Source organism: Pungitius pungitius, chromosome 18, assembly GCF_949316345.1.
Source record: "Pungitius pungitius chromosome 18, fPunPun2.1, whole genome shotgun sequence".
In the NCBI taxonomy this organism is placed as follows: Eukaryota; Metazoa; Chordata; class Actinopteri; order Perciformes; family Gasterosteidae; genus Pungitius; species Pungitius pungitius.
This window is the reverse complement of record NC_084917.1, coordinates 5,395,803-5,539,981: the sequence shown is the minus strand read 5'-3', so window position 1 is coordinate 5,539,981 and position 144,179 is coordinate 5,395,803. Positions and strand designations below refer to the sequence as shown.

General features: G+C 42.0%; 1 protein-coding gene across 1 annotated transcript; it reads right to left on the bottom strand.

The window, feature by feature from the left end:
* Positions 1-36,245: 36,245 nt before the first annotated feature.
* On the bottom strand, positions 36,246-127,099 carry brinp1 (bone morphogenetic protein/retinoic acid inducible neural-specific 1). Its single transcript, XM_037484420.2, has 8 exons — positions 126,665-127,099; positions 104,662-104,929; positions 86,100-86,290; positions 77,229-77,398; positions 62,220-62,325; positions 50,287-50,523; positions 46,493-46,715; positions 36,246-41,125 (listed from the first exon to the last, which is right to left on the bottom strand). Exons 2-8 carry the CDS (start codon positions 104,877-104,879, stop codon positions 39,985-39,987), a joined length of 2,286 nt encoding a protein of 761 aa, XP_037340317.1. The 5' UTR covers positions 104,880-104,929; positions 126,665-127,099; the 3' UTR covers positions 36,246-39,984.
* Positions 127,100-144,179: the final 17,080 nt, after the last annotated feature.

Genomic DNA, 144,179 nt, shown 5'->3' with positions numbered 1-144,179 from the left:
TTTATCTAAATATTGAGGATAAGGGTTTTGTCACAGCTTGTTGGAAAGGATTTAGTTTTTTTGGTGCCATTTATGTCAAACAACATACATTTTCTTAATCAAAGTGAATTGCAGTGAATTATGTGAAATGCATCCATTGGTACCATCTCACAAAATATGTTTATTACATCAAGATTTTACCCTAGTTCTTAGTTCCAAATTCTGACCACACAACCCCCCTCCGGCTTCCATCATTTGGAAGATTGACAAGCATCGTCTAAAGAAACAGCAAATGTGTTTATTCATGTGTCTGTTAAACAGATATGTAAAGATCAGATTGCCTTCGAATGAACAGATTTTCTTCATCTAAATTCTAACAATAGATATTAAAGTGTTAAAACAGAGAACACATTTTTCACACTATCACATTTCACAAATCCTTTCTCACCTCTCCTGAGCAGATGGCTTTTAAAACAGGAAGAAAACAGTAATCATATGTGCAATAAATGATGGTGGTTATGTTCCTGTGGAGTGACTACAGATGGTGGGGTGATAGTCTTGTGTGAACAAACCCTCCATACTGCCCCAAAGAGGACTTTTTCCACAAACCATGTCACTACTCATTGCCAAACATCATTAAATCAGACTGGAAATGACTTTTATGGGCATCTCATTTTATTGGTCTTTACCAGGCCAGATGCTAACCAGAAAGTAGGGCTAGTTTTTCCAAATGCAAATAAAATGCAATAGTAAGAACTCCAGAATACTGTGTTTCTGTATAGTGCTTGGTCAACATTACATTTGTGTTCCATCTAATATGCCTGTTTAACTTTGTATCACTAGAATTATTCTGCACTCTTCTCACAGCATGAGGGTACATTGGTCTAAGAATATTGGTAAAACATTGGTAAAACATGTGTCCTTCCAAAAGGAAACAAATTAAAATGGCTGCTGACACAATAAAAGTATGTTGAACAAAACTGTTCTTTGATTATGGATCCGAGATTAATTAAGTGAACATTCTTCCATTTATCACACAACTCTTAATTTATTCTCTTCCGCTGAATTATGAAAGACATAGACCTTCAAAAGTAAAAAAAAGCTTAATTTCTTAATAACCTATTTTCCAAGCGCAATTTAATCAGCACAATCAAACAAAGAAACAGTGACCCAACGTCAGCGTTACAAGTGCGATAGTTTAGCATCCATTTATTAAAACCGCATGCATCATAGTTCTTTTACAGTCAAAATATATGGAGCATAGCATTAGTTTAGGCAAAGCACTGATGTCCTCCTAGCTAATTGACATCGCAGTTATTGACTCATTCTTCAGCTCTTTAACGACCGGCTTACTATAATTGTCCTCTGCAAGTGTGCAGTGCACGTGAACCCGAAACCTCTCACCCAAACCTGGACACATGTGCGTTTTAAGATGACATGTGCATGTTTGTGAAGGGAATCGTCTCTCCGGCTCAAATTCTTTCAGAGCTCACAGAAGCAGGGCCCTTCCCATGAAATCTAAATGTTCGATTATTGTCCAAATGAAAAGACAATTCCACGCTGTAAGTGTATGTGGCTGAACTAGATAAAGTTGCCCTCATCTTCTTAAACGTGCAGCTGTTGGGATCAAGCCCCTTAGGGTTTCATTTCACATTACAACGCAGTCTGATTTTAATAAGAACGCTCTGCACTGCTGAGTGCGTGACTACATGTTCTTGTCAGTTGCCTTCTATGCAAAAGCCGCATGATAGCAAGGTGAGCGGGAGGGCATCGAGAATCGCTGCCTGTGACTCGATAGCCCGCCGCATCGTCGCCATCTGTTACTGTTTGCTCTGCAGTGCAGATCTATAGACCTCTCTTCCCACAACTGCTACTGCCTGGCGCACCCAATTTACTATTAATGCTGTGTGCACAATACTGCGCGCGTGAGGATGTGCTCATAAGCCTTCATTCGATGCGCCGCAGAGGCTACAGGAACTACTGCGTGTCGATGTTACTTACGGGTGGGATCTCTGGATCAATGCATTTCCCTCCACAGCACTGTGTAACGCCACAGAAGGCAACTCCCCCCCACTTTTGTCTTGTCTGAGTTGATTTGCAACTTCTCTCTTACAGACTTAAAAGGGTGCTATTTTCCTTATTTTTCTTATGTCTAAGTGGCTGAAATTGGTGGAGTATGGCGGGAGTGCGCTGCAGACAGCAGACAGTAAAAACGGCCTGCAGTGTTATCGTTACGTTTGTTTTTGCATCTGACAGGCTCGGATTGTAACTGTCTGACAGTCACATGAAACAATGACCATCAGAAAGCCAAAAGCAAGGGAAGGGTTCTGGTCCTTTTGCAGGGTCCTCAACATCATTATGTTGTCGTACACTGATAATAACAATCTGAGCCCATCAATAGCAAAAACAAGTCTTTTTCAGCAAGACGTAAATTAACTGTGAGAAGTTGCCCCGAGCAAATTACATTATGGCCCGCTTAACCACTTCCGTCTGCAGCGCCCGCCTTCAATGATGGGCCAATCTCCAAAAGCGTTGTCCCCATTAGTCACTTGGAAACAAAAACAACATGGAAACAATAAAAAATGAATACAGACATACCCAATTGTCTCTTTAGGACTATACATTGAGATTACATTCATAATATTGGCAGTGTAAACGTTTGATCTTAAACCCCTTCCCTGTTTCACATCACACTAGGTGGCAGCCACAACTTCATATTTTTATCCTTTTAAACTTTTAAGTGAAATTGTCATGATTAGCATTTGAATCCTTTGGCAGTTCAAAGCAACCTCGACACTCAACCACCAAATTCTAATCAACCTAGTCTGGAGTGGACTTTTGTGCAAAATCAAAATGACATGAGGGTATTGTTGTCATTCTGTAGACTTTTCTTATTACTGCGTACTCACATGCTACAGTGTGCACAAATACTAGGTACTGCTAGAAAGGAATATGATGAATTTCTCTGGACATGGCTGTTGCCAGCGAGGAGGTATTCAGTAGGCAATTTAGGCATTAGTAAGCTGGGTTCTACAGTTCACAGTGAAACGAATGTGACTTTTACAGGAACATTTGACACTCCATAACTTATTACATATCCGTGATGCCTGGAGCAAAGCATGTGACTCATCAAAGCCGCATGGCACGAACGTCACATGAATGCAAAACAACATGCTAATTTTCAGATTCATACGGGTATTTGGGGTTTCATGTCTACATGCTTCAATGTTCAAAAACACCATGTTTTTCTTTGCCAATGTACATGTTCAATCTGTTTTGATTGCCCGGCGAAATAAATATGGAGCTTCTTTTTCAAGGCATTTAGAGAGCCGCAGGTGAAGATGTGGTTTGTCGAATCACACGTTTTCCTGAACTGGGTAGCCCAAACAAACTCACTGGGTTATCCTATTTCACAGTTTGTGGGTTTGTTGGCAGATAACCCAATTTGTGCACACAAGCACTGACATTTTTTCCTTTTTTTTTTTTTTATGATGTGCCCTTTAAGTGTGTACTGGTGTGAAACCGCCAGGATAGGGACATCAGAATACGTTGCAAGTAACTGATAATTGGTGCTGCAGGCCCTCTACTCTGTTCAGGGATGGCTGTTCATGCCATTAAATTCCTCACTCCTCACCCCTTTCTGCCTCATCATCATCTGTCATCAGTCTCTAACCCTTTTTTTTTCTTTTTTTTGTTCGGGGCAGTTTCACACTACATGGGAAAAAGATGAGACGGTGTGCCTGGACAAGATGTTCTAATAGCATTCAGCAGCAGGAACGCCGCGCCCTCACAGTCCCATCGGACTTGTGTGTGGGGCGGGTCGATTCTGGATCAATACCCTCCGGATAATTTGACAAGTTTTCTCAACTCTACGCTGGCGCCAACCTGTGCTTTGTATCCTGACAACTGATTAAGTGAAAGCCCCGAGGACGTGACCTGAAATGAAGGGATTTAATGGTGACTAGGACCAAGGACTAAAGCACTTGAGAGCATGGCAATTGGCCGATTATCTCCTCATCTCACTCCTTCTGATTTCTGTATCTCCACCGAACGGTCCAGTTTTTCCTGAGAATTGCCGCCAGTGAAATCCTTCCCAAAAGGATGATATATCTGTTTCAGGGTCAATAATTGGTAACTGATCATTTGGGTTCTGAATATGTGACGGCCCAAAGAGACTCAAATCGAAAAGGAAACAGTCACTCATAATTCACACCTCGAGGGGACACCAGCGAGAGATTTTTTTACTTCATTATCAAAATTAGTATCATGTTTCCATCAAGACGTGCTTCACCTCATGCGTCATCCAGTTTGTCACAGCTTCTGATCATTTGAATGCTGCTTTGTAAAGGATGACGTATTGCTACCAGGTAGTGATGGGTACCGAGACCAGGGGTATATCTCATGCTAAATTACTAATCACACTGATATTGATCTGTAACTTTGCTTGTAAAAACGTTTATGTTGTATATTATCAAGCAACAGCATTCCTTCTGCTAAGGATTATTTCCTCATTCCTTGCATGTTCTTAACTCAAGTCCTTTTTTTAAAGAACTACCATGATACTTTCTAGATGGTAATGAACATTTTGTTCTTCTTTTACTTTAACCATTTATGTTTTCTGTTGAGACTCGTACAGGCCATTAGATTGGATAATTAGAAGCATAAAATGATAATAGATCATGTTCTATCATATTCGGTCTTTGGTATTTGGAATACATCCTGTCCTAGCGTGATGAAAGGAAGTTTAATCTAGAGTCTCGTCAAAGGTTTCGAAACAGTAAGATTGTCCTATTATTAAACAAATCTCTTTATATGTCACACTCATATTCGCCTTTTGCTCTTCCTGTATCTTCTCATTCATACTTTTTCTCATGAGCTGCACATCTCCCTTTACTTTATTGAATCTTATTCAGTCTCCCCCTCTGTAATTCTATGCCTCTGTGTGCCATATCTGATGTGCTTGCTCTCTCAGTTAAATTTCTTCATTCAAATCTATTTCATTCTCTCTATGTAATTCACTTCCTATCTCTTCTGTACCTTCATGTAGTTGATCACAATCCCTCCTCCCTCCTCTGTGTAATTGGGCTATCAGCTGTAGAGTGTGACAGTGTTTCTTTGTCATTTTGTCGAATGCTCAGCTGTCTGATTAAAGGATCAACAACTCTGTGTTTAATGCCTCCCATTTGCATATGCATTGAAAGTGTTTACATATGTTGATAGGAAGCCTGGGGAGGAGAGTCAATAGGAGACATGTTGAGTGGGGTTAAGGGTGTAGGAAGTAGGCGGGGCACTTATCAAGCTCAAGTAGAACAACTGATGAAAGTGAAAATTCACTGCCACAGTTAATTATCGGCTGGTAAACCACGACATTCTTATTCCAGTTTTGTCAAATACAAACACAAGGTGCTACGCTTCTGACTAAGACGCTCTACCTACCTTCTGCTGTTAGTGTTTGGCTTGGAATATTATAGTTCAAATATGGTCCTTTTTTTACGCAGAATAGCTGGTTATTACGTATTAAAGAGGCATTAGTAATTACTTCATCTCAATAACTTCTAGTTCTGCGTAAATGTTGCCTAGTAACACCCACTGCTGGCACAAAGTTTGTCACTTCTACTAATGTTAGAAAAAGAAGGATACTGACAAGGCCAAAATAAGCCAACACTTTTTCAAAGAAAATTGGTCAAAATCTGTTCAGCCTTCAGAGGTGTGAAAAAAACCAAAACACATCAACTCCGATCAAACCCCTGAAGACACATCACATCAGAAGAAATAACTAGAAACATCTAATGTATGAAGATGTAGTATTTTTGAGCAATCAGAACTTTTGTGTATTTTGAATTATGATGCAACATGCACAGCTTAATTGAGGGACTGTGACTTTTTACATTTTGAACAGGGAGAAAAACTGGAATGTCTATTAACGATCCGTCCGACTGAGTCATGTCCCTCTCGCTCCGTCTTCCGTTGTCCATCCAGTTAACTCTCGATCTTAACAAAAGGTGGACAAAACACAAGCTGGAGTCTAACACCAAATAACCAGAAAGGTTAAGTGAAAGCATTTTGGATTAGACTGGTGCTATCCGCTGTCTTTTACATAAATATCTAAAAGACAGATATTTTTCTGTGTGTATATGTATATATACACATCTACGCCCACATATCTAACACCTGTATGTTCAGCATTGGAAATAACAAGGTGTCTAATAAAATGCCTTGCAATCGAGCTCTTTAATTGAATGATTAAATTGAAGTGAAATTTGAATATGGCATTGATTGCTAAGGTCCCCTGGGTAATCATTAACTCCCACAACATTCACAGCCTCCCCAGGGAGGAGGGGGTCAACCCTTACATGATAATAACACCGGCAAACATTAGCCAACCCCCGGTATGTAATGTGTAGCCTTAAATTAAGATCATTATATTATGGTCGACCCCGGGTCCTGGACCACACAGCTATCTCTTAAAGAGAAAAAGATGAGGAAGAGACACACACTGGGACTGAGCTGTTGGACCGAAAGTACTAGGTGTGGCAAATAGTTTATTTGCATTTTCAGAGAAAGGCTTTTAGATTTTTTTAGATGTTCGTTTGTTTGTTTTTTTCTCAGAAAAAGACATATCCCCCTGAGGAGATTATTTTTACCTCCAGAAATAAAAGCTATTGTCCATTGTCAAAACAACTCCCCCATTCAAAATCTGATATTGCAATCAGTCGAAACGTTCTTAATTGTATGCTATACACACAATCTTAATCTGCAGTGAATTAACTAACCGCTACAAAGAAGAGTAATTAAAGAAACATTTTTTCATAAGTGATTGCTGAGAGTTAGATATCATTTCTTCTCTTCATGTATTCTCTCAATACCACATTTAATTACTGCAGGTTTCTACTTGTAAGAGTAATGCCTGAGGTCGCACCATTGTCTTCTTCTAGATTTGTGCGTGTAGAGATGTGGTGTAATAAAAGTATTTGATGTGCTCTACTCAGGGAACCTGAAAGTGAAACTTAAGGTCAAACTCAGGAATTGTGGATCATAAGATTTTTCTTTTCCTAAAGTGGAAGTTTATTGATTCGTGGATCTATTGTGCTCTCCCAGAGACTTATAAAAGTAAAGAAGTGCTTCTTTCTGTGAGTTATTTGAGCCATCTCAAATAAAAAAAATATTTACTTCTTATAGAAGTGTTGAGTGATCCCACCATCCTATTAAATACTTGATATCAGGAAAATCAAAATAGCATAGCAAGCACACATCAAATGCACACAGAAAAGCACTCCTGTCAGTTTCACTGTAAATTCACATGTCGATATTTTGAGAAAGCTGAACACGCAAAGTACGTCTATAAATAATTTGGAAAAAATACAGATTAGTTGAGGGCTGTTTACATGATTTTTGCTAGTATATTCTTTTGATGAAGCTTTCAGTCTACGGGGATACTATTTGCTTACCTCTCACTCCTGGCATCAAAGCAGCAGCCCATGTCATCATGTCATACGCTCACCGTCATAACTCATTCACATAAGTGACAGCTTGACATTTTGTTTCTGTATCAGTTGGCAGGGCATAAACTAACTCCTCCATAGTGCCATAGCTCTTAACCGAGATGCTGTGTTTCAACATGTGCCGACTAGCAACAGACCAGCAACTATATTCAAAGCGTCCAAAGTATACATTTAGAAAGCAAATGTGCATTAAGTATACTTTTAGTGCAATACTATTTTTTTAAATCTACAATTTGTGTACAATTTAGTGCTTCTATAAATTTGACACATTGTGATACAGTGCACATGGTGCCCATGATAACAGGTATTTAGAAAGTTGAAATAAGAAGGCAGATCTGTTGTAGGAGGTAATTAGGAGGCCTGCATTTTCTTTGACGGGACCGTGTGGGACTAAGCACTCCATTCAGTCGTGTTCTAGGTAGTTATTAACTGACTCTACTTCCACTGTCGAGTGTTCAGACCTTTTTAATAGCTAAAAACAACTTTTAAAAAGTTATTTGTTGTTTGGGCCAGCAGAAAAAAAAGGCTTCACGCTCGTCAGTGACGTACTGTCACATGCCGCTTTAGAAAACAGTTGAAAATGTGGGCATCAAACAGATGAACTGCAACATTTGCATTACTTTGGTGTCGGAATTTCAGCCACTGGATTAAACTAGTTTTCTTTCTTGTTAGCTTTTCTTCTGGTCCTCACCAACTCCTGAGGGAAATAAATGTCTCTTTGCTTACCTTTTTGTGTACAGCATTGATGTGCAGGGAGTGCAAACAGATAAATGCGATGTTATGCTCTGCAGAGTTCCAGAAGTGCAAAGGTGGGTTTGTCACTACTAGAATCCCCCTTCAGACACCAAAATGTAGTTTTAAAAATATTAAAAATATTGATGATGTTTTCTTTAAAAAATATGATATCACACAGAAAGCAGTAGAATTCAAAGTCAAGATTATACGTAAAATAAGACAAAACATTCATATAATCGAGAGCAACCCGAGAAATAGAAAAAAATGTACATAACATAAATATTCTGAGTGCAATATTTGTACAGATTTCTTTGGTAGCATGATTCAAATGAAACAGTCAATGTCAATGTCTGGTAGCCTACACCATTTTTTCCCACTCCATATCATGCTGAATCAAAGATTCACACAAATTGCAAATATCTGCTATATCTGTCAATCAGACTTTTTGTTCCTGTTTATTAGTGCCCCTCTATGCGTCTCACCTCCCCTTGTGTGTGTCTGCCTTTGTCTGTCCGTCTGTCTGACACAGCCTGTCAGCTGGTCTACGCCTTAATGGCTCCCCCTGTCAAATCAGTCTTGGTCTAAGCTATTTGGTCCCTCTCAGTCTGTCAACCGGTTGTTGACATAAGCGAGTGACTTGTGGAAAAGTTGACCGTTTTTCTTGACCCGTCTTTGAACAGCTCACGCTGGTGCGCTTTTTCTCGAGGACAGCGGTGACATCGGATGGCAACGTGTTTGGAAATTGGAGAGTCTGCAGTCTCCTATGAAATAGGTAGAACGAATGCCTCATATGGAAATGGTTTCTCATTGCATTGGCAATAAAATAGCAGGGCTGTCCAAGTTAACCCAAGGAAAAAACCTGTTAATGAGATTTCATTTCAATGCCACGGAATTTCCGTGACTCATTGTTGCACGTCAGCGTGAAGTCATTGGGGTCACACCTTACGACTGCCGCTATAGATTGCCTGGTAGAACCACCACAATTAAAAGTCACAACCAAACGTTTCATTTGCATGAAAGGCAGAAAGCTAATGTAGTGAAAAATGGGGACGAACTGTAATGGTGATTCATTGAAGACCATTCAACTTCACTCAGCAATTACAGTTTCTTCAAGGTGGTATGTAGCACATTTGAATAGAAATGGGAACTTCAGTTGCATGCCATTGATTGAGTCGGTTTGCCGAGCACTTTATTGAAAAATAAACAATACAACATTGAACTAGGGAAGGGAAAAATAGTTTAAAGCTTCAGTTTCCAAGGATAATACCCAAACATTGCGTTCAACAGTCCACGCTCCACCAACACACACATCACACACACACACGCACACGGTCAAGTCATTCAGTCCAATGTTGAAATGCATTAAGATATATTAAATTATTTATCCTGCTTAAATCTGTATTTTTTTGGTGTTTAGTTTTTTTCAAAAACAAACTATTTGTTATCTTCTGTGTTTTGTGTGTAAGAGTCGCTGTTCAATCCTGTTCCTTCAACCGCATCTCTCCCTGTGGTTACTCCATCAGATGATTGGAGCGTGCACGTTAAATTAACCAACGATGTAGTTGTAAGCGTTGTAAGCCAATTGTAACGTGGAGGAATACTCCTTATCCAACTTTATATATATATATACTGTATATATATATATACTGCAAATGAATTATGCAACGTGTGTTTTGGTTGAATCTAAGGGCAGATGTGAATGCCTCTATTAATGTGCAATGTAGTTGACAATTAGTCCCATAAAAGAAAAGATTGTTCAGTAGTGGATCAAATATTTTCACCTCAATCTCAAATATAGAAACGTAACCTTTGTATTACGCTACGTGACATGAACCATACCATCTATCATGCCTCGGCTGCCACCTGTATTTTATTTGTTGTTAGAATGTGATGGAAGGTTAACACGTTCATTAATTATATTGTTACTTGGTTCATTTTTGTTCTAACCCACACGCAGCTATTTTAATACCATTCTCTGTCGAAGGGTTTCCCGTTCTTTCATCTTTCGCCCACTTCCATCTTTGTCCTGACCAAGACCTTTAAGCTCCTTCTCTTGTTTCCACTTTCCTAATTTACCTTATGTGTGGACTGTTACAATGTTTATATCGATGTTGCTGTTGAATTATGAGCATACATTGAGCTATATAAGCATGGACTTTCTGAAATAGACCCTCTAAATCATCAGAGGAAATGCTAACTGCTGTGAATTTTTTGCAGTGACTTTTTAAATCCTTAATTTCATGAACGCAGTTGCTTGCCTCTCATCAAAATCACCGAGGCCAAGACGTGATAAGCTATGTCGAACTATACTACGAAAGGCTTCGCAATCCTCATCGAGACCTGAGAGTGAAATTGTTTTTCATCAGCAAGCGGGGAAATAACCTAAGCTCTCGGCTAAATGTGCTGTAATACTGTGACGGAATGTAGGCGGCAGAAATTAATTTATGGAGCGAAAAAGACACAAACTGACCTTGATCATTCAGTGGCTGATGCCGTGGCCTTGTGGTTTAATGGACCAACAGGTCAACCCGCCCTGCTGGTTTGGCCCGCGTGTGATAAATTACACAGTTTAAAGTCAATCATCAGTGTGGAATTAAGTTTTATTTAAATAAAATATGCAATCAGGACATTAGCAGTTGTGCTTTTGTAGTTGATGATCTCTAATTATGCTCTATTATATCTAATTTGCGTTTAAATTGAGATGAGGAGAGCTAGTCACATTAGCTTCCGCGCTAACAGCTAACCAACGAAGGTCGCGTTCCACTCCTTTGTGATGCGTTCTGGTTCTGTTCAATGAAAATGTGCACTGTGATTACGGTAACTCATAACGTTATCATGACGTGTTCATGTGTTATCATGTCAAATATAGTCGCCAAGAGACTTTTTGAAGGATTTACAAACTTATTATTAAATTATGCGCTAGCTTTGATCTGAATACATTGTTTAATTAAACATCTAATGACAAAGATTGTTTTAATCTATGAAATTTAATATGTTTTCCATAGCAATTTATTTGTATGCTTTTATGAATTAAAAGAATCGAATGAGAGGTTTTACGTAAACATTGCCCGCAAAATGCAAATAACCGACGACGTACCCAACCAGTGACAGATAGCCCATGAATCTGTCTGACGTCGCTGCCTTTGCCCGGACCACCGATTAGTGACCTCTCTTATGCACCCACCGCCCATCAGTGAGCAGAAACTGTTAGCCTTGGGCAAAAAGAAGCATGTTTTATGCATTGTCTGGTGACATATTTGAATGATTACTTATTGAAACAATTTGTAGGTTGTACGTGTTATTAGCAACCGACCATGACAGGCTGTGGCAACAAATCTATAGGGGAAAAGAGCCTATCCTTCCGCTCAGATGTCCATTCATCAAGCTGTCTCACAAGGAGTAAACAACACAGACGCACACCTCCAGAGCGGTGCTCCGTGCGCTCTGCTTGGTGGTTGCAGATGACAGTGGGGGCAAACCACGAGGTCCCTGCGCGCTCCCTGTCACGGGGAAAGTGACAGCACCCTGTGGTCTCCTTTCCATGGGCTCACAGCCATATGACCTTACTAAGGCAGCCGGCGAGAATTATCTGGATTTGCCGGTAGGGACATTTCTTTTCGAAATCCTAATTGAACCTTGAAACGTACAGGCGTGGATCAGCCACATGTCCCGCCTTCTACGATCCCTCGTTGAATCAAAAATGGTAAAATGTCTGCTAGTTGCATTGGATAGCTTTTTATCAATGCACTTTACTGTATCTGTCCCTGTTGATAAATGACTTGATAAAGTGGTGACTTTATGACTAAATATACTGTACATATATAGCTTATATACAGTTGTGGACAGGTCAGCTTTTGTTATGCAAGTGGAATACACCTCCAATAGTTACACATTTAAATTAATGTTAATGAATAATAATTCTATTTATAAGTTAGATTTCATTGTTTTTAACGATACAGTATTTAGATCACAGTTGGTGAGTAAACTTAAATCTAAAGTTTTTTAAAATAATCTATTAGCAGGATTCATCTACACGAAAAGCTTCCCTGAAAAATAGTCAGTATCCTTTTTTGCTTCTTCCTTCTTGTCATTTAAATGTTTTTCTATGTGCAGGGAAAAATGCACTTCAAGGAAACAAATTCCAATTTATGAAGAACCCAAGGACAGGAGCAAATATAAAAGCAATAAAAGATATCCAGGAGATAGGTCCTATCTGCAGTCATCACACAGCAAAGCATGCATCATGTTTTTGTCCTTGAGACATTTTCCTCTCTCCAGCCTCCTTCTAATACTTCCCTATCATATGAAAAATGTGATTAAACTGTTCCGCGGGTGAAAAACTACAATGATTTTTTTCCCAGAGCCATTATTTTGAAGCTGCAGATGTAGCTGCCCTGTTATCTACACATGGATTAACCCCTTTTGTCCCAGTATTTTTATTTTACTTCTTGTTTGGACCATTTTTTAGAGACCTAGGAAAACAGCCTTAATCATGGCTATAAAATGTTCAAGTACATCCATCTCAAACACCACAATCTTCTGGTATGAATGAAAGATGAATTTTGATTAAATTAAGATTAAAAGTTTGGAGAAGAAAGAAAAACAAGACCCTCAGCAAAACCCCCAATTGACAAGTGTCCAGAGGAAGTGAAATAAACGTCTGTGAGAAAGTGCACATGAATTTCAGAGAAGACCAAAATAATATTGTGTACATTATGTGAACTACACAATCTAAACATGTAATTGTGGATTATTACACATACAAATCCACATCCTTGTATTCATGCCCTTGCGGTTTCTCCCAGCAACAGTAAACACTGACAAAACTGTCAGAGACGGGGACTCGATGTCGGAAGGAAAAAATTGAAGGGAAGGAGACGTGGATGAAGGGAAAAATGGGATTAGGACCTGCGTAAAAGGATGAAGTGACGGATGAGGAGGAAGGGTAAAACAGAGGGGAATCAGCGGGGAAGCAAGGGCGGAAGGGACACCGAAATGGAAGGGAGGAATCGGGGCCGGAAAGAGGCAGAAAAGATGGGTGAAGGAAAGAGCAAAAGACAAATTGGGTGATGGTGCTGCCGCCTTCCTCGCCTGAAGCTTTTATGATTGATGACATGTTTTTCCCTTCTTCTCCTGTTTGGCACGTCTGACCATCCAATGCAATGTTTAGGGACACCTCTAGGACGTTACAGATGGCTGGGCAGTGGTTGAGGGGAGGAAAAAAGAAAGTATTTCATACAAAATGGTGACACCACATTATTGACACTCTGCAAAATAATTAAAATCGGACCATAAAGACACATCTCGAGTCCCACTGTTGTCTTTGGACTTGTATGTGCTCTGATTTCAAACGCAAGCCTGAGCAGAAGTGTTGACTCACCACCACTTAGGGGATATTGAGGAATTTGCCTATCATGTTAGGTAACGTTACAAAGTGGATTATTGCTCCTGCACCTGGGGGAGAAAATCCTATTTAAGCCACTATGGGTTTATGGAATGCAGCAGCTGAGACAATGGGGAGAGTCACAATGTCATCAAAGTCAAATCTAGTAAGGTCAGTTTAAAAAGGGAATGTCTCTAACAGCAAATACTAGCGCACCACTGCACCATTTAGTGAGGAGAGATTCATGGCAAGTACTAACAGGTTCTTTGTAGCTCCTCTCACCTGGCCTCAGGTAAGATGAGAGGATCTGAACAAAAGAAAATCCTTTTTCAACCTCCTACCGCTGTGTGCAGGATCTGCTGACTGTGCATGTTGTCATCACCAACATGGTGGCTAATTTAAGACGTCAAACTCACTGCTCATTTCCTGCCTTTGCTACTTTGTGTCATGCTACTCAATTATTCACCTGCTGATTCCATTTCTTCATCATTTCCTCTAGGAAAAAAGCCCTCGGCTTTCACTTTTTCTTGGCTTTAAATGTATCCTATAATGAGCATGAGCCTTAAAACCAATATAAATTCCACAGTTACCTTTAACCAACCAATGCTGTTGCCAAAGGTAATACATTTTTTGTGTATTTTTTTTTTACAAATATTGGCTTTGTGAAATCCGACAATAATGAAGCTGTCTGATATTTGTTACATTGCATGCAAGCCCCGGGTTTGGCTTAGTTGACTAAAAATCCCCCAAAAAACTGACACTACAAGTTACTAAGGTGTTTGTCTTGTCTGGACAGTATTAAAGTAAAGGCATTTTCTTTGCTTTGGATATTACGGCTTGATTTGTGTATAGATAAGACTATTCCCAAAGCATCTTTGGTGAAAAGACAGAACTGAAGGTGAAGAACTATCGAGATATTCCATCTTTTTAGGCTGTTATACAGATAAGCAAAGACCCTCTTTCAGGGCCGTAATTGATCAACAGATATATGTAGCTCACGAGGCAACCAAGGCACCAGGGATCACCGCTGGGACACGGGTACATGTCATCATCAGTCTTCTTCATCGCGCTTGTCAACATAAATGAAGGATTGCGCTAATTAGACAACGTTCCGAACCCTTTTCAGCTGCTCTTAATGTCAATGTCAGTATTATCTACACAAACAAAGGCCTTTGAATGCGCTAAAGTTTTACAAAGTAAGTACTTTTATTGCAGACAGAGTATATATTTATTAAATATTAGTTTTCTTGGGGGAGGCCTTAATGGAGCTTCTGGGTTGTGTAACTATGGAGTGTGTTTCCATGTGTGCATTTAGAATGATTCATCGGCTATCGTGTTGAGTGAGAAAAATAAAGTTGATCAAGCGTGGGATGTTGAATACAAGCCAAAAACAAGAGGTGACGCTAATGCAGAGAAAATGAGAGAAGACTCAATTTACTTTCTAAATGGCTTCCCAGTAGCACGAGGACTCAAATGCTCACATTCCAAAAGTCATGGGCAGCGCCATTCAAATTAAGAAGATGTTGTGTTTAAAAGATTATAAATTGTATTGAAAAGATGGAGGTGTGTGTGTGTGTTGTGTGTGTGTGTGACACAAAGAACAGAGGGTTTAAGTGTCATCAATCTCATCCAGTAGGCAATCAACCACTGTCCATCTGACCATCTGAGGGATATTAAAGAGACACGCAAACCGGGAAGCATCCCCTTCTTTTTGGCCCATTACCCCTTTGGGTCTGTCTCTTTTGTACTTTCCACTTGGTCCCTTCCTCTCCTCTCCTCTTTTTCTCTGGCTCATTTCCTTCTGACTGTCCCCCCGCTGTCCCAGCAACCCCCTTTCTTTTCTGAGTAAGATTCCTTATGCATTTGAAACTCAAATTCTCTGACCTCTAGAGAAGATTTTGGAAAAAGGGCATTGCTAAGGTTCCAATAACTGCTCCATTCTGTTGTCTGTGTTCCAACAAATGGTGTAAAGGATGGCCGGTGATGAGTAATCCGTTCGTTTTTTTAATAACTAGAGTGGAATGACGCCATTCTCTGATCAATTCAATATGAATGTATTAGTGAACGTTTGCTATTAAAGCTTTAGTAAGCTCTTACATTGAGATGTTATAGGCCACGTGCACAGCTACAATCTGGTAACGTTTCTTCTATTTTTTCTAATGTTTCTTAAGACCACAAGTAGGAATCTTCCCGCACTTAAATAATCTTAAATATCACCAAGCAAACCATTATAAAATACTGATTAAATCAAGAATGTCACATTTGAACAGAACTCTTCATAATCCAGAGAACGAGGCTGTTTTTTTTCAAGGACTCACTCCCACGCTACGAAGCTTTCCAGCAAAAACACACACTTTGTTGCCGAGGCCACTGAGCAGCTCCACTGGAGCAACTGAGGGTTAGAGGCCTTGCTCAAAAGTACCTCAACGGTAGTAATAAAGGAGCGGGAGTAAGGCCGTTTTTTTTGCTTCCCCTACCTAGATTCATTCAGCAGATCTAGCAACCAAACTAGGCACCTCTTTCGGGAAAGAAAAGTAACAGATTAAAGTCACACTTGGGGATCGTGTGCAGAATCTCATGCGACTTTAGCGGCGTGTTTGCTTCTTAACAACGGGCCTTATTAAAGAGGGATGTAGTCATTTTCCCTATTGGACCGTAGATTCGACGGCCCGTGTTCAACGCGTCATGCCAAACAAGAGCAGCCTGTTAGACCTCCGCCAGGAGCAAGGTCACAGTGAAAGGTCAGCCGTGTGTTCACCCTTTCTCATTAAAGACAGACAAAATGTTTTTGTATTCAAAGACAGCAAAGCCACAGAGGAAAGTTTTAAGGCAGCGTCAAACATTCCGATGTCTCCTCCTCGCTATACAGGAATCATTTTCACGGATATCCATTGTCAAATATCTTGTTTTCCATGAAACAGAGTAATGGGCGTGTATGTGCATGCAGGGTGCGTGAAAATGCACAAACATTACGCAGAAACCGCAATCTCTAGGCATTTGCGAGATTGCTTTTGGACATCCCGAAAATCAGAGCAAAATGAGACAAATTGCGACCCAGCAGAGGTTGAGGCAACGGGCTTCTGAATCAATCTAATTGAGGGAGGAGGTCTTTGCTTTAGAGCCCTGCAGCACTTCTAAACATCGCTCCAGTGTCAGCATTAAGAAGAGTGCGGCTGTAGTCCTCTCTCAAAGCAATCCACTCCAACCCCCTTCCAAATCCTTGCGCCACAGTGATGAACTGGATTCATAGAGGTTTTATAATGAAAGGTCACCATTTCCTCAGACCGAAGAGGAGCTAAGGCTCCGTTATTTCGAATTATCTTGTGGCCTTTGGCGGGCAGAAACAAAATTACATGGAAGATGGGAGTCGGCTGAAGCCTTGGTTGCTGGAGGGCCAATGCTTTAAAATCTAGATAAATGGGAGCAACGGATAGTTATGCTAAGGAAAGCAAAGAGAATGAAAATTGTACCAAATACGTCTCACTGCAGAAAAGAGTGGCAAAAGCTCTGTACCTGCCATCACTTAATGACAGGCAGCGTAAAACCCTTCTGATAATAAATTCACTTAATTTCAGAGTACCTATCACAAGAAGATAACAATGTATCTAGAGATCTTAAATCTCTTTGAAGCCGCGTGGGTGATATCTATGCTGCGCTGTGTCTATTACGTGGAAGGTCCGTACTGATTCCTGAGATTGAAGCCAAAGTAAAATATATCATCCTCACAGGGCAACCTTCAAAGGCTGATCCTTACATGTAATTGCCCATCTTCTTCGGAGTGAGAGTCAGAAAGACCGTTCGCTGGGGTGTTTTATCTGGTTTTGTTCCAGTCGTAAGAAGCTTCCATCCCTCCTTTCCTGGTGTTTTTAATCAATTCAGGCGAAATCATAAATTACTTAGGGTGCAAATGTATCCGTGTGGAAATATGTTTCTAAGAGAGGTTTTACAAATGTTCTTGAAAGTCGGTTTTCCTGTTTGAATCTTCAGGCACGATCTGTATTCCAAGCACATGTATTTCATGCTGTAAAACTGCCATGAACGATAAAGTAATGTTGAAATGTAGATTTTAAATTGTACATTAAGGTACACATTCCTAAGGAATTTAAAAAACTGAACTACTACTGCATGTATGTAAGTTTATTTATATTTATTTCATGTTTTAGGTTTTAGCAAACCGGTAAATCCTTTTTGATGATTTGTTTTTCACGATTTTGTCAGTTTTACTCTCTGGTCCTGAAGATATTTTGTTTATTATTATATTTGAAACACTGAATACTACTCTTTTGTAACGTTGTTGTCTACTAGAGCTGAAATAAACAGAAAACATTGTGTTTGTTAATAATCTCTTTGAATAGATGCGTTTCCTTAAAACACTCAATGGCATCTTCTACTAAGGTCTGCAACACAAGTGCCCGAACCCCCTTAGATTTCTGGACCAGTATCTATTAGAAAAGAGGCCGTAAATGATAAAACATTATTGCAAAATCAAGTTGCATTGGCTGTGTACGCTCAGATACAAAACAGAAACATGTCTGATTGGAAACGATCTGACCTTCCCCTCCCCAAAGACCCATCTGATCATTGTAAGATTTTTACATATTGTTAAAAGCCGTCCCAAAAAGGCATTTTTTACATTCCCGCCAGTTGGCACATCTGCTGACACATGTTTGTGAGACCGCACATTGTAGTCACGATGTGCAGTGAAAAATATATGGAGACCTTTATGACCCCGCAGCCCCAGCATTACAGAGCCAACACTGAGAATGTCATTAGCTAGAGAGCTTAGGCTCTGCAGGTAAGTAACACACAATATAGATTTCTGAATAGGCTGTGCTGGCCTGTTTGTACTAGAGGCGTCGAACGATGGGCATCGTCCCTGGAACAGCCAGCGTTCATTCTTCACTCTTTTATTTATTTCTTCCCTGCCTGACATCTCCCAAGGGATGAAAATGTGTACTGAATGTGTAAGCGTTTCAACAAATCAACAAAATACCTCCTTCCTTTTATAAGTGGAGTTATGTGATTAGCTATCCACAAAATGCCAACGTCCACCTACTGAAGCTGATTAAATGGGAACGCATTATTTTTTATGGCATGATTTTTGTTAGTGTAACTAATAGTAGTTTGTGTAGACAAGTGCTATATTTGATCAAATAGGACAGTAGAAGTAGTAAAGCAGTCCTCAAGTTATGCACCGAATCCTGCGTGTTTAATGTTAATTTCTAAGTGTATTTAAAGGCAGTGGGTAAGATTGAGTTTCACATTTATGTGATTGAATAATAGTTTCACTGCAAAAAGACTTTGGTAGGAATTGGGATACTTACACAGAGAAGGTCACATGAGGCATCACCTCCCTGTTATTGTCATTATCCCACTACACCAGTATTCCCTCAAAAAATACTTGTTGTTCCTTATACCATACCGTTTAAGGCCTAACCATCAACTGCATAACTTTACTTTACACATGACTGAATATATCTAATAAGTTACACCTAGCTTTCCCCCTGAACCACTAGAGGGACTTATCAGAGTGGTCATTAAAGCTCTTCGTCCTGGCGATGGTGGACGTAATTCCATTATTTTCTTTTGGATAAACCAAATGAGTAGGTGCAAAGCGTCGGGTGTTCACAAGTAGTTCCAAGGAGAAATCAGCCGAAAGACTTTACAGAACCCACAACACAAAGCATGTTGGGAATGACAATAAAAAAAATCCATTCCACCTTTTACACAGAAATGGATGTTCTCTTCACCCTGAAATGTCACAGGATGTGTCATTCAAAGGTAGTATGTAAGAAGATGGTGGAAATATTCCAAATAGACTATGTTCAATGTCTGAACCCTCCATCTGGGTAAATAAGGTTATTGTCTTGTCTTGTATAATAATTAAAATACTGAAGGTTTTTTATTCAACCCCTAATAAACAAAAAAAACACAAATCATCACTTTGCTTTTATTACATTTCATGCACCTGATAGCTAAGCGCCGGGCCGATTGCTTTGGACATTATGTGCGCTGCATTATTCTTTTTAATTAGGGGGCTGATGTTTATAAGCCCCGAACAGTTACTCCAGATAAAAGTGTATTCATGTCCAGTTAATCAAAATCCTGTTGGCAGATAATGGCTGCCAGGGGCTCACCCAGGTTTGCAAGAATTTAATTAGCAAAGCCATGAATCTCAACTCTTCGATGCTTGCTCAAGGGTGAGAAAGGACTAATGCAACATTAAGTGTGCAGGTGACTGGTTGAAAAAGTTAAGAAAAGGTCATGGTTGGATATAAGAGATCTTACTTTCTGAGTGTAAAACCGTTGTTTGGATAGTCAAGCGTTTGTGGCACTGGTAGTTGATGTTTGGAAATTGAAGCTGAATCTATAGAAACCCAGCAGGTCAGGTTAAACTGGGCTAAACAACAACCAGTCAATCAGCAAAGAATGCAAAGTTAAAAACTTAAACAGCCAAGAAGAGAAAGCTGGAAAGCTGAATGGATGGAGGCGGACATTAACCAATCTGCCAGTGATAGGTGAAGGTCTGCTTCGTATATGTAGGGACTAATGAGGGAATGAGGAAAAGATGAGCAGGAAAGGTGGAGTTCAGGTAATGTGAGAAGGCCGAGGCACACTGGGGAAAACTGCTGGAAAAGGCGGAAATGAGGAAAGGAATGAGAATCTGAGGCTGAAGGACTCTTAGCGGTGTAACGGTCCGTGGTCGATCAGTGATGGATCACATGCTCCCAACTCACGGTTCGTCAAGCATGTGATCTGTGGCTTAATTAAAGTTTAACCATCAAAGTGTGCAATGTGTGCAACGCAGTTTTACTACCAATCATTATCGGCTGATATTCAGTAAAAATATCCAATTAGAAGATCAGCATCAATACGTCCTCGTCACCAATCCCTCATAATGCACCATTGGGAACAACCAATCCGTGTTGAAATCACTGAAAGGAGAAAAGGTTGGCGGCAACGTACGAAGATTCAAACCAGTTGCATTACGCTGCGTTGACGCTGATTTTGGTTAAAATGATTGATTGGCAACTTTGATATTGGAAAGGGAATTGTGTCTTGTTTTGTTTTTTTGTTGCAACTAACCCTTCTCAGATTACTAACATGCTAATTGTCATATTGTACAAATTGGCCTGACAATGGCCAAAGGTAAAATATCTGTCTCAGCCCTAAAAGCCATCCAAAACATTTTGAGATATTCCCAAAAAAGAAAAGAATAAACAAGAATTGTCCCTCCCCCCACTCCTTGTGGTGCGTCAGGTATAAATAAAGTGGGCCAAAGTCAGTAGGCTTCACCCTCTGTGGACCACGGATGTCTGTGTAATAAGTCCAGGCAATCCATCCAGTGGTTGGTAACTTATTTACGTCTGGACCAAAGCGGTGGACTGACGTAATGAGCAGCAGACCATGCCGCTGGTGTGTGGCTAACAACTTTCCCCGGAGCATTACATTTTCCTCAAGTTGCATATGAATATGAATGCATATGAAATATACTGCACAGCGTTACTAAATTATGGATGCTCATCCATACGAGGAAGGCCTGTGTCCTTGTGAGCACTTTGCCAGCCTGGTAGACTGATTTAACAAGTGGATACTTTTTTCTTTCTTCTCAATATTTAAATGACATTTTTTTAACCTTATCGTTAGCACTCATTACTGTGTACGTGACCAAGAACAACTATCAAATTACAGGGTGGACTTTAGAGCATGCTGTTCAGAGGTCTTCTTGTTTTGCACATATAGTTATTTCTAGGTGTGAGACAGAAAAAGAATGTCTGCAACACTGAAAAACAATTAGGAAGAAATATGTGATAAGAATATTCAGGAACTCCGTGCTGTCCACATAATTTACCTTTTATCTTTCCATTGTAAAAATTCAAATGTCCTACCAATATCATTGTCTTAGAGATTATGAAACTTTTATGAAACCCTGCAATAATTCATTGCACAGCAAGGTGGTAAAATTTCATGATTATTTTAACTACATTCTGCCAGGGATCAAATGAGTTTGGAATTCCAATTTTTCTGCTTTCTCCCAGCTGCCTTTCAGACAAACAAATGGAACCACAGTCCAAGCAAAGCCCAGCCTAATGCACCACGGAGAGGACATTAGAAACACATATCCTGTTTTATTAATGTGGTCAATACAGTCCATTAGGCCCGGGATTTAAAAAGCCACAGAGCTCTTCCACCTCCATTAATATTTCCCTCTGACCCACAGCTATCTTTTTCTTTTTTGTCAAAGACGGCCCTGTTGCTTTTCACATTCACCCAGGAACACCAACATGGATTGTTGTGTATCGGGAATTTGCAAAGCAGCTTTATGTTTTATACATATTAGTCATGTCACGTTGTGAATAATAGGAAGGTAAGATTGAGTTTGAAGGAATACAGGAAATCATTAGCTAAGAACTCTTCAGGGCATCTGCACAATAACATTCACCCACAATAAATAATCTATAGAAGTATACACTCACCGGCCACTTTATTAGGTACCCCATGCTAGTAACGGGTTGGACCCCCTTTTGCCTTCAGAACTGCCTCAATTCTTCGTGGCATAGATTCAACAAGGTGCTGGAAGCATTCCTCAGGGAGTTTGGTCCATATTGACATGATGGCATCACACAGTTGCCGCAGATTTGTCGGCTGCACATCCATGATGCGAATCTCCCGTTCCACCACATCCCAAAGATGCTCTATTGGATTGAGATCTGGTGATTGTGGAGGCCATTTGAGTACAGCGAACTCATTGTCATGTTCAAGAAACCAGTCTGAGATGATTCCAGCTTTATGACATGGCGCATTATCCTGCTGAAAGTAGCCATCAGAAGTTGGGTACATTGTGTTCATAAAGGGATGGACATGGTCAGCAAAAATACTCAGGTAGGCTGTGGCGTTGCAACGATGCTTAATTGGTACCAAGGGGCCCAAAGAGTGCCAAGAAAATATTCCCCACACCATGACACCACCACCACCAGCCTGAACCGTTGATACAAGGCAGGATGGATCCATGCTTTCATGTTGTAGACGCCAAATTCTGACCCTACCATCCGAATGTCGCAACAGAAATCGAGACTCATCAGACCAGGCAACGTTTTTCCAATCTTCTATTGTCCAATTTCGATGAGCTTGTGCAAATTGTAGCCTCAGTTTCCTGTTCTTAGCTGAAAGGAGTGGCACCCGGTGTGGTCTTCTGCTGCTGTAGCCCATCTGCCTCAAAGTTCGACGTACTGTGCGTTCAGAGATGCTCTTATGCCCACCTTGGTTGTAACGGGTGGTTATTTGAGTCACTGTTGCCCTTCTATCAGCTCGAACCAGTCTGGCCATTCTCCTCTGACCTCTGGCATCAACAAGGCATTTCCGCCCACAGAACTGCCGCTCACTGGATGTTTTTTCTTTTTCGGACCATTCTCTGTAAACCCTAGAGATGGTTGTGCGTGAAAATCCCAGTAGATTAGCAGTTTCTGAAATACTCAGACCAGCCCTTCTGGCACCAACAATCATGCCACGTTCAAAGTCACTCAAATCACCTTCTTCCCCAGACTGATGCTCGGTTTGAACTGCAGGAGATTGTCTTGACAATGTCTACATGCCTAAATGCACTGAGTTGCCGCCATGTGATTGGCTGCTTAGAAATTAAGTGTTAACGAGCAGTTGGACAGGTGTACCTAATAAAGTGGCCGGTGAGTGTATTTAGCTGAGCTGTCCAATTATGGCAAAAAGCCTGAAATGTAAAATGCAAGGTCAATTGAATGGTTGACATTGAAAGGCAGTTGAGTTTTTGTGGTGCGCGTTACCTTTGCATAAAAAGGTGTATAATCAGATACTGAATGCTGGCATTGTAGTTGTTGTTTATGTTTATTAAGTGACGTTACTTCCCACAAGGACAGCCATAGTCTTAAATACATTTTGTTTACATATGTTTCTATCAAGTCTTGAAAAATGGCGGATCTAAGACCTAAATCTTTCAGTCACAATTGTGATTAAAAAGGTTTGCATGCCAGCATGCTTGATAAGGCTCGAGGAATATCCGAAATCCTGCAGCGTTCCAGAAGAAAACACAAAAGGACGCGGATATCCACATGAAAACAGTTAAATAAGCTTCTAAATATACATTTTATTTTTCATCTGTTTTCTGTTTTTCTTTTTTTTTATGTGTTTCCATCAATTATTAAATTACTCACACGGCACTCAATATTATCTGGCACCATTAGCGCATATCTTATCCGTCTGCTCGCCATACAGCCACGGCTGTCATGTTATTTCTCTCCGCGGTGCTTTGGTAGCTCGTGTCGGACCACTCCCTATGACAATAATGGTTCTTTAAAAGCTTGGCAGGGTGTATTCCCTCAGCTGTCGGACAGGGTCGAGCAGCAATGGTCGGGCGCCCAACTTGTCCCACACCTGCCCTCTGCGTGCGTCCCTCTCACGACAAGAGCACTTTTTCAGGTGTGTTGTCGCGGAGTTCATCCCGAGAAACACTGAGACATTGTGCTGCACAGAGAGGTCCGCGGGTGCAGTGTCACGCTCTCATTTCAAGGATCTGTAGCTTGTGGCTGAGAATGTAGCTCTTTTTCTTCTTTTTTTTTTTGTCCATCTTTATTTGATCATGAATCCCAGGGAAGAGTGGGACGAGGCAGATGGCACCAAGAGATAAGACACAAAAGCCTTTTATTCACCACCTGGTTTGAAATAGGGAAATGAATTCTGTGTTATCATCTGACTCTTTCAGGAGTCAAAGGGACAAGTGAAAATGGAATGTCTTTGGCAGACGTTTTTCCAAAATGCAGGAGAGGCATAATATTCAGTTTACATAGAGAAAACTAAAATTTGACTGAAATAGAATAAACTTGATAAGAAAATCAAAGTATTTGATGTTTCTGCCGGAATGATTTACAGTATTTGTTTATTAGCCTACTCTTTGTGCTCCACAGAAAGATAAAACACAATACAGGCCGCAGAGTTTCCACTATATTGTTTTAAAATAGTGCATACTATCGGAGATGGGTATGGTTTGACCCCAAACTGTTTCACACAAGGTTAGCATGCCCTCCCTACCATGTTCATCCAGTGGCCTCATACATCAGCGGTGACAATGAGAAAATGACTGTCACCGAGATCCAGAGACCAGCGATGCAACTGATGGCATCTTGTTGAGTGGCCAGACGCGTGAGATTTCAGCTAAGTTCATCTTTATCAAAACATTATATGTTGCGGCAGGTTCTATGTCCGGTGGTGTCTGAGGCGAGATGACCTCCAATGCTAAATGCTGACGAAAAAATCAAAACATTTAGAAAATTGAGAGTACGTATTCTCTGCAATTATGGAAAGCATTACACATTCTATCTGCTAAAGGCTTTGCTGCTTTAAAAACATAACAAGTCTGTTAAGCAGTGAAATTAATAGTCAAGAAGATGAGATTTTAAGAGCCAACTCTGTATTTTGCATATAAAGAAGATTCTGTATGAGGTTAGAATAACTTGAGTAACAAGATAATCAATTCTCAGAGAGAGGCCCCCTTTTTTAATTATTCCATCGTTAATAATACATCATAGATCAGTGTCTGGGAGAAACAATAAAACAACGTTAGTTGACGGTTCACAAACATGTGAACGTAGCAGTCCAGTGGGTGAACAATTTATGTTTGGGTGAATAAATGCTACAACCGAGACTCAGAAATGATATATAGTTAAATTAATCAAAACTTCACACTAGTTTCGGGCCGTTCACTGCAAGTGGATGTATGAGATGAAATGACCAACCGCTGGACTTTTACACAGAAAGACCGTATGCGATACAAGAGGCGGGTAATGAGAGATGCGGGGGGGGGGAGGGGGCAGAGAAAGGGGGAGGAGCAGGCAACATTCCAGCCTGCAGTAACCTTGATGACACCCTTCGTTACCGCGTGCGGGCTGACATCCTGACAGTGGCATGCGGCACCAGATGGAGGGGAGGGACACGGCGCCATTCCCATCCTCCGCTCGTCCTTTGTAGTGGGGCAGCAAGAATGCAGGAAGGAAACCGAGGCGTAGAGCTAACGTCGGCGCACAGCTTGACGGACGCCGCACTGGCTCCGTTCTGCAAGGCTGACCTTGTCCTTGTGCTGTGACAGCAGGTGGCCTAAACTCTGGCCCGACCTTGCCGTATCAAAAAGCCTCAGCCCACCAACCAGGAGGACCCTCGTGCGTACATCCCCCATAGAGACATCAACACAAATATGCCTCATCAGAGATTCCAAATCACAGGGGGGCTAATGATGATTCATAAATTAAACACAGATTGTATTTTGATCATGGCCGACTCCTCCAAATGAGGAATATTCCAGTTAAACTTGACGTTGCCGGACCAAACGGTTCAAGTGAATTTTACTATTTGGTAATGCCGTTAGCTCTGTGTTATTAATATGTGACGTAGCACCGAGCAACAAGTTATGGGCAAAAAAAAGTGCTAGCTACGAGAGGCTGTCCTTTATCGTCAATAATGGTTCAAACGTTGTTGTTAGGCCCGTTGTGTAGGGGCGTTATTATTGACAATAAAGTCAGCCACTCGTACCTTATTGCTTTTTTGCCACAAAAAATGTGTCTATCACATTTCAGTAGCCTAGAGAAAATAGTCCCGGTTGCTATGCAACAGGCAAACAGCAATATCACGGCTGTTAGCCTAGAACCAGAAGTGTGTTGATGGTTAGCCAGGAGATCAGCATAAATTTGTGAGTCGTCTGAGAACATCACAGCAAGATATCATTCATCCACATTTCTCATGACGCACACCTGAATTGTCCTCTTCAGCTAAAAAGGCGCACTAAATCCGTTGCGAAAGCTCGCACTGCCCGAAACCGGTCATTGGCGGCTCTGACGCTCTTTTCTTCGGTGATAACCGAGCTAAAACGTGAAATGACAACTAACGGTCAAGCAAAATCTAACTGTTATTTTGAGTGCGCGCTGATATGGAACGCTTAGGTCAACGTAAACATGGCTCAATAAAGTACACCCTGTGCCTCACTCTCAACCAATCAGAACGCTGGATTTCACCTACCCGCGTTGTAACACAACTCCAACACTCCGTCAGAGGATATAAATTTCCCAAACTGAAAGACATACTGTAGTTGGTTTTATTGCTAGATCATGACACAGAAAGCTAGCCATCAGTCCGGGTGCTGCGGGGAATGGAGTCGGTGGACTGATCAAAGGTGGCATTGCCAGCGATTCCCCTTTAAGGACATTGGCAGTTAGCACGGGGGCAGCCGGGCCTCTTTGTCTTCCTGGCAGCCCTTTGATGAGAGCCCCCTGGGTGATTCACTCTTACTTACAGAAGTGCACACGGCTGTTAAGAATTGGATCAAAACAGATTGAGTGGGGGTTGAATGCACAGAGAGGAAGAGTGGAGCAAGGATTAAAAATGGGAGATAAATGGGGAAAGGGGAGAGGAAAAAGTGTGTAAAAAAAGTAACAGACAGAGGAGGTGCCAAATAGCGGTGGAATTTAAGATGGAGCATTATAATGTTGAAATATTCACAGTGAAAGACAAAAAGGTCACTGCATTTAATGGCCTTCCTGTCCCGGGGTTGGACAACACGGGTTGGGCAATCAACTCATCAATTTGAACAGTGAATCAGTCACGCTCATCTTTGCATCGTTACAAATCTGAAGCAGATAAATCTCTGCTGCCCTACTTTACTCATCAGCCTTGACAGTTTAGCATGGACTTTGCCCGTCTCCGTTGGTGTGTATTGCCCAAGTGTTGGGGTGAATCCAAAAAGGCTTTTGGTCGCATCCGTTAAATTGAGATCCATGCAAATGATAATGAGAGAGGAAAGTACAGATGGTACATTTTAGACTGTTTCAGGAACATTTTACACAGCTGTGATGAGGTCATTTTGACAACTTCTTTATAATGTTTTACAATAAGTTGGTGCTTTCAGTTGATGTATATTTAAGAAGAATGCATTTCAGTATCAAAGTGTTGCACAAATACTGCCCTTAGTAATATTAACATGGAATTGTGACACTTATCATCATATCTGGGAAATCTTTTTTTTTTCAGCTGTGCTTTGACAGAATGACTCTCTGGTTGGAAACAATAGCAGCGTCTGTTTGAGGCTGGCATTGCATCTCTCTGAAAGCAGTTGATGCAAAACCTTTTATCGCATGAGGAAATAAGGTTGTGCAGTCTTTCACTATGGGCACATTATCGCTGGGTCTAATTTAAAGCTGCATTAATGGATTTATTTGACCATCATAGGGCATAAATGCATCAATATATGCTGACAAACAAGCACCACTTCGGAAAATCATATAGATTTTCAGAGTAACATGTTCGGAGAAAAACATTCCACTGACAACGGCGTCCATTTGGGGTCGATGAGAGCTGCTTTGGCTCAACCATACAGTCAATATGCTGCGACGAGACCAAAGCAAAGAGATAAAAGAGTCTGGAAGGATCTGCAAAGCTGCACAGTTGGATGGTTGATTATCTGCAATCTTCACAATATGAGAGGCCCTCCTTACAACACCCTGTCATACACATCATGGCAACTGTTTTATTAGATGTACATGGAAAAATGCAGCATAGTCTGTATCCTCGGCTGTGTTTGTCAACAGCGTAATATCTCAATCTATCGTTGATTGGCTGTATTATTGGTTTCTGGCTGTAACGGCAGCGGCTAGAAGCACATATTAGACCCGCTAAATTTTAGTGGCAGATGGCAATACTGTGTGCTCTCCCATGGGGTGGTAGCCAGCTGGTCTGTCTTTGCAACTGTGACGAGGATGAGCAGTAAAGTTGCCACTTTATGTACATTCATATATGAAAGATTTTGCTGCTTCCTACAGGAGACACAAATAGACCACTTGCACTGTGATATATTCCAACATGTTACAGGACGTGATTTAATATGGTTTATTCATCATCCAATTTTGTTTATTAAAAACAATTTGCAACGTGCGGTTGTATAGATATTCAATGATGCCCCTGGGGGGGGGGGGGGGGGGTTGTGGCACTGAAGAAAATCCATTATTGATATCGTTCAGTCTGCTCTCACAAATAAGATTCAAATTTCATAATATATCCTTCTTTGCATTCACTTTTTTCTCAAACTGCCAGCTTGTAGCACAGTCATTTGTTCGCGGTAAGCCTCAGCGATCCTTTCGGCCCTTCTTATTGCCTGTGATGGAAGAGGCTCATGTGGTAATTTCAGTTTCTATATAATGCAAATGAAACCGAGAAGGCCTCATAAATAAGGCAAATAACCTAACCCCATAACAAATGCACATGGCGGAGGTTGCCAGGCGACAGTCCCGTTGACTGCGGTGTACAGCGTGAAGGTAACAGAGTGATCCCACGAGCCATTTACTGTACGCTTCAGCCAGAAGGCTTCAGAAGGCTGGAGGAGGTGACGAAAGGATTGGAGCCCACGTTTTTTGTTTTTTTGTACTTAAGTAAGTGAACTAAGCAAAACAACATGAATGGCTCAACAAGCTGTTTCTCATCAGTATGAATTTCTGTCTTTCGGCAGAGACATCGGGAGACCGATGCAATATATTTGAAATGCCAAACAGCATCACGTGCAACCACAGCTACACTTTTACCAGTGTAGTCTAGTGGAAGGGGATGAAGAAGTATTATACCCTATTTAAAATGTTATAATAACTCCTCACCAAACAAAGTAATAGAACTGCCACACACTAATTATCCTATTTATGAGTTGTTATTGAATGCTGCCTGAAGTACATTCTCTTTACTTACTTGCTTCTCTTTTCTAATTTTGCTTTAAGGAGCCAGAAAAGAAATACTGTTGTTAATTATGTAAAAAGTGACATGCTGCTTCCATCGTCTATGCTGAAGGCCACAAAGACAACAAAAAAATTCAGATTTCTGAGGCATCTTGTTAAAAAGTCTATTTTAGTAAGATGAATATCAACATGATAATCATTTTAAATGTTTTTTAGCAAATAGGCATTCGGCACATGTGTATGTCTTGGTGTTGTGCTTTAGATATATTACAGAGAAAACAACGCCGCTATTTAAAAATGACACATTCTGTCTTTCATCTCACATTGGCAGTCGGGCGATATTGTCATTGACTCATTTTCTTGTCCTACAAATGATAATTTGTTTTGCCACCGATTCCTCTCAGTGGAGGAATGGAAAAGAAGGCCAGAGGTAATCCCATTGATTAGTGTCGCGTGAACTCAGCACCTTTCAACAATGAGGTGAGCATGCCGTCCCATTAAATTAATTAATTACCTTTTGCCATTTGGGAACCATTTAAAAGTGTGCCTGGGCCAGGCAAGGTTAATTGGGCATTTAGCTCTCAGGGCTCCCCCTCAACACCCAGGAGGAGCTCGTCCCCAAAACAGAAGCAGGTCCTTAATAAAAGTAGAACAGAACAGTGACCCGTCCAACAGACAGTGGCTTGTTTCTTGTCTTTGACTCCCCCCGCTGATTTTGATAAATGGATGGAAATGGAAATGTCTCCATTATCCGACTCCATCCGGCACCCATACCCAATAAGGGAGAAGAAAAACAATACAAAGGTGTTTTGAAACTGTCATCACGATACTTGTTTGTGCGAGTGCGCTTTTTGTGTGCCCCCCCTCCCCCCCTCCCCCCCTCCCCCCCTGACAGAGACAGATGGAGTGGGAGCCACCAGATTTACCAGAGGAAGCAGTTTATAGAATATTGTCAAGGGAGAGAGAGGCAGTTTCTGAAATGCAGCTTTCAAGTCACGGCCATCAATCTCGCCACTGCCTGTCTGGATCAAGCAGGCTGGAGAGCTAGTTTGTTGGGAGTTCACTAAAGATGAGCGTGTACTGCGGCGCTATTCCGAGGCCTCCGAGACAAAAACAGCCGCTAGCAGTTTCACGCGCGAGAACAAAGTGGCGAAGGTGAAGCTGTCGGTCACCAGTATGTAAATAATTTGCCCCATACTGTCATTCAGAGAGGGAAACTAGGGCAGGGAAGCTGAAGGTCTGCGTTGATGAACATCGTCGGAGGACTATTGGCAGTCACTTATAGATTGGGGAGTAGCCACATGTCCGTATTTTGATCACGCTTTGAGGCAAGGCCACACTTTAAAAAAGATGTGTATAATGATCTGAGCATCCGCACTGATGAACAATAATATTCTTTAAGCTGTGACGTGATCGCAGGTAGAGAGAAAAGTAGAGGTTTTCTGTCTCTCTGTTAATGGCGATGATGTTTATCCGCGGTGTTGAACATGATGTTTTGAACATTAGGCCCTGAAAATTCAGTTGAATGATAGAAGCACTTTCGGGGGGTTCTATCGATCATTAAAGCGCTTTGAAAGGGATCCAAGCGGTATTGATCAGTCCGCCTTCCTACTTCATTAGATATATATTTAAAACGATATCAATATAGTTGACAATCTTCCAGACTTGCAGGTCTGAGTGCAGAAAGAAAGCGATAATCCCAATAAGAAGATTTAAAGATCGCGTAGAACCCATTAAAAAGCATGGCCACCTAATGGACGGACTGATGTGATATTCTTATAAAGTTGTAAAATGACCTTAAGTACATAAAAACAGTCATAAAAGGTGTAGGGCTCATTATTTTGCTTTTGCAAAGAGAAAGGACTATTTCAATTGATTAACACATGGACTAACAAATAATAAATTAATAATAAAACTGTGTAATTAGATATAGATAACTATGGTGGAATTATTATTATTTTTTCATCTTAAACTGATAAACCATAAAAAGTGCTTTATAGCAGTCCCTAAAGCATGAGTAGGTCTTATGGATGGAAGCATATTGTGTTTCCCTTTGTCCAAAGAAAGCAGTGAGATCTGACTTAAAAAGTCAGACTTTCACGAGGCAGCACATAATATAAAACCATGTATTTTAACATTCATCATTCGACTCAAAACAGAGCAGAAAAAGAGCCAGCTGCAAGGCAATAACACTGGAGAAGCCATCTTTGTCACCATTGTATTACCACCAAAAAGCTCTCAATGGAATAAACCACTGAGTTCCACATGGTGCAAGAGGACGTCATTCTCTTCCAATAAAATAAAATTTAAATTTAAACTTTTTGACCAAAAGAGCAGGATATGTAACCCCATCGAATGGATCAAGAACTTTAACTATCTGCTTCAACTGAAATAAAATTGTCCTCTCAGAATGTTCTCAACTCAGAACATTGAAGGAGATATCACAAGAATAAAACCAAATTCAAAACATGTGCAATTATCACCACCTAAACCCAACCATTGGGGAAAAGCACTGATCTGGTCTAGTCTAATGACTCCCCTGCTATAAATAGTTTGCATGTCTTGCAGCTTAAATGATGCTGGCTGCTGATGGATTGATTATCATCCCTACACCTGAAGATGGGATTGCCGAATCCAACAACTTTGCAGAGGTGGCGTCATCTTCATGAGGAGATTCCACAGTAGCTAAAAAATGTCTGGCTTACCGATACATTTGAGTGCCGAACGGTAAGTAAGTAGCAAGCCGAGTAGAGAGTGGCATCTCTTAATGCGTTACTTCCTCTTCTCCGTGATCACTAATCGTGTTTTCTAATGCTGAGGCAACACAGGACTCGCTGTGTGCGCATCCCACGCCCCACGTTTCACCCGGTTTTCACGCTTAGACTCATCACCCCGCAGTTATGGGAGAGATTTGAAGGTTGAGGTTTTATATGTCCTCAAACATAAACACAAATAAAAAAAAGAATAATAATTAAATATGTCTTTCTATTATCTGTCTCTCTGTATATGTCAAATTGAGCATATTGTTTTTGTTTGTTTCTACTTTCTCTTTCAGCCTTAGGCATAAAATAGTACATAATAGAGAATAAAACCAGTCTGTGGTAATTATGTGAGAATTTAATCAAAGCTCTAATCGAAGCATTTGGTTTGTAGAGAATGCATTGTGCACCTGGACAGAAAAGGAAATGACAATAAAACAGATGACAACTGTGGTCTTTGGGGGCTGCTTTTCAAATGCACTCTGTGAAATTTTTGGGCAACTTTGTGTTGTTTGATAAAATATTCTCATTGGGTGCCTTTCATGTTGTTTTCTATCAAAAACTCTGCGGTGACCCTTAGATTTATTGTATTTCTCTGCTTCGACGTCGCTTTGACTCGTTATTTCGCGTTTTCCTTGCAAATGTGTGATTTTCCTCGGCACCTGACGGCCATCATAAATAACACCACACATAAACCCAAAACAGGATAACATCAAGACGGACCCTCAGACCACACTAGCTTTCACAACGCGTGCCACAAAACTGCATTTCAGGTGTTTCAAGTCATTTCTTTCTGACACTGAGCCGTATGGCAGCATTTTTGGCCTTCAAAATACTACACACGACGTTTGTCTGGCTCGTCATACAACTCACTACGCAAAATGCCCTTAACATTTGCACTCACACTCTTCCGTCATCCACAGCTGTTGACTAACAAGATTCGAGAATAACAACAGCCTTGAGGTGTTTGCGGTGTAGTGTCTTCAATTATCAGGAGACCTACCTGCCAGGTTGCGTCTAATTCCTTCCAAGGCGAGAGTGTACACTAACAAGTGTGTTTATTCCAGTCAACTGGTTTTCTGCCCGGGGCGGGGGGGGGAAGGACAAACTTAACAGTAAGTTCAACTGTTTGTTGTTAATGGCCTTTATTTATCGCGACATTTATATAACTGATGCTGGATTGTTTCTCCCACTTATCCATTATATAAAGGAGCGCAGTTGCGCTGTCCCACTTTTTAGTATTCTAGTCGGCTATCCTGATGCCTGCAGGCTCTGGGTTTTGTGAACTTTAAGAAATCTTTTCTGTCCTTCAACACATAATCAGTTCCTGTGAACCAGAGGCCAGAGGGGGATTGTGCGATGAAAAAAAACTGTGAATCAAAGTGTGATATTGCACTTCCCATTTACATTTCAGGTATCATATTTTGATCTCCACTAAACCCTGAGACATATGTTGACTTTGTTCATGGAATCTCTGCAAAGCCTCCTGGATGAAGCGCATGTCTCTGTCGGGCTCCTGTTCATGTGCTTCTCCGTACCCGACCCTGCATCACAGCACATGTATATCAAGTTTAAGAATGACTACATATGTTATTATTAAAATCAAAGAGCTGACTTTAGCTTGTCTAATGTTCCAAATATGGCTCTCTGCCGATGTTAGACTATTGTAAACTGCTTCGCTGTAACACAAAGTGTGAGAATTGTTGCAAATAAAGATAATAATAATGATAATGAGACACAGATAGTTCACAGGCTAAATACAAAAAGTTACTTAGTAAAAGTCAGCTGCTCAATTTGTTCCATAAAGCTACACCAAAGCAGCAGGAATGTCAGCGTCTAGGTGTGGAGTATTGTGGAGTATTGTGGTTTAAACAGTAATAATGCGGTCCACTTCAATGGATGCATTGGTTCAGTGACATAAGAAAATGCTTTTATCTGACCTTCCAAGGAGCGGTTTGAACAGGTACAATTTCGGTTTAGCATCTTGTACTAATGGAAAATATCTCTCTCTCTCTATATATATACTGTATATATATATATATATATTGTTCACATAGTAAACTGCTATCACCGGCACCCACAAAGTAGGCATTCTGAGAGGCTAGAGACTTCATAAGGCAAATTGATAATTGTTTGTCTTATTTGCTCAATGATTTGCATTTAAAGAAGATTAGGAAGTGCAACATGTCATTAAAGGGTGTTAAGAAATCATTTGTAGTAACTGTGTACAAGCACAGGAGGTGCAAGTGAAAACAACTGACATCATGAGCTCACAAACCATTACATAAGCGACTACCCAAAATGATTAACATTCCAAAATACAGCACAGAGCCAGAGTGCAAAATGCAATCAGAAGTCGTATGGATCCATAGACACAGATAAGAGACTGTGTTGTGATGTTTTGTTTTTACTTCCTCATTCATGGCCCCCATTCATATTCATATCAACATCAAATGTTTTTCATATCCTTTGGTTTCTGAGCTTGGTCTTTAGAGAAATAGAGCAATGAAATCTTACTGCTGACAACAGACAGTCCATTTGTCCAATCACTATGGAGACCAAGTTCCGTTTCTACAACATCGGCTCATCAGATACGACAACATCAGTTAAGGTCCGCTGTACTCCAACAGGAGAGTCATCGGTTTATAGATTTACTGTTTTGTGCCCCACTTGAGATGCTGGGATTACAACAGCTATTCTGCTATTGAACTATCTTGGATAGAATTCAAGAGAAAAGAACGTGAAAATCCATATTTATTTTTCAGTCTATGTTGATCAATGAAGGACAATAAATACACTGTTGTAAAAGTGACGTTAGCGGATTTTTTGGAGGTTTGGCAACATGGCAGCCAAGTACGTTTAAGAAAGGTAGCTGCTCGAACGGCTACATCACTTTCATTGCATTTAAATCAAATTATATTAAAAGCTGTCCCTCAGTTTCTTTTTGCAAAACCTTTCCTTTTAGTTCAAATCGCAGCCTGAGATTACTGAGGCATTTTGTTTTGAAAAAGGAAGCTCTGGGAGCAGAGCAATCATTTATGTCCATCTATTTGATGGACATAAATGATTGCTCTGCTTCTTCTTCCCCTTTAACAACATTATGTTCATTTTTCCTTTGCTGAAAAATTATATATCTTTAAAATTGTTACGTCTCTCAACCGAACATGCCAAAATGCAGATGTCAAAAAATGTAATAAACGTGTGGTCTGCACATAATGAAATATTGAAGTGAAGAAAAACATACTAGTTACTGTAAGAATGTTGCATTATTATGTGAATTTGAACTATTTGTGTACTACCTAAACAGCTTGTGCTAAAACAACTTAAGACAAATAATATGTTTGTAAAAATATGGTAATAGTAGATCAAATATATGCATTCAATCAGTTAGTTGTGGGCATGTGGAACTACAGCAAAGGCAACATGCTGTAGTTCGTTGGGTTATTCACCACACGGAGCTGCTAGCATTAACATACTGGTCACGCTAATGTGTTTATTTTTCTAAACCACTTCTAATTACAACTTTAAAAAACTTTTCCCCCATAAACCATAGCTTTTCTTTTAGGCAAAACGAGCATCTAAATGGCACACGACACATCCACTGAGCACTCCTTAAAGAGCTCGACATAGTGTCAGATGTTGTAGGAGATTACATCTAATCAACATTAACAGTAAATGAAGTATCATTCCATATTATATACGTAATCTCTGATTTAGGATTATTTTCAGTTTTTGAGACTGTTAAATGCATCTGGTATATGTTTACATTATGATACAATCCATAATTATTTACATCCCACTACAATTAAAATAAACTATATGTAATACTGAGAGATAAAAAACAATCAAGCTTAAGAATATTTAACTTTAAATAAATGATTAGTTTAAATAATGATTATTTAATAATTATATAATAATGATTATTATGTTTACTGTACCAATCATTGTGAATCAATTGATTGTCTACTCACTAAAACCTCTCGTCTCATCCATTCTCTACAACTACAATGTTTTTAATAATTCATGAAACACTAAACACAGAATCATATTATACCAACAGTTCAGTTCTCTGAAACTCGCGTAGCATTTGGTTTATACCTGATGAGAAAAATACTACTAATTCTAGAATGGGAAATGGTACAAACAAGCCTTGCTCTTGTTATTAAATATAGCCTTTTAATGAGAAATAGATTATTATATGAAACATTCATTTGAAATAAGCTGATATAAGGATGTCAACAGAACAGCAAAAAAGTACATAGGCAAGGTATTAGGTGTAAAAATCGTCAGACATATCCATGGATACATGTAAGCAACACTGTGGTAGCATAATGCCATATAAGTAGATGTGCTTGTTTTATGGACCTTGCGGTGGCTCAAAACTAAATCGTAATGTACAGAATGCTTTGACAATATAAAAACAGTCATACATTGTCATGAATCTAATTAGATACAGTAGACATGAGTGCCCTGTACTTAGTGCTTATGTACTCAAATGGAGGGCTTTTTTTTTTTTAAAGTAGTCTTCGTATTCCCTTTCAATATTGTTATATTGTATAATAATGTTACTGTAGCAAAGGTTGTTACTGTAACAGAGTTTAATATTTACAAATACATTGTACAACAGGGGACAAAAATGTCAACCATAACTTCAAGTCACCCTTTGACCCTCTGTATGGTGCTTGATTTCCCCACATGCACAGACCTCCTGACGGGGGGGGGGGGGGGGTAGATCGCAGGAGGAGATGAAAAGTGTTTATTAGATCAGCATTAATGGTCTTATTTTCTGAAGCTAATTCAGTGTCACTCGTCTGTGTAACATCTAAAAGTTTTCTCCAGCTCTAAACGTGTTAAAGGGATAGATAACAGGCACTTAATAATAATAATAATAATAACAAGAATTATAATAATGAAACAATTCATTTGGATAGTCCAATGTTAATGCTGGAAAAAAAACAGGTATCCAATTTACTACATGTCTATTGACAGCAGGCGCGTCTCAGGCATCTTAAAAGAATCCAATAGCAGTTACTGTTTGCATGCAAACGTTAGAATGGCAATGCTATGGACATATTTGCAAAAAGTGTAGAGTCTACCATATTAACATTAGCATGCCAAAAACGAGATCATAATTGATAACTTGGCCTGATAAACAACTAATCCAAAGAGCTTTGAGACCGATTGCAGTTCCCATCTACACCGAAGGAGATTGGTCGTGATACAGTACACTTTAAAATGTACCCTCTGGTTCGGATGCCCTCCCTCCCCTTCTGCTGGTTTCCTCGAGGCAGTGCTGCCATCCTACGTAAATCTGAAACAATAGCATTGCACTGGTAGCCGCTCACTCACTTAATGCACCTTTTACTGAGGTTGAGGCGTTGACCCGACAAAGGAAATAGTATTGTACTTAGAGATTAACGTGACTCCACACAGCTGAGCCCGATGACCCGAGCCTCAGTCCTCCAGCACCAGCCACCGCGTACGCACTAAACTGTACACTGGAAATTGGTAAGTTATTTTGCAGACTACCTGAAATTGATTTAAGTTATAGTGAACCATTATAGTTATACACCGGACTAAATTGTTATTTTTAAAGCACTCAGAAGTGCCTCACGAAAGAAGACTGACAACAATTAAACAGACAAAAACATTGCCACACAAAGCCGGAGATTATTCTGTTGGTTACATCATGGCAAGAGTGCACATCAAAGTTGTGATTGTGGATGCATTAAAATATGCAGCCGACAAAGGTACAGTACATCCATAAGAAAAGTAAGAGGTTTCATTTAAAGGCTGGTGCAATTTCTTGCTCATTTTAAAATCCCAAATTTCTTCAGCTTTTTGAGATGTGTTGGATTGGTGGAGGAATTACAACCCGGTTCACTTGTCTGTTGTCACAACTGACCACGGTCGGACCTTTATTACATGCCTCTGCTTTCAGCTGACCCCACAAGACGAGTGACATCACAATGTGAAAGGACAATGAACTATTTAGAAGAACACAAAAAAATTAAACAAAAAGTTAAAAGGGAACTAAATTAAAGCTACAGCAAGAGACCAAAGAAACAAACAAAAAATAAAAAAATAAAATAGGACATTTGTTAGATGCTAGTCTAAATGCTTGCAACTGGGCTGGCAAGAAGGATTTTCTAGAGTATGGGAGCCATGGCATCACATATGATATCTCCTTTTTTTAACCCTTTTAGTAGTTTTTTAACATCACCAATGGCTCGTACAGCAGGTTGTGTGACATGAGTGACCTTGCCTTTGTTGTTGTTAACAAACATGCAGATAATTGTCTGGATCTACAAAAAAAAAAAAAAAACTAACAGCAATAGCGATGTTTCAGCATTGGATTACCCAAATAAAGTGTGACTGACAATACATGGTGGTGTTTAATATTTTGGTTTGATGACGTAGTGTTAAACACGGTTGCAGTTCTGTTGATGTTTCCCAGCAACATGCAAAACAAGGTTAAATTTTATATCTGGAGAGAAAAACAGAAATCTTTACACGTGGTCATAAAAAGCGTACAGACTAAACGCTGCCAAAAAGGTATTTTAAGCTTTAATATATCCATTTCTTTTTTTTTTCTTCTTTTTTTTTCCCGTGGCACAACAGATAGATTTAGTGGTTTTACAACACGATTCTTATCCAACATGGTATGCCTTCCCTTTTCATCTCCCTTTTTGCTGTGCTCTTATCTAAAAACTGAGAGTTTAAAATTAAACCGTAAAAATTGAACTTTTTTTAAAGTTTTTTTTTTTTCATGTATGTACTTTTGTGAAACAGGGGTGAGCTTTATGTCTTACTGTATGTCTACCTCAGGGAAGTGTATGGCTTTAAGTTGTCTTGCAAATGTGCCTGAACGATGAATGTTGAATACATTTTGCTCTCGGTGCTGAAAAGCTCCACAAATCAGCAGTCACAACATGTACATTTTGCAAAGCTGTACAAAATAGCATTGATTGTTAAATCTTCAGACCACAATATTGCACTCACGCACCAGGAGGTACTGCCTTGTGAAAAAACACAGCTTGAATTCAAACACGGGAAGAAGCGCTCCAAAATGAAGGATTTTGCTCTGACTGGAGTCCATCTCGAATGACACATTCAATTAACGAACAGCAATAAGCGTCAAGCCCCCAAAAAATGTACACGCACATATGCACACGCGCACGCACACCTACATTCACCCACATATATATGTATATATATAAACAGCTGGCTTTTGTTACTTGACATGACTACCCATTACTGCCCCGCTGTGTGCCTTATGTGTCAGAACTATAACAGAGTGCCTCCTAGCTCACAAAGATTTGCTGTGGGTTTGAAATGTTAATAAGGAGTCTTTAAGTAATGTGTTGGAGACTTACTCACTAGGGCTATTTAATCCTTACAATGTATGAACATATTTTTTTTTTTTTAATATTTAACGGTCCATTATGTCTGAAATATGTTGCACATTAGCTGAAATAAAAGGAAATCTGCTATGCCCTTGTGTTATATCATTATTCTTTTAAAAACGTTTTTCTCAGTAAACAATGGCAGTTTCAGATGTAACCTTTGATCCCTCAGAGTAAAATCAAGGCCTCTTTTTCACCAGTACATATATTTTATATCTTATTTTTTTCTCTCTCTTTTAAGTTCTTTTAGGGAATGAACGACATGCTGGGACAAATATGGTACAGTCTTTATAGTGGTTCTGTTGATCTTTGTTATCTTATCTGAAATGCTTTTCATCAATGCCTTTTTCCTTTATGTCTTTAAGAATTATGCTTACAAAGTTAATATTACATCAAAAGGCAGAAAAGGTCCAAAAATGAAAAAGAGAAAGACAAATTAAGATTAATTTCCCCTCATAGTTCATTTGTTGGGTGTTCGTGTAATTAGGTTCAACAGAGTTTAGCAGTCAGGTGATCTGATTGTTTTAGGATCTCCGTGCTGTACATGTCCAAGGCATGATTAACTCGAATCATCTCACTGTTGTTGAGCTTGAGCCTATGCTTCAGCATACAGGAGAAGAGGTCCAGCTGGGGTTTGCCGGGCGCAGACGGAGGGGCGAGGCGGTTAATTCGATCCCGGATGTCCAGTAACAGGAGCATAACGGATGAGGATGAGTAGAACTGAGTCCCTTGCGTGTACGACTGGTTGACCTGCTGCACAGCACTACGCAGCAGGTCGGCATTGAAGCGCAGGCTGTAGCCAAACACTTGGATATCAGATATTTTTATGTAGATCTGCCGCTTGTTAGGGTCTCCGAGATCCACTGGGCCCTGTCCCGTGTCATTGCGCAGGCCAGTCGGGATCTTGGCGCGGCTGCGCAGGTAGATGTGCACCGTCTCGAAGAAGGTCTTCCACCGGTTGCCCAGCAGGAGAGTCCAGTTGAAGCACTGAGAGTTCTGCAATCGCACTTTTTCCCAGCGCGGGTAACCGTGCTCTCCAAAGGGCATGCTCCAACCTTCCGAGTGACTACCGCTGAATGGGTTGACATAAACAAAGAACATGGGGTCAATGCTGCTATTTCGCATTTGGCAGATCTTCATTGATAGGCCGATTATCATGTGGAGGTAGTCCATCCGGTTTTTGTTGCTCTTGAGAGTGAGGGACATGCGCTTACGCCACCGCGGGTCAAAGAAGGTCTCCAGCCGGATCTCATTGCTGATGAAAGTGGTGTGGATGTACAGTCGCGAATCCATTTTCTGCAACAAGTACTTGAGTTCCAGGTCCTGAAAGTCCAGATCAGTTTCAAAGCTGATGAACTGCTCGCTACGCTCTGAGTCCACATTCTGGGGCTCGCAGCGACCGCGGTACAACTTGTAGCCCTTGTTGCAGGAGCCGCATTGTGAGATGTTTGCCAGGCTGCACATGGCGCAGCTGTTGTTGCCACCTATGACGCAGGGGATGGGTCGCTGGCACAGGGTGACGCCCGTGTGGCACACGCATGTCCTTTGGCTCTCCAGGAAGGTCCCCCAGAACCCGTTCTCGTTGCAGTAGAGGAAGGACTGGACCCTGTTGAGCCACTGCATCACGGATCTGCGGAGAAAAAGAGAAGGAAAAGAAAGAAGAACAGTGGTCAGATGTAACGGTTAAAGATTAATCACAGCAGCAACATTTGATTTTCCGTTTTTTACAAACCATATGTGCAATACACAACGGCTGACAAATTCTCTCCTTCATCTGTATGTATTTTGACAATCAATTTCAAAACCTTGAACATTGATTAGACAGATATTCCTGTGGAAAGTGTTTTAATTGCTTAGTAATGAACTTGAAAGCTGGAAGAATAAAGCCCATCATAAAGTAAACTTTGCTGTACCTCTAGTAAGCTTTACCTTCTAGTTAGTGGAACTAGCTGACTCAAATGAAGGGAAACCAGTAAATAAAAGATTTTAAAAAACACATGGAAAAAACTCCAACAATGAAATGAGTTTGCCCAAATCGTTGGCCCAAATGTACACATGAAAAGGATTTAGGAAGGATGGTCTGGGAATAGAATAATTTCTTCCCTTTAGGGGGAGGAGTTGTGTTATGCCCTTCAGGTGGAAGACTTTACTTGCTATTCTTATCGTAGCTCTTCTTTTCCCCTCGGGCATCTTCCCCTGTCATCTTGACAGTACTGGAACTTCTTTTTCTGAGTGTAGGAGGTGAATTCTGAATCCAGATTTTTTGGGGGAGGGCTGATCAAGGTTGGCCTGCCATGTTAATGAAACGAAGGCTTAACTCTGATGGATGAAAGACCAAGTGAAGTTATGCTACAAGTCGTCCATTATTTATATAATATATTTAATTATTTAATTGTTCAATTCAACATCAATGTGTGTAGCAATGTGTAATCTCCATCCACAACATTTTTGGACATTCCTGCCATTCAATGCCATTTAGTAAATAGTTAGGATTTGTTGAGTGCAAGGCAGTTTTTTATCTGTATATTTTTTTTGTTCGGCATGATATTGCTTGCCACATCTCAAAAGAACACACTTGAGTACGAAAGCTTCAGGGTTGAGTCAAATGTGTGAGATTCCCACTTTTGCCTCGTCCCCTAAAATAAGGACGTCCTAATCTCCTCATGCAGGGACCGTATTTGTGATTTTTATATCATTTTCCATTGCCTCCCTGTAATACTGCAGTTGGGCTTGGAGTGTCTTTAGAGAGATGAGTGTATCAAGTTAGTTGCCTCCAGCTGTTTTTTTTCTGTCCATCGCAGTATGAATACTAAAGAGCCAGCAAGCGGAGAGGTGCCAGAATACTGGTTTTACAACACTGAAGGAAAGACGGCGAATAAACAATTTATATTTCCATCAATACTTTGACTGGGGTATTGGACTATGGCTATCCCCAAACACGCTGCAGTGTTCCTGCCTTTGTTAGCAGTTATATCTTGATTAATTCTAAGGGTTGTACAATCCATCTTTATACAATGTGTTGGTGTATGTAGTTTGTCTTTGACAAAGGAAAATTCACTCTTTCATAATTGTGCACATTATCTTCTACCTCACAGGTGAGCTTTGCATGTGCCCAATGTTGTCAAAAGGCATTCTTTCTGAAATAGCTACACCAAAAATATAAATGTGTATGAGAATGAATTGTCCGTACTGTAAATAAAGAATTATACTCATCACATAATCCTGGGGGAAATATTCTCTTCTATATCAAAATTCATAAGAAGGTTGATTAAATACTCTTTGACCCTAAGAGAGCTGTGTTATTGTGTAGGGGGTGTATAATTATGATATACTATCATTTATTATGCAGAGTGATTATGGCCGGCTGTGCTTTGGTTGCTATGATCATGACTGGGACACAGTTTGTAATAGATGTCACACTATTGCAAGTTTGTATGTGTGCAATGCATTGAAATGGATGTGCTGGCTGAGCTTTGAAGCTGCTGGATCTCTGAACTCAGACTGTCGTGTCTGATATAAGCACCACACGTTCAAATCCCCGGAGGGACAACCAGAAATGCAGCCGCAATTACAACACGTCAACACTGTATGCTGCAAAACATGCATGTGACTACGATGACTATGTCAAGAGTCACATCTACTCTCCTTCTCTGTGTATCGTAACACACTTCCTGTTGCTTTAAATTGGGAGGGCTTTTGGGGCCTCTGTTGGAGACAGAGCCTTGATCATGTCCAGTCTCAAAATATATGTTCAATAAAAAAAAAACTGCAAAATGTTTTTAGAACATGATTAAACAAAAAGTAAAAAGCAGTGTCATGTCAAAATCAATAGAACGTAGTGCGAAGCAATTCATCACATGAAGTGCGCATTCATATTTGTAAATATGCTTAAATTGACATGAATAATTAAAGCCAACGCAAAGCCTGCGTGCAAATTATTTTGCTGGGAGTGAAGCTACTTCATATCTGTCACTATTAATCATTTAGACCCGAGACAAACAGCCATCTTCATTCTACTTGAAGCAAGCTGCTATATTCATTACAGGAAATGCAATAGCAAATCCAATATAGCTCAGCTATATTCACCAAAGGAATGTATGATGCTTGCAATGAATGCAGTGACCTTGTGCAGATTTAAACCTAGAAAAATTATAAAATGGTCATTTGCAATTGTGTTTGTGGGCAGACAACAAGACTATTTCATTAGCTGATGTAAATGTGTTTCCTGACTGACCTTTTGTATTATGAAACGCTTTAAAAGGACTTAAAATATCTTTTGGATAAGTTTGAGTTGATAACATGTTAAAGTATAATATTTGCAATCATTGACTAACTTACCCTTACTTTGCATCCATAATTTAATCAAGTTAAAAGCCTGGAAGGGACGTCTTGATATAAATGCTGTGAGGCAGCATGTAAGAATTATGACATAAAATGAAACTAGGAACTGCTTCATTAAGAATCCATCGCTGTGCTGTAGTGTCAGTCAATACATTATTGAATGATGTATACCTCTATTTTTTAACTCGGCTACAATAATACTCACATTCCTGTTTATGGTATACATGCTGTATTGATCAGCAAAAGTACAAACATGTCCTTCAATGAGAAATTACACAATACAAACAAACTCTTCATATCCAAGCTCCCTTCCATTGATGAACCATCCTGGTTAGCTAGATAGCCATGAAATAAAACATCACAGAGAGATGTATTTTTCTCTTTTTCTTTCATTTTAGGCGGATTACAAGAGACTGTGAGCCACCTGTAGCGCTGTGATTCAGCCACAGCCTTCTAAGAAATGATCCAGTTCCTGTGTGCTGTCTTGGTCGTGCATAGCAGTGAGCACTCCATCGATACATACACGATTTCACCAACCAATGATAGTACTGCACCGTTTGAGTCATGGATGGTCTGATCCATTTAATTCTCTGATCGGATTGATCACGATGTCCATACACTAACTCTAACCACCGTCACTCCTCATGCCTCAACCTAACCGACCGAGCCAGTCATGTCTCCTTCAAAGGAGGATTTGTAATTTAGCCGTCCAACGGAGCGTGTGTGTGTGTGTGTGTGTAGGTGTGATTGTGTGTGAGCGTGTTCAGCTGTTCAACTGAGAGCTAATCAAAGAAAGAAGACAAATGAGACATATATTGACCAATATTAAACATTTTTTGATTTACAACATCATCTAATGGCTCTTTTTTTTTTTCACTGGTCAAACCATTTTTCAATAATATCAAGCGTCAGCGTTCACTGGCCAGTGAATCGGAGCACCCTCCTGACCTGATCGGAATGGAGCAACGACCTTCGGCAAAGCCTCAAACTCAAGGAGCAAAACTATATGACATCAATTATTCGTCTTCTTTTTCTTTAAATTAAATGCAAGTGCTGATCACTCGGGGTTTCCACATGCGTAGCTCGGGGGAAATTGTGCCAGCAGCGGAGCCTGGCTGGCGTTAATACCACAGGGCATGTCAATGAACATTATTCCTCGAGAGCCTGTCCGAGGATGCACAGAGTAGCAGGTGGTCGACGCTATCATCCTCCCCATGGTGGGCCCTATGTAGGATCTGGAAAGGGATCTAAATGGCCCATCACAAGGGATCTGGCCTGCTGTCATTTAGAGCCCCGGTGTGTGTCCAACGGTGCCCGCTGGGGGCCAGGCGGGATGTTTTTCACATCATCATCAGCACCCTGTGCGGGCGGCTTCACTGACAGGCTGAGGATGTGCTGGAAGGCCTCCCCGAGGTGGTTGGCACACACCTTGAAAAAAAAAAAAAAAACCTCTACGGGCCTTCAGCTTTGCATCAATTAACTCATCCCCTGGACATAATAAGTTTCCCAGAGGGGGGGAGTGTTGGAGCCCATGTTGGTGATGGGGGCACTTTTCTCCAAATGGGGTGTCAAAGCTTAACGACACTGTTTTCACGACATACATGCATGGAGCAAGTACATGAATGAGTAAAATTCAGTAAATCAATGGATTTTCATTAGATCTTAACATGAGTTACACCAGCTAAGACTAAGATAACAGTGTATCGACATATGTGGACTTTTTAAATCATGATATTGCATACATGCAAAGCACTGACGGAGAAACACACACGAAGCCACACAGACGAAATGAAAACAAATAAGTGCTTCATCTGATGCAAACCTGTCTCCCACAAGCAAGCAAATAGACACGCTGCTCTCATTTCCAGTGCCATCAGGCGCCCTTGATGCATGCGCCGCGGAAGAGGAGGCGCACATATACTGTGGCTCTTTGATAGCACTCCAGAACAAACCTGTGCAAACTCTCGCACTCACACCCCCGCGCGCACACGTGGGTGTGTATCTTTTCTGTTTGTGACAGTTGACAACCGCTCATTTTCAAACCACTTACCCGAATACTTCACAGATTCTGTTTCCATTTATAGAGCAACATCCCCTACAAGTTTAATGTGGCAACTGGGAACTTGCGTATATATGCATTTTTTTTTTTTGTCTAATATTCGCTGCAGCGGAGCGGGAGATTCCCAGCATGTGAGGCATGCAGTGCTAACACCGTGGCACATCTGCAGCGGGGCTCTTAACCTGCAACTGCAGTAGGTGGTGAAAGATGTGTGCAATGACCTATCAAAAGAAAACTCCCACAGCTACATTTTCTTTTTGGACTGCAATGTGGAATAAAAGCGTGAGCACGATGCTTTGGGCATGTGAAAGCCTTAGCGCTAAAAGTTACCTTGATGGACAGAAACAACAGAGCCATAAGTTGAAATGTATAATGGATGACATCCTGGCTGTGTATGCTTCAAGGAGCAACAATAAAAATGAAGCCTCAACATCATCTCGGAGGGGACATTTCCCTGAAAGATGTCATTAGATTTTCACATCTTCGTATCCTCCAGACATCCAATAATCAGCGACATAAACAGCACCTTTGCTGAATGTCTCTGATTAAATCCACTTCTCATTTCCACCTCGATGCGCAGGTCATACATCTACCCACCTCTCCCTGGGCATATGGTGGTTGGGGTTGTGGTGACAGCGGATGCTGAGGCCAAAGAGCTTGCGGGCGGTGCGTTGGATCTTGAGCCGGTGGATCTCCAGGGAACTCTGTAGGAGCCTGTAGCGAGCCTGAAGGTCCCAGTCGCTGCCCCACAAGAGGTGCACGCTGCTGATGGGCAGGAAGTGAGTGGCGGGAAGCCTCTTCAGGAAGGACTTGAACTCATCTGGATGACAGAGAGGGATGGAGGGAGAGAGCAGATTGCAAAGTGAGGAGAGAGGGAGCGAATGTGAATATGCAAAAAAAAAAGGGAAAAAAAGGGAGGAATTCATATTTGGTATTTATTTTGTCTTAAATGAAAGTGCTGCAAGTTTTGCAAAGTTCAAATAATCAGATCATTTGAACTAAAGAAGACTAAAGTAATTCATCATATTCTAAAGCGGACACACGTAAGCAGCACTGAACTGAACTGACTAAGAAGAGCAAACATTTGCAAAGCAAGTCTCGACATTTCTGGTGTTATTTTAAAATTTGTTGAAATGATTTATTCAAACCATCTCATCAGTGAACCAACTGTTGTGTCTTCATGCAAATAATAATGGATTTGTGTTAAGAAACAATGATTTGTTCAACCCTAATCCAGCTAGCATCCTGGGTGGAATTACAAACAAAGCAACAGCAGACTGTTTGGAAGATTTAGACAAAAACCTGGAATCTGCTGTATTTCTTAAAGCGTTTTGGGACACAAAACAAAACACATTCTCATTCAATTCACTTTTATTACCTGAAAAGGCGTCGCTTTTTTTTACATGCTTTCACTCTGCTGATTCCTGTCATGAATGGGATGCGTAAGTTGATTCAATGTCACGGTACAAAAGTGACCCCAGTAAAAGTTGGTGACGTCATGAGGAGAGCCGTTTTCAGCTCATATGGCAGGGACGAAGGATTGTCATGATTTTGCGGGATTGCTTTTTGTTTGAGCAAATAGATTTTTAGGATAAATCTGATCCCTTTGAGCCGATTGAGGACAATCAGAGCGGATAGCAGTGGTCAGTGAGCACCCAGAACTCTGAACAATCTGGTTCATATGTGGTTTGATGTAGCTGATTTACTTTGGGATTTATTTTGTTTGAAGCATTTACAGAGACATGAAAGCCTAAACTCAGTATACACAATGCACTCCCACACTGTTGCTGATTAACACAGCCCAAACAAATATGTGCGCACCCGTTTTAATCATTGCCCTTATGTTTTTGCTGTTGCTTCTAAATAAATATCGCTCCTCCCCTCCCCAGACAATTGTGAGCTCAGCTCTCTAACCCTTATTTAAAGCACTAACTCCATTTCTTTTTAGCAACTAAGGGTATTGATGATGTTACTCAAGCATCAAATACATTAGTGCAGGGAATTCTTTACTTGTTGTGCTAATTAAGAAAAATATGGAGTAGTAAAATGACTATGAATGGCATATTATCATCTCTAAAGATACATTTAAGATCATCATTACAACACAGAAAATAAAATATCTCCTTAGTAATGTCAACAGTAAAGAAGATGAATAAAAAAAAAATGACAAATGAATCATGTGGCACTGAACAATATTATAGTGGAGAAAAACACAGAGAGCAAAGCTTCTTCACATTGAGTTCTGAAAGGAAAAACTCCCCGTACTAAACACCTGCGCAGTGACTAGTCCCCTCCTACAGACCTGTCCAACACCGTTTAACAGCATTAGATTGGAGAACTCTTTTTAACACACGGTAGAGAAATGTCAGAACTTCCCCCACTCTCCTCCCAGCCATGTCAGAGCTCTCTTCCTCCCTTCTTCTTCAGAATCACAAGATTTCTTCTCCACCCCTTCTTTGAACTTGCCATATTTCCCCACCCAGTTTCCAGAGATGTCGGGGCACCTACCTTCCCTTTTTTTTTTCCCGAGAAACTTCCTGAGCAGAAAATGTCATTATCGCTTCATCCCTTCATGCCGGTTCAACAGTTGCCAAGTCCATCAAGACATGCTTCAAAGCCATCAGAGATCTCTCCGTTGATACGGCTTCCAAGGAGTCCTTTTGCCCCTCATATGACCTTTGTCACCAATCTCCAGCTCTCTGAATGTATACTCGCTTTACCTGTTATGTCATTATATCTAAATGTGTGGGTTCCAGGATATATGCTCACTAATTTGATTGTATTTATCCTATTTATTTATGTCATTCTTATGTAAAAATTGCAGCAATTAAAAACTACAGGCATTATGTGCAGAACATCAGTAAAGGGTGTGTAACTAAACTAGTGTATGTATGTGTATAGCTAGTTGTCTTAGGATCAAATGTATTGATCCACATTGTTTTAAGAGTTGGTGTACATAATTGCAATGGAAAAACAGAATATATCTTATTTTACTTACTACTTACGAAGACATACTTTAGCACACCCTGCAAGAGATATTGATTCCGTTACATATTTATTCGTGCATTCTTCTTCGTGTGTACTTTCATCCGCCTCTTCGCAGACTCACTGCACTCCGTGACCTCCATGACTCCCATTAACTTTCTTCTGTGGTACATAAATATATTTATCTGTTTCTGGCAGCTTTTATTGGGACACTTTTATATCATATTAATAATAGATAGACATGGTGACTTGCAATGTAACAGCTGGGAACTAGCTGTGCTTTCACCTCCACTGTGTGTCGTATTGTAGCGCCCACCTTTTGTCTTCAATAAAAATAGGGAACTTCGTACCGGGCGGAACATTACTCGCCATGACCTTCAAAAGTTGGATTTTTGTGGCGATTCACTCTTTACAAATGACAAAGTAACAAAATTGTGATTATCGTATCCGCCAAAAGGAAAGGGTTTTAAGGAAACTCCTGTGAATCACACTTTCTCAAAAACAATTTGTTTTGCCTGTTCCATACTGCTATTGACAGCCTGCCTCCCCCCCCCCACACACACACACTCACTTCTTTTAACTGGCCCCTGGCCGGTAGGAGGCCCTGAGTGATCACACAGCCGAGTGCATTTCCAAACTCCAGCAGCTACTCTGTGGGCCAAAGACACAGTGGAGGGAAGCCACAAGCCTGTATGTCAGCAGGGAAAGCAGCGTGCTCACTCTCATTGTCTGGGACAGCGGCTGCGGCGGGACAACAAAGAGCGAGACACAAAGCTGACTGCATCCCCGCTGCTCCAAACCGCTTCGCAGAGACCACGGACAGTTATTTTTTCGGTGGCTTTTCCCCTGTGTTTTCCACCTCAAGTTCACGTGTGTATTAAAGAAAAAAACTAGACTTAACGTCTAAACAATAAATATGACGTTCATCGCAAAGGAGGCCCATCTACGTTCTGTCGTCTGCTGCCCGTATTGGTTACCGTTAAGGAGAGAACACTGAGATGGGAAATCAATGTTTACCAATGGTTTGAGGCAGGAAGCGAGTCATCGGGGGTCAAAACAAACAAAGACGTACTGTCTGTTCATCCGTGAACTACAAGCTCTCCGAAGCGGCGTGAACGTTTCACCCCGCTTTCCACAGTCAACATAAGAGAACATACTGTTCTAATAATTATGTAGATCTGGCAGTGAACAACTGCCAAAATATTAAATCATTTTTGAATGATCTTTGATTATGAGATTACCTTAATTGCCTGAGCTTCACATGGGCGCCCATTTATATGCATTTAATGTGACTAAATGTGTCAAGAATTATTCCCTTGCAAAATGGTTACATGACTTTAGCATAAATGCAATACTGCATTTATTCAATACCATTTTAATGGTCATCGGTGGCATTTCCATCTTACCAGAGTTTTCAAAGTCTTTATAAGAGGATACCCAGGACTCAGACATCCCCAACAGAGTGTTCTCCATGATCTGGATGTCGGTGATGGGACAGTTGCATTGTGGGTAGTCGTCGGCACACTGACAGATGCACTGGTTGTTACTGCACACGTACTCCCCCTCTCCGTTGCACATGATGTAGCTCAGGGCTGACTGCACAAACTTCTCCTGCAGGTAATCTGGGAAAATGACCTGAAGACCTGCAACGAGATGAAAACGAGTGGATCGAGTCAAACAGAATGTGGGAAAACAAAATTGAGCAAGAACAACCCAAGAAAAAACATTTCGGTTCCCGTTCAATCGTCCTTGTGTTGCAAATCGCTGAATGTTCAGCCGTCATGCTTTTTATTTTAGAAAAAGTGTCTCATTTATTTGAATAACATTCAATTCTTTCAATCAAATGCACCGTGTTCAGAGTAAGGAGTGAAAAATGAGTCGGTTATTATATCAACACATGACATCTATACAGTTCAATACGCACACATCCAAAACACATATGTGATAAAAAGGTTGCCAGAGTTGGGGGAAAAAAAACGTTAAATGGATGGCTGCCCCTGCAGGATTGCTTTGTGTCAAAACCACTCATTTCTTTTATGAAAGACTGAGCTTCAATGCTCGACTATATTCAACCTGAGCTGCCCGTTGTGTGGCTGATCACTCAGGATGTGACAATGTATGGAAATGATTGATGGCGCCTTGCTGTGTTGATTAAGCACAGGATTTCACTTGGGAGGAATTTTCAATCACATGCATTACTGTGTTCAACAAGGATTTCCATTCATTTTTGTTGATGGTTTACACACCCGATTTTGCATTATTCAACTTATTATAATACAAATATTTGTTTTAATCTAGAGGTCCATTTTGAGCTGAAACTGGAAGCACCTCTTTGCTTTGAACATGTACATGGTATTTATCCTTTTTCAGACTCTGAGACATTCTTAATCTCATAGAATAGAAGTGAGGATCAGCAAAACAGCGAAGGCTTTCTCTGTAGTCCATCGCGGGCGGGAAAAAAAAAAACCCCATAGCTCCACGAGCCACTCGATTGGAAAAGGACTAAATCGATTTGTTCCTTTTTGTAGGGCACAGCATTATGGGGAGGCAATATTTTCTTAATAGGTTTTATTTCACCACAAACAGTGCTTCGAGCAGAAAACATGCAACCAGGAACCAGAGCGTAACATTCATTCAATGTTATTGAATGATAAAGGATAGCGTTGATTTTTTTTCCCGCTGACGTATTATTTTTTCACTTTTCGGTGGAGACAGGAATCTATTTAAGCAACCTGTCTGAAATGAAAGGGAGAAGGAGCCACTGATTCCATACTGTACATATGAATCATTGGGTGAGGGGGGGAGGGGGGTGTTGTCATAGCATTGAATCATATTTCTTACTGTGCGAATGCATGTGCATTTGGTATTTTCACTCACAACATACGCTTAGAAGCGAGCAAAGCTCTTAATAAATGCAAAGTATTGTGTCTGCCATCAAGGGCAACTTGAAAAACCCTTTGAAAAACATTGCTGTTTGAATTATCATCCTCATCCTTGTTAATTCTATAAACTCATTATTGATGCTAATTGTTTGATCGCATTTACCAGGCTGGTGTTGTTTTCACCTTTTAACTGTTTATATGCTTGTCGTTGGGCGGATTCTGACATGATAGCGTCGGAATTGTGCAAAAATATATTCATGAAACATTACAGGTGGAATTAGGGGGATAGCAAATGTGCGTGAAAACGCACACACACACACACTTTAAGCCCCCTGGACCAATTTGGTGTTGTGGCTGATTTGATTACATTCCCAAACGTGTTCTCAGTTCAACCACATTCAATCTATTTTTTATATTTCAAACAACCTTTTCTCGAGCACCTTTTTGGGGATTTCAGTAGGTTCCCTTCTCCTCTACAGAGCCTCGTCAGAAGGACAGCCCGTCAGTGATGAAGGGAACAGAAGGAAGGAGGAGAAGGATGGAGGGCCAAAAGGGGGATGATGGATCATATCTGACCACAAAAGAGTAGGGTTGCACAGGGATTTTTTTTTTCTCCATCAGGGCTGTCTGCGGCCCCTGGATCCAATATTCATTTAGCTTGATGTATTCCTGGGCTTGAAACTTTAATGTGATTTGTGGGAGAATCCAGATGGGAAGTTCACGGATCAACGCTGCTTACTGACAGTGCCGGTGCCAGCGGCCGGGTGCACAATAACAACGAGTGCTTCAACCCTCCCTCTTTCCCCGATGATGTCCGACCATACGCCATACCCCAGCACACCCACACACACACACACACACCCACACACACACACACGCGTTTCTTCTCATATCAGTGTGTTGGTACCGGCAGATTGCAGAGGGAATCGTTTTGGATGCTGACAGTCAGTGCAGCACTGTCAGCCCTGCAATCCATTGTTTTAAGCAGTTCCTCCTCTTTCCGTGGCCGCTTCCCTTCCACCTCGCACTCGGGCCCGTGTAAACATCTCTTCTGTCTTACTTCATTACACTCACTCCTACTCCCGCCACACTCATGCACATGCCCCTTGACTTGTCCCCTATCATCCTTTGGCTTCCATTCACTCCATCAATCACTGTCCTCATTCCTGTTTTTTTTCACCTCTCCTGCTCTCCTCTACGCTCTCCCACCGAGCGTGTGTTCAAGTATTGAAAACGTGATGTCTTGTCCTCCCACTCCAGTGGAGAAATGATGTCATGCAATGAAAGCATATCAATCAACATTTGTTAGTGCGGTGGGGGAACGAGTAAGAGAATTTGAGCCCTCGGGCCAAAAAATGAAATGAGAAACTAATCAGAGAAAAACATTTATCTTTGTGACTTTCCTGGCTTTGCTATTTTGGAGCAGTAGCATATGGGCGCATTGAGAATGATTGGTCAATAAAGCTTGGCGTGTTTATATGGCTCTGATGCAGGTATTTGTTGAGGAAAACACAGGAGTCACACCTAGCATCATTGAAAAGATACTGATGAAACGAATAGGTGCATATTGGAATTCCCTGGCAGCCATTTGATAACCTCTAACTTCATGCTCTGTCAGTGCACATAATTCCCTGCAACCAGTATGTCTGGGTTGCTCTTAATAAATAGCACCTCAAAATGGCATTTAATCTCAGTGCATACATCACAGGCTTGTATATTTCCTTCACGTCCGTTGGAGGATATCGGCCGCCACACATTCCATGAATGCTAAAAACGGACACTCCTGCAACTGCGACTTTGCCTTTTCATTGCGTCTCTGTCGAGAGTGCTCTATTTTTACTGGGTGATATATAGTGGAGGCCACAACCGACGCTTGTAACTGCCTTGGCAAGCAGTTGGCTGCTTATTGCGATGCCCCGCTCCACCTCATAAGTTTCACTTTCATTAAAGATTAATTGACCATTGTGTGACCGCAATTTCGCAAAATAATCATTACTTAATCCACTAGTGCAATAAAGTGCATTACTTGAATGGCGCATTAAATTACCATTTGAAGTTATTGTTGCAGCCGTGATACGAAAGCAAAGACCTCTGAACTGGAAGATTGCCTGTTTCTCCGCAGTTCACTTGCGCCCAGTCCGCCCTGCTGATCCCTAGACACTTAAAACAGAAAGGGGCACATAGTCTTAAGATTTGCTGTGTTGGCCCATTTCACAAGAGAGCTGTTCAACCACAACTATGACATAAAGGTGCAACTATTATCCACTTTTCATTTCTCTACATAAAGCAGTGTGTGTGTGTGTGTGTGTGTGTGTGTGTGTGTGTGTGTGTGTGTGTGTTTGGGCCGGACAGGGATAACATGTTTCACTGGAGCTACTCTCAGCTCTCAGATTATGCTGGAATTTCTTAAAATTCTGAATGAGGTGTACTTAGCATTCAAACGGATAATGTGTTGCTGTGTCTGTGTTGAGTAGATTAGCGTAGATTACCATAAGTGTTCTCAGCACTGCTGGAAGGCAGCAGCCTGTGTTTTTTGACCATTTTGTTGTACAATCCTACTGTCTACTAATTTCTCAGGACAATTTAATCGATATTTCCGTCTCAAATATGTCCAAAGTGCTCAATAAATGTTTTTGTGGAGTTCTTTAATGGGACATTCCTATTTAAGCATGCATATAATTAAAACGGCAAAACAACAGAGAAGTGTCAAATCCCATTTTCTGGACATATTAACATACAAAGGCTTGCATATACATATGTGGTACAAGCTGTATCTGTGTGGAACAGAAAGACTTGAAGAACACAATGCTTTCCCCACAATACCCCTATATGACGTTAGCTTTGAAGTAACTCACTTATTCGCATTGTTAACAGAAAAAGCAGCAAGGATGGAGGTTCAGTAATCACATTAAAAGCATGGATTACAAAGAAAAAGGGCCTTGGCATTCAATGCTTGCTGCTACAGCCTCTTCAAAATAGGGACTTGCTGAAATTGCACATTGAAGCAATTGCTGGTTTAAGGAGGGCAGGAAGTCTGGAGAGGTAGATGAGCTCTTCACAGTGCCCCGTTATTGCTAGTTACTGCTGCACACTAGACACAATTGCAGATACAATTTAGCATTTTTTCGTGTGAATAATGCCGCCATGACATTGCAATTTAAATGCAATCATGTAAATACTCTAAAAACATTTTCTGTTTTTCCGTCTTTGAAATATGTCTGGTGGTTTGCCCTTGGCTGGTAGTGCACTACAGTTGCACAGTTCAAGCTGTTCCGCATGTGCTACCATGTGTCCCGGCGCAGCAGTATCAGTAGGGCCTCGGCTGGTGAGATATACTTGTGTCACACTATTAAATGCGCGCACAGAAACCTGATACACCTATAAGCACAAAACAGGATCCTGCAGGCTCTGGCAGAACTCGCATGTTTTACAAGAGACCCGGAGAGGGGAAGCGTATGAGAAGCTCTGACATCCCGTTTCTGCTACAAAAGACACAACTGTCCTCAAAGTGTCAAGACGTGGCGTCTAAACGTCTCAGATCAAAAGCCCAGATTTATCACAGAAATTACTTCAAGCATCCCTAAATACAGAAATGTTAATCTATCTGTATTTGGAGTGATATATTTGCCATACCCTTTGTAGAAACTGTTGGATGGTAACCCAAAATTGAAAGCTTTTGTAGTTCATCTATCACGTTATTATAGCTATTATTATATTATTTTCAGACATCATCATTTCAAATAAGCAAGTAAGCAAGCAGTCAATGGCAGTGCAAAGCAGTTGACAATGCAATAAACACACAATCAAACAACAGAACTTCTCACTAGCCTGGTGGATGTAAAAAGGCCATGGAAGATACATGAGAGGGCTAAAAAAAGACGTTTAAATGTAATCATCATTTTTTTGTCCACACATTGCATTGACCAACAATTGAAGTAACGTGCTGCACAACATGTATGGAAACACAGTTCAACACTGCAAGGGCCCTCTCAAATGAAAAAGAAGAATAAAGTAAAGAAACCACCAATCAATTGATGAAACAGAGTCTGTCAGAGAGAAGAAGAAAAAAAAAAGTGGAAAACACAAAATGCTGAAATGGCATTCTGCAGCCGGCAAGATTGAGCGGAAGAGGAGATTTATGGTATGCTGGCTAAAGTTGAAACTCACTCTTGATTGACCACTTCCAATTGAAAGCTGACCTTCAGGTCAACATGGGAAGATTTCATCGGGCACCGTTTTTTTTTTTTTTTATATATATATATATTCAGCAAGAAGTGGAAAAACGTGTCCAGCTATCCATCTTGATGGAAATGATCAGTTCTGCGGGGAAATCGACGCACGCTTTCATCAAGGAGATTGCTGCCTTTGTTCCGTGCATTGGCCTGTCCGAGAGCTGGGTCAATCCCTCGGACCACTACTGTGACATGAGGAGAAGCACGAATCAACCCTGATTTTTTTTTCAGGGAGAAAAAGATAAATAGTAACGATTGTGTTTTTGTGTCTGGGTTTAGACAAAGATGCAGAGTCTGGAAGGGAAAACTGGGCGAAATGCTGAAAAGAAGGATGACTTTTCTTTGGTAAATGATTCTGTGTTAATTTACTGTCGGAATATTATTGTAACAAGTCTGTCGTCACAAACAACTTAATTGATCGGTATGTTTGTTTGTGTTCCCAACAATGTTTGCGGCACTCTCACTTGAAAGGAGGGACAAGCATCGACCAACAGAGCAATGAGTATCTAATTCATCACTCTCTGCACGACTTGCCTACAGGGTCAGTTTAATTTATTTTCACTTCGCCGCTTTGAAAAGTGTTGGCTCAGGCTATGCGAACGTATTCATTCATTGCAAGATAGGCTCATGGCTCTTCAAAGATTGGCTGTTGAGGTAAATTGAAGAAAAATAATGTACTGGTGATTGGAAGAAGCAAATGAGTTTGCTTTCGCTTTGGTGCTAATTTAATGGCAGCCATATTGGAGTTGATTGGGTCCTTAGGTAATGGCTGGGGGGGGGGGGGGGCAGGGCTTTTGTTTGGCCTAGTTAATATATGTTAATATCATATTTTATCCCCAGGGTGTGTTTTCTTTAGTTATGTTGGCTTTCGGATTTCACAGATACAAATCCAGTTTCTGGCCAATACACTGAAAGCAGCTGCTATTTTGCTATTCAAATGAGATGATCAATGGTAAATGCTAACAGATGGAAGGAATTAGGGTTCAACTTCTTTCTCCCGGCCACCTAAACACACTGTAAAATAAGCATCCACATTACAATGACAATCCACGCAATTTGTCGACGACATGCTAAAATCCTCTTTAATTTTATTCTCACAACTCAAAGAGTGACTTGCAACTCTGAGTGGAGAAAGAAAGAAAGCGATAATTCCGCTAAGACCAATATCAGGTTTCTGAGCTTTAGACTGGAGAGAGAACAAACAACTAAGCATACCAGTGAGTTCAAATCCCAATTGTACTACATGGTGTGGGGCTTTCATCAAGATAGGATAGGGAAAAAAGGGCTCTTAAAAATGTCTTAATTTTATTGTAATAAATCACCTTCACAGCTCTGCTTTTTAGGTACACAATGGCTTCGACCCAGCCGATAATTGGTAACGCGAAACAGGTTGATTACATCGTGTTAAGCGCTATACATTTGATGAGAAAGACTGGGCTGAAAATAACGATTTCCTCGTCCATGCTCATGAATAGTCTACGCAATCTCATTCGGAGGACAACAAAATTCACTTATTCTGTTGATTCTGTTATTTTGGGGAGTCTCTCCCGGAAAAAGTTGGCCACATTTTAACTCGGACTGATCGCTGAAGAGACTTGCTCAAAAAGCAGTTAAAGTGTTTGGTTACCGGTTTTTATTTAATTTTCTTTTAAATGTTTCCTAAAAAAGTTTTGCAGTTGCACTTGTGCCTGAAGTTAGATAAAGTGCTGAGGTTTGGAGCCAAATAAATACAAATGGGAAAGAAAACGACATGACGAAAGGTTTAATTAGAAGAACGGAATGGAGTGGGTTTTCTATTACTGCATCCTGGTTGTAACTCATAAGGCTCTGCATACTAATATGATCCCCTTATTTATTTAAAAAAACTGGTTAAAATAGCTAGATTAAGGTTTTAGGGAGTTTATCCATTTCCAAAACAGCACAAGAAAATGACAATTAAGAGGAGGAAGGGATGGAAGGGATGGATAAAGCTATGTGGTGGATATGCGAAAAAAAGTACTTTTACTTTTAGAAAGAAACACTGGAGAATAAGCCGAGAAGATGAAAAATTGTGGACATGGCTCATCAGAGATGGCTTCAGCCGGGTGGGGGATCGCCCACACACCATTCTGAAATTTCAACTGACAGAAAAGGAGACGATGCAATTACACCCTCGAAAAGTAGGTTTTTAAAACGAGTAGTGCCAATCTCTATTTTCTCATTGGACGTGATTTAGACGCTCTGAAAAGGACACTCTTTCCCTCGCACAGTGCAGAAAAGCCAAGGTCCCATGAACTCACCATAAAAACCTGAAAAATTGAAAAATGTTAAATTAGTTTTTGTGATGTCTTCCGCTTTTCCCAGAATTAATTCATGAGCACCCAAGTTAGTGTCAATTATCATCAGTCGGATGACACTTCATTCTTGTTTATTATCACTCAGCCAGAGTTGTGTTTCAACTAGATTGGCTGATCTCTAATTTTTGTTGTTTGTTTTTGTTGTTATGTTACTGAATACTTTAGTGGGGATTAACTTGATTAAGTGGCCAGAGGCCTTCTTCAGTTTGAGTGCACACTGCAGTTGGAGCTCTTTTGCTCTTTTATTTTTCCTATGCTGATAAAAGAGGAAAGTAGGAATTCATGTCTTTTCAACCAAGTTTATAAGAAAAGGCATTTTCTACTTTTTGCAACATAGGGTTTGGTTAAACACACTCGAACCAAGACAGAGATTTTAATAGCTTAGCGCAGTCTTGTTATTTCAGGCTCAGCATTTTTCATTCCCTGAAGAACAAAACTACAAATCTTCCGGGTGAGATATTATCCATCCTGATGAAAACACGTGATTCCAACACGTCAACATTTTATGACCAAAAGAAAAACAGCCATGTTTTCAGACAATTCACTTTCACTTCCTTAAAATTGAGCGTTCAGCTTAAGGAATATGGGAGTTTCAACAAATGATCAAGAACTTCTTACCATTTGGTTCTATTTGCAGACGCATGGTTTTAACAGGCCAGCAGAGAAATATATTGTGGTGAGCTGATTAAAATCTGGGAGCTCACTGGGCAGTTCAAAAAAAATACAGATATAGTGTTCATTATTAGTAGAAGTTATTAATTCAGCACAGGCATCTACATGTCCACATTGTAAATGAATAAAGGATAACAAAGGAACAAAATAAAAAAGCCGAAGACGAAAGACATTCAAACTGGGCAGTGATCCAAAATAAAATAAATACGTACATGAATGCGTCTCCATTAAAATGGTACACGTGCATCTAAAATTCCAGGGCAGGCTTGGCTCGTATTTTTCACATTGTGATTTTATCGTCTAATTCCTGTGACGTGTGGACATATGGATGTTGGAAGCCTGAATAAGCTTCCTCAGGACTTTCTCCTGGCATGCTGAGTGCACTCATTGTATGCACCCTTTCTGTTTATGTATGTATCTGTCATGTAATTGTAAACACAAAATGTAATTGTAAGAATTTAAAAGGGTTACTTCCTCTCCTCCTCCCGTATAATTCTACCTGTGAACCATTAGCTCACAAGAATAGGTGTGCACTTCCCCTCTGTTAATTATTGATTGAACCCACCAAACACCCAAAACAGAAGTCACATGTCCTAGATACATCTACATTTGGCTGAGTAGTTTCTTTTCAGGGTAAAAATCTATTTGAACTGAGTGGTGCATGATGTGCATATTTTGCTACTAGACACTGCTGCCAGTGATCTTTGATCTTCTTCAACTGGCCGGATTTGACTCTTCCTCACAGTTTAAATGCCAAAAGTTAGCATTTAAGCTAATTGTCTGGTAAAAGGTCAATGGGCATTTCAAAATGAGACACATGGTGGGTGTTTATTGAATGTGATGGGAGCTGCTAGTGCTCAAAAGAGCAGTCCCGGGCCCAGCCAATGTCTTGCTCCTTAAGGGATAGTTTGTGAAGTCCATTTATGGTGTGTTGTCACAGACGTGGACAATGCTGTATGAGCAATTTTTATTTTTTTGGCAGTGACTGTAAAGACCAGTCAAGGGAGACAATAAATGTCTGTCAGGGAATACAACGGTTTTGTATGAAGAAAAAGGCAATGAAGGTTCACAAGTGGTTCCAAATGGCTCAACTATTAATTTTCGAAAAAGATTTTTAAAGTGCACTCAGATGAAAGGCAAAAAATATATATAAACGCATGCTTTTCTCTTCCAAACACACTTATCACAATTAACACAATTATCACTGAGTCGAAATACCCGTTGCAATCACAGATTGGACAGTAGCAACAATTTATCCCAGTGCTTAGAGAAACTTTATCAACACCCTAGTTTCCACAAAAATGCAGCTAATAACAGATAGTTTATCATTTGTACAGATGGAGTGAAGATTTCTCTTCTCGGAGCATCTTGCACTCTACACTGTGGTTAAGCTACAAAAGAAACGTTTACAATGATGGCATGAGAATATTATTAAAGAGACCCAAAGGGAGTGATGCTAGTGAAATGTTTTCTTCTTCAGTATGTATTTATTTCTACATACGTATATGTATTTATTTGATATTTAACTCCTTTATATAATAATTTGTTGAACTGTAGGTCAGCAACACCAATGTTTTATAACGGAGCGCTTAAAAAAGCATGATGTATTAAAAGCCCAAATTTCGTCGGGTGCCAGTAGTACTGATAGAAATGAGAAAGTAGAGGCCATCTCACTGTGTCTCTACCATCTGCTTGTGTTTGTTATAAAACCCAGAAAACCAGAATAATATGGGACACTGCAATCTCCAGTAGATGGAAAAATAACATTATTTTGAAGCTGATTGAGTTAAATAGAAAACAATAAAAAAAACATCACGACATGTGACTCAATTCAGACCAGAGCCGGCGAACCTAACTGAATCCAAACCTTGTTCACACATACACATGACCGGCTCGATACCAGGGGAGATGAAATAAGACTAAATGTTACACCCGAACTGGTGTTCGTTTCAGATTAAAAACTATGAGGTGAACGACATGATTGGATCTCATTATGAATGCATTTTGACAGCACACGACTAAACTGAAACATCTCCGTTAACTGCGCGCCCCTCCACAAGCTGTGTGAAGTGCTTTGAAGAGGACTGTGATTGTTAAGGAAGTTACGCCATCGGTTCTCTTTCTAATTAAGAGAGAGCAATCTCTCAACAACTCTTTGCCCACACACAAAATACAAAAACACACAGTAATATGTGTTTTTTCCTAAAGCAAAACTCTAAGCCGGAAACCAATGGGGAAAAGGCTTTATTCATTCTATTGGGTTTATTATCAAGCCAAAGAGAAAAGGATCTTTTCCCAGGCTGTCGTCTATCAATTGGGTGTCAAAACTGTCTTCAAAGCACAAGGCTAATACGTTTTGTGTGTGACAATAAAGCTTTTCCCAAAACCTATAGAGTCCTCTGAGTAAGTGGCAGCGGAAGACTTAAAAGTGTTTCTTTGACAAACCACTTAGTTCTGTGATTTCGGAGGACGAGTAATGATCCCTTCACAGAGAGGAAATAGCGGCATTGGGATGATAAAATAAGCGTCTGTGATTCTCAGACTGTTTTTAATAACCTGTGTAAACTCCAATAAATCAAAGAAACAATCACGCTATTCAAAAACACTTGACCTCGGTTACACAGGCTTTCATCATTCCTTTTCCCCAGGGTGACTGTCACTGAAAGTATTTTTGTCTTTTATGCTAATTATTAGTTAAATCAAGGTTTAAGACACAACTATTTTTACTGACATTTTTGAAGTCCACTGACATTTTTGGGAATTGAATCGCTTCATTTTACGCATTGAAAACCTGAGATAGATTGCGATGACCTAAACATATCCGAGTTTGTTGAAGCAATACCTGATTCTACATTTTACCTTCTGCTTTCCAAGCTCATGTCTCAATGCTTTGCACAGTTCATGCAGTTGTTTTGTATTTAGGCCGAACTTTGAACAATGCTCTAAGAAAGATGCAGCAAATATCTAGATATATATCTAGATCTAACCTTAGATAATCGTATTGCCGTACCCAGAGGATGGAGGAACAAATCTACCCCAGAACCAATAAAAAAAAGATGCGCTAACACCCATGGTATTGAAGGCCAGAGTTGCCTTTGAGTATTTTATATAAGACTATAGATGTCCTAGAGCTTTACAAGATGAAATGAAGTTGACCCTGACACCCTTTGTACGTCCAGCATCATGTGGAAAACATTCATATGCTGGGATTGTTTACCTTGCAGATGAATCTTGCTCTCAGGGCTCTGGAGGAGGATCGAGCTGACCGAGTCCAGATTATCGTAGCTGCTGCAGCCCAACGGCCCCGTCCGGGTCTCCGTCACCTGCAACGGAATCGAGGCTAAAATTAAATCCATGGCCATTTGAAGCTGACAATGGCAACATATCCAAGAACCCCCCCCCCGAATACCCACCCCGACCCCAGTCATTAACAATGTCAGGCAGCGGTAGGATGGTAACATCTGCTTATTACTGCTGCCAGTGGATGATTCCACATGTGCTAATTGCGCCCAGTTCACACAATATGAACCTGCAGTCCGCTGACACGAAATATTGCGCAGTGACAGAATGTCCTGCTACAGGCTTTCACACATGTAACAGTCCCCCTAATCTCAGCAGTCCTTCCTGCCACCACGACTCACATTTAAAAAGGTACAGTGTGTAGCATTAAATAGACGAATATACCCCAGTAGTGTTTATGTATTCGCCACATGAGTTCCCGTACATGCTTGGTCACACAGACAAAGTTATATGAGTAATTCTAGAGAGATACTTATAAAAAAAAAGTTTTTATTTGAAGGAGAAAAAGGATATTTCTCTTTTTACAATGTCTTTGTGCTGTTCCAAACAACATCCCTGAGACTATAGCAGTGGTTGTTTTTTCCATCTGGAGACCTCTGTGGAAAAAAAAAACAATTATACTATTCAGCTATGAAGAGGCTGCCTTAAAACATACAGCCCCCGCATTTGAGACTTTGAAGGGATTGCGGTTGAAAAGAAAAAGAAGAACAAAATAAATGTCTCCCCCTTTTACCTTCGCTCAGTCGGATCTTCATGGTTGCTCCTAATTGTACTTTTACAAGGTTTCAAAAGGCTTAAAAAGATCAGCAAATGAGATTAGGCGAGATACTTGATGACATTTGACAAAACACCTCAAGTGTTGTTGTTTTTTTTCTCCTTTCTTTTAGGTCTTTGTTGAGCACAAAAAGGAAAAGTGAAAATGCCAATGTTAAGTAGCAGACCTATAATTTGAAACAGGCCAGAGGACATTTAAAAGCCGTTTTGTTTATGTCTCAGATGCAGAAATGAACGCCGTGTCTTTTCTGATGCACTAGTGGCTCATGAGCTAACGGATGTGTGATCAGCATCGGTCTCTTCGCAAAGTATCAGCAGAGAGAAATGTAGAATTAAGTATAAATCAAATGATTAGAGGGCTTGCATGCAGTTGGAGGGCAACAAGGGCAACAAGGGCCACCGATGATGATTTTACTTCTTACTTATTTGCTTAATGTGGGCCATTAAGCTCTCAGTGCATCAGCTACATGTACTTAAGGACTAAATTGGGTTCTTGAGAAAGGGGTTCAGTTGACAAAAACATCACTTGGTTAGGTAAACAAAAATGACCGAGGTGAGTAAGGAGTCCGCCTCCGGTGGCCTCAGCAACTTGTGCATTCTACACAAGTGTGTGTGTGTGTGGGTGTGTGTGTGTGTATGTTTATGAGTGTGAACGACAATGTGAAACCATTTTTCCTGTCTTCAATGTTGATACCGCACCAGATGGTGGGTTGACAAGCAGGAAATTAGACAGATGTATATCTTACCCTTGGCATCGGGGCTGTTGGGAGGAGGGGGGGTGGGGGGGGATACCAAATCATGGGGAGACAAACTCATAGAACATTACAATATGAGTTTCAAGAATATATTAAGGTAATCCTCGGACTCATAGTATTCACATCATCAGTCTGTAACAGGACTGCTGTGTGTACTGTGTGAAGTGGTAGTATCTGTATATGACAGCGGTGCTGTAGCATTGGAGTGGAATTTAATGACAGTAATTCATTCCATACGGAGTGCCATAGAAATATCCCTTTTGTCATCAGTATTTAAATGTTAAAAAAATACTATGTGCTAAAGTCAGAGGAATGTCAACCTCTGATCACATGGGCCTATGCAACATACTCTAGTCACCCACTGAACCATAGGACTACAATTCTGTGAAGTTTAGCCATTTTGGTTTCTATAAAATACCTTGTTAGCACAAGCAAGTACACCAAAAAGATTTTTTTTTTTACATAATTGATTATTATATTGTATTTTTCACTGGATAGACTGGTCCACACTCTCCATGTTCCCTACTCTATGTATTTCCAGGCAAGCAACGGCCTTTAAAATGCACTGCATGGCCTTGCATAAACTGCAACAGTAGTTTCACACAAATCACACACTCCAATGAATGTGCATAAAAATGAGCGCAGCTTACCACAGTCACTTTATCATACGGTAATTTATTTTTTTCTCCAAGAATTCTTATTCCGAGTCGGGAGCAGACGTCCCCGGCTTTATGGATTAGAGATTGACCCTTGTAATCTGAATGACTTTAGGAGGGCAGTATGCGGCGCTTGTTCCGTTCTTTCTCTTCATTCACTCCCGCACACGCCATAAGAGTGCTGCGCACCAGATTATGAAAATGGAGTATAACGCAATAAAAATACAAGGAGCAATCAAAGGACTGAAGTGGGCCGAGGGGGACTTAGAGGATTTGGATTATTAAACAGAACATAACAGTGGACTCCCAGTGGGCCCAAACTGTATCACAGTCCACAGTCAGAAACCACGGTTCTGGAACATCCTCTCTAATTGTCATCTGTCATCGAGAATATCATCTAAGCAAGTAAATAGGACGGGATACACATGGGATCAAACATTTATTCCGTTTCTATATACCTGTTAGCAACAAAATGTACGTTTAGTATTCCCCAAGCGCCGAATGTTGAAAAGAGTTTGTCCTTCATTGGGGATAACTTCTTTGTTTTTCAAAGTGCAGCATTCACCCACTGGTGAGATGCAGTGAAGCTACAGTTCATCAGTGGTGTGTAGGTGAATTACGTGGGTTTTGGACATAAGTTTGTTTGTGGTGAGACTCATTTATATCACTTCTTCCTTGTCTTACTAAAATGAATTATATATGAGCTTGTCTCTGACAGTTACACACCCAACCTGTTGTAGGCATTACGACCTCAAGCGCATTATAGACTTTTCTCAAGCAAGGCTCTCATTATACATATCCTATAATTAGAGTAAGGATGTTTATTACTTCAATGGATTTGAAGTGGCTCAGTTGATCCAGGCTCATTAGGAACCGTTGGTAAGCAACCTGTTCACTGTACTACATTTATCTAACGTGTGTTTCAGCACACAGGTTCTATTCACTTCTACGGTTGACCTTTAGGATGCACCTGCCTGTGCTAAACAGGCAATTAAAAAAAAATCTCATTAGTATCCTGGATTTTGACTATTTATAGCTCCTCAAATGCAGAGTTTGGAATTGTCAACAGCCAACATGGAAGTTCCAAGGTCAACTTAAGAAAACCCACGCTGTTGTTACACCACGCAATGCAAATATTCCAACAGAATTTACAAAATCAACTCAAACTATCTTGGCCCATTGGGAATTCTCGGGGATATCTGTAATCCTCTCAAAATATAAATTGTAAGATGAATGTCAAAGGAATTTTCCTGTGCATAATTAAAAACCAATTAATCAAAATATCATTTTTTCCCTCATCAACTTCCAAATCACTGCATACTGTATGTATTTCATGGTGTTCTTCATCCCAGTTTTGTACATTTGCATATAAGTGTACGAAATGAAATGTATGAAAAGAAAATTCTGTAATACATACTGATTTAAAAAAAAAGAGAATGTGAGAATGGAGAAGGATAAATGGTATGCATTAGAATTCCCACTTGGAATCGACTGTCTCAGTTGTGCAATAAAACCCCTTTTCACCAAGTTCATTAAAAAAAACCACAGCATATTGAGCTCTCATTATTTCTCTAATTCCGGCAACTTGTGATAGCAGCGTTTCCTCATTTCTGATTTTAAACCACACTGAGAGAAGTATCCTGTATTTCTCGCTCTACACTGTGTCCCAGAGTCGCATTTTAACTTGAAAGACCGAAAAGATTAAAAAGGCGGTTCGAAGCCTGTGACACAAGGAAAACAATGATTGAAGGCAATAAAATGTATGAGTGGGACGGGGAAGGATACCGTAAGGATGAAACTGTCTTCATTACACGTTGCCTCTGCTGAGCCCTCCTGATACGCCCATCACCTGCCATTGTCTTAATGACTTGCTATTTCTGGATACATAGAAATGAAGAGAGGTACTCCTTAGTAATTCTCAAAGCCTGATAGTGGGACATCTCTGAGGACGTTTTTTTCTGCCTTGTTCATATCCTATATATGGCTACAGTGCCACTGTAAGTCACAGTGGAAAAATCAAGGAAACACCACTCAAGGAACATATTCAACAGCTCATTGCTGTGATACTTCTGCAGCCTTCCGTGTAAATCAGCGTTATTGAGACGCGTCAACGTTTTCTGCGAAAAGCCACGGACTGTGCAGTTTTGTTATGAATGTTAATGAAAGAGAGTAACTTCCGGCGTGCCTGTTAACAGTGGCACTCTCAAGTGCAAAAAAAACAGAAGAAAAGCACCAAACCTCAATATAGCAGTTGACAAAAATATGGCTCATGTTGTAGAAACGTTGCGTTTCCCTTTTCGACGCTTTACGTGAGGATCACACGACGCGACTGTGGCGGCTTTGCTGCTCCCGCCCCCACAGTGCTGCAGCATCATCAGAAAAAGAAAAGGAACAAAAACGCTTATTGATCGCTGGTGTAAATCAGAGTGTCCGTAACGTGAAAGGTGACCTTGCTGTGGAATGCGGCGAGCTTTCCCCCCCGGGTAGCAACGCACACTTGCACACTTCATGTACGACTGAATAAACAGTTGACACGCCGCGTGCACACGCGAATGACACGCAGGACTGTATACACAATTTCTAATCATACTTTTTTTTTCCCATTATAACACCCTGTTGGGTATCTTATTTTTATACCTAAATGAACATCCCTCCCAACAGGAGTCCTCGCTTGCAGCGATCACGTTCAGCCGCACCAAGTGAAACCACCGCATGCCATTTATTTTTATCAGCAAGGTATGATATTGTTCTCAGTGGGAGGGGGCCTCTCTTTGTTTTGACTATATTCTTCTTCTTTTTTAGGTTCCCGAACCCCCTACTGACGAAAAGTGGAGAGAAATGTTTGTACATTGAAATGATTTCTGCACGCTTAAAGAGTATCTGAATTAAGGCCAAATTGGTGGACTGGTGCCAAACCAAGTTGTTAGGTGTAGCTGCAACTAAATTAGCAAAAATGATGTTTACAGATCTGGGCATGAAAGGGGAACTCCAGAGTGACGTATGAATTAGTAAAAAAGCATAATGTAGTACATTTTTTTGTATCTTTTGATAAAAATGTTCTCTACTTACGTATTCTTCCTTACGCAGCTGTGGTTTCGTTTTATTTTTTTCAATCCTCATGGAGAGCAGAAGTCATTTGTTTCAGCCAGTGTTCTTTCTGGACAGGTGGGCCTCAGGTAAATAAATAAGGCTAAGATCCCGCTGAAGACGCTAGCAGCACAGTGGGGGCATGTCTTGCTTTTTGATTAATGTTCACATGTAGCTAAGACCTCTTAAGCAGTGCAAAGGCTCATGGAGGCAGAACAGAGTATCCAGGATGAAAGGTTTGATAAATTCAGCCGGCCACTCCGCACGTACTCCATCAGCCCACACATTTGACGGCGAGCAATTGGACATAGGCTGCTCAAAGGAAACGTAGGGAATGCTATTATTTGCTGTTCAAAGCACATCTCATGTTTCAAATTTTCGGATATTACCGATAACCATCAGTCGTACCATGACTCAAATCAGTCCTCCTTAGGGACCAATTTTACATGTAGCTCTCTGTAAATGTGTCATCAGCATTTCTACCACTGCACAGCATGGGAGACCTGTAGGAGTCCAATAACAATCAAACAATTGTTTGTATTTCTCACTGATGAGAAGACGACCGAGTTCATAATGAGAACACTTGGCCTTGCAGCCAGCACAGATGTCTGATGTCACCAAAGACTGATTGTTATATGTCCTGCTGGCTGCCCTGGTGTTCACATACTGTTCAGCTGCTTCAAAAGTAGTCTGATAACAACACAGTGAATAAAAAAAATTGGTTGGGAACATTTTGCATAGTAAAAAAAACGGTTTTGAAATACTGCAAATACTACACTACTGATTTAAATTAAGAGTATGATGTAAATGTGTATGATCTGACAAGATGCTTTAAACAAATAGGGGGCAGCATTTCACTTCTACTACAATCCAACCGTACATAAAAGAAAAGAGACCACCGCTAACAGCAGGGCAAGATAAGCTTAATTCAACCAAGCTGCTGATGCTCTGAGAGCAGGTCCAAGCAACGATAATAATTAGTGTTTTAGCAGACCATTATCGATCCGTGATTCGTATCTATGCTTTTCTACTCGCTGGTCTCTGATAATGTTACACTGTAAACAACTGATTGTGTGTTTAAGTTCACGTGACAGAAGAAGGTTCCATTCACTCACACCTTGCTGCGTTCAGACCCGCTTTAGTAAACATAAATATTGGGCGAAAGGTTAAATAGGTTGTTAAACGGATGAGTTCTAGTGTGATCTCGTAAAATATATTATGTTGGTGAAAAGCTTCAATCAATCCAGTTGTAATAAGGAGATGTTTTCACGGCAACGTAAAAAGATGCTAATTTTGAATTATGAGCTCCTTGCAAGAAGCTCCATGCAGATTATAACACAACGTTAAAACAACTAATAGCAACATTTGCTCTGTTCAATTAAATACATTATTTGATTTCTTTATCATTTGAATTGTTTGTTTTTATGATGAAAATAACTCCATAAATGACCATAAATGACCGTAAAAAGATTTCATTTAGAACATTTGAAGGTTTACACTAACTTCAAAGCATTTTAACAGATTATTGGGGCAATGATGAAAAAGGAAAAAGGAAAATGAAAAAAGAAAAGAAGAAAACAATTATCTGGAGCCTTGCAGACCAGATGCTGTACTCAAACAACAAAGGGAGCTATCTGCCCATATGGATCATCGATGATCAGCAATTAGTATAGGCGGCAAAATTACCACAAAATAAAGGCTAACTCCCCAATCTTCATGTGTGGCGACAGCTTATTGTCGAGTCATTTCTACATTTACTGTTCAACTAAGAGGGGCCTCTCGAGTCTGCTCACGTCCTAATTATTGAATCAGAAATTTTCAGAACTGAAAAAAAATGGAAAATACTGCGCTGGTCGGAGATTATGTTGCAGCTTTGGGAAAATAAGGGACCTTCGGGTTAGCAGTTAGTTTCCCCCGAAGGGGGACTGAATAGATGCAAAAGTGACTCACTGCCACGTCTTGAGGTGCAAGCAAGTGGTTTCACGGGGCAGGACGGGAAGGACGCAGTAACAACATCATAACTCAACCATTGCCCCATCCCACCCCCCAAAAAAATATCATGCTTAGTTTGCATACAAAACTGAATCGAATAAGACTCATCACTTGCAGTATGATACTATAAATGTTGCTGCATAATAGCCGACAAGTCACATAATCATTATAAGCTCATCAATTGAAATTACACGAGCGCAAAGCCCTCTCCGTCCCATTCATTCATGTTTATTTACAGTTTAGAGCCAGAACCATTAAGACACCAGTAAATAACGCAGCAACTCTCGCTGAGGAAGCTTTAGACATCAACTTGTTTATTATCCTCTTATTTAGGAACAGAGAAACAGGCGAAGCTCAACAGTCACATCTTTTTGCTTTTTGGTTCAGAACACATTTGGAATAAACATAATATCCTATTCATTTTTTGGTTTCATGATGTGTCCCCACAAAACAGTTCATTGCAAGGAATAACGTTCTGATATCTGTCCACCTTGTTTCGGTTCACTCAATCACACCTTGTGTTTAAGCGATAACGGCTGCGCTCTATCACAGACAAAGCAGAAGTCACACGGACTCCGACCGCAGTCAGCTTACCAAGAATCACATTAGCTTCCCTCTCATCTCCACATCTGTCTGCCTAACATGAATAGACAACTTTTCCTGCACTTTGTTCTTGTTGAGCGAGAAACTAAATCAAAATTCACCAGGAAAAACGGCCAACTTCCCTTCGCTTCCTTTAGTGTTAGCGCACCTGCAAATGACACTTTTTTACATCCCGGCGTGCTTACTAACAACATCATCAGATGGTTTCCCATTTTCCGTGCAGTGTGATAATTTGACGGATCCTACTAGTTACCAAAGCCAATGTTATAGTTTTTCAGAGGATGATAACATAAGTTTTGTTGTTGGTATCAGTCATCACAAACAATCACACACAACACATGAAAAGCATTATGTGTAAGAATCTATAAGAAGCCACTGGTTTTGCAAATGTATTTACAAATTTGTCTTCAAAACTTTGGTATTCGTTTATTTTGATTATGATGTAGGTTTTCATTTGAAGCTGTGAAGGTGGTTTCTGTATCGTACTGTTTTGTACTGACAGTATCACTAAAAGCGTACATCTTGATGGGTAAGAAATTGTCTTTTTTCTGTAGTTCAAAAGTGAATGAGGGGGGCTTATAATAATGTAATATTAATGATAAAATATAGTTAATATTAATCAGTAATCATAATATATGAGCTGGGTTCTGGAATGTACTCCCTGATGTTTGCCTCTGGCTGATAGTTATCATGGTTCATCTTTGATGAAGAAAGCATACATATTTCAATGTATTCAATGTTCAGTGAAGTTATTGAAAAATCAGCGGTTTTATTCATTGTATAGGTAGGTTTTCATTATGTCATCTGCATACATTTGCGTAATAATTTCTTGGCACAGAGAGTGAATAAAAGAACTCATGTTATTCACACTCTTACGCCATCAAGTAAAAGAATACATCAGTTTTACTTATTTAGAGTAAACTTACTAAATGTAACACTCTTCACAATACTATGAAGCTATTTCAATGAACATTGTCACTTGTGTTAAACATATTCCTACCAAATGCTACACATTAAATAAATAAGCCAAGCTGTAAGAGAAGCTGGTAAAATCCTGACGCAAAAGTTATGCTTGCCTCGCACAAAATTTTCTGTGAACAAAGTGGCTTTTAACATCTACATTTATGAAACATTTATGGTGTGACACGTGTTTTTTATCCTCATTGTAAGTTTGCACTCCAAATCAGGTCTCACAGCCATGCTGAATCAATATTGGAGGAGCAAAGCACTTGTTCCCTGTGTTTATAGATCCATGCCTTCTGCTGGACTTTGCGTCCTCTCCACATTCTGATCACTGTCAATTTGCTGGAGACGTGGCTGGAAAACTGCAATATATGTTGCCTCTATTTATTTCTAGTTGACAGATAAGAGAATGCATGTGCACACTTTTATATTCTTTATATTCTATCAACTCTCGTTTCATTTCTATTCAAAATGTACTGACGGTGCTCTTTCTGAAAACATATTGATTAAACAGCATCTGCATCAATTTAGTTGATATCATTCAAAGGACATTTACACAGATTTCTCCACAATCATGTTACATGTGTGCATCAAAATCAGATAACAGAAATGTCCCGTGTGCATGTGGAAATTGTCACGTTTTTCATTGCATTTGGCTCTTGAGTTTCAGGCCACGCAGAAAATAGGGGAGAGTTTTCTTTAGAGAGAAGGTGCCCTAGACTCTAATCCCAGTGTATTACCAAACTGTCTGCTGCTTTTAAATGAGAAGAGTTAATGTGATTGGCCATTACTGAAGGTTGTGCCCACTCTTTCCTCAGAAAATGTATTCCTCAACAATGTTTTTATCCTTCCTTTCATCTATCCTTCCATATTAGTATTTTGCTTCAAGTCACTAAAGTATGTTTGCAACCTTATAGGAGGTTATATTGTATTCCGGCGCTAGAGTGACTTACTGTGTCCTGTCGATGTGCAAATGATATTAAAGGACATGCCGCGTTGGGGCTTGCTGGTTAGCATTCTCAATTCAGTAGATATCTCTGCTACGCAATCAAGGCCGCATTAAATATCCATTGGCCCCGAGGCTGTGCCTTTTCCAAGGCTCTTTCCCACTTCCCCATGCAGCATCAACACTCAACTACAGCCCCAGCCAACCTGCACCAACGTCCGTCGCATTTCATTTTCAATACAACGCGGCAACGACACTCACTCAAAAACGCAGTTTGTGTTTATGACTGTAATAAAGAAGGGCCGGGCAAGGGCCACAGACTGCTTTGACATAATGTCGATGCTCTACCTCTTCATACTCTGTTGATGAAGTTATTTTCTTTCAACTAGAAAATCTAGTCAGACAATATAAGAAAAAAAAAAGACCAGATCAATTACCCAGACTGAACCTCGGGCTTACAGTGGACCACTGGGCTTGGTCACTGGTTAATGGAGTTTATTGTTGAGACAGAACATGTGGCAATATAATAAACCATAGGATGAGCAACGGAAGTGATTGGCAATGTGTGCCACCATTTCTATTGTACCACAATGCCATACAAATTGCTACGTTACATTGCTATTCATACCTGTTGGAAGAGTAAGAGACAGTAATTGTGAGTCCCAAACAATTCATTGCTATCTCTCAGAGGATGCTACACCCGGTAAGTGAAAGCTATCTTCCATGCCTGTATTTCCATTACCTAAATCACAAATGGACTCAATCACCGATCCATTCCCAACACGCTTTTCCAAACTCAGACCGGGCCGCCCCTCTTGACATACGCTTCAGGTCCATCGGCCTTGAAGAGGACACATGAAGCTCACTCAGCTTTGCAGTAACTTTGTGTGTGTGTGTGTGTGTGTGTGTGTGGTGCACACACCCCTACTGCCTTCCTTTCCTCAGAAACTGACTCAGCAACCACTGTCAGGTCTGCTTAATTTTGTCACGGTTGACTTCCTGCTACCTTGAGTCTCATCTGCCAGAGCTCCTTAATCCACTTGTCATTCACAACAACTAAAAGATAGGAAGGTGCTCCTTGAGTAAAGACCGGAAGGGAGAGCATTGGGGGGTGAATTGGAGCGGAGTTTTTTTGTGCAGCGGTGTGGGTGTGAAAAAGGCGCATGCAACCGCTGCAGGAGTTTCAAACTTATGGGAAGTAATACCATTCAAAAAAGGAAGCCTGTTAATAATTTATAATAATAAGAAGAAATAAATTGCAACATCATTTGATGCAAGCAACATGTAATACTAAAAAATTTAAGTAAAATTGAGTAATAACAATAAAGAAAAAATGTATTTTGTTACTTGGTGTCTACCTCATGCTTCCCTTTTTTATATTATTCAAAGAAATCCCTGTCATGGAAACATTTCCCTATGACAGTGCTATTACATGGAATGGAAAAACAAAAGCGATGGTTTGGTTCTTTGACTTGATTTAAAGTGCATTTTATCAATGCCACATTGCCCCACTGAGGGCACCATGGGCATAGCTGATGCTCTGGATGAAGACACGGAATGAGGATTGTCAGAATGGAGAGTCCTGAGGATGTTTGGTGATGTGGAGAGAAGAGATGAGTTTAAATTAGTTTTCATGGATCATTGAAATGCTCAAGGAAGCCTGGGACGGTGCAGATGTGCCCTGCGAAAAAAGTGTCCGTTTAGGTTGAATACCTTGAATAACGATGTAGTTTGGATGGATATTATATAGCAGTACAGAGCGGTTTGGGCATCATTTTAATTACAGATCTGCAACTTTTTTTTGTGCTTTTTTTCCAAATGAAGGGAACTTGATTAGATATATTTGCTGATTTTTCAGACAGCTCAAGTCAGACGAATGAAAAATAAAAAGCCCTCTCAAAGAAGATTGCTTCAAACCATTCATCTTTAGCTCAATTTTGAAGGCAATATTGTACATTCAAATGGTATTTTGATGCTAATACTGGTTACATTGGGGAAACATACCAACTTTGAGCCATGCAACGTGCCAATTATTTAAATCCCAATCTCCAACGTGACAGAGGTCACGTCATTCTGTCACGTTGGAGTGCTGGTGCAGGCAGAGGGGAGGACTCAAATGCAGAGTTCACGATCAGGTGCTCTTTATTCAAACAAAAACCGAGGAAGGACGTGCACCAACGACGAGGAACATAGACAATGACGCGACAAGGGAGAACAGGCACACGGGGCTTAAATACACAAGGGAGGTGCAGGTGATTGGACACAGGTGGAAACACTCAGGCAATCACAGGACAAGGCAGGGAGTAAAGTTAACCCAGGACCACAAGGAACATAAAACTTCAAACTAAAACAGGAAGAGAGACCAAACCGTGACATTTCTCAGATTATATGTGTCAAATTACAAAAAACATATTTTTATTATTTGTTGAAATGTCATTGAGCCCAAACTTTTTTCTTTGCCATTTTTTACTGTGTTATTTCTTGACCTGTATATATAAATGCTACTTTTTTCCTTGCGGTAATAATGAAGTAACTATTACTCGTAAGACTCAGTTAGTGAAGTTCAACAGATTTTCCATTATTGCAATGTTTACAGCACAGGATGTGATGCACTGTTACTGGGTTAATTACAAACAGTGATGCACTGTTACTGGTTTATTTAGAAACAGTGATGCACTGTTACCCGGATATTTATAAAGTTGCATGTTTCATTCCTCGTTTTGAAATGTTTTGTACCAAACACATGACTTGTTGTCCATTGTTGAGTGTTGTGTTTTTGGTTGATATATTCATATATAGTCACGTGCTCTCCTTTGTTTCATTGTAGTAAAAGTGCAGACCAAACTGATACCATCAGATATAAAAAGAGAAGAAATGGAGAAAATTACATTTGCAATAAGATATACATAATTTGTTTTAATGCGTGTCGTGATATATATTTACTCATGAGTTTACATACGTGGGTGGAATGATACCAGAAATAGACACATAAGATACATTTTCAGAGATACATCCCACAAGCGTAACAGAAGCAAGCAGTCTGCTGCTGAACACCTGACTTGTTAATCAAGTTGACATCTTCGCACAACAAAACATCCCAGAAGCAGAGCTGCACGCTATGGTTCGCTCCAACTTTTATTCCGGCACATGTATTGCCTTGCGAAATAGGTGCATATGAGCAAGGTCGTAGCAGACAGAGGATGTTGTCCAGGGCAATATTATATATTTGTCATACAGGTACACAAATGGAATCGTAATGCTTCTCCCTGCCGGTGTGCTAAAGGACTGATTCACTACGTGGCGCCCCGTTTGTTGCGGCCATGCCTTGTTTTAGTACTTCTTGCAATAATATTTTCTGAAATGCTGTTATTTCAGCGAGGAATGTATGTTAAAGATACTACAGAAGTAATTATATTCCGACATTATGAGAGTTAACAAGGGCGAGTGCAGTTTGCAGGATGTAAAAAGTCAAGCCCCTCTCGATGCAGTGTCATCATTAAACACTGAATCAACGTGAGTTGTTTTGTGTCCAGTTATGTATTTGCAATGAGTTCTTTAAGCTTACCCCAAGCCAATTAACCCTCCCTCTTCACCTGGGACAATAATTAAAAATTTGGCTAATTACTAGATCCTCGTCACAGGAGAGGGGAATTCCAAAACTCTGACCGCTGTGGTTTTACTTGATATTATTCATACTTTACAACTGCTTTCCCCAGTCCTCTCACCTCAGCGTCCCCGGGTGAATGAGCACGTGAATGACCACAACTGGCAAGCTGTCGCAGGCAGTGGACTCACACAGCTTCGCTATTTTTTTTCAAGTCGACTGACGGCATGAACAGAAAGAGGAGACAGTCTTCAGCAGAGAAAAAAAAAAAACTACAGGGGCTATTTGTTTAAATGTCTAAATCCATGTGCCCTGTTCCTGTCTATGTTCACAGTATACTCATTCCAGAATCTTCTCTTGGTAAACATTTCGTTTTTTCTTTTTAGAATTGGCACTCACGTGACATGTGCATCAGGGGAGGATGTGATTGGAATGACAAAGCGCCATTTAGTCACATTTATGTAGATCAATGCATTGCATTCCATCCTCACATCTTGCAGCCTTGGGAGCATTGGTTCCTTTTTTTCACATGTGGTTCTCTATATGAATATACATATATTTAGTCTATGAGTATAATGCTACCTCAGAGTGTGCTAATGCAGATTTGTAGTGATGCAGATTTCTAAGTATTAATGTTTTATAGTTCATCAGTTTATTTGCCATCTGTCACTAGAGTGAAAGTGAGGTGTTTATTGGTTTCTTGTTTTGTTTCTGTAGTTTCCTGCCTCTCGTGTCACTGGGTTTAACTTCAATTCCGTCCCTGTTGTTTTTTCCCCTGTGAGCGTGATTGTCTGCCCTGTCCCTGATTGTTTCCTCCTGCGTCCAATCACCTGCACTTTTCCAGTGTATTTAAACCATGTGTGTGTGCCTCGTCTCTTTGCAGGTTCATTGTCTACGTTGGATGACTGTACGGTTAGGCTCGTTAAAGAGTTAATAAGGTGGTCTCTGTTTGCCACTAGGCATTCTATAGTTTAGTAGTTAAATAAAGTTATCTCTGTGCTAAATCTACTTCCAGGTCCTTCTGTCTCCTGCACTTCCTCGTGACAATGGGACTCTCAAATCTCATTGTTTGTTTCGACTGGTTTGTGTAAAGTCTCTGCTTCCCAAGCGAGAAAGCTTTCTCTCATTAGTGGAAGTTGCGCTTTACTGCAGCAGGACATCTTTCAGGAGCAATGTCGGGCACAGAAACCAAGCACTTTGAGACAAGTGACCACATTTGACGATACACAATGTGAAAGTTTGTTCCCTCTACTGCAACCATGCACCAAGGTGGCACTGCAGAAATTACGCTATTTTTGTAACACTCATTTTGAACGCAGTTTGTTTAGGAAGGCACTCACAAATACCTCCTGCGTTGTTTCTTTAACTAAAGTGAGAATACAGAAAAACGTCACCTATGATGATAATAATGATGTAGTAGTAGTTTTATTTAGTCCCCACAAACAAAACAATGCTTAAAGAAGATATATTGACTTCCTTCCTGTTTAACGGGATAACAAAAAAGATACTCCCTAAATATGTGTACGCGTGTTCACGGTGCACTGACCTTGATGGCATTGGTGGAAATCTGGATCTCATGCAGCTTCCTCATGGTGCCGTCGCGGTCGATGAAGTAGGACGAGGCCAGCTGATGAAGAGCTTCCACGTTCTGGGTGGCGTTGACCAGCTTCCTGTCCAGCTTGTTTTTGGCCAGGTACATAGTCAGTGCCTCCTCTCCTACAGGTAGCACAAGGGAAATGGAAAGATGAGATTGAGACGATACGTACTTATTGCCTTGGAAATAAAGGATTTGAGGTCTCAATGTATGAAATGATCATGATTTAAATAACGTGAGTATGCAATGGATATTGGCAAATTGTCCGTTATCCCGGCGGCTGATGGAGCGCTTAAGCGGAAGCATAAGTCACAAGTCTGAACTCCGAGCCGTTTTAGCTTGTGAAACCAGATGCCCCAGTTTTCCAGTAACAGTGCCTTTGTTCACCGCTTCATTCCCAGCTGGCAGCATTCCCAGAAATGTCCCCGTATTTACCCGTATTGGGAGGGCATTATCTCCAGGCGAGGTCTAGTGAAACCGACCCGTTACCTCAAATACCGCAGGAGTTTTATCCCGCGGAGAACAAATATATCACATCCGGTGGGGGTTGTTTTGTCCAGCTACCCCCAGGCAGTGAAAAGTCCAACTGAATTGAAAATTTAAAAAAAAATTAAAAAAATACAAAACAATATTACCTATTGCAAAAATTAAATTAGTGCAGAGAAAATGAGTCAAATCTGAATGAGTGCAGGAAGCTGGTGTGGAACCATTTAAAGATGATTGTACCTGTTTGTATCTGTCCTGTGGCCATTGTGCATGTTCCCTATTATAACAGTGAAACTATATTTTTTCTGTCGTCTGGGTAAAATAAATTACTCATGCATAGTTTAATGAAATTACTGACCCTGTCTGGTCATACTAACACTGCCTGGGGAGGTGTAAGAACACTTGTTTCTTTTCCATTTCCCACTTTTTCAAATATCTTACTGAATACATCTTTTCTGTCCCACAATGCTTTAGATTCCCGGAAGAAAATTTCACATAGCTAAGCTGTTGTCTCTTAAATCCACAACCATCTGTTTGGTGTCTTGCTGGCAAAACTATCTGCCAGAATTAAGCCAATGATTGAGCCCAAATTGTTGTTGTTGTTGTTGCCGCTGCTGTGGTTTCTGCAATAGTTCTCTCTATGTTTGGGCAAAGAGAAGTCCTCCCCCATTTGGCGAGGTAAAGAGGTAGTGCCCCCCCACCTCTATAGTGAAGTGATTTAAAAAAAAAAACTCCCCTCCCCAGGTCACGACTACTGTGAATGCACAGGAAAAATCAGCATGTCTCTAATCTCTCCATCTAAATTCAGTTCTGTGCCCAGCATTAACATTTAAGAGGTCAGAAATGAAAGCCCGTAACGCGCACCCTTGGCATATTTGTGCACAGTATGTACTGTATGTCAAGTTTGAATGTCCGCAGGAAAGCGGTGTGGGAGGGATTGTATTGGAGTGAACCACTGACCTTTCTGTAAGCCTCTACCACAAAATAACACTTGAATCAGTAAAAGGGCCAAATATTTATAGAGCAACAGACAATCTCTCTCTCTGATTTGCATGCTGTGTGTGTTTGTTGACGCGTTATAAAGAGCTGGGCAGCTCGTTCTTTGCAAATCATATTCTTCCACATTTCGCATTCAAACAAGCGGGAACGGACGCATAAAAGAAAAACAAGCAAACACCAATTTGCCTCTACAAGCTCAACACAACCTTGCTTTTGAAGATTACCGTTCAAATGGCAAACCATACGCCTGGAACTCAGTCAAGAGTATGTCACATGTGTTCAGGTTCCTGGTGATGTGAATGGTTATTTGGCCCCCAGCGTTGCATTGGAATTGGTCACTTGACTTGTGGTGACCGTGACTCGGGGTGGGTGGCAGTCAGGGCCAATGTCTTATGCCTGGTTAGCGTACCGAGGGGGAGAGCCCCCATTCTCTGGTGGTGCAATACTGTCTCACTCTCTCTCTCTCTCTCTCTCTCTCTCTCCTTCGGGGGTTGGCAAAGTTACACACACTCGACTTACACGACTGCACAAGAATCACAGTCCAACATTAAGCCCCTGATTCCCTCCCTCCCCCCCCCCCTTTTCTTTAAATCTCCATTGACTCAGGACCTCCTGTACGCCACATAAAAGAGGTCCTCTGTACATAAATACTTAGTGCTTATTGGTCTTGGTCGGGCAAAATCATAACCTCCGTGACTTTAAAAAAAAAAAAATCATCCGTGAGCACCTTCCTGAAAATAATACATTGTGTTAAATTATTACGGGGCGCCTTGCTGGCACTCTGCCAGAATGAATCAGCTCCAGCAGAGCTTCTGTGTTTGAAGCTGAGAGGTATTTAAAAATGTACTGTTTCACCTTAAAGGGGTTCGTGTGAAAAGGCATCTCCTACGCATGTACTTCTCATTTTGTTCCTTTTTTTAGTGCCAGTGTGAAGGTGGATGTCAATGAGGGTTAGAAGTGCAAGTAGGGTTTTAAAAGTAATGGAATGACTGGGAGTGCTCAATTTGGTGTTAATGGTACATGTGTGGGTCACTTTATGGACAACGTTAAACTGCACTCTTTCATTCTGTGCAGGGTGAAGAGCTAATTGATTCTGTGTTTTAAAATAAATATATATTCCTATATATAGATATAAATTGTCTCATGCAGTGTATGTTTTAGATCAGACCCAACAGAGAGCAGTAAAACCCTCTTACTTAAATAAAGAAAACACGTAATAAACATCATAGATGAATGTCCACTGACTGTTGTAATTATTATCTTTGAACCCAAGTGGATATTCTTTCTAAAATAAACTGAATACACTCATTTACATTAGTAGAGGAATTATTTTGACACTTTTTCCACTTTTTCTTTCACCTTCTTTATGCAAGACATAATCCAGAAGTGTGAATGTTACTGTCACGGTTTGGCCTCGCTTCCTGTTTTAGTTTGAAGTTTCATGTCTCTTGTGGTCCTGGGTTAACTTCACTTCCTGCCTTGTCTTGTGATTGCGTGATTGTCTCCACCTGTGTCCAATCACCTGCACCTCCCTTGTGTATTTAAGCCCTGTGTGCCTGTTGTCCTTTGTCGCGTCATTGTCTATACGTCAGTCGTCGTTGGAGCACGTCTTGTCTTGGTTGAGAATAAAGAGCACTTTTGTGTGGAAAACTCTGCGCCTGAGTCCTCACTACATCCTGCCCCAGCCCGAGTGTGACAGTTACTTTGAGATAGTTAACAATGCCCAATTTTGCCCGGTGCTTTTCATGTTGGCAGCAGAACAACAAACTAAAAGTGTTAAAAAAAAGGGGCAAAGAGGTATCGTTGATATACACACCGCAGTCTTCCCCCGAAACCCCAGGCACAGCCGGTGTTCTGCATGAACCTCCGCCCCGGGCTTCAGTGACCACAAGTCATTTCGATAAACTACTTCTTCCACTCCAGTGGTGAATGCATTAGACTGTTTCAGGGAAAAGGTCTCTGATCCAGTCATGGAGAATGTGTATTCACCACAGACGAGGAAGACGCAGGCAACTGCCTGCATGTGAAATCTCAAGATGATTGGTCAGTTGTGGTTCTTTCCGACTGGTCGGCCTGACCTTAAGGTGCTGAAACCCGAATTTAGAGTATATCTACCTGCCTCCACTGGGATCTCAACATGGAAACGGCTGCGCTGGAGTAAAAAACAGCAGCAAACAATGCTAACAGTACAAATAAAAGCTAACAATGTTAGCCAAAGGTGGAAGTGGAGGGTGGGCACTATGTTTCCGCGACAACGCAGTTGATTAGACAGCTTATTTTTCTCCCTGCGTTTCCATGGCGATTCTCATCTCTCTTTACCCAAATGCTCTCGCACCTCAATACAAATATCAACAGGATTCACAGTGATCCATCTGCAAAGATTCCAAACATACGAAGGGGAGGTGATGAAAGATGTGGTGATATAAGACTGTCACAGTCTCAGCCTCATGAAAAACTGTCCTTTACACATTTTTTTATATGTGGTACCTTCCTCCGGTATTCATAGAGGGTACAGCTTCAAGTTTTCCACACACGGCGTGAACCCTGGAGGCAGTCTGTTCCTGTGTTGCACTTCAGAAAACTCATCCTTTAATGCCAAAAGACATCGCATATGCTAGAGACTTGACAATGAGGTAGTTAAAATGTTCAGACGGCAGAAAGGCAGCAGGCGATTTATAATTATTTCCTCAAGCATCTTCAGCAGACGCCGTCAGTCAGCAATGTCAAGAGAAAGTAACTGAAAATGTTCCGCTCCGAATGCCTGAATTCGTGAGCGTTTCCGGACATCGGAACGTTCTGATATTCCCACATAAGCCGTACAGAGTCTAAGCTGATGGTTGGACATAAAAAGTCTTCAACACAGGTGACAGTGCTACATTTATTTATGCATTACCCCCATGTGACACACCTGCAAAAGAACTGCGCATCGTGTGTGTCCCCCCCCCATGTGTGATCTTTGGCACGTAATTAATCTGGAACCCACTTTTAATTGTTTAATTGTCTAAATCCTTTAACTCAGTGTCAGATCCTTAAACCTTTTTTGAAAGGCTTATATGGGTTATTTTGGAAAGCCCTGACAACTGAATTGTTGTCCGGTGGACTGTGTTTTTTTCACTTCAGTATCAAACTGCTATCAACAGCAAATTATCCAAGTGATACATGGCAGAATAAAATACTATTCAAAATAGTCAAGATACAAAAGGTGGCTTTTATCTTGGTAGGATGCTTCCCAAATATGTCCGTACAGATTCTTATTTTTCACAGTGTATCAGCTCATCTGTCGTATTTCACTCGGTCGGGTATATCGATGTGACATTTGAAGAAGACCAGTGCCACCACAGCAATGCACTTTTGATGCCTTGCAAACACATAAAAAAAGAACAAAACATATGATGCAACAACCATTTCCACTCAGTTCAGAGGAGGAAACTTTTAATGTGACTCTTTACAATTGACCACTCAACTCCATGTGGAATGTGAAACGAAGCATTTCATGATGTGTATGATGGATCTGGAGACTACAACACGCAGGAAGCCAGAGAGAGAATTAGCCTCTTCTTCCTACTTCGTCAATGGGATGGGAATGCACATTTATTGCTTCATATAAATGTGTTTTTTAATTGGCAATCCCAGGATTGAGATAAGAGTGTACTGACCCATAATCGGAAACAAGATGGGTTCAAGGTTATAGATAATATGGTGATAACGGAGGCAGAGGTTAAAAAGAATGGAAGGCAAGGAATGTAAAGAAATAGAGGACAAAAATAAAGTGATGCAATACAATGAGATGAAGAAGGATGCTGTAGTTGAATAGGTTACTGGGATTATTTATGTGTCTCAGGTGCTCGAGTTTAACCGCTTGGTGCAACTGTGGCAGTTGCATTTTCCTTACTTTAGACACACTTAATTACATTTTACCTTCATATAATGTTTCAGACCAATATTGTATTTCCAATTTCCGAGATGAGCGTCTCCGAACGAATCATCTTACAGAGTAGTGTATACAATATTGGAACTCAACTGGTCTCCCCCATCGTTTAGCTGAATTATTTACGCCTTGTCTGATACAGTACGTGCACTGCAAGATTTAAAAATTAAAAGATGAAGTGAATTTATTTATTTTAACAGCTTGGGCATCAATGGTTATGATATACAAAGTATTATATGTTCACACAGAATAGGTGCTTTATTTGTTCTGTAGTTATTAACAATGAGAACAGGACAATTGGGAGTCTTCTTAACACAAAATATATCAATATTAATTAATAGGTTCAAAATAGTCTGCAAAATTGGGGTCGACAGTCATTATCAATCCTAAATGATCTTTCTTGGTAAATGTTAGAAATACCCCATTGAAACGTTGTTCCAAATATGTTGTGAACAGTTTTATATAAAAGAAAACATGATAAAAGGATTCTGAATATTTGTCAAAGGTGTTCAAATTTAAGATTTCCGATGCAACAGCTTTCCTGCTACACAACTTGAGTGAGTACTTGGCTTTGTTTCATGCATACCATTATATAACAGACTCAAAGACCAAATAGTCCTACTAATTATATCTTTGAAATGCAATTGGCAAAGTATTCACAGTTAGTTGCCTTCATGTGTCCCTCAGAGCTTGAGAAGAGATTTTAGGGAGAAGCTATTTATATTTAGACTTCGACAGCAGGGGTGCTTAACTTTTATTTTGGGAAGCACATCCAAAATACTGAAATCATCCATTAGAGGCACTTATTTTTCTTTCCACAGTGGGATTTTGGAATAAGTAATTTAATGTTACTCTAAATACATATTTCCCAATAATTGCAGGGTGCTGCTTTATTAATCCCCCCAAAATTAAACAAGTTACCTCTCCATGGTTGTATGCATCCATCCACAGGTTAATTTATATTTTTGACTCCACTTCTTTCCAAAATGTCATCACTTCAGCGTTTTATCCTATTAACCTTTCGTAGGAAATGGTCATTATTAGCACATTGAAGTTTAAAGTTAGGGCCAAAACGTGTTCCAGTGAGGTCACTGTGACCATTGACCACAAATCCAATCAGTTTAACGATTGATACAAATTGTTATTGGTGCCAGACTTGTAGTGTTCTAGAGATATTGCTTTCACAAGCCAGGGATAGAGAGACAGATGGAGGGATGGACAGATAAACTGAATTTAAAACTTGAAAATATGGGGTCAAAGGCGGTCAAGGGTGTCGAGAGCCTGGTAGGATATAAACGCTTTAAATAAAAGGCTTCATAAAAGGAATGGGCAATGTTTCTTGGAGAAAAAAAAATAGCAGACTGTGAAGACGCTAGTTTCCAAAAGTGCTTCTCTTCTAATGTAAAATGTATTTTGTTATTGTTCTAATACATCTCGCTCTGATTAGTTGTAGATTAATCAGACCAATACATCTGATGATCATACTCTCCCAACTACCTGCTCTGTAAGTAGTCATATTAGATTTTTCTATCCATTATACAAAATGGATACTACTGATTTCATTATGCTCATATCTGTATGTAATGTTAATTGGGGCAGTAAATAAAATCTCAAAAAAGGAAAAATCTCAATTGTGAGCTCTCTATATTTGATTCAAGGGTTAAGGTTTAACTAAGAATTTTCAGTTTTTCAGTTCCAGTTGTTAAACCTCCACCCGGGATGGAGTATGGTGACTGTTGATTTAATATCCTGTCATATCTTCAATGCAGGTTTTGGGTCACTGTCCCGTTGAGAATGGAATTGGGCTTCACTTCTGTCATAGTGGAGTTCTTCCGTTCGGGTCAACAACCTTGAAAAGCTGACAAATCCACATACATGCATGTAGCCATCACTGCGTATTCAAATGCAGGTGCTATTTGCTAATTTCCCATAAAACAGACTCTTCTTATTAAACAAGTAGCTTTACAACTGAGAACCACATTCAGGTTTTAACTCTTAAACTTCGGGTTATTTTGCCATATGCGCAAAAAGAACATTCAGACTTACTTCACCATCAAGTAAATGGATTGGAAACTACTACTCTTTCACCATGGCTGTTCATTTGGCTTTGCTTTACAGATGCGAGGGTTGCCCTGGTGCAAATATGCCTCACTAAATGGTTCCCATGGTCACGTTAAGTTGTTCTTGCTCTGAAGGGAAAGGCGTTGGGCTGTTCAAATGGCTCGAGTATGCTTTGTCCTGCCATCTTGTTAAGTAGCTGTGTATTTGCTGTGGGAGAGTTTTCCCATTAACCTGGAGAAAGATTTTGACTTGATCCAGAACATCCGGGTGTTGCAGTTTCAAAGTATAATCACTTGGGGCAATTGAATAGTGATACGTATCTGTACAAATAAAAAATAAATAGTTGTTCCATAACTTCAAAGGGTTTTGTCTTGTTGATTAATTTCTATTTTATGTGAGAATACATTTCTGTCTAATCCGTTCCTAAAAAATATCTTTTAATAAGAATTTATCGAAATTGATTTTTAAAAAGGTATATAAGAACTATTCAATTCAATTCATTTTATTTTGTATAGCTCAAAATCGCAAATTACAAATTTGCCTCAGAGGGCTTTACAGTCTGTACACATGCAACATCCTCTGTCCCGAAACCCTCACATCGGCACAGGAAAAACTCCCCAAAATATGAAAAAACCCTTCAATGGGGAAAAAAGGGAAGAAACCTTAGGGAGAACTAGTGGTCTAGTTCCTCATCTAACTTTGGAATGGGCATGAGAGCGCTTTTTTGTTTAAATATATTCCACTTACTCATCTCTGGGTCAACTCTAAGGCACAAATGGGAAACACAAATTAATGTTTAAATTAAAAAAACATCTTTTAACTTTTTAAACAAGTGCCATTAAAAAAAAAAAAACTGAATTTGCAATAGACATATATTTTCTTAAACAATTTTCCCATTCACGTAATTAATTAATCAATCATAATACTACAGGAAAAATCTAGAAAATAAATGTTATTCTTTGTAAAATTATTGAAAATGGTTCTCGCACTTCATTTGAATATATTAAGTTATTTTACCTTAACTTTATGGCTTTTGTTTGGCAGCCGCTGCTGCCAGTTATTTGACCGTTATTGTACATGATTTCAATGTACTTTAAGAAAACGGTAAAATACTGTAAATTACAGCATTTCTTCCGTAAGAAATTAGGAAAAAAATGAAATTGTCATTATTTGCATAATACTTAAATTTACTGTTGGAATGTTAATCTACCAATAATATCTATTTATATATTAGTTTTGTACATATTTTTAAAAAACAGAAAAACTAATGTAAAAAAAATTAGGATGTTTTTTTACAGTGTGTCCATTAACATACCCTCACTGAGATGAATGAATGTAACCTCTCTTACCTCCAAGGGTGGCTGAGATGAGAATGTGGGTTCCATATTTCTTAATGATGGTGTCGATGAACTGTTGAGTAGTGGGTCTGCGGCCCAGCAAGCGCACGCTGCGCTGGAACTCAGGCATGAGTGGCACGGGGTTCCGGATTAGGTCCCGTCTCTCGATCGCTGTGTTCCTCACCTTCCAACGTGCAAATTCCCTGACGATCACAAAAAACAAACAACTGCTCACACAAAAATGAAGTAAAAACATAATGACAGCGGAGTGGTCACGCATTCATTTGCTCGACCCTACCTCACCGACGCGTTTGAGGGAAAATGATACACACCTGGATGTGAAAACTGTTGTGTAATGCAACATTCATTTCATACAATTATGTAATAACATAATAAAGACGGCAGTATTTAAATAATATATTTTGCAGTTCAGTGCTCCCAGATATGAAGAATAAAACCAATCTGTAATGAGTCAAGTGATACAAAAGCTTTGCATTCACTAAGCTTGTGTTCACTAAGCTCTGATAAAGAAATGACAGTTTTTAGGATTATTCTCTCCCCATTTGCCTGTGATGTTCATCTGTTTTGATTGAATATTCTCAAAGTCTTTTGCACTGCACGGTGCTAAACCAACAGCACAAACAGCGGATCATTCCTTTTTTGTTGTTTACTGCTGCAGTTGCAGATGTGCTTTGTGGCGTCAATAATACGAAATATACTGAGTATTTTTGTTGACGTTTTTATGATGTCTGCTTTTGTTCCCGCTGAGACATGCATCAAAAAAACATTCCTCTAGACAGAAGTTACAGGAATCTCTTTTTCACTGAGGTTTACAGAAAGAATTCAAATACCACTGTCCTGAGGGTTTTATTTGTCTGAAATCCAAAAAGAAGGCACTTTGTTATTGAGTCAGAGGCTAATGCTTGGCACACCCGGGTACAAGGTGTGCGATTAGACATGCATCATAGTAAGTTTCTTTGTGCAGGAGTGTTGAATATAAATTGTGTCATTGGTATTAAAGAAAGGCATTACATGTAATCCTGTTCAAGATTTGTTACTTGGGTGAGACGCAGCAAAAGAGGATCTCTGGTGTAATGGTTCAGTCAAAGTAGGCATCATTTTAATGCAAATTGAGACGGACACTGTCATTTTGTTTCACCATCTGTTCTTTCTACCAATCACAGAACTGTTTCACCATCCATATGGACGGTGCGCATCCTCACACATCGCTATCAAATCTTAAGTATTTGCACGCTGATCTTTCATCGGGATTGGATTTCTGATATTTATGAAAGGTGGGATGTAAACATTCATATGGCATACATGTACAAATGTGTGCAGTGTCAACACTCAGTTTGTAGACAGTGGGAAATACAATTTCCTGATTACAAAGTTAGTCTGAAAATAAAAGAAATCCTCAAAATGGGATTTAGATCGAATTTGTGATGTGTTTAATGATGCAGACTTTGTATGAACAATGAGCCAAATTACATTAAGTGTGTGATTTAAAGTGCTATAAAAGATCCATTTGATCCAGTTTAGACAAAAAACACTATCATTTTGATAATTTCACCCTGAATGCTGTCTCTAATTGAGAATCAAATTTCTGTTTAATAAATCCATATAAATTCAATCAAGTCAACAAAGAAGATATCAAACACACTCACACACACACAAACGTCTGCAATAATACCATCCATGCTTAGAAGATATTAGGTATTTGTTCTGCTTTTTGGATATTGGATTTCATGGGAGAAATCTTGAAAAAATTGAATGGGGTTTTACTTTTGTGAAAAAAATAAACTGTAACAATACAATAAGGGAAAAAGGGGATTTTACCTTTTTTGTATGAAAATTGAAGAGAATACAGCTCTGAGTCTCCCGGTTTTATTTTTGCGGCGAATGCTGCATCCCTTTTTTAAGCTCTAACATCATAATTTGAGCCAAAAATAGATTTTTCAGAAATTCAGTAAATTTCTGTTGCACAGCAGTTTTTTTGTTATAGCTTCACCGTTGGCATATTTCTTTTATTTGGCGAATTTAGCCGTGACTATGGGTCCCCTCAAATTGATCATTGGTTACTTAATTTAAATTCTCTGACACGCAGTGAGCAGTGTCTCTGTCCGCCTGCACGCCGCTTGACGGCAGCTCTTTTCAATGCTCCATTCGGCGCGCTTTATTAGCATTTAAATTTGACTTAATTTCTGCCGGTTGGCCCATGCCTGATTGCACAACTTTTCAAAGTAGCCAGCACTTGGAAGGTAATATCTAGACAGCTCCTTTTAAAGAACAGTGGATTTTACTTAAACGAGTGAACATACAATGAATGCCTATACAATGACATTAGAGGCCTTTTGTTTACACAGTCTTATCAGATTAATTGAGTAATTAAATCTATCCCATCCCCAACATTGCAAATACACAAGCTCCAATGCAACGCAGGAGTCGCTCATCACGCGTACTAGTAGGTGCTGATTCATCTTCCACTGATTTAGCTTCATGAGGACTACATGTTGGCACACATTTCACAATCTGGAGCAAACGGTCAAGAGAGACTTTTGGATTTGCGGCAGACTTACGGGGAAATGTTTGCCCTTCTAATTCTTGCCTAACTGTACCCCTGTGTGCTCCTACCCCCCATCTTTTTTATACATCAATTCATTTTCAATCCTCCTCATGGCTTCATCACTGCCAAGTTCAATATAAAGATTCATATGGCAGCCATATGTACTTGAGCCCTCCTGCCCCAGATTAGGCATGCCAGCAGATGGAACCTGCAACATGATTCAGTATATTGCTTCACAGCTCCAAGACCGGTTTAATGACCTTTCAAAGGAAGTTAAGAGGATATAAATGGCATTGCAGCTGCATAGGAGCAAAGTGGGAAACTAGGTGAGTATTGCTTCATGGTGTTGAAGTAACTTGTGTGGGAGGTAGGGGTCATTACATTTCCTTATGTGGAACTGTCTGTGAGTCACAGAAAATATAGAAAACCTGCAATGGACAGCTCCTTGAATAAATGTTCAAATATTCAAATGACTGTAAATGGCACTGCTTTCCTTTTTACATCAACTTAACACTTTAATGGGGCTTGAGGCTCCTACGACATTAATTCTTTATTTACTGGTAATTTGTAAATTTCTTGTATTTTCAAGTACAATCTGGGCCTTTTTTAAGAAAAGTCAAGGATTAAGGAGGTCATGCCCCTGTTCTTCCACTAGGACCAGCGTTTTATTTAGGTTCTTTTCAAATGTTCATATTAACAGTTTAGTCCAATAAACATGCACATGTGGTTGCTAGGAAATAAATTATTGTAATCAAACAAGCCAACCTGCTCTTCAAAAATGTAACAAAATGAATAAGAGTAAGAGAGATTGCTCAAATAAATGTGGTGGTGGCCCTAACACGTCTGCTTCTATTTATAAGCCTAATCAAGAAAAAAAAATTAAGAACACAATGGCTTCAACCACACCGATTGTTATAAAGATTTCATAATAAACTATTCCTCTACATCTGGCTCACTGGTTTCAGTGAAGAAGATTCATCTGAAAAGAGGGAACACATTAGGGCAAGCTATCTTAACTCAAAGATATCAAATGAACATCAAGAATAGCAGAATGAAAACAAATGCAGGCCTGTAACAAATAATTATTTGCATGAATCCATCTACTGTAAATTATGCAGATCCAGCTGCACCACTAAAGAAATAAATAGGATCAACTAACCAACATCAGTGATTAACCTGGAAAGCTTTGAAACAAACTATTTACCAATTCAAATAGTTGGTCATAGTGGTAGTTAGGAGATACAAAATGTGCTGCTTAATTGGTTGGCATTTCTCTCTGAAATAACAATAACTGTCATATATTTCTGCACTGGATTCAGATTGACTCACCAGTGTTACTGAATAACACTGTAAAAAAACTGCAGTTTCAAGTTAGGTAGACACACTTCATTCTGACACAACTTGACATTCAAACTGGGTAACACTAGGTGGGTTTTCTTTCTTGAAAAAAAATCCATTTCATTTGGAAATATTGCAGAGAATAAATCAATCAAAATGGACCAAGCCATAGCGAGCTCTAACCTCACAGTAGCCATCCTGCACGCTGGTGTGTTGGAAATGACTGTGACCCGTGTGCAGCAGGAAGTCTCATTTCTATGTGGTCAGTTTGTCTGGCAGCACTGAAGCCTGGCAATCATGGCACAGTTTCATTTTTGAGACATCAGCTACAAATATCGTGTCACGAGTCTTAATGTAATATCTTTAACCAGACATTAAGGTGTACTTTTAATTGCTTCATGACTATTTGCGATTTTCATTCACTCTGCACAATAACCAGTTTGTCATATACAAACAAACCTACCAGGCATGGAATGCTCTTCAAGCAGCAAAAATATGTTATGTGAATTGTGTTCAATAAATCATTCTGAATGTGACGTTGATTAATTATAACAAAAGCTCCAAAATATTGAAAATATATTTTCTCATCCTGTAAGGTTTGTATGCGTATCACGGTGCTCTCCGTGAACACATTGGTCGGAAAGCGTTGCTATGGCATGTCATCACACCGTTCAGGCAGCATGTTGTCTGCTTCAATAAGAGTTGGGTTGTATCGACTTTGAGGCAATATTCCCTAAAGCTCTGACAGGGGCAGCAAACGACCATCACACGCTGTGTCACCACGGGCACTTTGTTGATCCTGGCACTAAAGCCCAGATTAAAAAACCTTGAGAGGGCATGACAGACATTCAAAGTAGAAGTGTGGCAGCCCAGAGGAAAGAGCGGCACCGTTTTGCTGAAATACAATCTCTAATTAATTGAGAGGGAAACTGGCTCAGCGGGACGCGGAGAACAACATGTTCTTGGACGCCTCATAAATGACACCAGGAAACAATAAAAGCAGGAGTGTCAGTAAATTTAGTAAATTAAAAGGACTTGTCATCCTTGGCTTCTTGCTCACCTCGGTCCTCCTTTCATACTGAATCAAAGTCCTTTCAGTAACATAAAATACGCATTCAGGAAGCAATGCTCCGTTACAGCTTGTCTTTTGTCAGCTTGAGGTAAGATTTCGGGACTGTCTAACAAAAAGCCTGTGCCTTTTTCTCTTAACTCGAGATACACAAACAAGCCTTTATGATGAAACAAACAAAATCAAATTGTTACACCAAGCTATAAACATGTTGGTGTTCTCAAAACACGGGGGCTTCATTTGAAGCAGACAAAACGCAGACAAGATGCTGTCGTAAAAGGGCAGCATTTCAGAAAAACAGGCTGAATAAATATTTCAGATTTACTTAACAACAAATATGGATAGTCTTAAAAGCAGTGTTTTGGGGCCATTCAAAACATCACATATACAGTGTTTCTTCACTCTCTGCAGCAGTGCAAAATATTACAAGATATTGCATGTTTATATGCACCTATTTATTAATATTTCCATCCCTGGCACTTCAGTCAGTCATCTTCAAAGCTGCTTATCCTTCTTACAGGGTCGTGGGGGCGTTTGGAGAGGGGGGGGGCGGGGTAGAGTCCATCCCAGCCAACATCAGGCCGCGCGACAAGTTTATTTTTGTAAGTGATACTATACAGCACTACTACAGAAGTTTTAACTAGAACAAATTTATTTTTTCAAATTAAACCTCAGAACCGTTTCTGTCAACATTCCAGTTGTTTTCATGGTGCCTTTGAAATACAGAACTTCAAGGAATGAGCTGCTGTATATTTGGTGCCACTGTGAGAAGACAGCATTGGTATTAATGCTTTGATGAAGAATGAACATTTCATTTTTAGTCATTTGTTCCACTACTTGTTTGTTCCGGATGACTTGACTAATACTTCAATCGCTGGTTGAAAAGGATACAAAACAAAAACATCATTTTGATCTCCTTTAGTCAACTTTATTGTCGGAAAACAAAATGCTCTGGAGGAGCAACAGTCCCTTTCAAACAACAAAGGTTGGCTGTATTAACAGCTGTCGCTCTAATCCCAGCCCAAAAACTGTAAATCTGCTTCAGCTTACTTTTACACAGGGAAGACGGATTGAAATATATGCATGCTTAAAGTTATGCAAGGTCATTTACCAATTAGAAATATCGGAATTGATTCATAATGCTACATTTTAACATAACAGTGTGATAAAAAAAAGCGTTTATGCAAATGGGTATTGTTATGATTAGCATTAACATAATGACCCTTCAAAACAACCATTAAAAAAGAAGAGCAATGAGAAATAGCAATGAGATGTAGAACATTCTTCATTTTTCTCCCCCAAAACTAGGAATGAATTCTTGATCACTGCGAAAGACTATTTTATAGTTCGTATTATGAATTTGTCTTTTTCACATACAGAAATCTGCATATTGGTAAAGTTAGGATAATTCCGCCAACCAGTCAAGCTGCAGTTTTCCATCCTTGCTTGATCAAAAAGTAATCATTTCTAGATTTTTATCTCATTACACATTTGTGCAAATAGTCATAGTTTGAATCTGAAATTGTATTTATGCCAAATGAACATTTGATAGGTATCCCTTACGAGGGTGGTTGTTACCTACAGTCATACAAGTCTAAAAAAAGGACTATTGCATCTGTTTAGAAACACTCAGAGTTGAAGAATCCATTCTGGGCCAAATGACTGGGGATCATCCTCACCATGATGATCTCATTTTTCCACGGCCATTATAATATCACGTTAAAAAATTAATTAGCAAATGATCCTACACATGGAGATTTGGCATTATAGCATCCTACGTTATTTACAAAAGACCATGACACATTTCTGAGACATCATTGATTGAATCTTTGCCACGATGCTTCTTTTAAAGCCATGCTCAGCAGCCAGAGAGTGGTGCACCACGACGGCCTCGACAGAAAATCCTGGCGAGCTGCAAGGACTGGGGGAGACTTTGATCCAATAATGGAGATTCCCCCATGAATGACTTTGTGAAGCGATTTTGTCGTCCCACACAGTATTGACTTATTCCCGTACATGGTGTTCCCACACAGAAACAGCATTGCATGATATCATCTAATAGGATGTGATATATTTTCAGGGATGTAAGTAAATGTTATTACGTCTACGTCACCATATGGACCACCAGGGTCCATATTAATGCCCATATGCGTTGCATATCGGAAACTGCCTCCTTTGAAGAACAACGTGTTATGTCTACCAACAAGGGGCCCTAATGACTAACATGTTGCAGTAGCTTTTTTTTTTCATTTGTCCAGTAAATGTGATCCGGCAGTGATAGATGACTACCAGAGGGCAAAAAAAAAGTATCTTCATTAAGGCGTAAACCGCTTGATTAACAAACGGCGTGCTATTGAACTTCGCCTAATACTGTAAAGACTGCAGAGCATTTGCTGCTTGTGTCAGAAAAGAAATGAAGCTAAAACGTGGTATTCATGAACTCCATTTCAAGTAATTGGAAAGAGTACGTTTTGTTTACCCATTCATCAACATATTCTTTCTGGAAAAGCCAATTCTTTTGTAGCTTGTTCCTTAAATTGGGATGCGGTGGACTTTAATGGTTTAATGTTTGCTTTATCTTATTTAACAAATAGTGTTTGATCTTTCTATGAATATGAAAACTGAAAGTCAGAGTGGATAAATTTAATATGCAGCATTTTCTTCACCTGGTTATTGTAAAGTATTGACGTTGTATTTCACCTATTCAGTCCAACATTTACTCACTCTTGGAAACTAGTTTATAATAAATTGTCTTGCACTGACCAATGAATAGCAAACGACTTGTGTTCCCTGCAGTAGCTTGAAGTAGTTTTCAGGCCACAGGTTCGAGAAAAATGTTCAAGTGAAAATTGTTATTTCCGCATGTCATACATTTTTGTATACATGTTCTCGTCTCAATTTTCCTTTGGACCCACTACGTATCAAGCTGGCTATTCAGTAAGATGATATCATCATTCTATAGCCATCAATGGGCAGTATTATTAATATAACTGTATCCCTTTCTTTAGGGAAGGTCCCCTCAATCTGAGATCAAAGAAGCCTTTTTCCTGTACTGCGTCGGTATTATGCAGCAGCTTGAAGAAATGAAAGAGGAGAAAAATGCCGAGCCTTTCATGGTAATAAGGAGGCACGGCCCTGTCATAAATCAAACAGACAGAGATACAATTGAAATCCCATATGAATTTCAACCACCAAGAGCCATTCAAGATATTATGGAATGAATTTTAATCCTATGCACCAGTGCACACTGAAGGACCACGCAGAAACTTGGGGGGGGGAGAGGGATGCTATTTGGACTGTTTGTTCGTGCTTGTTTTATTTATTTTCACTTCAATACTGGCGTGGACCGGATTTCTAAACACGGCAGTGTAAATACTGCAGAAAATCCGAGGGGCTATTTTGAAATGCTGTTATAGTGCTGCTAAAAAAAAGTCAATGGCCTCAGCAGAGAGGCCATGTAAAAATATCCATGTGACTATTGCAAGCTAATGGGTTTGGGTAAAATTAGGTCCGTGTCAACAGTGAATCGCTTCCGACTCACTGTCAATGTTCCCATGTGTCTGTCAAGTTAATGATCATACAGTAAACTTTATGGAGAGATAGCTGCATATCTTTTAACAAATACACAAACATTCTGCCAGGCAACAGACAGTGTGTGTCCTTACATGCACTTAAAAAATGATAAGGAGATCTTTGATATGAAATATTTTGTAATAATAAGTTTGATGGACTGGACTGTCGGCTATTATATCATTTCAAATCCTGCCAGAAAGAATAGTGATTCAAAAACTGTCATGAACATAGCAAAAATAGCTTTTCCACCCCAAAGCTTTGTTTCATTTACAAATTGCGACATCTTTCAAAGTCATGAGGTCATGAAACACGATGCCTGCAGAGTCCATCTGTGTAAAATTATGGCATTTGGCCGATACTGTTTTCATCCCAGAGTAAAACACAGAGAGAGAGAGAGAATTATTTGCTACACAAGATCATCTCAAGGTTACTGTGATGTACAGAATAACATAGAAATAACACATAGAATTAGAAACAGAGAAATAGAAAGGCTGCCATCAATCTTACAGTGTCTGGGCGGGCATGTTAAGACTTTTCCAATTTCTTTATGAGCTGGTGGGAAGTATTGATTTCCGTTGCACGTTGGAAATGTTGTATTCATTCAGTTGAGGTAGTTCCGAAAGTTCAAGAAAACTATATAAAGATGCCTGCCCAAACAAGAATCTGTGATTAAATTGTCTTTCTATTAACTGCATTGGTATTTGAATTGAATTGAGTGTTTCTTTATTTATTGTCTATTAAAAAATTGACTGCCCCATCAAGATATTTTTGATAGAGTGGAAAAAAATACCATTCATCTATTTTACTTACCACTGCAATAACGTAAAATAAATAATTAATAAATAATGTAATAAAAATGCTTTTTGGTAATATAGTGACGAATTCACATTTGGGAATATGTTGGAAATTACATTATTACTGTACAACATCCTGAAATATGATGGTAATCTCAATACTGAAAACTCCACTTACATCATATAAGAAGGAAGTCTGAATATGGAGTAAGTTTCTGTGTTCATGACCATTATGGAGCGAATGAGGCAATGAGGAATGAGGAAACGGAACGAGATTGTGGAAATGGAATATGATTACCAGCGTAATAGCTTTGTTAGTGCACTCTGTAATTGTGAAGAGGGAATGAAACTAAAATGGATCTAATCAAAAACAATCCATTAATTCACTTTGATCTCTTTGAAAAATTTGCTGGGACATGGTGCCGGAAGCGAATGCACGGCTGAGTGACATAGGCATGTGTTTGAATCGAATTAACTGTGTAATATGAGAAGTTCTGCTGATGAGCTAGTCCGACTATGTGGGCAAGGACCGAATAGAAAATGATATGTGCACGCCCCACACAACAAGGGTGCATGCATATCAATGTCAAAATCTGAAAAAGCGAAATAAATTTGTTAATAAAATCCAAGGCAATTCTTTCCGATATGCTCCCCTCTCTCCCTCACTCCAGAATACAGTTTACAGCTGATTAAACACTTCATCACCTTCTGCATCCTGTAATGAAATCCACAACAATGCTTTTTCAATCTATATATAACACAAAACCCACCAAGGTCAAGACATTTATGCAATGAAAAGAAACAATTTTTATTTTTCAAAGCGCCCTGGAAGGCGCTTATTGTATCCCGTCTATTTTCTGCTGAACTCAATTTGCCCCGTAATAACAGTCAGTCATAAGCAAAATAAAGCAAAATGATGTTGATTTCTGTGAAATGTATTAGTTGTTTGTGTAACGCCTGCAAATAAATACTGGCTCTTTCAGTCCAATAATCCCTTTGTATTTTGATCTACCCCCAAACAAAGCTCCTTTCAATTAACTTCATTGGCTTAAATTTGCAGGATATCTGAATGACTTCTGCAATGTCATAGCACTGGTACTTTGTATGGTGTTAATATCAAGTCAAGAAAATATTTTGACATGTTGCAACTAATTGTGGCAGAAACTGCAAAGATTGCTGAGGCAAATACGACTGTATGATGGTAGATTTCAGCACCTTGGACATAAATAGTTTGCTAACAGAGGGAACGATTTACACGCAGGTCCAATACATGACAGCCGATACAAGTGTTTCTTTGAAAGCAGTAAAAGGAAAAAAATCTCCCAAAAAACAAGGATGCCACTTTCCTGTTTGAGATATATATGATATGGCCTATGTGACATATTCAATACATACAAATGTTGATCTTTGAGACTCCAACTCAATCTCAACTCTGGGCCAAAATGGCCGACATGTTAATGCAGATATCATATGAAACCCCTGTTGAATTAATTTGGGATCAGTAGCTGATCTGGGTTTCTACGATATGGGACATCTTACAATATATAGGTTTTCAGACAGCGAGACCTCCTCGTGAGAGGTTGAACTAACATGTGGGTATGAGTTGATTAAAGGGATTTAGCTCTCCCTGTAGAGCAGAGACCGTTACGAAAAGAAAAAAAACTGCAGATTTCTTTTATTGTTTAATATGGTCATTTCTTTGTTTCAAGTGTCTCTGACAGGGCACATGATCAGTAGGGGGATTCAAGACGTCCCTCTTCTCAGAAAACCTTTCCAGCTCTTTCTGGGCAACCTCTAGGTATTCCCTGTTTAAAAACGCCAACCAGCCACTGTCCCTGAACACTACACTGCAGAAGAGCATGGAGGTTGTTTTTATTGGGGCCAAGACTGGCGAACTATGTCCAGAGCCTTTCAGCTTTTCAGCCAAGGCGCCCTCTTGCAGGGATACGGATGCTTTTGTCAGGTCGGCCAAAAGTTCTTCTTCATAGTGTCTTCAAATGCCTCTTACACGTTGGCAAACCGACCCGCCCTTCAGGCCAGCTGATGCTCACCAGCGGGTTCCTAGGTTTCCGTCCCGAAGGGGAACCGATGACCCCCCAGCCACGGCACCATCCGGTTCCCACGTCTTCCGGAGTTGAGAATGGAAGACTTCATGGACGGGGTGGGGGGGGGGGGCTTAGCCAGGAGTTACCCAGTTTAACCTCACAACACTTTGAACTACCCTGTGCATGAACATGATAATTGCCATGGACGAGCCTGTGAATCCAACAATCCAAAGCGAGGTACTGAGTCAGAGACTTTCTCTCTGGGCGACTCACAGTCGTGGCCTTTACTCACATAGAGGCTCCCCTCTCATTGCCCCTGCAGAAGCTCCCACGCAGCGGCACTCATGAGCTGGTGGCTCATGAATAAACCCCCAAAAACTGCCCTCGCCGTCTCTCACCCTGGGCAAAGGAAATGGATATTCCGACCCCTCCTGGAGTTTTGTTCCAGAACCAGAGCAATAATGCTGTGAGTGAGCTCAATCTCAGTAACTCCATGCCGTTAGACCTCTTGCATGAGCTTAGTTCCCTCCTGGCCAGAGAGGTGACGATTGCAAGTCCCTATAGAGCGAGTCTGCAAAGCATTGTCATTATTGTCTAAATCAATGTCATTTTTGCCAATATATGTTAGAATGACAATATTATTATATCTTCTTGGTTTTCTGTCCTAAAGCCTCTGCATAGTGCAGCTAAAGTGTTTTCCCTTTGTTTAAACATTTCATATAAGTAGGAAGAGTTTCTGATATATTGCTTGACTGCCCGTGTCCCTGACCTTTCAATACTGCTTGTGTTGTACATCTTCGACACTGACTCATTTTATTCCGTTGAATATATAGAGCTTGGGGATCTCAAACTGACCTTAGCACACGCAGGGCCATGTATGAGCACAGTGGGGAGCGACAGCCATGATCCTGCACGTTGGTGCACAACAATGACACGTTGTTCTTTTTGTGTTAAAACAGAGAAGCTTTGAATACAAAACGCAAGGAGCAACTTTCGTCTCTGCTCAGGTAAATATTACTCCACAATATACAGTATATACTCCATTTTAAAAAGTTGTTTGCTGTCTATATAAATAACAAATAGGCTGAATACGTGGGCTTTTCTTTTGTTGATTAATAAAAAGCAACCACTACAGAGTCTAGTCATCATATGGAACATATTCCTTTTCATTTATCATTATTTTTTACACCCTTCTGATTTGTTTCTATTCAAAATTATGGTCTCACTATAATAGACAATGTGTTTAGGCTTCACACACAAAGTGTCCTACGCGACATGTCTGCTCCGGCCCCATCTCCTCAGAGATAGTTACACTTGGTGATGTTGCATTGCCATTCTCAGGGGAGAGTTGCACGGGCGTCCCACGCAGTGAATTAGTCAGTGCTTAACCCTGACAGTTTCTTCTAGCCTCCTGTTTCTTCTCTAATTACTATCCCTTCCTTGCCAGTAATTAAGTCGTCCCACAGCGGGGGCTTTTTTACAACTTGGTATGAGGAGGGAAGTGGCGAGGAATTCCAGCCCTGATCGGCCCGTTGGGTCTTCCAAAACCTAAAGAGCTGAGAAATCTACATCGTTACCGAATATCAGCACTGTTCAAATGATTGTTTTTGAAGTGTAGCCCTGCAGTGTAGCATCTCTTTTTTTATGCATGTCTGTTTTCCATGTGTGTGTATTAGAGAACTATAATACAGTTTTGTGTTTATCCTGATTTGTCTGTAAAAAATTGTCTGTGCTCCACTGTAACCAACACTCACACCCTTTAGATCTCAATTTTTAAAGTTAAAATGTGACTCAGTTGGTGACCAACAGTGACAAGCTGTTCTGGAATTTCAACAGGTGTGATTGGCTGATCCTGTGGGTGGTTGGAAGTGGTTACTGCTTTAGTCAGCAAATGGTAACTCACTTCTGCTGCCAAAGTATGAGGGGACAGCCAAAATTATCTTTGGTGACATCCTCTTGGTGAGTCATCTAAGCTAAATATGCATGATCACCTAGTAACAGTGTTGCATGGAAACTGATAATAATGCATTTATTTAACAGCACATTGTCTTGCATTGAACAATATTGTATTAAGCCAGTTTTTCTTTAAGCAACTTGTATCTATTGGCAGTTTGTCGTCATCTATTTTATTGTTGTCTTTAAGGGTTCTGTCACCCCCCACTGCTGAAAAAATAATGAATGAACAAGTTATGAATAAATAAAGGGATGTTGTGTCACCCACTGAGCATTGGGACAGAAGCGCATGGAGGAATAAAAACAGCAAAAAGGTGTGGCAATTTTTGGTGATGTGATTTGATGACATGCTGTGAAGGCATTAATAACAGTCTTTGTTGTTCCTTTATTGTGAGAAAGAGGTGCGCCCGAGTGCATGTTGTTAGCGAGTCCTCTGAGCCACTTCAATGCCTCGGTAAGGCGGTTCTTCATCCCCTTGACTGTATGACCTCACTGCCAGCATCACAGTCAGCTTCACAAGTCGTGGTGACTCTGGACTCAGCGGACCCCCGTCATTGTCTCAAGCACTTATACGCATTCTCGTTATCACACACTTCTATCACCTTCCCGTCTCACTGTCTAATGGCACCTCAGACCCCACGATGTCTCTGTCCGCTTCCTCCAGTCTGTTTCATCTCTCCTGACTGCCTGTCTCCTGCTCTCCCTTTGGCTACGGCCTGCTGAATTAAACATTGCTGCAGCCTCTCTTAGCAAATCTGCAGACTACATCAAATACGCGTCCTCTCGCTCTATCCAATTACAGATGGCTCATCCAAACTAATTCAAGACCCGAGTCGGACAAATGTTACACCTTGTTTCTGTTTAAAAAAGAAATGGGGCCCAGATGAACACTGACAGATGCCCGGGCAAAGAAACACAAAGAAACCCTTGAAAAAGGGATTATTGGCCATTGGTCATCAGAGAACTTGAACCAATTAGGCAACAGACAATGCTATGCTAATAACAAATTAAAAGAAAATGAGTATTAAAAAAATGTGTGAGTTTCAAGTTGCAGGTCTGTTTGCTGAACAGTTTAAATCAGAGGCAGAATAAAAGAAGTTGTTTGCATGTGCAAATTAAAGCAGTAGATTATTAATTCACGGTTTTGTGCTGATCAAGTGGTTGTCTGTGGACTGATTATAGTTAGGAATAATTAATGTCATGAAGGAAAAAGTTGAGAAAGAGATATGCATAATGTGCTTGCATTGGATATAACCATGGTCTGCTTGTCAAACCTGGTATTACAGCAGAGTGTTTTAGGAATGAAAGCTTATTTTAACCTCAAAGGACACATGAATGGAAATGTCTGGTGGAGATGCTTCTGCCACGTCTTTCTCAACACGTGCGTGTATTTACAAGGTAAGCTAAACTTGTAGCGTGCTTTTTAGCAAATGTTGCGTGAATAACCCACATAAGAAGTACTTATTTTGGTTCAGAATTATAATCTTTTGCAGTCAAATGTTGCCCTCATTTGTTTTGAGGGGGGGTTAAGCCCCCTTCTCATTCCGCCGTATCCAGCAATAGCAGCTTTATCCGAGGTGACGCGGTGGAGCCAGGTCTATGTAAAGATGTGGGCGCGCTTCCGTTGTTGCTGGCCCAGCGTAAATTCTCAGTCATCCATTTTATATTTCTGCACCTGGACATTAGCCAAGAATATGCTGGGTAGTGAAATTGCATCTGGTCCTTACTGGGTCGACATAGCTTCTATCTTGGCTCTCGCCCTGGGGCGGAGGACTCTGCCTTCGTTGGGCCTTGCTTGGTCGGGTTGGGTGATCGCAAGATGCCGTGGGCGGTCATTGTTTCAAGGTCCAGCGCGCGTTGTCTAATCCAATCTCTCCTTCTCTGCCGTATGCCTAACATATCCACCTGGCAACGAAGCATTAATAATAATAATAAATCGAACTTGTATAGCGCTTTTTTGGACACTCAAAGACGCTTTACATGGGGGGAAAAAAACAAAAAAGGGGGTTTACGAAAAAGCTTGTTTGAACAGGTGGGTTTTGAGCACTGATTTGAAGGAAGGTAATGAGTCAAGTTTCTAATGGGCTGTGGGAGTGAGTTCCAAAGGGTGGGGGCGGCGATGGCAAAGGCTCGGTCCCCCAGGGTTCGGCGGTTAGTGCGAGTGATAGGGGTGAGGCGGTTGGTGCCTGCTGAGCGGAGGTGGCGGGTGGGCTGGTGTTGTTGCAGGAGCTCAGAGAGGTAGGGCGGAGCCAGGTTATGGAGGGACGTATAAGTGAGGAGGAGGAGCTTGTATTGAATCCGATATTGAACGGGGAGCCAGTGGAGCTGTTCGAGGACCGGGGTGATGTGTTCTCTGGACCGGGTATGGGTGAGGAGGCGGGCAGCAGAGTTCTGGATGTATTGCAGTTTTTAAATCTACTATCCACCAAAAAAACATATTTTTACTTCAACTTGACTAATAAAGTCAAAAGAGTAGAAAGGTACGTTAATTAATCTTCCTACAAATATACCCCTGATAAACTCATTTTGATTTTTAATGTGTTGGGTCTTCATGAGCCCGGGTCCAATGACAAGAGTGGCTCCATCAACCTTCTCTTTCCATTTACCTCGACATGTCTTTTCAAAGTATGATCAATCAGAACTATTCATTCTCATAAATATTTCTATTTCAAATAACAACCCCCATCTTGCGTCTTTGATTACAGAGCAATGCTGATTTGAAGCCTTTAAAATGCATTAATGGCCACCAGATTTGCATTTATATTGGTTTCTTATTCAGGCACACAAGAACCTGAGATAGAGCTCTGCGAACAAAGACCAAAGAGAGAACAGGCCTTATCTGAAACACATTCGACCCCATAATAGAGTACAAGCAACCGAATGAGAGGCGCTAGTTTGAGTAAATCCAGTCTCACCGCGACCTGAAGCACGCGTTGATACACACAATTCTGCCGGAGGTCTGATCCGGGAGCCGAGCGCAGCCAGCGGTGAAAGTAAGTTGCTTGTGACTGACGAGCAACATGCAGGAAATGTACACTTATGTTTATGGAAAACAGGGGAGTAGAAAACCAAAAGAATGCAGCGTGAGGATCACAATCAGCAGCGGCACACACAAAGCACACTCCAATCATTTTTATTTATTTTTTTAGAGAGAAATAAGTCCAGAGGGAGAGGATAATTGGTGCCTTGTGGTGTGCCTTTCCCCTTCAAGCGACAGTGACCTTTTCAGAGCACCGGCACTTCCAAAATCTGTTTATCCTTCAAATTAGGCGCATCGCCCATGTCATTAAAGATGGGGCAGATTTATTTGTTGCTGATCAGGTTGGCATTGTCCGTGCGGCGTGCCACCGGAGTAATCTCCTGTTGATAAGAGAACCCCGAAAGGAATGGATGCTTTGTCTCTCCGCAAATCTGATTCAACCACTTTCCACCACTAAATCGTCGAGGCAGAGAAGGTCCCGGGGGAAATTTACAAAGCGATTCAGTTCTCAGTGCTGGTTAGAGAAGAGCACGGCTGGGCAATCATGTGCCAAGGAGGACCGAGAGCATGTATGATTTCATTCCAACCAAACACCAGCTCCAGCTGATGTCACTTATTTACACACACACACACACACACACACACACACATTCCCCCCTTTCTCGTTGAAGATGTATCAATCATTGAAATGAACTGTTGGTCCAAGTTGGGATTAAAGTCCTTGGAAAACACTTGGATCTCAGGGAGAACGTCCCACACCATTGATTCAGGTACTGCATTTGATTTTTTTTATGCCTTACCTGCTCAAAAGCATCTCTCATTCAGTCGTAAAAACGTGGCTACAAAAGGGACCAATCAAACTTTTGCATGTTGTGACAGTTTTGCGGACGTTGATTGTTATCATGAAATTCTTCACACGCTCAGTGCGAAATTGAATTGCCTCGTGGCGAGGAGAGGGGTATCCAGCAATGATAGCTGAATTTAATAACACTAATGGTCTGTTAAGAGGTAGAAATGACAGGAGCCACCTGGGCCCGGCAACGTTCCCATCAGCCCCCCCCCCCCCCCCCGCCCCCCCGACATGCAAACACACACGCACGCTCTGTTTTCATAAATCACCGCAGCATCACAGCCGGCGCTCGACGGCTCGCGCGGCGCCCGCAGGAAGGCAGGCCTCAGAAGTTTTTTAGCCTCTGAGATCCGTGTCTCTGTGCAACATCGCGGCGCCGTCAAGCCGCGCATTATGCAAATGCGTGTTTACCGTTCATGTGACGACATCAAGGCAAGAAAAGCCAGTGGGGACCCGGGGCTGTGGCACGTTACCAAGAGAGATGGAGCGGCGAGACAGCGAACAAACGCCGTGAAAGCAGTGCCAAAGGAATGGAGGAAAATGACTCCCTCACTCTTTCTATGCTTCTGAGTTAGAAGGGACTGGAGATGCAGAGAAATCAAAGGACGTCTTTCCTAGAAAGAGGAGTTCTATCTCATTTCTCCACCGCTTCCTTGGTATGGAACAAATAATGTGATGTAGAATGCTAAGCAAGATATGAACTCTTAGAGTTGAGAAGAATCCTTGATCGATGATTTAAAGATAAATTCATTCGTTATGGTCCTAATGGAGTGCAGGGGGAGGATTTCTAATTAGACACTAATGGTTTATCAAGTTATTATTCTAAGTTCTGATGTGTGTGAAATTTGCAAGTATGAATTAGAATGACCATAAAGTATGAGTTAACTTACTTTGATGCTTAATATATTTTGGGCTTTCAACTCTTTTATTGTAAATCATTTAGAAATGTTTTAGTGTGTTTATGTGTCAAAAGATATTTGGTTTGTCAATAGTCACAGTGTAAAAAAAGGTAATGTTAAAACCTCCAATATTGTGTCTTTCTAAAGGATAAAAAATAGGTGGTGATGTCATCAGTGTAGTCTTGGTAACTAAAAATGTGTTACTTAAGTCTTCGTTATGCATCTAGCAATTTGAATCTGGACTATGCAAAATGTAGGATCCAGTATTTTGGGATTGTGATCTATGACTGAAGAGTGCAGTGAAAGTACATATAGGGGAGAAAAAGAAGTCGACAGTGCTGAGAGTGGTTGCAAGTCCGTATAAAAGATGCACACTTAATTGGTTAAAAATGTACACAGTGCAGCTCTTTGCAACCAAAATAGAAGAAAAAAAAAAAAAAACATTAAAACCTACAGATTCTTAAAAAGCCTAGCTGGCATCAGTGCACAGGCTGAAAGTGAACTCACCTATAAATTTTATATCTGGTCGTAAATCCTTGGCGGAATCTTTCCACAAAGGACAGATAACTCCGAGAGTGGTGGAACGGTCCACGGTCAGAGATGAGCCAGTCATGTTGCTTGGTGACATGTTGTTCAGTGGCCAACGGGTCCTGGCGCGAAGACTGAACTGTTATATGGTCCCATATAAACAGGAAGCAGATGACCTCAATAAACCTCCAGTTCATGCTTTTTTTTAAGCCGCTCTCTGTTCATTCTCGCTCCATTATGTGGAGACCTGAAAGGAGAGAGAAGAGGGAGGGAGACACAGGAATAGAGAGCCGTTACATGACAACGTTCGTTTTAGCGGTTCAAGAAGATGTCACAGAGTTATGTTAATTGTGTTGTAGTGAACAAATAAGAAAGTGCCCTTGTCATTGCCCCTTTACTGTGATATGATGTGTATTTACTGTCTGTTCCATCTCAGACGGTTCACCCTTCGTGGCTCCCTTGAGTTTTTCAGAAAGACAAAACAGATTGTGCCTCTCCACACAAGGACTGTTACCCTTTCGCTGATAAATATGAAGTACATCCTCCACAGTGGCTCTTTTTTTTTTTTTTTTTTTTACAGATAATTGGTGCCATGATAACTTCTGACAAGGTTAGAAGACTGCTTCACGATATGTTATGACACCCACCCACGAATGTAAAAGAACACCATTTCCCTTTACCCAGTGGTGTCAATTACCGCTGGAGAAATTGTTCAACTATTGACTTGTGACTTCATGAATTGTTAAACCTAATGTGATACACAATATTGCCTTTCTCCTCAAATGCAAAATAAGAACCTAATTATGTTTCACTAAAGCTGCTAGGGGTTGTTAATACAATTGGTTTATTTCCCTAGCTTCATAAAATGGCAGCATAATACAAAATGTGACTCTAGGTTCTTTAAATATTTGAGAGAAAATGCTTATTTTTCTTGTTAGTGGGCTCACGGATCAATGTAACTGAAGAAGGGGCATCTAAAGACATACAGAAATAAGGCTTGATGCATGGTGTTCATTTACATAATAAAACTCCTTGAGGCAGCAGGCAATAAACGCCCCCCCCCCCCCCCCCCCCCCCCCAGTTGAGCCACTCATGCTAAGAAGGTTTAGCAGGATGATTTCCACGATGACATATGATGCTGCACAGTACCGATACATCGCCCATAGATGTCATGCTACATTGATCTTAAGGTGAAATGTCAATGCTCCATTACGTCGCGCTTGATGGAAAAAAATTGAAAAAAGGATGTTGAAAACGTACCATTTCAGAAAGAACATCAAAATATAAATATTCCCTCATTTTAAATTCATTGTGAAAACCTGCATCCACTCGTAAGTGAAATGATGGGTCTTACTTACTGATAAAGAGACGATTTTCATCAGTAATTGCATTAAAGAACTTTGGCCCCTGGCCGTGAAGCACCCAACAGTGTGCTATCAAGAGCTGCTCTATGTGAAAAATCCTCCCCTTTCCATGGCTTATTAGACAATAACGCTTCATAAAAGAGCAGGGCAAATTTAATGGACCTAATCGTTTCCTGTGAAATAGATGATCAACTACGCGATTGCAAAAGTTGGAGAAATCAAAGCTGCTCACATTGTGCGTCTTTTCTTGGTTAAAATAAGTGTCAATTTCTTATGACGGCTTAGATGTGCCAACGGACCAGGAAACATTGGGGATAATTTGAATATTGACGAACTATTTTATGATTACACAGCCTATTTGAAGTATAATCAGTACTTAGGACTGATAGTAATGAAATCTCTGCTATCAACTGCTAGCCCTGCATGCCAGCTATAATCTCACATCTGACAGAAAGAAAACAAGCCTCTTTTTCCTCCCGTGAACAAGATACTCTGTGGCAATGACAAAATATGACAGTGTTCTGAACTGGTCCATTTTTAGCTAATTATCGTACATTCATTTGAGCTTGGCTGTCAAAATGAAACAATACATATGCTGATAGGGAGGGACGCTGCTCAGCATGGAATTAATGAGGATATGCATTTCAGCAAAGATGGGGCGTGAGTATGAACTTTCACGGAGAAGCAAAAGATGGATGAAAAAAAACTTTCAGTGAGTAAATACATTTTTACAGACCTATTGACTAAAAAGTTTACTACGACGTCTTCAGGTACTGAAGGTGGTTGAATCTGAAATTCTTTGTTCCCATGTTTATGAACATGAAATGAATCCAGGAGAGCATCAATTGTTTAATTTGGTGAATATATTTATTTATGTTCAACGTTTTCTAGTTTAAATACACCGACTGTAAAGACTGCAATCACCTTTGAGAATGTACATCAAATAGCGTTTGCAATCGCATGACAGTATAAGATATGCATTTTTGGATGCATCTTAACTATGGCTTGAAGAGTTGAATCATGAAACCAAACGTATTTTCAAAACTTTGGCCAAATTCACTGAAGCTATCAAACAGGATTTTGTTAGTGAAAATTAGGCTTCAACAACAAAACGCTGGTAGCATATTGTTAGTGAATGTTTTGTTAAATATTGAATAAAGAAAAGGGTTGATTCATTCTGTCGGGCCAAGCTGGATATATGGTGTATTCGATAAGGTAAAGTCATCTCATGTACAACAATCACATAATCATATAATTGTGTACGGTTGGACCGCTGCTAAATGTCTCACTTTGGCAAGAAAATGTGATCGGTTGACTAAATCTCTTTGTTTACAGCATTGCCTTCATGCAGAACTTAGCAAGTAACTGACGGTGAACTGTGATTTTATCGTTGAGGCAGTGGCAATGAATTACGGTCACAAAGTAGACGCAATATCTTCTTTTTTGCATGCACTTTTCTATACCCTAAACTCTTTTACATTACCTCCATTGTGTGCTCTTGATTGCCCCATCAACATAAAAATCAGTTACCGCTGGCTTTGGTCCCTTTGACGACCTGAGTTGTCGTTTCTGTCTGAATCCTTGAAGCCTCCTGCAGTGAACGGACTACATTTACGACGTATGAAAGTAAATCCTCAGTGATTCTTTTTTTTTCACTAAGCCTGTTATAAGTAAGATCTGCCTTTCTTATCCTGCCACGAAACAGTATCCCATCTCCTGCCAGATTATGTTGCTTGTTTGCTTTGTGCGCTTGGCGTCTGAACATTTTCACACCTTAAACCGAAATGTATGTACGAGAGGAAAACGACTCGAGCAAACGGCACAGAGTGAAGGAACGGTGGACAAATATGAGTCATCGGGACGACTAAAGATGTCGTCACCTGTACAATATGTTGTTCAAAGAAATGATCCTTTTAGAGGAAATGGTGAAAATTGTGAAGGAAGAATTAAAAACACATTACTAGAAGGTAAGCTTGATGAAAAGCAATGTTCTGCATGCCCCCATCACAATCTGAAGGCCAAACTGAATCAAATCACACTGAAAAAAAAAACCAGTCGGCATGGGGTAGGGTGATTAACTTTTGGTGTTTTGGGGGTGGGAGCCATGTGGTGCAGTGCAGCAGAAGCACAGCGGGAAATGGGCTGGTATTAGGAATCAGATGAACTGTTCCAGGGTTCCACCCTTTAAAAAATGCAGGCTCTATGCCACGCTCCTCTTTTTAGTGTAAAACATGTATGCTACTGAGAACCGTTGGGAGCCGTTAGACAAAACAAAAAAAGAAATTCTCTCAGGAATAACTCAATAATGTTTAATGCAAGAAGGGCTGACTCACCAAGAGCGAGTATTCTGCACTGTAAACAAGCCACTGAGGGCAGATGATGTTAAGTGGGAGGAGATATCACGTTTGTTTAATAATTGCTGCCCACCTCCTTCGAGAACTGTTTCCGCTGTAGGAGGAGGTTTAATGCCCATTGCTATTGAGAGACAAATAATTTGGGTGGGGAACCACAGGGACAGTTTAACAACTGTGTGGGGGCCATCCACTATAGCCATCCCTCACTGTTACTGAGGCTTTAAATCAGGGTTTGACACCCCTGCTTTCAAATGCAGGCAAATCTGGGGATTTAACCCTATTAAAAAAATTAAAGATTGTAGCTTTCATTTGATAGAATTATTCTGGATCTAATGGTTTTATTAAATTGTACTCACGTTGGAAACATTGAGGAATTTGGGACCCTGCTCTTCCCTGATCTAAAGTAAGTCAATTTGATTTGTAAAAGAAACATAGCTTTTGAACGTTTGAAGTTCAACAAAATCCCCCTTTTTTGTATTGCCATTGAGGTATTAATCAATATATGCAGACCTTGCATTGATACAACCAAATGTTTTGCAAAAAGCTGCAACTTGAAAAACATGAACACACTCCTTAGTCTGCACTCGAGCCACTAAATAAACATCCACTAGTGTTTGCAGGCTACATAGCTAATTAACATACATGCAGATGTCACTTAAGGCCTCATTAGATGCTGATGTGGTCCTTCGTCTTCCATACCACCAACAACTGTTCGTCCATGACCATTAGGCTACAGGGCAACATTGTTAACTTTGACTCTCCTTCCCTTTGGTGAAACTCTGGCAGCCTCCCGGCTGCTGACAATCACACATACAAATCAAAAGGAAAAGGAGCATTTTGAATAATAATACGTTTTTAAAAGTTGCTATAATTCACAAGCAATACTCCACCATCCCATGGCATGCAAATTATATATTATTTCATGCATAAAACTCAGCATTTTGTGATAAAAAAAAGGGTTTGCATAAATTGAATGCATTGACGGATCCAACCTGATGTTAAGTGCCTTAAGTTACAGCGCTTCCCATGAATTATTCTGCTGTATTACTGCTAACAAATGAAACCTTTTTCAAAAATTCCTCTGCCATATGAAAAAATACTGCACCAAATGTTGTGCACTCCACTCCACTGAGATGCACCGACTTGATGGAAAAACATTATTTTTGAAACCTCTCCATTCTGAGGTCTTTATGCTCTGTTGCTGCCTGAAATCGTTGCCCACACAGATCCCCAATCTCACATTTGTTCCACACATTTGTTTGTTGGTCGGGCCTGTCGGAAATATTCTTTATCTTGAGTTATTTGCAGATTACTGTTATTTGAAGAGTGGATCAGGGAAACGGGGAAGGGAAGAGAAGGACTCGATCACATTTACCCTTGAATAAACAGGGTAAAAAAGGGGAGGATGTTTGCTCCAGGAAATCACAGGACAGGACAAGGGAGGCTTGTTTTCTCCATCCCCTTTTAAAACAGCTTCATTCATGCCGCAACTCCTCCTCCATTCTACTTCATTCAGGGAGATTCAATCTCCATTCTGGTCCCATCACCAGCTTCGCCAATCAATTCCTGCCTCCCCTGTGTGGGGCCCTAAGTGTCCCTCTTTATTCTATAAAGTTCATAAGAATGGGGAGGCTTGTTCTCCTTATTTGTATTCTAAATCCCAGGGAGGCAAGAGATCAGGGCAGAAAGGAGCCCTTTGCTGGAAGGCAGGTAGACTCTAAGGAATTGGAGCGGCTACAATGTATTTCCGCACAATCCGCCCGTCCACTGCTCCCGCGTGACACCTGGTCATCGACATGTTTTTATTTTTGCACTTTTTTGGGGAGACGTGAGCCGACGTGAAACACCGAGTCCTCTTTGTGCACCACTGCCTCCGGGGGTCTTCATTTCAAGCGATACAGATATAGTGCAGGCAGTGAAGCAGACGCTTTGGACGTGAGGTTGTGGACGGTCGGTATCCCAGAAGTAACAACACGGGTGGGAGGGGGGGGGGGGGGGCAGGAGAGAGCAGAATTTGCCATACCGGTGTCATCTGAATTCTGAGAATGATTTCTGCACAGCTCACAGCCATGTCTGGAGAGGCGTGGTAATGGTCTGCCAGTTGCAATTTCTGGGAAGCAACAGAGCAATTGGGAAGGCTGGCCGTGGCTAACTTGGTTTGTAGTGGATTCCTTTTCCCTCACGAATCTCTCGCCTTGCTCCTGTCGTTTCTTTTTGAAAAAAGGGCCGCAGTGGCACCCTGACCTTCAAAAAAAAACAAAAAAAACATGGCTGAGCAAGCAAGACTCGGTTGGATAATTAAATTCTCTGGTTGGTCAGTTGCAACCAATCAGCTCAGCTCGGGGATCAATGGCTGATTTTGAAAAGCAAACTAATTCACTAATGGTCAGAGTTAGTCCAATTTACCTGGTTGCTGAATTATTGTGACCCGAATCCATTCAAGGGAGGATCAATGCAAGGCGGGGAGAGGAACGGGAAAGGGGAGCCGGGGCATCCGTCATGTGAAGCGGTGCAAGGAGTGTGCTTCAAGGTTTATTTGAGGGCTGCCTAGTTAAACAGCAGCAACGCGGGGGCGGTATATGAGACGGTTTTAAACAGGGACTGTCTCTGTCATAAAGCAAATTAATTAATAAGGTCTCCGTGCAACCACAAGTGAAAAGAGTGTGGATGGTGGAAGGTATGAAGGTTTTTGGGTGTGTTACTCCTACCAGCCGACATGCAATTCAATATTGAATGAAATAAAAATGGAATTGATTTGCTTCATGAGGAAATTCTGCTGCAATGAAATGCATGTGACACCTGCATTTTATTTTATTCCCTGTGCGTTTTTTTCCCATTCAATAGGTTGTTCTAATACATTTCATTCATTTAATTACTGCCCCGAATGTCTCTTTAATACACTTCTATGGAGTCAGGTAACAATAGGTTGAACACGGCATCGCCCCAGTCTCGAGAAGCACAAAATCAATATCAGCATAGGGCTACATTTTGATTATTTTCACAGCCTTAACATGCTTAAATGGGCCTTTCTGAGAAGGAACTCAGCTGTTATTTGTGCTCTCTTCAAAGCAACCAAGCCGCTAAGATCGGTTAGTTTGTTGTTGTCATTGCATGAATTTGGTTAATCCAAAGTAAGCCTGTGAAACACCAAAGTCACACACTAACAAACAAACTCACTGTTTGAGGCAGCGACTCCTGAGTTATTTGATGTAAAATTATAGTTTTTTTTCAAAGGAGTATTATAAGTTTCAACAGAGTATAGATACAGTAGCAGCTTGGGTTCTCTCTCAGAAAGGGTAGAGAAGCAAAAATATAGTGTACAGTTAAACTGATACCGATTTTGAGGTAGGACTTTTTAGGAAAGTAAAATACATTTCATGGCTTTGCTCCTTTCTACATCTGAAAAGCCGATGGCGAGCCGACCGCCATCTACTATGGGTAATTTATTCGCTATGAATAAGTACCTCACAGACCGTGGCATGAAAAGAAATCTCAACTATCCCTTAGAGCTAAAAAGGAACACAACAGAAGTGATTTGCTCCTCTGCTCATCTGGTTTTCGCTGATAGGAAAAGCAGAAGGATTGCAGCGCTTCAGCCGGCGCCTGAGTCCCTCGGCCCGAAGAGAACGAGGCGATAGCCGGAGCAGGCGAGCCATCTGTCACCACATCCGCCGCCGCTGCCGCGGCCCGCGGAGCAGATGAAGATTGATCATTTGTCAACTCGCAAATTGGCTTTCAAGTGGTTTCTCTAATTACTATGTGGTTTTATTGATGGGAAACAACCGACTTGCTTTTCCTACGAATCACCTCGCTGGGCACCGTCTTTGTGTTTGAATATCTTGAATTTCGGCGTCCTCTCCGGGAAGGACCTAACGCTGGGCTGAATAAAATGGGGGAAAAATGCAATTCGCATGCTGCTTCTTGTCCTAATGTTCCACTGAAACAATGTGAGATTTTGTTTTAAAAAAAGGAGAAAATTCAATTCCCTTCGCTGTTCACAGTCAAAATGCACCCAGAGCGACCAGTGGGTCGGCCTGAACAGGACTTTAGGGGCTGTAAATGACACTTTTCGCACGGCAGTTCGACTTTGCTCATGCATGTAAATGTCAAAGTGATGTCATCCACTGTGTGCTTTCCACTGAAAGCACTAAAAAAAAAAGGTTTCCACCAAATGGGGAGAAAGAACAGGAAGTGAATGTCTCGGGCGGGTTTTGAAAAGTCTCCGAGAGAGCACGTAGTCAGAGGCCTGATGTATATAAAACGCAGCCACAGGGCCGAGGCATGTGCGCGTTTGTTAGTCGCTGTCTCACTTGCAACCACGACAACAACACAACAGGGATTTAACGGAGCCACTGTGAAGCTCATCCCAGGCCTTAGTAATATATCTCATTTTTTTACTGTAATTACCAACAGAATTAAGCGGCAGATACTCCTTCCTCTCTTCCTGGTGTGACTGATCTATCATAATTGCTTGTGTCTGTAACGTTTTATTCACATCTCGCTATCAGTGCCACGGCGCAGAGTGTGATGAAGTGTTGTTGCGAGGCAACTGTGAGACGGCAATTGGATTGCAGGGGCAGCGTTTTATTTTTACGGATACGCGCGAGGGAAGTATCGCTTTATCGGGACGAGGGCATGATTTGCTCATCTTGTTTCGGGTAACCGTGGTGCGGGACTCCGGTAGGGAAATAAATGTCCCCTCGTTTTGTCACACCGGATTTTATCAGCGTGTGCCGCGCAAGATGAAGCTCGAAGAGAACAATGTGTTCTTTACAAAAAAAACGCGTCCTCCCCCCCCCCAATTGCACTCCCAACGACCATCGAAACCAGATGTTTGGATCGGAGGAAAAGTTGGGTGACAATTGACAGAAGAAAAATGTTTTGCCAGCACATTTCCGAGTGTTAATGCTGCTTCACGTGACTCTTCACAACAACCTTCCGCTTTTGTACTTTTTTTTATTTTTTTCCGGCGACTTCTCTGAAAGAAAAACATAACAGCTGCTGCCCTCTCAGGGGACCCGGACTCCTGGCATTGCGTAGAGAGAGATTTTCGTCCAGCTGCAGTGGGTATTTTGGTTTCGCCGCTCCGATGCGTCGCCATGCCCCGGGACTCCTTGACACCGCTCACCTATTTGATGTTTGCTTTACAATTCGACCAATCGACGTCCTGCTCAGCGGGAGACCTTTGGCTTGAGAAAAGTTCCCTGTCCGGCCCTCCACAAACAGAGGGGAACGGGGGGGTGTTAAGCTTATGGTCACTGCTCCCATTGTCCTTAATTCACAGGCATGGATTTGGGAGGTGGAGGGAAAGCAGAGGAGTCCGCACGGGCTCAGTGGGTTCCAAAAATCAGCAAAATCTGCAGAGACGCTGAGCAGATGGTGGAAATAAAAAATAAAAAAAAGTGTTCCCATCTCGATTCCTACGGATTAAGCATCGCAAAGCCGAACTGCTCTGTGTTACGTATCCCTGGTGTTGGCGCTCTGCGTGAATGTCAATATTCTAAGGGTGTTTTTGTTCGGCGCCAGTCTCGATCTCCCTCACAGTTGCAATGAACTTACTCTGTCAACCTCAATTCAGTATCATCTATTAACCTACAGTATGCCATTGGCAATTTAGTGCTGCGATGTAGCTTCTGCGTCATGAAGACATAAAATGCCTCTATTTGGCCTTTTATATTCAAAGTGCACTACATCTGTAATACAACATATAATAACCATTCCATGAAGGATGGGCTGTTTTATTTGCTTGTATTGTCCAGATGAATTGGATGTGTCTGCCGTCTAGCCATGGGAGCTTGTTTAGTGACCAAGGACAATGAAAATTAATTCCCAGAATGACTGGAAAGAGTTTATTTGGATGCATTTGTCAGAGTCTTTTTGCCTCTGTTTTTCTCTCTCTCTCTCTCTCTCTCTCTCTCTCTCTCTCTCTCTCTCTCCATCTGTGGAGTTCCAGTAGTCCACTCGCATCCAGCATTGAGGGACTCACGCCGTGAACTGTCTTTTTGGGGCAACGAAAATAAGTTGGGACCCTACACTGGCTCCCGTGGTTGCATTTAGGGTCCTAATTCTAAGTATTTGTGAGTTTGTTTTGGTATAATTGCAGATGCAAATATGATTAGCCAATACCTCAAAAAATGAACATCTCCGAAAAATGTACGGCAAGTCATTTTGGCGACAGCTTTTTCAACTTCAGATGTTTTTTATGGTTATTGTGGTCTTGTCGTGACTTTCAGGGATTTTACTGTTTCAAATAGGAAGGGCCTTGCTGTATCTAAAAAAGAGGAACGTATTGAAATGGGCGCTGCTTTTCGGGATGCTCAATGCCATACGCACAAGCTCGCTCACATAGTCCATTATATAGATCTACATGAGCAAAGGCATCCCTGAGCAGACATTTTTAGGCCTGATATGACTAAACGGATGTTGAATTTTTGCTGAGAAAAGCTTTCTTTATTCTGCACCATATTTTGTCTCTTCTACTTGGGAGGTTATCGCTTGCAAAAATGTGCCCTTGATATAGGTTAGAGCAGCAGACTTGTACATATTCCCAATGTTAAGATTGAAAATAGAGCGCTCTTGACCTCTTGCCATTGGAATTCTACTGTCGCTGTATCCCTCCACTAAGCTGTCCTCTTTTTAGCGCATAGCTTTTTCCACAAGGCTAACATTTCCATTTACCATCTTTTCCATTTACCAGCATTTCTGTGGCATCCTTCCTTAGAAGTCATGAGCTATGTGACGTTTATGTTCTCACAGACTCAAATGCTTTAGTCAGTAAGGTTTTGTTTAAGCATTAAGTGAAACCACTTTTTCCTTAAGCATGGAAGAACAAGGGGGATTTTATGAGGGTCTTAAAAATGTTCTGTTCAAATTAAGACAGCAATTGCCTCTGAAAGTAAAATGAGTGTTTTATAGCTGTTGGATAATACTTCTCTAGAGTATGAAACACTTACTGTAATACAATGGCCTTCACATTCAAGCTACTGTACCTGTATGTACATTAAGGAAAAGTGACTCCCCTCTGTGGTAATGTGAGACAGTTTTCTATGATGGGTTAGGGTTGGACAATTTAACTGAAGATACTGTTTTCTACTTTTCAACCCAACAGGCTTTGGGACTTTAACATTCAAGAAAAAGCTTTTAGTGGGGCCCTCTAAAGGTATTAGAAGCCATCAATGGGCGACATCATAGCCCTATAATCAAAGCCTTCTGATTCTGCCATTGTTACATTCTTTGTCAGGAGAGGTTTCAAAGGCGGGTTGAGATAAAAGATGGAAAGATGCCTCTAAATGTGTCAATAAGGCTTAAGATCCGAGCAGTATATGATGAGAAAAACAACATGTCTGTATATCTGCAACTCCAACGACGAAGCAAATCTCCAGTCTAGTTTTCTCATTTTATTGCCATGGCTGCTTAACTACATTTGTTTAATTTGTTTTTTTTTTGTTACTGCGAAGATGTCCAGATGAGGCAACCACTGCATTTTCTCTTCAAATAGCTGGTTATTTATCAGTAAATCAGATCTAATTACTTTGAGTATTTAGGAGTCAATAGTTGCTTTAAGCTGCCATGCTAGTACGTGAACATCTCATGTTAACACATTATTTAGCGTGTTTCTTGAGTATAAACTCAAGAAGGGTGGTCCTTATAGATGAAATACATGGCTTTCTGAGATGAGAACATGTGGAGGAAATGTGCTCAAAGGAACGCTACGCTGTTTAGAAAAATGATGCTTTAGCATGGCTGCCGCCGAGAGAACATTCTTTGTCTTGTCTGGAAATAAGCTTCGGTAATCCATTTCCTCTTTTGTGACAAAAGGCTCCGGCTTGGCTGAAGGATGTCTATGAGCGCTGTGCCTCCGGTACGACGTTTGAAAGGGGTGCAAGGAGTGTTTTCATTGAAGTGCCAAAAAGACGACCGAAGGCACCGGGAAGCAGTTGAAAGGGTTAATAAAGAGCGTACCGATTTATGATTAGCCCCCGTGTGGGTGAGAGAGGAGGAGTGAGTTCTGGGTGCACTTAATTGGATGATGAATAAAGAGGAGGTGGCCTCTTGAGTTTTAGAGTGATGTGATGATGAAGGAGAGGTGTGAATGAAAGGAATGCAGCCAAGAGGTGTGGCAATTAAAGAGTAATGAATGAAAGAGTAGCCTTGAGGTAAATTTATTAAAAATGAAGTAGTCTTCCTTATTACACTCTCGCAAAGCTCAATTGCAAAGGATGAAAGAGATGACTATTGTGCCGAGCAAACGAGATCAATGGAACAGAGCATCAAAGAACAAGCGCATTATTGCATCTGTCCTGATATCAACAGCAGGCAGAACGTGAGGCCGATGTGGCGGTTATCCGTTATTAAACTGTTCCATCTAATTGTGGATTGTTATCCAGCCAAAAGGCTACCATCATTACCCCCCCCCCCCCCCGCCCACCACTGTGACTTGAATCTGCCGCGTCGCCTCTTCTCTGCCCTACATCGGTGTCATGTTGGTGTGCTGAGTCTGCAAAAAACACCAGAGAGGAGAGCGCTTCACCTGCACTGGCCTCTCCATCATTAAAACTAACAACACCAGCTCAATCGGCAAGGCAGCGCAGAGGTCTTTGGGGAGGTCTTAGTGTGTGTGTGTGTGTGTGCGAACATGTGAGTGCATATGTAAGTTTATTCCGGTCCTTGTCCTTTAAGATTCAATCCATTTTTTTTTTTTATTTGCAAAACAACCCGCATGCTGCATATGTATTTATGTGGATGGGCGAGCAGCAATTCAGCATCAATGAACGAGATCAATGAAGCACACAATGGTAATGTGTCATATTTTACAGAAGACTAAACATAACTACATAGGTCACCAAAAACATGATTAGGTAGCCTACGACAATTTTTAGGTCAAAACATTATGCCTATGTGCAACTACGGTAATTAGATAAGAATAACGATCCTTTTTTCCATATAACTGAACCGTCTATTTTCCGACACTTAGTCACCAGCCATCGTTTTGAGGGCTTTGTCAACAGCTTTCATAACACCGAATCCAGAATCACGGGTTAAAAGAGCATCCGAAGGCAGCCAGGCAGCGTAGCATATTTGTTATCACACACCGTGGATGTCTAGCAGGCATATACATATTGAGCAGAGACGTAACTTTAACATCGCAGTAAGCAGAATACCCACACCATGGCATCAACATTCATAATTCATTTGCTGGGATTTAAATATAGTCGAAACACGTTTTTCGTGAATCCCAGTTTGCAGTGGCTGATTAAATCATGAGACGTCTCTGCATTTACAGTGCACACTGTGCATCTTCTCCCAGCCTGCACCCTGTCAGCAGTTTGATTCAAACACAAATCTGACTGGAACACAAATCACTTCTCTGTCTGGCTCGGGCTCGAGCTTGTCAGATTTCCAGGGCTTTCGTGCTAAAACAGCATCTCGGCGTAACAAATAGGCCCTCTGTGTGCTGATTTGAGATTCTTTATTCATAGTTCAAACACCTAGGAGCTGCCTGTGTCTGTCGTATTTGTGTGAAGAACAACATATAGGGCTGATCGTAATAATCGTGCCATTTGGGGATTACACCTTGGTCCAAAATTAGAAAAGCAGTGTTAATGGAATGAGTTGCCAGATTGGCGCAGCGCTGGTGGCACGGCACTCCGGTGGGAGAAAGAAATGATTCATATTCTGAGACGCAGTCACTGTGTATTTCCTGTGCCTTTGTCGTGTTGATTCGAGGTAACAAATGAGTCACCCAATGAGGTGTTAAAAGTTGTTCAAAATGCGAAATATTTTGGTGAATTATGTCCTGCACATGGATTGACTTTCCTGCTTCACCCAATGTGTTTGGTAAGGCTTTTTACTGATGCTTTAAGTCAGTTAAAACCTAAAACTTAGATCAAAGGGGTTATTAAAACACAACATTTGGCCTCGCTTGCATCTCCATGAGCTAATTTAGGTTATCTGATACACAATCATCCCAAAGCATAATATAATTACCCCTGACATTTCCTTGATTGCGTTTGACTCAGCCCAGAGGGAGAAGCTTAAAGACCTGCACTGCTTTACGACTGAATTTCACATTATTACAGTTATTCTAATTCAGTTACAAAATCAAATACCATTACGCGCCTTTTGGTAAGACTTGTTAATGCTGATGCTTAAGAAAAGCCTGCTGAAGATTTCCTTGGTGTTCCACTAATTCCCCAAAAAAACAAATTGTCCTTGTTACTACCTCCGCCGTCTCATGTCAACACCCCCCCCCCCCCGCCTCCACTCTCTCCCTCGCTCATGCATCCCCATACGTGTCACCATCTCTGGAAGAGAGGGCCCCCCCTCCAATTTCTCTCCACCTCTAATAGCCACTTCCTTGTGTTACATGATCACCAGGTGTCAAGATTAAAGAATGGCCACTGCTTCCCGGGGCAGACATAGATAGGAGAGAGAGAGAAAATAGCACTCCATAATTACTGATAAATCGAGCACACTGCTGCTTCTCACTCCACTTCCTCCCTATCCACCTGGCCCCCATGTCAATGTGAGGGGCTGAGCGAGTTAAGCTGGGGAAAAAAAAGAAAAAAAAGTTGACCACTCCAGCCACTTTTTTTTTTTTTCAACACTGCTGAAATTGCAGGTAAGTTCAGGCAATTTGGGGCCAATTGACTGACTTGCAGCTATTATTCACCTTCCAATCACCCCCCCCCCCCTCCACACACACACACATACTCTGCAGTAGGACCCAGGACTATACACTCACTTAAGGTGAGGCACCAGCCGACACACACACCGCACCGAACTGCACCGAACTGCACCGCACAGCGCTCTCCACCTATCACGGCTATAAGCTGCTATAACAAACACACAGCAAAAGTCTAGGCTCCGACAAGGTTATAACCCACAGAGGATGATGGATGCAAGACGGAGCAAGAATTCCTCTCCAATGGAACACTGCGCACTGTGTGCAGGAGTGTGTTCGCGGGCAGCCGCTGACACCAGAGGTAAAGAAAAAACCAGGTGCTTGGGTCTCTCCCCTCAGCCGGAAATTGCAAAAGGTCGCCAGCTGGCAACCCCCTTGTTTTTATTTATTAGTAACATGGGAAATGGCAGCTAAAGTATGAAGCAAACATAGTACGTAATACACGGCGAGCAAACTGAAACCGATGACCCTGCGGCGACCTGAGCGAGCTAATTTGTTGCTGATTCGGGTAAGTGTGTTTTTTTTCAGCCCACAATGGCTGATGGGAGGAGAAGAGATTGATTTGGCCGCAGCAATGCTTACAAGGCCACTTTCAAGATGGGACTTTGAAGAAAAGCTAGACATTGTGAGAAGAGGTTGTGAAACCCCGAAGCGGTCGGGCCTGTAACAGGCACAGAGGTGGGTTCATTAATGTAACATGGTGCAAATTGATGCCATTTTGCGGATTTAATTCGATGTGAACACTGAAAATAGCAGCAGCCATATCAAAGCGTATTTCCACTTATAAAAACATCGAGCCAGGTAATTAATAATTAAAGTAAAAATTAAAATATTACTTTAAAAACACTGCACAAATGTGTGTTTTTTTTTCTTTTTCAATTTGGCATTAGGTCATCATTCTGTTCCAAAAAAAATCCTACAAAGTTTCTAGATAATTTCTAGATGAGTATTTTCTTTTTTTAATAGTTTTCTGGCTGCAGTTCCGTCCTACTTTAGAATATGCAATGCTTGATCCTGTTTTTAAAAACCATGCTGACCTAACCCTCTTTCCTAAAACCACATTTGTTGATTTCCATTTTTCATCTGGGATTTAAAAGATAAAAATAAAACTGTATTCTTCCTGGTAAGAATAATACAGGGGTCTTAAGGTCCTTTTAAAATGAGAATGGGATGCTTAGCTACTCAATTTCTCTCGCAAGATCGAGCATTATTTTGTTATTTTATTAACAAGTAATTGTTAGATGTATTTTTAAATCTCTCTAATGGTATTTCTCATGTTTTTAAATGAGAAATGAACCATTTGTAACCTGTTAATGTCTAAATAATTCCACAGTTTTCCAAACTCTTTTAAGCAAATACAGCTGCAGTTACATCCAGCCTGGCATGCATCTCCTTACTTTAAATATTTAGCAAACAATAACAGTAACATTTGCATGCCTGGAGGTGATGTACTATACTGTTGATTGTCTTTTAATTATGTTCCTTATCGTGAGGATTATGCAAATTATATTCAAACATATGTATATAACAAAATATATGTGCCTTTAAAAGAATAAAGGAAAGCATGGAAATCCAACTGCCAGAGATGTGCATCTGAAAACAAAGGTCATTTTTTTTGGTTCTTACCATCTATTCATTGGGTGAATATGAAATAATGATTGCATGAATGATAAGTGGAAATTGAGCTGACCAAACACACAAGCACGAGTTGAAGATGTAGTGCAAGGTTATAATAGTTACCATAGCAACACACCTGAAGGCTATGCCAAATTATCACAAATATGCATGAGTCGCTTGTCCATGTCCCCGAGCTAAGTGTGACAGGATGTCGTGCTTAGGCAATAAAACTCACGTACTAGGAATGCAAATGTGCTAATGGTTCATCTATCGGGACACGCGGCACTGACGTTAGGGAACATGACGGATCTATGTTTAAACACTTTATTAATATACATGTCTTCCGTGGCAGATGTTCAGCCCCAGCCACTTAAAAGATGCTCAAAGTGCAAGAGACGAATACACACACACACACGCGCAGAGACACAGACACATACATTCTACAGGCACAGGCAAGGTCGGGTACATCTGTGAATGTGCTGTTTCAGGCCGTCCATGTTCCCCTTGTGGGGTCCGAAAGCCTTTTTTTGTTGCAGACAACAAAGAGTGCAGCCCTAATCAGCTGCTTGGTTTCTCCGTGTCCTCTCCCACCATTTTGACGACATGACAAGACTATTGTTATTATTTTGGTGAATTTGACAAACAACATGGTTACGTTGAGGGGAGGAGCCTCATTTGGGTTGATCTTTGTCCTAATCAGAGCGTCAGGGTAATTTCTGATCCAACATAAGAGTCCTATAGAATCTAATCTAAAATAAGTATACACACGCTGATCCAATGGCAGTTTATCTGCAATAAGATCATGTGAGAAAGCGACGATTGTGAAGTTAATGTATCCATTCCCAGCGGCTTAGCCGGATAAGAAAGCTTTGGCGATCAAACTCCCAATTTAAATATTCAAATCTGATGCATTATAGGTCACCGCTGCTAAGAGCCACTGATGTTAGCCAACAGTGCATTGAGTCACCAGCACCCCATTGGTCATGGGTCAGTCTATGAACCCACCCTCTCTGCCTAATGACTTCTCAGCTGGTCAATTTTTATAAAAATCGGGACACACTTTGTACTGAAAATAGAAGCTTCTCATCTGCATCCAGACTGGTTATTATGCATTGCAGACTATTTGAAATGTTTTAGCAAATGTGTTTTTTATTCTCTAGGAATAATTGGAGGTACCTAAAATGTTTCAGCAGAGAGTGCTTCTCGCTTGCTAGTCAGCACGAGGATGGGAGGAAAAGATTAAACCTGCTCTGTGAGAGGCCTAATTAAAATTCCTCAGAATGATTATTGTCTCATGATTGTGCACATCTTAAATTGAGGCTATTTAACACTGGCAGACACTTAGATGAGTCATAGAAATAAGTTTATGTATAAGCTTTATAGACTGTGGAGGTCCAGGCTTAGACACAATTAAAACTATTAATAAATAAATAAAAATAAGGTATACATGCCAACAAAATCCCATTATTGGTTTGTTTGTTTTAGTACTGAAGACAAACTGCCTGAGAGTCACACTTTAACATCCTTTGTCCATGAAACAAAGCATAAGCGCCGAGGCAAGTTTGCCCCCCCCCCCTCCGTAGTTGGACATGAACATCAAACAGACCTGCATTTTGGTCATTTTATTTCCAATTTAATCCAATCGTTTCAACCTCTTTAAAAGCTTGAAAGTGTGTTCCATGCAACACCACACTGAAAATTGTCCAGAGACATCCTAACCTGCAAATTGATTTCTAAGAGAGGCTCAATTTTATTAAGATGTGAAATTCCCATCACAGCCTTGTCCGTTTAAATTGACCTGAACCAATTACGGAAGACAAAGACGCACAGAGTGCAGTTACAGCTCTTACATTGTTTTTCAAATATCTGCCAAAGACACCACACTTTAGTTATTTAGGGGTCATCTTTTTTTCTTCTACTAAAGAACAGCCTGCTGTATCTGGCAAAGCTGCCGGCCCTAAAACAACGGGAATGGGGGGAGGGGGGAAGCAGAGATGTCAAGTCTCTGTGGGTTCATCACTGCTAGCGACCCCTTTTACATTATCAGTATTTATTCTTTGCAATCTTAATAAACAGGATGTAACTACTCAGTTCTCTCGGGTGGATTTGGTAGAACCTAAAACGACATCCTCTCTGTGAAAAGTAACATATTTTGAAAGTGGGAAAAGTTGGGCTCTATGATATCTGAACACTGAGGAAGTCGTATTTTAAGACACCTCAGACACAACTCCCAGACTGGACTAGATCGAATTGCATTGCTGGAGGAAGTATGGGAGGCAACAGTGAAGCAAATTAAGTTAAAAGGTGTAATCGCCAGCCGGTGCAATCTTCTACCGTTCATTGATGTGAAAGACCACAGCAAATCAAAACATCTCTCTCCCTCCCCGGCGCTCCGTAACACTGGCCGGGCAAACTGAAATGGATGTGTAACCACAGCTGTCCCCAGGCCAGCAAAGACGGAGGCTCCGCTCCGTCCATTAAGATCAGTTACTGTAGTTATTACTGTGTTGTCACAGCTGGCATTTTTTTTTGGTAAGTTGAAATAACGCAGCTCTCTGGCCGAGCTCAATGACACAGGGCTCAGGTTTGTACTGGGGAGGATTTAGCGTCACTTTTCTATACATGGCCCCAAACAAATGTTAGGTCAAGATGAATAACAGTAGAAATCTGAAGGTTTGGAGGTCTGATGTGCTGCTGATTGGAGATCAGTCAAATTATTGCAGTGCATGAGTTATAATAAGTTCAAGGTGATCACCTGATCTTCTTTTAAATGACAAACGCTCGACTAAAAAAACAATGGTAGAAATTCTTCCAAAAATATCCTTCCATTGCATAACTCTAAAATGCAGCTTCTTCAAATGGACTTAATAATTCATGAGTTTTTACATAACTTCGTACTCAGGTTCATCAGCAGTCAGACGGAGGCAAACAAGCCCTTTCTTCAATTTCAGGAACTGAAGGTGCATTTAGACATTGGTCTGATAGATAATTCATTTTTGTCCGCTAACTCTTGATGTGCAGTTCACCTCCTGATTGTTTGATAAAATGGTGCTCACGTTTTCGCTCACACAATTAGATTGTGTTTTCCTGCTGTGAACGGCTGAGAGAGGCTGGACGGAAGCCACTGCAGTCACATGGCGAGATGTGCGCGTTTGGATGCCAAAATAGTTAATAACAATACAATTAAGACCATTGTGATGCTTCTCTGAGCCCGCTTTCAGCTTCCCGAAGACTCACAAAGAGCCCAGAAAACGCGTGGCTCCGGGAACTAAAACAAAACCGCCGAGGAGCAGTGATGCCAAATTGAATTTCAAAAATGTTAGTTCAGTCCGTGTTTGAGTGCAGTTTCTGATATTTGCAGGGGGGGAGACAGGACTGGTATATAATATTTAATATATTTTTAAAGGCGACCGTCGAAAGAAATCAGAAAAAAATAAAGACCAACTTTCCAAATGGAAATGTTAATCACGTCTCAACGTGGTTGGAATTTCATGGCGTGCGAGGACGTAATTAACCACTTGTGATCAGCCTCCGCGTGGCAATTCCTTTTTAAACCTCCATCCTTATGAGCGTAGTTCAGCTCCAATGTGGTCTTGTGGGACTGATGGCAGCAGCACACGGGTCAGACAGCCCCTCGCAGGGTTCAAATGATCGGCTGTCACTCCAAAATATTGTAAGCACACGAGCCTGTGTCATTATGTGACCCTGTTGTTGTATTTTCTGATGCAAACGTTTTTTTTTTTTCTTCTTCTTTTTGGAACCTCCAGGGAGGCAGCCTTCTAACCACTGCAGCTGCAGCTCCCACATTAAAACAATGCTATTCCAATGCTACAATGCAAAAGACAGGGAGGGTTCTGCCAATACAACAGTGGTGCTGCTCTCTGTCCGCCACAAAGACAGTTTGTGTGTAACATCCTTATCTATATTCACTGCAAAAGGTGAATGCTTATATTGTATCAGCCATTCCTTCTGATTGAGTTCAAGGATTTTTTTTTTCCTCTTCCTCCTTGCGTGTCAAGAATCGCTGCCACATGCTTCATAGATAATGCATCAATAAGTTGCAAAGCCAAGGTCTGTAAAAAAAAAGAAGAAGAAAATGCTGTCTTCTTGGTCCTTGAAAGCATCATCAACATCGGGTGGTCTAAAGCCATGACACAAATATAGCTTTGAGCTACTGGTGGCATTTTCATTTTGGCTATGTGATGTGGAAAGCTTTCCCTCTGAAAATGATTACATGTTGCCAGGGCTCTTACGATTGAAAAGGCCAGCAGATTGAATGAGGCATACTTGGGGGGGAAAAAGGCATTTTTTCACTGCTAATGCAATTGTCTGTTCTGCACACGGAGAAGAAGGCCAAATGATACTGAACTATGCATCCACGAACTGTCAGTAGAATGTCACGGCCAAACATTAAAGCTTAAATGTAGCTTTACATTCAGTCTATTGGATGCTTCTTTCAGAGCTGGGTGCCACACGGAATCTCTTTCAAGGGCAAAGCTATATCATGTTTCGATTGGTCGGGGTTAGGGTTAGGGCTCATTTTTACAATGAGAATAATATCTTGTGCTGTAAACTTTGCGTAAAGGCATAAACTGCCACTTTTCTGCACATCTCACTATCAATACTACACAAATTACTCGTTTAGAACTCCCAAAGAGTTAATGTTGACAAAAAACAACTGCAGTGGCGATTATGGAGGTGCCAAATTCGAACAGAAGGCGCTTCTCTAGTTTCATAGAGTTGGTATCAGCATCACGCGCACTGTTATCTCGCCTTTAGCCACAATGTGACACCTGGTGTAAAAGAGCATGAGCTCCCCTCGCAGTTTGTCAGTGGAACCGCAATCAAAACAACTTGAGGGAACACGGAACGGCAACTTTGCCTCACCGGTGACACACGGGAGTGTGCGTGCGTGCGTGTGTGTGAGAGAGAGAGAGAGAGAGAGAGAGAGAGAGGGTGTCCAACGCGCACACGCGATACAGCAAGCATGTACGCGCCCGCTTTCCCTCTCGCACCCGCGCAGATCTGCACGTTCACAGAAGCGCGGTTACTGCCGACTGTCTGCCTTCCACACAGAATTCATCCCACATGGTAATTCACCCAAAACACGGAAATCTACAGAAATATGGAGAACGATGACGGGGTGCATGACGCGCAACTCCTCACACGAGCTGCTGTCCCAGCCTGCGGTGACACTGACTTTTTTAGTGAAAAGCATCGTGCGGTGTGCGGGATGAGCTGATCAACATTTATGTAAAAAGCCACGAGTGGAAAACGGTTGATGCGGACTGCACACGAGGAGCCGAAGGCCCGCTCGTGCACCTTTCACTCTTTTAAGTGTTGCGACCGGAACGTCACTCAATGAAGCAGGTCCCTCCAAAAAAAAAAAAAAAAACGGAAAAGCCCACAACATTTCTGGGCTCATTTCTGGACCCAATGGTTTGACGCTCTCTTCTTTTTTTTCTCCCCCCCCCCCCCCCCCCTCTCATCCGCACTTCTGCACCATCACGGCGGGAGGATGCGGTCCTCGCAACGTGCGCAGAGAACGCGGTCGAGCGCACATGATCGGGAGGATAACTGATTTGCATAATGTTCGGGGGGGAGATGGTGGGTTTATAAGATCACGAGAGTCGTGGTATTATTTTTAATAGCCTCTCAAACGCTCCGTCGACATGCAGTCCGGGCGGAGCTTGGGAGGACTTGCGTGCCCGACTGTTTAAAAAAAAAAAAAAAGGTTATAGCTTTCACACAGAGAGGGAGACGAAACAAATTGCCTCCATCCTTAGACGGACATCATCGGCTACATCGGCACCATGCTGGCCACGCAACGTCGACATAATTGTTCCACAATGTAGCCCTGCCTACCAAACTACTACCTCGTGGTCGGTGGTGAACAGGAAAAAAAGAGGAACATGCATTAGCTAGATAACCCTCATATCACGTTACGGGATAACCGGACTTACCTAAAACTGACTCTCCCCTCTGAGCTGTATCTGTGGTCCAAGATGTGTTAGTTCTCTAGCCAACAACTTCTGCTGGAGCATATGTATCCAGTGCTCATGCTGGTGGCTCAGTCGGTGATGTTGAATTGCGGACGATTTTGCAATCCTTTTCATGCTCAAGGGGAAAAAATCCTTCGTTTCGGCGTGGTCTCGGGCATTGGCGCGCAGAGGGATAAAGTAATGAAGTCCGTCAGGGGGGGAAGGAGAAGAGGGAGCTCTGGATGTGAGATTTATGCCGACGTGTTTCAAACTGTTCCGTTCTTTTTTCTTTTTTTCCTTTTTTTTTTCTTCTCCCCCCTCCCCGTAGGAGTCGTTTGCGGGTGGAGAGGTGTGGGATGGATATCTAGGAAGGGAGGCTGGGATACACACAGACTGAGGGCGAGAAAAAAGGGGGAGGTACAAAGAATACAGTCTCGTATTATAGAGGACGGTCATGGCAGTCGGTAAGGGGGTGGGTCTGGACCGGAGGAGGCGGAAGGCTAGGGAACTGAGGTTGGATGAGGATGAGGAGAAGTGCCGTGACTTTTCTTTGATGATGGGCAAACAGTTTTACACCAATAAGGCTGCAGGTTGACCGCCATAAACAGCTTGACCGTGTCTAATCGAGGGGTGGAAATGGGGAAATCCAAGCGCGACGGCAGATCAGCTTCCTGATTTTGGATATGACAGCTTTTGAGGAAATTGAAACTAAAAGTCAGGGCGGTGAATGGCACCAAATATACTATGCACGTGTACGCTGTGTGCTTTGCATACATTTCAACGTGTCTTTATCGCCGTGTAAATGTTGTCACGGTTTGGTCTCTCTTCCTGTGTTATTTTGTAGTTTTCATGTCTCTTGTGTTCCTGGGTAACTTCACTTCCTGCCTTGTCCTGTGATTGCCTGATTGATTCCACCTGTGTCCAATCACCTGCACCTCCCTTGTGTATTTAAGCCCTGTGTGCCTGTTGTCCAGTGTCGTGTCATTGTCTATATGTTCCCCGCTGTTGGAGCACGTTATTGGTTTTGTCAGGAATAAAGAGCACTTTTTGATCGAGAACCTCTGCATTTGAGTCCTGCTTCCGCCTGCTCCAGCACCGAACCTTGACAGAATGACACGACCAAAGAAGGACTCAGCAGACTCCTGGTACGACTTGGGCCCGGAATACCTGGATGTGAGGAGCCCGTTTTTCCAGCGCAAGACGGACTTCAGTTTTGGTCCCAGGAGCTATCAGAAGGCGTGCCTGGAACTAAGGGACCTCCTCAACCCGAGGAAGAGCCCGAGGAGGAGGAGGAAACGAACCCCTCCAGCCCCGGCTCCTGACCCGGTCCAAAGACGCTTGCCCCAGCCCGTTCCTGCGCCGAGACGCCCGTCAGCGCCCGTTCCGGCGCCGAGACGCCCGTCAGCGCCCGTTCCGGCCCCCAGAGTCCAGTCTCCGCCCGTTCCGGCCCCCAGAGTCCAGTCTCCGCCCGTTCCGGCCCCCAGAGTCCAGTCTCCGCCCGTTCCGGCCCCCAGAGTCCAGTCTCCGCCCGTTCCGGCCCCCAGAGTCCAGTCTCCGCCCGTTCCGGCCCCCAGAGTCCAGTCTCCGCCCGTTCCGGCCCCCAGAGTCCAGTCTCCGCCCGTTCCGGCCCCCAGAGTCCAGTCTCCGCCCGTTCCGGCCCCCAGAGTCCAGTCTCCGCCCGTTCCGGCCCCCAGAGTCCAGTCTCCGCCCGTTCCGGCCCCCAGAGTCCAGTCTCCGCCCGTTCCGGCCCCCAGAGTCCAGTCTCCGCCCGTTCCGGCCCCCAGAGTCCAGTCTCCGCCCGTTCCGGCCCCCAGAGTCCAGTCTCCGCCCGTTCCGGCCCCCAGAGTCCAGTCTCCGCCCGTTCCGGCCCCCAGAGTCCAGTCTCCGCCCGTTCCGGCCCCCAGAGTCCAGTCTCCGCCCGTTCCGGCCCCCAGAGTCCAGTCTCCGCCCGTTCCGGCCCCCAGAGTCCAGTCTCCGCCCGTTCCGGCCCCCAGAGTCCAGTCTCCGCCCGTTCCGGCCCCCAGAGTCCAGTCTCCGCCCGTTCCGGCCCCCAGAGTCCAGTCTCCGCCCGTTCCGGCCCCCAGAGTCCAGTCTCCGCCCGTTCCGGCCCCCAGAGTCCAGTCTCCGCCCGTTCCGGCCCCCAGAGTCCAGTCTCCTTCCCCGCCCCCACGGCCCCCGACGATGACCCCTCCCTCCCACCCTCTTGTGACCGCCTGGAAGTCGGTCCTTGAGGGGGGGGTGGGGTCAGGGGTTGGGCCGGAGCCCCAAGCCTCGACGACGCCGGAGCCGCACTGCTCGGCGCCCCCCGCCACGACGACGCCGCAGCCGCACTGCTCGGCGCCCCCCGCCACGACGACGCCGGAGCCGCACTGCTCGGCGCCCCCCGCCACGACGTCGCCGCAGCCGCACTGCTCGGCGCCCCCCGCCACGACGACGCCGCAGCCGCACTGCTCGGCGCCCCCCGCCACGACGACGCCGCAGCCGCACTGCTCGGCGCCCCCCGCCGCGACGACGCCGCAGCCGCACTGCTCGGCGCCCCCCGCCGCGACGACGCCGGAGCCGCACTGCTCGGCGCCCCCCGCCGCGACGCCGCAGCCGCACAGCTCGGCGCCCCCCTCCGCGACGACGCCGCAGCCGCACAGCTCGGCGCCCCCCGCCACGAGGCACGGCCGCCGCAGCGGTCGGCCCCCCGAGACCCTGAAGCCCGGCCGCCGTAGCGGTCGGCCCCCCGAGACCCGGAAGCCCGGCCGCCGTAGCGGTCGGCCCCCCGAGACCCGGAAGCCCGGCCGCCGTAGCGGTCGCCCCCCCGAGACCCTGAAGCCCGGCCGCCGTAGCGGTCGCCCCCCCGAGACCCTGAAGCCCGGTCGCCGTAGCGGTAGACCCCCCGAAGGACCCGACGAGTGGCCGCCATCACCCTGAGTTCCCTGCGCGGTCCAAGATCGTTGGGTTCCCACCCTCCCTCCCCTTGTCTGTGTTTCTCTGGTTCTGTTCCCCTTGAGGACCGTCTGGAATTCGGTCCTTGAGGGGGGGGTTCTGTCACGGTTTGGTCTCTCTTCCTGTGTTATTTTGTAGTTTTCATGTCTCTTGTGTTCCTGGGTAACTTCACTTCCTGCCTTGTCCTGTGATTGCCTGATTGATTCCACCTGTGTCCAATCACCTGCACCTCCCTTGTGTATTTAAGCCCTGTGTGCCTGTTGTCCAGTGTCGTGTCATTGTCTATATGTTCCCCGCTGTTGGAGCACGTTATTGGTTTTGTCAGGAATAAAGAGCACTTTTTGATCGAGAACCTCTGCATTTGAGTCCTGCTTCCGCCTGCTTCAGCACCGACCCTGACAAATGTAAACGTAGAACAACACACACACAACGCCAATGCTCTGTGGACTCTGCTTAGCTCCAAAAGTAGCTTAAAAGTGAATGGAACAAATGATGGGTTTTGAAACGCAACCCCAGAGGGGGAGATATCATGTTGTTGCTCTCCATGGTGTTGACCCAAAGTAGAAAGGTTAAACTTCCATTCGTTGGACTGCGTGCCGCTGAAACCCAGCCGGATTTGGGTACTGTTGGTGTGCTGTCCATGGTGCTGAAAAAGTATATACGGTCTGCTGTGGATGCCAACGTGTACTTTGTACCGCTTTGTCAGAGGCCAAGAAAATCTCAATAAGATTGTGTCTCCGAGTCCATTAACCAAGGACAATGCCATAGCATGTACTGCTCTGTCAAATGTGCCGCTTTTGATAACCTGCTTTGAAGAATACATTCTACAGTTCCATGCAAATACCAGATATTCTATGGTTGGATTCAATATTGTTCGAGTTCATACTCTTTTTTTCTGTCCCTTTTTGAAGGACAACATAATAAGATAGAATTGGAAAAGAATATTTTCAGAGTTTCTTTCAGTATACATATTGTTTGGGCACTGAAAGAACTAAAAGAAAGGCATGGAAATGTATTAAGACAGACTACAGAAACTATTATATTTAGAATCTAAATTAAATTTAAAACCTTAATACCTTATTGATGTGCAAGTAAAACATGTTAAGGTGGTGGAATTGCATTGAAAGACTCATAAACATGGACACTGAGGAATCTTGAAAACAATAATGGTCTGAGAATAATACCAACAATGTGGACACTTACGTATAATTTTGAGAAATCATAAAAACAGGCCAACTACTGAGTTAGACAAAGTAATTTATGAATCATGAATCCATTATTCATTTTTTTTTTTGCTTAATGGTATTCATGGTACTAGGTTGATACTGCACTGCAAAATAAAATCTGGTGAAATACTGGCAGCTGTGGTTGCCAGAACTCCCCCGTAAAAAATGACAGCGTCAACATAAGACATTACGGTATGTTTTTTGGCAGTTATAAATTTCACAGTTTAAAACTATTATTTCTTTACGGCAAATGACTATTAAAAAACAGAAATATTATAAACTTCTTGACGTTACAACAATGTCAGGACAATGACAGAGGGCGACCCAATAGCAGACGCAGACACAGGTAAGCAGGATACAACGCTTTTATTTGTGAGTAGCGTGGCCTGTGCGGGGCACGATGCGGGACGGTCGGGCAGGCGGGGTTCGAGCAGGGGACAGACGTAGTCAGCCGGGCGAGGGTCAAGCAGGGGACGGACGTAGTCAGCCAGGCGGGGGTCGAGCAGGGGACAGACGTAGTCAGCCGGGCGAGGGTCAAGCAGGGGGCGGACGTAGTCAGCCAGGCGGGGGTCGAGCAGGGGACAGACGTACTCAGCCGGGCGGGGGTCAGGCGGGAGGCAATCAGGCAGGCGGGGGGTCAGGCTGGAGACAGAGGTGGTCGGACAGGCGGGGGTCAGGTACGAAGGGCAGGCCGGGAGAAGACAGAGAGACGGGAACGCTGGAAAGCTTGGAGACATCACAAGACGATCTGGCAGGGGGCTGACAAACGAACAGAGGTTAAATACACCGGGGAGGCAATCAGGGGACGAGAAACACCTGGGAGGGGTAGAGACAAACACTTAACGAGACACCGGCTGTGACAGTACCCCCCCCTCAACGGGCGCCCCTGGGCGCCCTACCGGGAGCCGCGCCTGGTTGACCGGGATTGCGGCGGTGGAAGTCTTGAATGAGTGTTGGGTCCAGGATGTGCCGGGTCGGGACCCAGCAGCGCGCCTCGGGGCCGTAACCCTCCCAGTCAACCAGGTACTGGAAACCCCGGCCCCGCGGTCGGGCCCCCAGGAGACGCCGCACCGTATAGGCGGGACCACCGTCTATGGTCCGGGGGGCGGGAACGGGTCTGGGGGTAGAAGACAGAGGACAGTGAGAGACAGGTTTGACACGAGACACATGGAAAGTGGGGTGGACACGAAGGGAAGCGGGCAGCCTGAGTCGGACCGCCGCCGGATTGATCACCCGGGTGATCGGGTAGGGGCCAATGTAGCGGTGAGCCAGTTTGCGGTTATCGGCCTTGATGGGCAGGTCCTTGGTGGACAACCAGACCCGTTGCCCGACACGGTAGCGAGGGGCGGGGGTGCGGCGACGGTTGGCCTGTGTCTGGTAACGCCGGTTGGTTCGGAGTAGGGCAGTTCGGGCTCGCCGCCAGAACCGCTTACAGCGACGGACAAAGGCTTGGGCCGAGGGCACTCCCACGTCGATCTCTTGGTCCGGGAACAAGGGGGGCTGGTACCCCAAGGAGCACTCGAACGGAGAGAGACCGGTGGACGTGCAGGGCAGGGTGTTCCTGGCCATCTCCGCCCAGATCAGTTGCTGGCTCCAGGTGGTCGGGGAGGCGGCTACCATGCACCGGAGAGAGGTCTCTAGGTCTTGGTTGGCCCTCTCAGCTTGGCCGTTGGTCTGGGGGTGGTAACCAGAGGAGAGGCTGGCAGTAGCTCCGATGAGGGTGAAGAATGCCTTCCAGAACTGGGAGATGAACTGGGGGCCGCGGTCAGACACCACGTCGACCGGAAACCCGTGCTGCCTGATGACATGGAGCAGTATAGCCTGGACGGTCTCTTTGGCTGAGGGGAGCTTGGGCAACGGGATAAAGCGGGCGGCCTTGGAGAACCGGTCTACGACGGTGAGGATTACTGTGTGGCCGTCCGAGGGTGGCAACCCCGTAATAAAATCCACCGCAATATGAGACCACGGTCTGTGAGGTACCGGCAATGGGCGAAGGAGGCCCGCAGGAGCGCGGTGGGGGTTCTTGCTCCGCGCACACACCTCGCACGCAGCCACGAACGAAGGAACGTCGGTGGTCATAGTGGGCCACCAGAAACGTCGTCGTAGGAACGCCATAGTCCGTCTGGAACCGGGGTGGCACGTCAAACGTGACGCGTGACCCCACTCCAACACCCGGGTCCTGGCTGCGTCCGGGACGAAAAGCCGACCCGGGGGACCTCCTCCCGGATCGGGCTGCGACCGCTGGGCGTTGCGAACCACCGCCTCCACCCCCCAGCACACTGCGGCGGCGAAACAGGAGGCGGGAAGTACTGTGGCCGGAGTCGACACGGTCTCATCCGGGCCGAACATCCTGGAGAGGGCATCGGGCTTCCCATTGCGTGACCCAGGTCTGAAAGCCACTGTAAATTTGAATCTGGCGAACAGGAGCGCCCACCGGGCCTGGCGGGCGTTGAGGCGTTTGGCGGAGCGGAGGTAGGCGAGGTTTTTATGGTCCGTCCATATGATGAACGGCTGGTCGGCCCCCTCCAGCCAGTGCCGCCACTCCTCCAGAGCAGCCTTGATGGCGAGGAGCTCCCTGTCCCCCACGTCGTAGTTCCTTTCAGCGGGACTTAAACGGCGAGAGAAAAAGGCGCAGGGGTGGATCTTCCGGTCCCTCGCGTCCTGTTGGGAGAGGATTGCCCCAAGCCCGGTGTCTGAGGCGTCCGTCTCGACGATGAATTGGCGCATGGGGTCTGGCTGGATCAGGATGGGTGCCGTCGTGAACCGCTTCTGGAGGCGCCGGAGCGCGGCGTCGGCCTGGGGTGTCCACTGGAAGCGGTGTTTGGTAGACGTGAGTGCGGTGAGTGGAGCTGCCACCGTGCTGTAACCCCGGATAAATCGCCGGTAAAAGTTAGCGAACCCCAGGAAGCGTTGCAGCTGCGGGCGGGTGGTCGGGGCAGGCCAGTCCACCACCGCCCTTACCTTCCCTGGATCCATCTGGATGCTCCCTGCCGCTATGACGTAGCCCAGAAAGGAGATGGTGGAGCGGTGGAACTCGCATTTTTCTGCCTTCACGAACAGTCTGTTCTCCAGGAGCCGCTGGAGCACCTGGCGCACGTGGTTGACATGGTCCTGGACAGATTTAGAAAACACCAGGATATCGTCTAGGTAGACAAAAACTGTAATATTCAACAGGTCGCGTAGGACGTCATTAACCAGCGCCTGGAAAAATGCTGGTGCGTTAGTTAGCCCAAAGGGCATTACCAGGTACTCGTAGTGGCCGGAGGCTGTGTTAAACGCCGTCTTCCACTCGTCGCCCTCTCTTATGCGTACCAGGTTGTAGGCGCTGCGCAGGTCCAGTTTAGTGAAGATAGTAGCTCCTTGTAACAGCTCAAACGCAGACGACATGAGGGGAAGCGGGTAGCGGTTTTTGACGGTGACGTCGTTTAGCCCTCTGTAATCGATGCAGGGGCGCAACCCTCCGTCCTTCTTGGTTACAAAGAAGAATCCCGCCCCGGCGGGCGAGGAGGATGGACGGATGTGCCCTGCTTGGAGAGCCTGCTCAATATACTCCTCCATGGCCTTAGTCTCTGGGCGGGAGAGGGAGTACAGGCGACCCCGAGGGGGAACTGCATCCGGGAGAAGGTCAATGGCGCAGTCGTATGAACGGTGCGGGGGCAAGGATGAGGCACGTACCTTGCTGAAGACCTCCAGTAGGTCAGCGTAGTTGTCCGGAACCCCGGCGACGTCGCTTCGGGTCCCGGGTCCGGAGTCGGGAACCGGTACCGGTCGAGGTGCGGAGCGCAAGCATTGCGTATGGCAGGACGCACCCCAGCCCGTGATACGCCCGGTCTGCCAGTCCACCACCGGGTTGTGTCGCCGCAACCACGTGAGCCCCAGCACCACCGGCACCTGAGGACAGGGGAGAAGCAAAAAACGTATCTCCTCTCGGTGGTTACCGGAGATCAGCATGGTTATAGGGGAGGAGGCCCGCGTCACCCTGCCCAGGGAGTGACCATCAAGAGCTCGAGCGTGCACCGGCGCGTCGAGCGGAGTGGAGCGGAGTCCCATCTGGGTCGCCAGACCCGTGTCCAAAAAACACTCATCCGCCCCCGAGTCAATGATTGCCTGTACAGTCAGGGGCTTCTCACCATGAAAAAAGGTGACATGAAAACGGAAATGACGAGGGGTGAGCCCCGGAGCACCGGCACAGCCCAGCCGCAGGCTCCGTGCTACGGCTGGGCTCGCCCTTTTCCCGGGCAGGTGGCGATGAAGTGGCCTGATTCCCCACAGTAGAGACAACAGCGGTCCCTGATTCGCCTCTGCCGCTCGGTCGGAGAAAGCTGGGAGCGACCTAGTTGCATGGGTTCCGGGGCTGCGAACTCGGCTGCGCCCGGAGAGTCTCGGCTGTGTCTGGCGAAAAATCCTCGGCGTGGGCGAAAATCGTCCCGAGAACCCGGAAGTGCCGTTCCTCCCGGTCCGTAGCGTTCTCTCGTCCGCTCCCGTAGGCGGCCGTCCACTCTGTTGGCTAGAGCGATGAGCGAGTCCAGGTCTGCGGGCATGTCCCGTGCCGCCAACTCGTCCTTGATTGCGTCGGCGAGTCCATGTAGGAATGCGTCGAAGAGCGCTGCTTGGTCCCACTGGCTGTCGACGGCCAGCGTGTGGAATTCCACGACGTAATCCGCCACACTGCGAGCGCCCTGGCGGAGACGGAATAGCTTCCTGGCCGCCTCCCTCCCGGACAAGGGTGCCCCGAACACTCTCCTCACCTCCTCCACGAAGGCGTCGTGGCTCTGACAAAGTGGTGATCGATTGTCCCAGAGCGCGGTAGCCCAGGCGGCTGCTCGCCCCGACATATGGAAAATCATATATGCCACCCGGGAGGCTTCGGTCGGAAAAGATGACGGCTGTAGCTGAAACAGCAGGGAACACTGTGACAAAAACGGTCGACAGGTGCTGGCGTCTCCGGAAAAACGCTCCGGGGGAGCTAGGTGGGGCTCCCGGGTCGGCGTGCTGGACGAAGGAAGAGGCGCTGGAGCCGGGGCGTCGGTGTTGGGGCTGGCTGGCCCTGCCGCCGCACAGAGGTGCCGTAATTTCCCCAGTTCCTCCATGATTGTTTGAAACGCCTGCTCGTGGTGGGCGAATCGAGCGTGGCTGCGGGAGATGGCGTCCCGCCAGTCCTCGGCGTCCGCTGGGTCGGACATGGCCAGATCGTACTGTCAGGACAATGACAGAGGGCGACCCAATAGCAGACGCAGACACAGGTAAGCAGGATACAACGCTTTTATTTGTGAGTAGCGTGGCCTGTGCGGGGCACGATGCGGGACGGTCGGGCAGGCGGGGTTCGAGCAGGGGACAGACGTAGTCAGCCGGGCGAGGGTCAAGCAGGGGACGGACGTAGTCAGCCAGGCGGGGGTCGAGCAGGGGACAGACGTAGTCAGCCGGGCGAGGGTCAAGCAGGGGGCGGACGTAGTCAGCCAGGCGGGGGTCGAGCAGGGGACAGACGTACTCAGCCGGGCGGGGGTCAGGCGGGAGGCAATCAGGCAGGCGGGGGGTCAGGCTGGAGACAGAGGTGGTCGGACAGGCGGGGGTCAGGTACGAAGGGCAGGCCGGGAGAAGACAGAGAGAAGGGAACGCTGGAAAGCTTGGAGACATCACAAGACGATCTGGCAGGGGGCTGACAAACGAACAGAGGTTAAATACACCGGGGAGGCAATCAGGGGACGAGAAACACCTGGGAGGGGTAGAGACAAACACTTAACGAGACACCGGCTGTGACAAACAAGTTGCGTTAAAACAGCATATCTGTTGAAAATACGGTAAAATACCCTTCTGAGAAATGACAGATGGTGTTTTGGCCACTGTAAATTTGACAGTTGAGAAAAGATTTTCATTTACTCAATTGAAAAGATGTATTGTAGAGCTGTAACTCAACTTCAGGGCGGCGTATCCTTCACACAGGGAGGATTGCAGGGGAGGTGACGGACTTGGGCGAGAGACGGAGTGACGCAAACCATTCTAAGTTTCGAGCGACCAATTAACCTAATGGTCAGAGAGTGTTTTAGGACCATGGGAAGAACTGACACAGACATGTAGTGGAATCAAACCCAGAGTCTTCATGCTAAGAGGTGACAGTGCTAACCACCACTCCATTTTCAACAGATTTAAAAACATTTTTTTTACAGTGCACGACGGTCTGTATATTTAACACTAACAAAATATATTTTATATCTATAAAATATAAGTAATTCATGTAAAAATCACAACATTGAATGATTTCTATATTACGGTGAATTTCCGTTGTCAGTACAATTTCTAGTACAATTAACAGTGATTAAACATATTTATTAATATATGAATGCCAACTTTCGGTGCTGCTATATATATTCACGGTATTCACTGTCAAATAAACTGAATTAAACTGATTTTTATTTAACAGTCTGTTACTGTCTGGATTTGATCATTTTCACTATAGATTTTACTGACTTTCTTTTACAGTGTAGCTTGCTTTACAGGCTGTTCAGCTTGCAAGGTGGCCATATTATAAGAAAGATTTTCTTTGTTGATTACAGATGAAAGAAATTCAAATACGTACAAAGCCAAACTAGAGACCCTGTAATTTCCATTCTAGTGGGAGTAAAATCACTCTCATTATTTTAAAATGACATCTAGGAAAAGCTCACATAGTGTGTGGTTATTACTATTGTTAAGTCTATACTCTCGACCTTTTGTAAAAAAAAAAATTACAATAGAAAAAACATGTGCTAACATTAACAGCCTGATTTCAATATGTGGTCAATTCAAAGTGCTTTTACGTTTTGTTTTTTTGCGGGGCTTATGTTTTTGTTGTTATTTGTGTCAACATTTTTACACTAATTATTTAATACCAGTGATGACCCAACCAATAATACTAGTAAAGTATCAATTCGACTATTTGATTACACTAGAGCAATAGTAAATTAGACTACATGTTAGACTCTACAGAATTATCAGATCTTTAAGACTGACTGTTGACCATCTTATTTGCAAGCAATAAAATAACATTTGTGTGTCCAGGCATCACCAATCCATCTATATGGGTGGCTGAGGCATCGACGTAAGTGTCGGTACATATATAGCTGCGTCACAAGCAACGCAAAACAATTATGCTGCATCCTCTGGAGCGATGGAGATCCAAATTGTTACCTTGCAAACAACCGTGCTGTACATGTGTGGTGCAGGAGGTTAGTAGAGGTTAGTATCTTAGCATGTAGTATATTAGCATGTTCCATACAACACTCATGGCAGGTTTGTCTGTTCAGCTTAAGGTGTGAGGTGTACTACTTACTAGTGGGAACATGTAGTCCTTAGGACAATTGATTACAATTTGGACAATTAGATTGACCAGACTGAGACCGAGTTGGAATCACACTCGCCATTGCACTTTGGTTTTAACGTAAAACAGGACATAAAATTAAAAATGCACCCCGAATCATCCTTTGAGTCTAAACGTCGAACCTTTTAGTATATTTGACACATTTCAAATGTGTTTTGTAGCTCAAAATTCCAGCAGGTAGGACCTATGAAATCTGAATGTATTTTGACACCACTCCATCAACTGCAGTCCCAGCCAGCTCAGCGCTCAACTGGTCCACTTGCTGTCAAGGGATTGAAGCCTCCACCGACAGGCAAAGCACCTAGCGGGGCTAGCATTGCATAGAACTCAATGAGGCTAAATGGATGAATGGGGCCATTACACAGTCATTAGCCTGGAAGTGGTGGTGACACGTGACAAGTTGCCTTTTCATTAGAAGAAATCAAATACTCCAGGGATCATTGAAGTTGCGACTTTCATAAATTCTATTGGTTTTTGCTTTAAATTAGAAGATTTCCTTTTCCTTTTACTGTTTATCACAATATTTTATAGAAACTAATTTTACCCGTCAATGTCACAGTCAGCGTATATATGAAACATACAATATAACTATTGAAAGAGAGGCGAACATCCTGGATAAAAGAAAACAAAATTCTGAAAAGAAGTTTTTTTAAAAAGTATTTGAAAATGTCACCTGACATTTATTTTGTACCTCACAATCCATTTCAATCCAAACATTCAGTATTACAAGGCCATCAAGCAAGCCCACTATATCTTTATATATATCTTTTTCTGTTTCTGTTAATCTCAATCATTGGTGTCCAGATAATGACCTTCAGGTCTGAAAAGTAAACGCAATGCAGAAAGGCCTCTAACTTGTATTCTTCCTCCTCCTCCTCTTCCTCTGGATATGAAAAGATATCCGATGTTATATGTCCCTGGGTTTTACTTTGTTACCTCAGTAGACATTGTAAGCACAAGTCTTTCTTACAGTGATATTTGCAGTTATCCTTAATGAAACTCTATTTGCATAAGTATAGTATAAGTTAATTTTAGAAAGTCATTCCAAGGTGGATTTAGAATGTGAGTTTTTCTTAGAGTAACACCCTATTAGCCACAAAGCCTAATTTGCAACTACCAGGGAACTAATGAATGTGCATCAATGTCGTTGATGGCTGCTTGTACACAGAATTAAAGGAGAAATATTCAGGCATGCCATTCAGCTTCTCATTATTGGTGATCATGTGTTCATTAATGTTGAATACGACCCAGGTTTATAACTCACAGCCTTCTGGGGACACGACTGTCAAGTCAATATACAGTATTCTTTTATATTGTGCAGAATTGACTCCATTCCCCACATAACTACCATAATTGGGTCATATTCAGCACCATGAGCCCTTACAAGAGCAAAATGTATCTGGATTGTAATGATCTCACCTTGTTGGAAGCCAAGGCCTGAATCTCCCTCCTGCCTGCCCAGAAGACTGTTGGTGGTTGCTAGATTGACAACCCACTAATGTATGATCTCTGAGGCTTAGGCCACTGAGATTTCACTACCCGCTCTTTGTACACGCTGTTGCAAAAGGCTGTCACACTGTACCCAGACCTCTCCATTGCCAGGGCTTTGAGGGAAAAGACAGATGTCCAAATAGCCAGCAGGTCCATCAGTCATGAGGGTTTTTATCTCTCGCAGGGTGAGGGTAGGTGGGTCAAGTTGGAGGAATCCAGATGAATGAAGGTGACATCATTATAGTCTGCTACCATATGAAAATAAAGAAAAAAACGTATTTTCGGGTGGTTTTCACGGTAATAAGACTACTGAAACATCATGCAGGAATATTGGATTATTACAGATTCCTAAGAAGTTGATGGTTTGGGTTAAAATAGGCGGTTTGCTGGGAACATATTCATGTGTTGCATGTAGGACGCATACAGCCGGCCCGGTCATTTCAATAAAGCGAGATAACAACGCACAATGAGATCACTAGGAATAACTGGTTTCACAATTACTTTGTGAGAGCTTTTTAAGACGTAATGATGCTGTAACCCTCACAGATGTCAACTGTTATTTTCTACTGGCAATGCACGGAAAGTTTTAAGCTTTGTGACAAGGACCTGGAATGACGTATATAATATGAGTCGTATTACAGGTAATCTCACCACATGTGGCAATGTTGAAGACAGTGTGTGGGTGGCTGCTCAGCATGCTGTAACCATATTTCAAATTGCCCATCTGGCACAAAAGCAGTGAATAATTCTGAAAGAGGCTGCACACCGAGTCACAAAGCTTAGGAGAGGTTTGAGGCCTTCTTTGAAAACATTGTTGAGTTCTGAGCTAGATTCAACAACCTGCTGTGTGTTTTTGAATGATTTGTTGAATACGTAACTGAGGGGAGTACTTCACTGCTGGGATATAGTCTGTATCTGAGTCTTTGATGGCCAGGTATTAATGAGACTTCATTTACACTTGGCCATCAAAGCGTTGTCTCTCTGTATCATCACAACCCCTTTCACTGTCTTTGTTTATCGACAATTGCATTTATCCACATATATGTATATATTTATGTATTTTTGAAAATTCCCATAACTCATTATTCTAGTGCATAGTATATAGTGCATCTAGTATATTAACCCATTAATAACCCATTGCTATGCACTAGATATAGTGCATAGCAATGGGTTATTCATTTACAAATAATAACCCATTGTAAAAGCCAGATAAATAATTTAAAACAGGTTAATGCATGGCTGCAAACACTATTGGTTTATCATTATTCCAGAGCCGTTAAGAGAACACGTTTCAGGCACCATGCCTGTAAAGCCAAACACAAGGGGGAACCAGCAGCCATGGTACATTCAGTGCACCGTTATAGCAAAGCCAGTTTGGAAAGCAAAGACACATTATTATGAGCAGTATTAGGTAGTGTTTTAAGAATTATTCCACTTATGAATCTGCTCTGCTCTCTGTAGGTTGAAACCTTCGACATGGTCAGGGAAGGTATTTAGCAATGAAGAGTTGTAAAACATGCACCCTATCTTGCCTACTGCCGAATAGATAATCATTCATTCACCTACATAATGTTATACAACTGTTATCACATGAAATCTCCCGAAGAAATCTCCGCCAGATCAAGATTCAAACTCCTGTGTCTGCCGACTACAGGGAACACGCTCTCTCCTCTCATTGCTCTTGGCAAATAATGTAATTTAAAACAGAAAAATGTTGGCTTTCATTTTTCTTTCTACGCTTGAGACATAAGAAGAAAACAAACATATGCAATGGGATTGCAATGGTAAAGAAAACAAAAACAGCCCTGAGAGCAGTTGTACAGTCTAAATAATTGAGCAGTGATTAGGATGTGGCCAAAGGCTGCCTGATCAGTGGCGTGCTGTGGACCAGGCTGAAGCTCGCCATTTGCAAAATATGCATTGTTGTAGCCAGCAGTGAAGAAATGTCATGCCTCCCACTTTTCCATTTTCCACTTGACAGCTACTCCTACTGTCCTTAGGATCCTCGTTTTCCCTGCAACTACATATCTCCATGTCTTCCTTTCATTCCGTTTTCGGAATATATTTTGCTCCTCTGCCTTTTTTCGTGTGAGAACGCACTTATCATTCTACATAGCGCTGCTTATTCCTCAGCTCTGGGCCCTTTTTGAAGCATATTACACCCGTGCCACTTTGTTTGCACATTCATTTAATCATTTCGACGTTTAATTTAATGCCCTACTCTTTCATTTGCAAAAACACTGTATATTCTTGTTCTTGTTGCGCCATTGTTAAAGACCTGTTTTTGCTAATGAAGTGGTAATTCGAGCTGTGATGATATTTTAATCACCCAGAGCAAAAGGAGAGCGTGTCGACGTCTGAGCCCGGGCCATTGGTCCCACATATATTACGGTGATAGCAGATTTACAAGCAAAAGATTCAATCCCCTGTTTCCGTGTAGCTGTATTCTCCTAGATTTACCAAACACCTCAGACATCTGTGTATTATTACAAATAACTGCAGGAAAGACAGTCAGTGGAACTATGAATTTGAGATGAGTGCAGAGAGAAGAAAATGCACCATCACGGAACGGGAGGCTGAAACCTCTGTAAATAAAACGGGCAGAAGAAAAGCAATATTGTTTGGAGAATTGACTCCCGGGATCTCTGGTGAAATAAATTGTAGAACAACAGATGGTCAGGGAGACTGCTGGGTTCAAAGTTGTGCACTTTTAACAAAATAAAGACTGTCTGATTGCCAAATACTGAAAAAACTAAAAGGAAGCTTGGAAGTGGAGAGAACTTTACAATTAACCAAAGCATGTCAGTGGCGCTGTGCCTTCAAAATCAGGGGTACACAAAGACAGAAGTGCAGATGGAATTGTGCATGTGATTCTATGCTTGAATTCACAAAAGAAATGAATGTCGAAAACAACGTATCATGGCATGGCTGTAGAAGATGTATCAAGCCTTTTGGCACACTTTAATTGAATACATGGCAGGCGGAGGAGGGGGTCTCATTGAAGAAGGCGCCTATGTGCGCCACAGTGCACAAAGCCGGCCGGTGAATGTCCTGGTCCACATGGGCGGGTGGTAACAGGTGCACTGTTAAGGATGCAAAGGGAAACAACATAAGCCCTGGCGAGGCATCTAAGCAAAGCCGCTCCCTCGTGGTGTGTTCAACAACAAAACGAGCCATATGCTTTGCACAGTAGTGTGCTCACTGCGTGGACTGAGGGTCTGCCACTTGAGTATATCGCTTTTTGAATGGGGCTTGGAGATGGAGTTGACCCTTGACATTAATAAACCCGTGATAAACCGGCAGCTGTAAACTTTTATTGTAGCTGTGAACCATGATTTCCGGGCCTTTCTTCGAGTCTCTGGCTCATTTAAAAAATAAAGTAAATCCATAATATTTCGACCTCTGGCTTATGGCAAGAGCAGCTTGTAAACGGAAAAGGTCGTGGCTCAATCAACCCACCGCCATGAAAGACCTGCGGGAGGTGAAAGAGTGTCCTGCAGGGCTTTAGCTCATCCCCCAACTCGGCCGAAGCATCGGGAATTTTTAGAATGTATTGTTTGTACTGAAGGAAATTGTCCAACAGTTTCATGTATATCCTGTAGAGGTTTGTTAAATTCCCAAGTCCTTTGGTCCGTCTGAGGCAGCGGATGGTGGCAAGCAAGACATGGGAGTAGAACTGAAGCATTTATTGACTGACAGGTATCCCCCACTACACACACACTCACTTATTCACCTCCACCGCCTCCACTGGTGAACAACTAAGACTGTGGTTATATTGGGACGCTTCGAGGTTTGAACGTGTGTATAGTAACACTTTGAGAGTGAGCTTGTTTTCCCAGAGCGCTCAGGGAACCTTTCCTACATCAATAAACATATATACATAGAAATAAACCTGTACAGAGCATGCTGCTATTGCAATAATTCTAATTTGTCATTTTTACTGACTTTCAAGTTTTTTTTAAATATCTGAAGCAGATGTCTGAAGAGTTCAGATGTACCAGATAGCAAACAACGTGTCATAAATATGGACGTCTCCTTGTGACAGCTGCAAACTCCTAAGTTCCTCTCTGTAGCCCCTCAGCCAAAACAGACAAACACGCAGGTTCTCACACACACACACACACACACACACACGGTTTTGTGTCAACAGAAGAGATTCTGAGCTGTGTTCAAAGCTTGTACAGTAGAAGAGCAACACTGTCTTCTGGGGGGAGAAAAACTGACTGCCACAAAGAGTTTCTGGATTTGCTTTCCGGGATCTATTTGAGCCGCCTAGTGCTCGTGGCGCTCATCGTTCTCCAACATCTGGAGCCAAATAAGATGCAGGATACAAACAGAACGGTATTTGCATGATGATGAGATGTTCTCAGGCTCCTCAAATAGCGTCGGTGAACATTCTCACTGAAGGAATGTGATGAGAAAAAGGGCTTTCTTACAGGGTACCAGTACGTGGCGTCTTATCCGGCGACCTTATTATGTGACCAGTTTTTAA

Coding starts and splice junctions, on each gene's coding strand:
- brinp1 (XM_037484420.2), bottom strand. CDS start 104,879: ATGAACTGGAGGTTTATTGAGGTCATCTGCTTCCTGTTTATATGGGAC. Junction 86,291..104,661: donor ACCAGATATAAAATTTATAG/GTGAGTTCACTT, acceptor TGTGATCGTCAG/GGAATTTGCACGTTGGAAGG. Junction 41,126..46,492: donor CACCATATGCCCAGGGAGAG/GTGGGTAGATGT, acceptor TTTTCTCCGCAG/ATCCGTGATGCAGTGGCTCA.